We start from the raw sequence: 144,179 nt of genomic DNA, 5'->3' as shown, positions 1-144,179 counted from the left end.
GCCATACAGAGAGCTGAGCAAGAGAAATCCTGAGCCAAGGACCAAAACAATCAAAAGTGACCAAAACTGGAGTTCTCACTGTGGCTCAGCAGATTAAGAGCCAAACTAGTATCCATGAGGATGAGGGTCCGATCCCTGGCCTTGTTCAGTGGGTTAAGGATCCAGCATTGCCGTGAGCTGTGGTGTAGGTGGCAGATGCAGCTTGGATCCTGCATTGCTGTGAGCCGTGGTGTAGGCCAGCAGCTGCCGCTCCAATTTGACCCCTAGCCTGGGAACCTCTATATGCCAAGGGTGTGGCCCTAAAAGAGAAAAAAAAAAAAAAAAAAAAGAGTGACCAAAACTATTCCAGAAAGCAAGGACGGTATACAGGCAAGCAGGACTGTCCCCTGCTGTTTGGGGGTAGTTCCTGTCTGAGCTTGAGGCAGGATGGGCTTTCTGAAAGTGCCCCTTCCTCCTCCTTTCCAAGTTCAATTCATTCATTTCTATCTAGCAAACCTCTCCTGAATGTCCATTAGGTTCCAAGATGCCTCTGCGGGTGAAAGGATCTGATGCTGCTGAAGCTCTGACCATCTCAGATTCAATCCCTGGCAGGAGAAGCTTCATATGCTATGGGGTGTGGCCATACAAAAAAAAGAAGAGAAAAAATATACAAAGCATTTTAAAGATTGCCCATTATTACTGGTGGAAAATGACACGCTCTCACATTTCTCTAAAGCTGATGTGCTTGTAAACTGTCATTTAGTGATTAGTGATGCTGGCTAATGTGTACTATGCTCTTCTAATGAAGTTGGTTTGTTTGTTTGTTTTAAAACAATCTTTGGCTACTGATGCACAGCGCTGGGAACTCTATCTAGTCACTTATGATGGAGCTCAATAATGTGAGAAAAAAGAATGCATATGTGTGTGTGACTGGGTCACCATGCTGTACAGTAGAAAACTGACAGAACACTGTAAACCAGCTATAATGGAAAAAATAAAAATCATTATAAGATTAAAAAAATATAAACAAACTAAATCATCTTTGCCTAGAGAAAAGGGAATCCTTGCACAGTTTGGGGAGGATTCTAAATTGGTCTAGCTTCTGTGGAAAACGGTATGGAAGTTCCTCAAAAAATTAAAACTGGAGTTCCCGTCGTGGCGCAGTGGTTAACGAATCCGACTAGGAACCATGAGGTTGTGGGTTCGGTCCCTGCCCTTGCTCAGTGGGTTAACGATCCGGCGTTGCCGTGAGCTGTGGTGTAGGTTGCAGACTCGGCTCGGATCCCGCGTTGCTGTGGCTCTGGCGTAGGCCGGTGGCTACAGCTCCGATTCGACCCCTAGCCTGGGAATCTCCATATGCCGCGGGAGCGGCCCAAGAAACAGCAACAACAACAACAACAACAAAAAAAAAGACAAAAAGACAAAAAAAAAAAAATTAAAACTGCCATTCATTGGATCCAGCAATTTCATTTCCAGGTATTTATCCAAGGAAAATGAAAACACTAATTTGAAAAGGTAAGTGCACATGGACATTTATTGCAGCATCATTTACTGTAGCCAAGGTATGGAAGCAGCTTAAATGTCCATTGATAGATGAGTGGATAAAGAAGATGTGGCATATATATGTATAATGAAATACTACTCGGCCATAAAAAATGAACTCTTACCATTCAGCTAAGTGAACTGAGAAAGACAACTACTGTACAATCTCACATGTGAAATCTAAAAAACAAAATAAACAGACAAAACAAAATGAAAACAGACTCATGGATACAGAGAACCTTCAGGTGATTGCAAAGAAAGTGAAGAAGAGTAAGAGGTATAGACCCCCTAGAAAATAAATGAGCCACAGGGACGTAATGTCCAGTATAAAGAACATGGCCAATAATATTGTAATAGTTTTGTATGGGGACAGGTGGTTACTAGACTTATTGTGGTGATTACTTCATAATGTATGCAAATGTCAGATCACTATAGTACACCTGGAATTAGCATAATATCGTACATCAACCATACTTCAATTAAAAAAAGAATGTGGACATACTGTGGTTACAGTTATGAAAATAAAACATGCATTTGAATAAAAACATAAAAAATGAATCTTTGGCAATAAGTTCAAGGGACCTTAGGTTCTACAAAACTGAAATCTCTCTAGAGAAAAACCATTACAAAGACATGATATCGCTTCATTCTCTGCAGAGAATGGCCAGCTGGGCACTAAGCATAGGCAGGATATGGTTTTTCTGTTGAACAGTAAAAGAAGTTTCTTGTGACAGCAAACTGAAGAGCAGAGGGTGAAAATAGGTAAAGGCACATCAACTCTGATAAACAACCACGACAGAATAGAAAAGCTAGCACGCGCCTATTAAAAATAAATCCCCAATCTGAAAACTGTATTCAGAACTGCTTGATAAATATTAGGGATGAAGATACTTAATGTTTATCCTGTGTGGGGTATCGTTTTGAACTTTGATCTAATTTGCACAAGTAGATATTAGAGCATAATTTCAAAGGGCTTAAGACTTTCAAAAAGAATTACTTAAATGTAGAAAATTCATTAAATAGCCGGTCCCACGTTTGCCTATTTTGGGGGTGGGGTACACCCACGCCATGTGGAAGTTCTGGGGTCAGGGATCGAACATGCATTATAGCAGCAACCTGAGCCACAGCTGTGACGATGCCAGATCCTTAACCCACTGAGCCACCAGGGAACTCCCGATGCCACTTTTGAAAGTTATCTTCACCGGCAGGAAACACTTAAGGTCCCTAGACCCCTGGCAGGCACCCTGGTCCCTTGAGGTGGAAACTCCCCTCAATGCACAGAGATGGTCAGGAAGAATTGACCAACTTCTCTAAGGCTTGCTTTGTGACCTCCAGCCTTTTGAGTGACAGGCAACATTGCAGCGTGACAAAGAGGATAGTGATTCTGGGGAAGGAGTCACGATCTTCAGCTCTGTGACCTTCAGCAACCCAGTTACCTCTCTGACCTCAGTTTTATCATCTGACAAGAGAGGGGAGCTGATGGGTTGAACTTTTGGTTTCCTCTGAATTACTAGATACCACGACCTTTAAGCTGCAATCTGGCAGCACGACTTTGATCATCTCTGCTACTGTATTTGGTCAACACAGTGTATTTGGTCCAGAGCAGGGGCAGGGGAGGGAACGGGTGAAAGGATGAAGGCAATTTACAGATATTCTAACGCTTATTTTCTTTTTCTGTAGAAGAAACGCGTGAGAAAAACAAGAGGGTGGGTATCAGGTTGAACGTTCTACCTTCCGTTAAACGTCTGACGTGGGCTGAGCTGAACATGACGAGGTCCCTGATGGGAGACTGCTCATGGCTGCGTCCGTGGTCTCTTTCTCTATTACGTCATTGCAAGATGGCCAGGAAGGACCAGGGGAAACCCAGGGAACCATGAACATATCCCATTAGGTACATAATCTATGGCGTTTATGGGTTTTTTTTTGGGGGGGGGGATCACAGCTGGGCATGCTCCATTTCTTTTCCCACCCTCATCTCTTCCTACTCACCCACCTGCCTTTCAACTTCAGTCAAGCAAACCTGCTGCTCTCCTCTGCCTCTATGGGGGTCAGGCTTTCTTTTAACACATCAGGGAACAATAATTGGTCCCAAGGGGAAGAGGGATGACTACAGCCAGCAGCTGCAATTACATTGCCTGAAAAATTCAGATGTGCCTGGGGCATTTCTGCTACAGTCCTGTTAGAGCCGCACTGCTCAGACTTGGAGAGCCCATCACACCCCTAGAAAGAAGGAAGGAAGAAGGGGAGGAAGTGGGAGGGAGAGAGGGAGGGAGGGAGGAAGAAAGAGGAAAGAAAGATCAGTGCCCTGGGTGAGTGCCTTAAGTCAGCTCTTCAAGAGACACTCTGATACAGTTTACAGGGATGTGATCCTGGGAAAAATGCCACGGGGAGGGAAGGAAAGAAGACCTCCAGGGTAGCCTCAGATGTGCCCATGGTGAGTTCTGAAGAATGGCGATGGCTGCTAAGAGCTGTCCTGCCCTGCACGAAGGGGGCCAGGCCTTTATATACCTCGTCCACCTGTCATAGGATCTGGGCTGCCCCCCATGGAGCATGTGACCTTGGGTCAGGTGGCCGTCTTTGGCAGAAGGCGGTTCCTAGGGATGCACCAGCCCCCTCCACTTCCAACATGTGGGAGAAAGACTGCTTCATCCCGGAGAAGGTTCATCCCCCACACACCCTAGTGGGCTTTCTCTGTGAGTTTGGGGCAGGGGGTAGATTGCCATCATTTGGGTACCACTGCCACTGGCGGCAGCTGCTTCACCTTGGGTTCCTCGGTAACAGGCCCCAGAAACAAGGCTGGCCCCTTTAATCTATTGATGGGACAAGAGAGAGGCCACAAGTGGACAAGGAGCTGCAGAACTAGATGTGAGAGCAGAGGAGAAACTAGATCTGGCATCACCACAGCTTCTGGACACCTCATGTGCCCCCTGGGAACCAGTGTCCTCCAGTCTTCGGTTGTGATGGCAGCGGTTCCTCCTTTCAGCTCTCTGCTTAAGGTCTTAAGCAGCAGGAAAGAGAATCTGATTGGCTTAGTTTAGTTCATGTGCCATCAGTGAGCTAGGGGTGGACAAGGGATGGTTCCCCCCCACCCAAATTTTACATGGTGGGAGTGGAGCGCCATGAGGAAGGGGAAATAGATGTTGAGACACACAGGTTCACAAAAGTACACACAAACCATAAATGTCCAAAAGAGTGGCCACTAATTACCCAGGAGGCTGCACCCCCTTTTCCCCACCTCATCGAAAAGGTATGAACAACGGACTCAGGCGTCACCCTGGTGCAAAGAAGATGCAGAGCATCTTGGCAAAAGTCACCTAACACCCAGGTCACCAAAGAAAATGGCACTCTCAAATGAGCACGATGAAGTTCTAATGCTCGAAACAGGTTTCTTTCGTAAAGAAGAAAAGAAAAGGTAACATCCTCCTACTGGAAAGGTTCGCATTGGGATTTTTTAGAGAACGAAACCAGCAAAATACTTTTTCGAGAGAATCCAGTAAATGAAAACTGGACTCTCCCTGCAGCGTTTTGTTTTGGGTTTGCTGCCCGTTTCCCCTTTATCTCACGGAGGTTGAGAGTAAGGAAGGTGATGTCCAGGAGATGGAATTTCTAGTCACTGCTTGTGGTGCCAGGCGGGCCACAGTTCACAAAGGGTATCTTCAGGTCACTTCTTAGATGTCATGTTACATCTCAGGCAGCTATTTCCCCAGGGAACAGGGACACTTTTCCACTAAGTCCAGCATGCTCTCAGGAACAGGGCAGGTACTCAGGGTGTGTAAGAAGGAAGGGAGGGAGGGAGGGAAGGAGTGAGCAGACTGGACTGGACTGGCCTTGTCCCTTTTGAAGAGAAGCTGATGGGGGTGGCTGGTGGAGTTTGGGGAGCTGTGAGCACAGGGAGGGTGCTAACCGGCCAGCCAAAGAGTGGTGCTGTGGTTAGAGGTCTCTGTTTCTAGCAATCCTGGGACAGAGGGCCTGCCCCCCTCGCTCTCCAAGTCAAAACAGAACTTGCAAAACTGAGCGCAAAGAGCCTTCCTGCGTCTCCCAAGGCTCCGCTGCCTTGCTTGTAGGGCAAAAGCCTGGGCGCAGATATCAGCCTCCAGCCGGCAGTCTGGGTCACCGCTGAGCAGATGGAGCTGAGGACCGAGGCCTCTTCCTTATCAAAGCCAAGGACAGGATGGAGGATAAGAGAACCTTGGGCTGGGAAGGCCCCCTTAAGGGTCATCTCCTGCAACCCCCTGCCTCCAGCTCAGGCTTCCCTTCTCCTCTACAAATAGAGCCTCGGCTGTCGGCCCTCCCCTAAGGCAGCCCCTGCTCATTCCCTGTTCAGCCACGCACACCTCCGGGAATGGGGGACGGGCAGGGGATGCCTTTTGGAGATCTGGGTTAGAAGGCACCCGCTCTAATGCAAGACCCGTCTCTCTTGTCTTATCTCTTGCGGAGAAGGGAACAGAAGGGGGAGGGGCGGTGCTGGAGGAGGCCGGGAGGAGGGATCAAAGTCAAAACCAAGATGCTCAAGTCCAAGGCTGAGGTCACTTGACTCCATCTAAGCCTTGGCTCCTCAAAGTGAGGTCCACGGACCAGGAGCCTCTGCTTCCCCTGGGAACCAAGGAGAAATGCAGCATCTCTTCCCAGCTCGGACCTACTGAGTCAACGCTTGCATTTTTATCTGGATCTCCCAGTGACTCAGCTGCCCCTTAAAGTTTGAGAAGCGCTGGGTTTGGGCTTGGTCTCCCTTGGTCACTGTGAACTGTGGGACAGGAGCCTCAACCCAGAGCGAGATTGTGGGTGGAGGTGGCTGCGTTCAACCCCTGACACCGCACCCTCCCCAAGCCTCTGAGTGCCTCCGCTCACTCCAGAAACTTCCTAGCCACCCACCCCCCTTAAGCCTCAGAAGGAAGAAGCATCCCTCTACCCCTGCCCCAGGCAATGGATCCCTCCGCCTTTGTTCCTACTGGAGAATTCTCTCCTGTATGCAGAGCTGGGTCCCAGCCAGCTGCACCCCAACGTCACCCCACTTCCGAGCTGGTTTTGCACTTCGTTCAGAGAACTTGGTTTTGTGCGTTGGTGGAGGGATTTTTTTTCCCCTTTTATGTGAGTGATGCACTTGGCTTGCTTTTTTTGTTTGGAACAAGGGGTGGGTTTTGTGTCTGCAGGACACCCTTGTGGCCCGGGCTCCCCCAGCCCCCTTTGATGCGAGGCCTCTGTCCTTCAGCGTCGGGGTTTCTGCCACCCGGACCTAGTGAGGCATATTTAAGGCTGTTTAAATTGACAGACCAGGCAAACAGGATTAACTCTGTGGGCCCAGAAGGGGAGGTGGGCGGCGGGAGGAGGGCACAGAATGGCTTACATGGATGAGCAGGAGGACAGCCTGCCGGGCTGGGAAGGGGCCCTATCGCTGGAGCCGGCCAAGAATTCTCAATCTGGGAGGTAGGCAGAGAGCTTGCAATCTGCCCGTGATTGGATTAGACATGGTGTGAAATTCGGAGCAGGGCTGCGCGGCTGGGGCCGGGGCCCAGGCTGCTGTGGGGCTGGGTTGCCGAGGCCCCGCTGAGGGGACCAGACCGTCCTGCCCCTGCCCCCGCAGGCCTTGGGAGACAGCCACAATGTCACTGCCCTAGCAGGCTCCCCAGCTCCTGGCCCTGCATCCTCCGGCCTCTGCACATCTCCATCTCTGCTGCCTTCTCAGGGGGAGGGGGCCTGGGCCCCCCTTGCAGCCTCCACCCTTGGCCTTGCTCTCAGGGGGACTGGTCTTTCAAGTCTGTCCCTTGCTACCTGCCTTCCTCCTGGTGCTTTGTCACTTTCCTCTCTTCCTCTCTTGTGCTCTCCCTCCTGCATCCCCTGCTTCGTTCAGAGGCTCCTCCTCCAGGGTTTGTTCCAGACCCCAGTTCCACGTGTGTTTTCCATTTCCTCAGGGGGTTGGACGTTCTGATGAACACCTCCGAGGATTTTGCAACTTCCTCCTGATTTCTAATCAGGTGACAGGGCCTAGAGGGGAGTGGGTGGTGTGTAGGAGGCATCATTGCTGAGAAGCTGACAAGGTTTAAGCCTTTGTGGTACAAACACCAGGTGCAGGTTGGAAAAGGGAAAAGGTTACCGGAGGAAGAAATTGCAGAGATGGAACTGGATTTGACTGGGTATTGCCAGGCGCACCCAGTAGAAAAAGGGGCTTTTTTTTTTTTTTTTTTCGTCCATAGTTTCAGCATGGAAGTTTCTGGGCCAGGAATCGAACCCCAAGCCACAGCAGGAACAACCCCAAATCCTTAACCACTGGGCCACCAGGGAACTCCAGAAAGGGACTCTTTTTGCCAAGAGAGCCAGCCTCTGGCTGGTGTTGGTGATGCAAGCCGGTGGCCAGAGTGTGGCCGCCTGGATCCATGGCAGAGAGCCGGGGCCTGTCATCTCCTGACCTCCCTCTGACTCTTGTCATAAAAGGCAAATTAAAAAGAAAAAAAAAAAATCTCTGAGCCATCCTGCCACGCGGAGAAGTCTTTGATACTAAGTCTGCCTCCTTAGCTGCTGCCCAAGTACAGCTTTGGCTACATGCCCTCCGTTGTCTGTTTCACTGTGTATGAAGCCGGGAGGTCAGCAGGCATCACACCGCCCCCAGCCCCCATCCACTTTGAAAAGTCGCCATCTCCTTCTGCAGGAAAGTCCTCCCAATTTCATCCATTTCTAGCAGCGCAGCATTCTGGAGCTGGAAAACCTCACGAAAACGAGCTCCCTTACTGTACCGGTCACAGTGTCACATCAGCGTGTCCGGCCATCTCACCAGCATCCCGTTGATAACCATCCCTCTCCCTGGTCAGGGGAGAGCTTGTGATGGGCAACGTCTCAGTCTCATGTTCCCCGGGGCTGCATTCTTTCCTCTCCCCTGGGCACCGTGACCCCGCCTCCAAGGATGCCTGAGCAGGTTCCCAACACACCACAGGAGGTGTGTTCCCCTGTGGTACCTGGAAAACACCAGTGAGGAAGGCATCTTCCCATCCCGGGTGCAGCTAGACTTTCTCTCTTATTGGGGACGATGAATGCCTCTTTGGTGCCTTTCAGAGAGAACAGCCAGTATAAGTCCGTGGATTTCAAGGCATTGGAGACCTGGGATCTGCTCGCATGGTCTACCTAGGTTGTGTATTAATAAGATTCCCAGGTTGGAGGTCTCTGGTGGCTCAGCAGGTTAAGGATCCGGCCTTGGTACTGCTGTGGCAAGGTTTGGATCCCTGACCTGGGAATTTCCACATGCCACGGACTCAACCAAAAAATAAAAAAGAATTCCAGGTCGATATTTGGGTTCACTAGGAGGCGTGTGCATTGGTCGAGAAGTCTGTTATGAGTGAGGGGGACAATAGTAAGACTTAAACGGCAGCCCCTGAACTTGGCATAGAAACAGGCCAGCTGGTGCCCCCAGAAACACACACATCCCCAAGGCTGAAGAGCTGCACCCTTATTTCCAAAGAGGCGCCCTTCCTCTCCATCCAGCAAGCATGCTCCAGGTTCTCCCCACTTTGCAGGGCTGTTGAGAGGAGGGGTTTCCAGTGGAGAGGAGAAGCTTTTTGAACTTTTCAGTCCCCAGTATGAAAATACCAACCCAATTACAGAGATACTGACAGCCCCTGGGTCTTAGTCAAAACGTCCACAAACCCTACAGGCACCTCCTGCCCACAGTGTTCCAGCCACTGCTTGCAGAAGCCAGTGTCCAAAGCCATTCCCCAACGATTCTCCTTACCCTATGCCCCTAAGCATTTCTCCCTTTGGTGGCAGTTGAGGGTGGCGATGTGGGGCAAGACAGAGTCTCTTTCCTTTCCCCTTGATCTGGGCTGGCTGGTGACTTGGCTTTGACCATGGCATTCAGGTAAAGGAATCTCGGACCTCCAGACCCAAGTCTTCAGAGGACTGTAGCATCTGCTTCCCTTTCAGGGAGCCAGCAGGGAGATAAGACGCCAGAGAGCCCAAGCCCATGAGCTGGGACGAAGCTGAAGCAGAGGCCATGTGGAGGGGGGCCGAGGCCCTGAACCTGGCAATGAGATCTTCTTGGTTTTCCACCAGCCCAGTTGTCAGCAGAATGCAGCTGATGGATGACCCCAGATGGCTCCTGGGATCAGGAGAAGGGTCCAGCTGAGTCCCACCCAGTTTCCTGACCCAGAGAATTGTCATTTGGAGATGCTAAGTTTTGGGGTGGCTTGTTACCCAGCAGGCAATACATTGAAACACTGTCTTCTGTGATCTGATTGTATGTGGTCCAGTATCGGTGAAGCCATGGCTTCTCCAGTCATCTTTCAAAGCCAGTCTGTCCCCTGATGGCCACATGAACTGCAAACCACTGATAGACCTGCCCAAGTCCTTGGAACTGAAGGAAGCTCCCAGCCATCCTGACATTGAATAGAAGGAGCGGGAACGCATTGGAATGCTCCGTTGGAAAGGTCTCATGGGTCCCTTCCATTTCTTGTAAGCCTGATGTGGTTTCATTCCATCCCCATTTCTTTGGCTAACTTCACTACTGGGGCTCCCGTGTCACCTGAGGACCAGCCAGGTTCAGTTCCCTGCAGGTGATTCCTAGCACATCCCAGGGCCATTGTCTTCACCCATCTTCCCAGAAAGTCCCATCATCCCTGCCCCCTGAGTTCTGGAGTAGAAACTCTCTTCACCAAGTCAGCTGCCAGGTCAAGGAGACCTTGTCCTAAGGTTTGGCGTTCTGCCCACAGCCATGGAGATCTCGGTCCTCTAACCTGCTCTCCTGGGGACATTCCCAGAGCTCTGAGTGTGCAGCTGGCCCTCAAGAGTGAGGCCCCAGACAGGTAAACCTCTGCAGTTGTCCAGCTGTTCATACCTTATGCAACAGTGAAAAGCCTGGGGAGAAGAAGGGAGCAAAAAAAATAGTGCACTAGTATGAACTCAAAAATACTTATTCTGAAAAAACCTAGTTTCTGGAGTTCCACTGTGGTGCAGCAGGTTAAGGGTCTGGCCTTGTCTCTGCCACACGGTAAGTTCCATCCCTGGCCCAGTGTCGTGGGTTAAGGATCTGGCATTGCCACACCGGTGGCAGAGGTTGCAGCTGTGGCTTGGATCCAGTCCCTGGCCTGGGGAAATTCCATATGCTATGGGTGTGGCCAAAAAAGAAAAGATAAATAAATTATTATTTTTTTTTTAAAAAAAAAGGACTTCTCTTTGTGGTTCAGTGGATTAAGAACCCGACATAGTCTCAGTGAATATTCAGGTTTTATCCCTAGCCTTTCTCAGTGGGTTGGGGATCTGGTGTTGCTGCAAGCTGTGGCGTAAGTCACAGATGTGGCTCAGATCCCCAGTTGTTGTGGCTGTGGTGTAAGCTGGCAGCTGCAGCTCCAGTTCGACCCCTAGCTGGGGAACTTCCATATGCTTCAGGTGCAGTCTTAAAAAATAAATAAAAATTAAAAACCTAGTTTCCATCGATAAGAGACTGGTTATATAAACCACAGTATTATCACACAATGGAATATTAACACCTGTAAAAAAATTGAGGAAGTTTTAAAAACATATTGCTATGGAAAGTTAGCCAATGTATGCTGTTCTGTGAAAAAAAGACATTTCAAAACATGTACAAACGGTGCTTCCTTTTTGTCGAATGGTGAGAGACAACAAGAACGTATATTTACATGTGTTTGCATTTGCATAAAGAAACATGGAGAGCGTACACATGAAATTAATAACAATGGTTTCTCCTGGCAGAGGAGAGAGGAAAGGGTGGATTGGTGACACGGTGAATTGAAATTTACTATAAGCTTCTTCACTGTTTTGATTTTGGACCATGTGAATTGCATTACCTAATCCAAAGAAATGCGGGGGAGAAAAGGATACGTACTTTGCCTAATTTGATTAAGAAAAGCACAAAAAGAAAAACCAGGATCAGAAGCTTTGGATGGAACCATGCCTATTTAAGTTGCCAGGAATAACCCCAGGATTTACAAAGGGCTTGAAAATCTTAGGCAGGAGGTGAGGCGAAGGCAATGCTTTATCGTAGTTCCCAACGATCTGAAGCCACATTGCTGCCTCTGGGGCAAGTTGGGAGAAACCGGCTCCCACACCTGAAGGATGTGTTAGACTGAGAATTGCTAGGATGAGTTTCCATCTAGACTCAGGAAATCTCACAGTCTAAATCTGTGTGAGTCTCGACTTACCTTCCAGACCCATGATTCCATGATAGTTATTCCAGTCCAGATGTGCCTTGACAGCGAGAAAGAGGTCCTTTCTCCGACTGTATCCTAACTGAAGGTGAAACCAGGTCTGAAGCTGAGCTCCGTGGGCCAGGGGGCTTGCGCCTTGGGTGTGAAACCGGGACAAGGTGAGGCGTTCCCGTCGTGGCACATCGGAAACAATCTGACTAGGAACCATGAGGTTGAGGGTTCCATCCCTGGCCTTGTTCAGTGGGTTAATATTCTGGCATTGCCGTGAGCTGAGGTGTAGGTTGCAGATGCGGCTCAGATCCTGTGTTGCTGTGGCGGTGGTGTAGGCTGACAGCTGTAGCTCAGATTGGACCCCTAGCCTGGGAACCTCCATATACCTCGGATGTGGCCCCCCCAAAAAAAACAACCCACAAAAACCTGGTCAAGGTGAAATAAAGTGTTCTCATTACGTTAGCATTCCTCTCCTTCTTTTAGAACTAGATGAGAGAAAGGACATACACACCCTACCCATGGCTGGTCCTACCTGTGGAATGAGTGAAGGAATGAATGAATGCCTTGTCGAAGATCAGTGGAATACACTTTCTTTGCAATTTGCGTGGAAAATCATTTGCAATAAGCCTTCACATTATTTTCTGAAGCAACGGAGGTTCCCGGCGGTTTCTAATTATGGGAGAAGGTGATATCCTGGCCAGTAGAGGGCAGTGGTGCCTTTATCATTTAATACGTGTGTGTGTGTGTGTGTGTGTGTGTGTGTGTGCGCGCGCGCGCGCGTGCATGTGTGTGCGCGCGCTACTCCAGCCCACATAGTTTTCTATCCCTTCTCTCCAAAGTTAGCTTTTTCCTGCTGCTTCTATCAAGACAGAATGACCCGCCTTTGGTCAGTACATCTACTTCAGTGATGGACAGTTGAGGTCATAGTCCTTGACCCACAAAACCCCCTTGGCTGGACTTGGCAAGCCCACTCTGTGCTGGAATGAACTTGAATTCTACATTAATACCTTCTTAATAACATTCAGAAACTGTGGGGATTGTCTTCTGGGAAAAGAAGATGCTGCCTCCTTCCCTCTCCCCCTGGGGCCCTGACCCCTCTTTATCTCCTGACAGGCACCATATCTAATCACCGGAATGAGGGGCAGCCCAGCAAGACCTGGGCGCTTTCCGGGTGGAGGGAGCAGGCAGTGACAAGCGCTGGGCCAGGACTGCAGGCTGCTCAAATATTTAAGGGTACAAAGAAGCAGCTGTCAAGCACTTGTGCATTCGGGAGGGGGAGGGAGAGGGAGTCGGGCATAATTAGCCTGCGCTGTTTCCCCCAGAGGACTTCTCCCCTGGGGCCCCTTGTGCCGACTTACTGCATGTAAATCAGCACCAGAGGAGGTGGCTTCCCCGCATTCCTTTCCTCCAAAACGCTGGGAACGAAGACTTTCTACTCCAGAGTAATAAACCAGTGCTCCACGTACTTGGGGGACAGCCTTCACCCTGACTTTTTCTGAGCCTCAGTTCTTTCATCTGATAAATGGGAGAGCTGACTTCACCAACTGGTCACTTTCAAACCCGAGAGTCTGGGTGCCAGGCCCTTGGGTCACATCCGTGCCTGTTTTGAGCGCCTCCCTGCAAACCGATGAGCCACGTGGTACCCAGAAGCGTGCAAATGGTGAATCACTGGACAAACTTAACTCCGGAACGTCAGGTGTGTGTAAAGTCAGGTCAGACATCATGGGGCCGCGTGTGGTGTTGTGAACTAAAATACTGCCATCGAGCCATCGCTACTGCAGCCACCTCCTCTGTAGTATACCCTGGTGACTCAGGATGGGAAAACGGAGGATACTGGCCCTAGAGAGTAAGATGCATATGAAAGGAAAGATTTCAGTGAGTCCAGACTCTTGCATCTTCCATATATAGAAAAGCGCTAAATTCCTTAACTTGAGATGCCTGGTTTTCTTTAATTAACAGTAATCTTTTTCCTTTTTTTTTTTTTTTGGCTTTTTAGGGCTGCACCCACGGCATGTGAAAGTTCCCAGTCTAGGAGTCGAATTGGAGCTGCAGCTGCTGGCCCACGCCACAGCCACAGCAATGCCGAATCTGAGCCACATCTGCAAACTACACTGCAGCTTGCAGCAACTCTGGATCCGTAACCCACTGGGTAAGGCCAGGAATCGAACCACGTCCTTACAGACACTGTGTAGCGTTCTTAACCCACTGAGCCACAGTGGAAACTCCAGCAGTCATCTTTTGATGTTCCAACAACCTGGTCTTTGTTGCAAAACCTCCTAGATATATATCCTGGCTCTCTCCTTGCCTCTTCAAAGCAGTCTTTCCAGAGCTTTCTGAGATGCTTTGTCCCGGGCTTAAAGTCCTTAGAATGTCTGCTGAATAAGACATAACCCTCAACCTCTAGGGTGCGCTTTTTTTTTTTTTTTTTTTTTTAGTCTAGGTAACTGAGATGGAAGTGTCAGGCAGGAAAAGGGAGACAACTGTCTTATCCAGATACTAGTCCTCCTTCACGTCTGTGTGACAGCTTTCAAAGCGCTTCCCTGCCCTGCGGCTCCTGGAAACCCCAGAATGGCCTGTGATGTTGACTAGCGCAGGGACTGCCCATCTTAAAGATGAAGCTGGAGCAGACACAGGGCGAGCCACCTCCCTCTGGTTCTGCTGTTTGCTCATTTCAGAACCAGTTCCGCTGTAAAGAATGGATAGAAGGAACTTATGGAAACCAACAAGGTTCCCAGGTTCCGTAGAGAGAGCAGAGAGCTCAGGGTGGGCGTCTCATTGGCCCAAAGCTTGTGATGCTGCAGAACCAAAAGGAAGAGCAGACAAGGAAGCCCCCATCCATCCTGGTTTTCAGAGGCACAGACTAAAGGTCATGTGGCGCTTAGGGTTCATTTGGCTAAAACATCACCCCAAACCAAAACTCTTTGTGTGCTGAACCTGAAAGGAGCTGTGTCAGGGGATGGAGGGCGCGATGAGTACGGTTCAGGGCCCTCCTCGTCCCCACAATGAGGCACCACCCCACCCCACCCCGGTGTTAGAGCATCTTCATCGGCAGTAATTTTGCAGGAACCCATAGGATCATTAAGCACTGGTTTGTCTGTGATCCGGGAGAGCTGGGGCTGTATGGCTGGGGAGGGGAGCCCTCATAAATGTAGGTGGAGCCCATACCCAAAGTTGTGGTTGCCTGGTGCCAGTCTCTGTCCGAAACACAGCAGGACACAGTGAACAGGGTAGATCACAACTCAGAGGTAAGACATCCCTGAAAAAGATCCTAGCAATTATCACCATAGCATCAGGGCTTGGTAGAGGTATCGTGTTCCCTAGCTAAGAGTCTTCATACACAGTGTCTCGCTTGTTCCCCCAGACCTGGGACACATACAAGGCAGGAATGATTCTTGTTCTTTTACAGATGAGGCCACTGAAGCCCAAAGAATCAAAATGATTTGATTAAGGTTATATAGCTGGTACATCCCTGAGGTGAAGCTCAAACACAAAACCTCTGAGTTCCCATTGCAGTTCAGTGGAAACGAACCCAACTAGTATCCATGGGGATGTGGGTTCAATCCCTGGCTTTGTTCAGTGGGTTCAGGATCTGGTGTTGCCCTGAGCTGTAGTGTAGGTCTCAGACACACCTTGGATCTGGCTATGGCTGTGGTGTAGGCTAGCAGCTGCAGCTACAATTCAGCCCCTAGCTGGGGAAGTTCCATATGCCGTGGGTGCAGCCCTAAAAAACAAAATGCAAAAACCAAAACCAAAAGAAACCCACAAAACCTCTGAATCCATCTAGACCCAGTTTTCTTTCCAAGTGAGTAAAGTTGAGAAGAGGAAGAGCCAGCCTGGCCTTTTCTGAGTCCCTTGCTAGGTGCAGCTCCAGGTAAAGGCAGTACAGAGCCACCTATGCACAGGTGGGCAGGGGACAGAGACTCCCCATGACTTCAGGAGGCTTGGATGGCCTCTTCCCAGCAGAGTAGGTGGAAGAGGGAAGGAAGAGTGGGGTGGAGGTGCAGCAGGGGAGTGCAGGGGAAATGAGAGCAAAAGCAATGGGCTTGGAAACCATAGCCTTTTTTTTTTTTAATTGAAATAGAATTGACTTAGAGTATTATGTTAGTTTCAGGTGTACAACATAATAACTCAATGTTTTCATACGTTACAAAATGATCACCGTGATAAGTCTAGTTACCATCTGTCCCCATACAATGTTATTACAATATTATTGGCTATATTCCCTCTGCTGCATGTTATATCCCTGTGGCTTATTTAAATTTTATAACTGGGACTTTGGCCCTCGTAATCTCTTTCATTTATTTCACCCATTCCTCTGTCCCTGCCCTCTGGCAACTGCCCATTTGTTCTTTCTACCTTTGAGTCTGTTTCTGTTTTGTTGTAAATGTTTTGTTTTTTAGAATCTACATATAAGGGAAATCATATGATATCTTTCTTTCTCTGACTTATTTTACTTAACATAATACCCTCTAGGTTCTTCCATGTTGTCACAAATGGCAAGACTTCATTCTTTTTTACGGTTGAGTAATATTCCACTGCACAAACATATACCACATCTTCTTTACTCATTTGCCTATGGATGGACACACTTTGGTACTTCCATGCCTTGGCTATTAAAAATAATGCTGAAGTGAACATCAGGGTGCACCTACCTTTTTGCATTAGGGTTTTCATTTTCTTTTGATAAATACTCAGAAATGGAATTGCTGGATCATGCGATAGTTCCGTTTTGAATTTTTGAGGAACTTCCATTCTGTTTTCCCTTGTGGCTGCACCAATTTACATCCCCACCAACAATACCCAAGGCTTCTCTTTCCTCCACATCCTCACCAACAGTTGTTATTTCTTGTCTTTTTGATGATAGCCATTCTGAAAGGTGTGGGTTGATATCTCATTGCAGTCTTGATTGGCCTTTCCCTGATAATTAGCAAGGTTGAGCATCTTTTCATGGGCCTGTTGGCCACTAGTAAGTCTTCTTTGGAAAAATGTCTATTCAGATCCTTGGGCTGCTTAGTAATCAGATTGTTTGTTTATTTGGGATTGAGTTGATTGTGTTCCTATATAAAATTTTGGATATTACCCCCTTAATAGCTATACAGTTTGCAAATACGTCTCCCATTCAGTAGGTTGACTTTCTGTTTGCTGCTGGTTGCTTTCCTTGTACAGAAGATCTTTGCTTTTGCTTTTGTTGCCCTTGCCTGAAGAGGCAAATTGAAAAAAAAAAAAAAATTGCTAACACTGATGTCAATGAGCCTGCTGCCTATTTGCATACTGCCTATTTTTCTTCTAGGAGTTTCATGGTTTCAGATCTAGGAATCCATAGTCCTGGAGTTGAGTCCCAACCATGCTTTCAGCTGCAGCATGGGAAAGTCACCTCATCTCTCTCTGAGTCTCAGGCCCACCCTGTGTAAAATAAGCTGTTGGAACAAATGATTCTAAAGTCCCTTCTGGCTCTAAAACGTTAGAATTAAATATTCATCTGTGTTCACGTGTATACACACACAGACCATGGCACCCAAATTATGAATGTTAACACTAATTAATTCATCAATTCATTAAGTAGTTGCCGTTTATATGCAAAGAATATCAGTGCTCAGTAGTGATTTAAAGGTGAGCCTAAGCTAGAGGCATGTTTGAATTTCAAAGCAAACCAAACTATTGATGTTGGTATATCAGTCTGTGTGTACCAAGAAGAGGACTGGAGGAGTTGCCTGGTGGCCTAGTAGTTAAGGATCCACGATTGTCATTGCTGGGGCTTGGATTTGATTCCCGGTCAGGAATTTCGGCATGCCATGGGCTCGACCAGAAAAAGAAAAGAAAAGGATTGGAAATGTAGGGTAGGTTATCAGTGGTTTGGGCTTGCAGAAAATGCTGAGTCCCCACATTCGTGCTAGCTATTAAGAAGCTAAGACTGTATCTTGAGCATGAGCTAAACCACGTATCTAGGGGCACATGGAAACATAGTGAAACAGAATGCAGAGGCTCAAGGAACAATTTCACATACCAAATTCCTCAGCAAGAGCTGAAACTGCCCCTAAGACACAGACCCTACTAAGAGATACCACGTCTTACGGACGTCCTCCTGTGTTAGTAAAATGACAGCAGATGGGAAGGGGTTAATCAGTGGTGGTCGTTTGGTGGCAGAGAAGATTGCCCGTTGCCTCTGCCCCCTAAGGCTCCCCACGAGGCCAGGGCTAAAGGGGGAAGCCAGGAAAGAGAGAGCACCAGTTCACCAAGACTCAGAGAGGTTGAGCCAGTTGTCTCGGCCCACACAGGAAGGCAGATGCAGGGCCCCTGGCGCAGCCCTGGAATTCATGAGCTCCGGGCTTTGCTTCTAGACAGATGCTTGTGTTTCCTCCAATGTTTGTTTAATGGTAGAAACATTTCAGTAGAAACCAGAGACCTGGCTCCTCTGAGCCTCACCTGTTGCTTCGGAATGTATTTATTTGTACACGGGGCCCCATCTCGGCAGGCTGTTCCCTTCCTCCAGCCAGAAGGCTGATGTGCTCACGTCACGGTCTCCAGGGCGATGGACGGTGATATTACAAACGGCAGATTGTGCCTCCAGGTAGATAGCAAGGGACCCCAGCAGGCAAAGGGGGCCAAACAAACTTCCTGTTTCCAGGCAAAGTTCTCAAAGGACAGTAAAAGGTGCCCTCGCTTCCTGCCCCCAGACTCGCCCTTCTCCAGAGTAACAGACAGCTCACCATGTGCGGGGGAGATTTTTTTCTCTCATTATTCTTGCAAAGGGAGGCAAAAGCATATCTGCTTTCCTTACTGATGGCGATGGCGGTCCCCACTCCCCACCCCTCTGCCTCCAATTCACTCATAAACTGAAGACAAAGAAGGAACTTCAGCTCCCTTGGCACAGTCACGTCAGGGCACAGACGCTGGGTATTTGAATGCATTCTGGGCATGGTGGGTCTGTGCTGATTCATCTTCAAAGGAAAAGGAAAGGAAAGGAAAGGAGTAGTTCCCACTGTGGCGCAGGGGGTTAACAGTCCGACTGCAGCAGTTCAGGTCACTGGAGAAGCAAGGGTTCAATCCCCAGCCCAGCGTATGGAGTCAAAGGATCTGGCATTGCCACAGCTGCAGTGTAGACAATGGGAAGTTCCTGCTTTGAGAACTTCCATGTGCTGCAGATACGGTCATTAAAAAAAGAAAGAAAGAAAGAAAAGAAAAGAAAAAAGAGGGTGTTCCCGTCATGGCGCAGTGGAAATGAATCTGATTGGTATCCATGAGGATGCAGGTTCAATCCTTGGCCTCGCTCAGTGGGTTAAGGATCTGGAGTTGCCATGAGCTGTGGTGTAGGTTGCAGATGAGGCTCGGATCCTGCGTTGCTGTGGCTGTGGTGTAGGCCAGCAGCTGTAGCTCCAATTCGACCCCAGCCTGGGAACTTCCATATACTGTGGGTGTGGCCCTAAATAGAGAAAGAAAGAAAAGAAAGAAAGAAAGAAAGAAAGAAAGAAAGAAAGAAAGAAAGAAAGAAAGAAAGGGGGAGGGAGGGAGGGAAGGAAGGAAGGAAGGAAAGGGCAAGCAAGCGGGAGGAAGGACAGAAGGAAGGAAAGAGGAGGAGAGGAAAAGGAGAAAACACCAGAGCTCTGGGAAGCTGTGTCCACCAGCCAGCATCTATGTCCCATGAAGCCCTGAGCAACCAGGACACTCCTCACGATTAGGCTCCTGTGTCCCTGACAGCCTGACCATCAGTTCCTGTGGCCACCAGGAACCAGTGGCTCGGGCCCTCTGAAAACCTCTCCTGGGCACTTGCATCTGCTTTGGTGCTTCCCATGTCTGTAAGCTCAGAACCACATCCCATTTCATGCTGTGGTTCTAGCGGCCTAGGGATGGACTCAAGAGACTCAGAGGAAGCAGAGCCAGCTGAGCAGGAGGTGTGAGCCATGCAAGCCCTGCTCCCGCCCCACTTCCAACCACTCCCTAGGACCTCTTCTAAGGCCCACCTCTGGGACCTGCACCTGGGGGACCTGGCCACAGCTGGCAGGGCCATCTCAAGGGCTTACGTGATCTTTGCGCCTTCAGCCTTGAACCATGGCATCCCCCACACTACCTGCGTCTTACACAGAAGACACTTTCGCCACAGCAAACAGCGGCAGTATCCCCAGCCTTGGGAGGGGGGATTAGTCATCACATTGCAGGAAAGTGGGCATTCTAGCAGTCCTCTGGAGAAAGAGGGACCCGGGAGAGGGCGTGCTCTGTCCCCACCAGGCCTCCACACCCAAATCTGACCCACCCCGCAAGGGCACAAAGCTTCTCCAAGACACCGGAAAGGGCCTCTCCTCGCTCTGCACACACAGCCCCTGACCCAACCCTCGTCCAGGTGTGAATGTCTGCATCTCACATTCACAGGTAAGCTACATCTTACCTTCATGAGCTAGGATAGGGTCTATGTCTGATCCCCGTGTCCTCTTTTGTCTTGAATGTAATAAAACAAAGTAAACGAATAAATGACTGTAATGCAATAGGGGCCTCATGTGACTTTAGCTTCTGGACTATTCCCACCTCTCCTTCCAGTCTTTTTTGGGGGGGCAGGGCACACCCTCAGTATGTGGAAGTTCCAGGGCCAGGGATCGAACCTGTGCTACAGCAGCAACCTAAGCCACTGCAATGACAACACTTGATCCTTAATGCACTGTGCCACAAGGGAACTCCTCCTTCCACTCTTAGGGGGTCTCATCCCTGCCTTCATCTTCTAAAATGATGAGATCCTTTATTTTACACAAAGTAAAATGTAACTTTTCCTAAACAAGCAGATCTCTCGAACTGGTTATTCCCTCCAAACGCACCATAGTGCTGTCTTCTTGGAATAGTTTTAGCTTTGGCTGCAAGTGACAGAAACCCAAAATAATATTGGCTTAAACAAGATGGAAAATTAGTTCTCCCTGTGAGAGCAGGAGTTAGGGTAGGGGGACCAGGGGTTTCCTAGGACCATCAGGGACTCAGGATCCTTCCATGTGGTCTGCGATTCTCAGAGCTTGGCTCCTACCTCCTAGCCCAGAATGACTGCTGAGCTCCAGATCTCACACGAGCAGCCCTCCAACAGGAACAAGGAAGCAGGGACCACCCTCCTTCCTTTAAACGACACTTCTCCGAACTTTGCCAGGAACTTCCCCTAAACGCTGCAGGTCCCTGGGGAAGCTGATAGATGTCGTCTTTATTCTGCTCGGGTTGTAGAGCCTGATTTTTAGGATTGTGTTTCTAAGGAAGAAGGGAGAAAGGGCTGCTGGAGACAACTAGCAGACTCAGCTTCACTTTCGGTCCTGAACAATGACTTTTGCATCTTTGAGAGACCAGGTTTCTCATTCCTCAAGACCCTTGAGGAATCTCTAGGTCCACCTTTGCTTTTCGCAAGCCAGGCATTTAAATGGGGCTGGGGAATCCAAGGTCTTGCGGGTCAGGTGATTTTCTCAAAACAATCAGCAAACGAAAAAGCCAAGACAGGAAGGAAACAGAGGGGTCCTGGCCCCCAGTTCCACAAGAGTCCTGGCATTAGGAGGCTCGGCTGGGTCAGCGTCAGCAGTGGAGGCTTCATTGTACAGAATCCACGAAGCCAGGGTTGGGAGGGACATGGGAGGCCTGGCTGAGAGCAACCTCAGGAGGCTGCAGACAAGAAATCTGTGCTGGGGGGTGGGGGGGAGGGTTGGGTGCCATCCTGCCCCTCAGGGCACCACCTTCCTCCCAGGACAAGCACACTATAGTGCCAGCGCCGCCGTGGCAGCAGATTCCTGCCACCTGGCAGGTAGCTGGGGACCCCAGGAAGGCAAATCTCACAGCTGCACCCATTCTTGGGGGCCCTGAGTTTCCAGAGGAAAGAATCCCTGCCTGGGCTGGTGGCTACATGCAGAGCTTGCTGTTATCGTGTGGAATCTGGCCCGGGCCCCTCCAGCGCCCATGCTGCCTCCCTGCATGGGACCTGCCTCCACCCACGCTTTCCCTCCACAAGGCCTCGGGAAAGGTATCCGGGCTGCTGGGTTGTCTGCCTCCTCTCCCTGGGTGCCAGATCCTCTGAACATCCCGCAGACTGTGGGGTGATGGCTCTGTGTTGGAAACACCTTTTGCACAGAGGCTCGCAGTAGCCCAGCCCATGGAGGTCGGGAGGTGCCAGGTCAGGGGCTCTCTTGGGCTGGAAGGCAGGGCGCCCGGGTTCTATTAGGGGTTAAAGGGAGCAGGGTGGTGGTGTCCCTTCAAATAAGGAAACGGAAGCTCTCCAGGCGTCCATGCTTCAGTGACACAGTCTCCTTCCCGTGGGCAGCCCTATTTAGTCCTCCCTTTAGGCAAGTTATTCTCCCTCCTCTTTTACGGAGGGTGGGGTCTAATTTCCCGTCCCATCTGTACATTTTTGCACAGGTCATAGGTTCTAAAGAGGTGCTGGGCCACCGTCCAGGCCAGCCCCACCCCCACCCCCCTACACCTACCACCCCCCCACTACCTGCACAGCCACTCCCCAACTCCCCCCACCCCGCCCCCCTCTGGATCTGCGATGGTGAATGAATCCTCTTTTTGTCTGAAGTGCCCAGTGTTGAGAGTTAGCTCGTAAGGGCAGTTAAGCTAAGCTTCTTTATTATCAAACAGGGTCCCTGCCTACCCGCCTCCTTGCCTCCCTCTCCCCCCTCCCCCCTTGCCTTCCCCTCCTCCTCCCCTTCCCCCCTCCTTCCCCTCCCCCTCCTCCCTCTCTTTCCCTCCTTCTTCATGAAAATGTTGCCTTTTAAAAAATGAAATCAGAGTTCCCGATGTGGCTCAGCAGAAATGAATCTGACTAGCATCCATGAGGATGCAGGTTCAATCCGTGGACTCACTCAGTAGGTTAAGGATCCAGTGTTGCCTTGAGCTGTGGTGTAGGTCACAGAAGTGGCTTGGATCTGGTGTTTAAAAGATTCAAATTTTGGAAGGAAGGAGCGAGGAATGAAATTGAACAGCAATGAGCAATGGACACACTGCTTTTCAAATCCTGGCTCTTCTACGTACCAACTGGGCAGGTTGTGGTTTTTGTTTGTTTGTTTAGCATCTCCAGTTCCTTACCTATTTACTTTTTTTGTTTGTTTTTTGTTTGTTTGTTTGCTTTTTTGGGGCCACACCCGCAGTATATGGAGGTTCCCAGGCTAGGGGTCAAATCAGAGCTATAGCCTCCAGCCTATGCCACAGCCACAGCAATGCAGGATCCGAGCCATGTCTGCAACCTACATCACAGCTCATGGCAACACCAGATCCTTAACCCACTGAGCAAGGCCAGGGATCGAACCTGTGTCCTCATGGACACTAGTCAGATTCATTTCTACTGAGCAACAATGGGAACTCCCTTACCTACCTATTTTAAAGTAATTAAACTGGGAATTCCTGTTGTGGCACTGGGGAAAGGAATCTGACTAGGAACCATTAGGTTGCAGGTCCGATCCCTGGCCTCACTCAGTGGGTTAAGGATTCTGAGTTGCTGTGAGCTGTGGTGTAAGTCGCAGACGAGGCTTGGATCCTGTGTTGCTGTGGCTGGGGTATAGGCTGGCAGCTGTAGCTCCGATTGGACCCCTAGCCTGGGAACCTCCATATGCCGTGGGTGTGGCCCTAAAAAGCAAAAATTAAAATTAAAATTAAAGTAATTAAATTGATCTGAGGATTAAATGAGATGACACTTAAAAAGGGAGCTAGTTTGGTAATAAGTTGATGATGGGTATTTGGTAAACAGTAGTTTCATAACCAGGCTGCTTTTCTTTGAGAGAGGCATGCTTTTACCCCAATTAGTTTAATCCAGTGGACTTCGTGCACTTAAAAAAAAAGGTGAGGAGTTCCCTGGTTGCTCAGTGGGCTATACGGATCTGGCATTGTCAGCAATGTGGCTCTGGTTACTGCGATAGCACAGGTTTGATCCCTGGCCTGGGAATTTCCACATGCCACAGGCACAGCCAAAAAAAGAAAAGAAATGCTTTCGACCCTTCAAGGTATGCCAACCGGCACAACCCTTCAATCTTAGTTGCAGGCTGGAAGGGTTTTTTAAAAATGCTTATAACAGTGGTTCATTGAGCAAGCACTAAAAATGAAGTGGACAGCTGAGGCAGTTTTCCAGATAATCCCCACCCCAAATCGGCGATGCCTGGGCTGAGTGATCATAACAGTTGTCCCAGCCCCTGCCCCATGCAGTGCAGACCTGCATGTTTCACTGATCCTTTGCTTCATAGATTTTTTAAAAATATAAAGCTGGAGTTCCCTCTGTGGCTTGGCAGTAATGAACCTAACTAGTAACCATGAGGACTCAGGTTCGATCCCTGGCCTTGCTCAGTGGGTTAAGGATCTGGAGTTCCCGTAAGCTGTGGTGTAGGTCCAAGACGTGGCTTGGACCCCGAGTTGCTGTGGCCGGGGTATAGGGTGGCAGCTGCAGCTTTGATTCAACCCCTGGCCTTAGAACTTCCACATGCCATGGGTGAAGCCCTAAAAAGACAAAATATATATATAAAATGGTGAGTCCCTATTTCCGACTGTATGAACATAGCACAAAGATTCTTTGGAGGAAAGAGAATGGCTATGTCTCTTAGTGCTCTAAATGCTAGTTTTTAACAGGCATGGAATCTGGATGAATAATCATAATAGCCTCACTTGCAGTTGCCTTTGGGAAAGCTAGAGGCACAGCCTTGTTTGTGGCCTGATTTTTCTTTTTAAAATAAACTACAGTCGGAGTTCCCGTCACGGCTCAGTAGTTAATGAATCTGACTGGAAACCATGAGGTTGTAGGTTCAATCCCTGGCCTTGCTCAGTGGGTTAGGCTTCCGGTGTTGCTGTGAGCTGTGGTGTAGGTCAAAGACGTGGCTCAGATCCCACGTTGCTGTGGCTCTGGCATAGGCCGGCAGCTATAGCTTTGATTCCACCCCCTAGCCTAGGAACCTCCGTATGCCTCAGGAACGGCCCCAAAAATGGCAAAAAGACAAAAAAAAATTAATTAATTAAACTATAGTTGATTTATAATATTGTGTCTGTTTCAGGTATACAGCTTCAGATCCTTTTCCATTACGGGTTATTACAAGGTATTGAATATAGTTCCACGTGCTATGCAGTCAATCTGTGTTGTTCCTCTAGACTCATTGGCTTTTACTGAGTCTCTGTAAAGGGCCCAAGGCGTCCATGAGCACTGCCAACTTGCAAGGAGGAAAGTGAAACCAGGAGAGGTTCTGGGACCGGCGCGTGGTCACACAGGGAGGCCGTGGGCACATCCAAAGCACTGTTCACGTCTCCAGATTGCAGGTACACTTGAGAATGTTTAAGGAGCTGCCTCCCATCCTCTGGGGAGGGTCCAGCATCCCAAGAGAGAGCCGATGCCCTGACAGCCTGATGCAGTTGAAAGAACACTGCAGGATCGCCCTTAGAGAATTCCTCCCGCTTAGATGCCTGCTGTGATTCATGCTTGGGAGGACTCTCAATCTCAGGTCCAAGGATGTTCTGGGGCTGGTTGCATGCTGAGTCAGTATGCCTGGGGTGGGGCCCGGGGATTCATATTTGTTAAACACTTCCCAGGTGATGCACAGCCAGGTCTTAATTTAGTCTAAATTGAGCCTGGGCTTCCTAGCTGTCCTAATTTGAAGAGGAAGACACCTAGGAGGAATGAGCGTCAGATGGCTAGAACCTTAATGCAAAATTGCCCTGGTCCTTAGAGATGACCCACCATAAATAGACTCCCTGATCAAATATGCCTGGCAATGCTGATCATGCTTTTTGCTTTCATGTAGATGTAGCTGTTCATATTAACGTGGTAAAGGCTCTTGGAATTCTTAATAAAACCTGATCAGCACAGCATTTCCTAGAGGTAGCTGATGCAGAAACTGCCCCCATTTTTTCCATAACACCTGCTTGTGTTCCATGGGACACCCTTTGGGAAACTGATTATGTGTCAACCACATTGGCAGCTTTCTCTCTGGGTAACCTGGAAAAGTAAGGGAAGGTTAAGGGAGCTGGGAAAGTTCATAAAGTTTAAAAATATTAGCAATAAATCTTCATCTGTTTCTTGGTTGTGCTTGGAACCAGCTCAATGTCAAGGTCTCTTACAATATCACATAGGAAACTCCCACAGACATGGATGGGAGCTTCCTACACGTCCCCTATAAAGTGGGTTTTTATACATCACTTTGAATGCATAAAATGATTTTCTTCCAATCTTGACATCATTTGCAGGTGGTTTTAGAATTTCCAAAGTCCTTAATATGATGATACTATATGAGTTGGAGGTGAATATTAATATCTCCATTTTCTGAGATGTTGCCAATATTCACTAAGCTTAAGCAATTCATTTGAGAGCTGAAAGGGCTCCGAAATACTCTACCAGTGCTCCTAAGCCTGGTTCCACATCAGAAGTACTTAGTGACCTTGTTAAAAGCATGGGCCCTCGGAAATTCTGCTTCAGGAGTTCTTGGGTGGAGCCCAGGAATCTGTCCTTTTCAATTAACCCAGGAGATGCTATGGCTGTCTGCCTGAAGACCCATGTTCAGGTCTGATCCTGTCTTATTTATGTATTTATTTAGGTCTTTTTACGGCTGCACCTGCAGCATATGGCAGTTCCCAGGCTAGGAGTCAAACCGGAGCTGTAGCTGCCAGCCTATACCACGACCACAACAACTCGGGATCTGAGCCATGTCTGCGACCTACACCACAGCCCACAGCAACGCTGGATCCTTAGCCCACTGAGTGAGGCCAGGGATCGAACCTGCATCCTCATGGATACTAGTGAGATTCATTTCCGCTGAGCCATGATGGGAACTCCTAATCCTTTCTTTTAATTGAGAAAAATTAGACCCAGAAAGATAAATGGAAGGACCCCAAATCACAGAGCCAGGACTCAAACATGGATCTTTCTCATTCCAAATGTACTGCAGGTGCCCCTGAATCCTTGCTGCCTCACACTGGAGCAGAGTCTGTCAGCGTGGATCGTGGGGGTTCCTGTAAGATATTCAATTAGCACATCTGGATGCAAGAGGTCAGCTAATCTTTTACCTTTGGAGGGTCAGCTAATCTTTATAGGAGGCATAGCTGTGCAAAATCATTTTCTTAAATGAATAAAATAAGATTTTTGTGTTCTGCATTTGATCGGTTTTCCTTTAAAAGTGATTTGAACTTGGAGTTCCCCTTTGGTACAGCAGCTTTAGGATCCCACATTGTCACTGCAGCAGGTCAGGTCGCTGTTGTGGTGAGGGTTCCACCTCTCGCCCTGGGAACTTCCAGCCAAAACCTAAAAATAAAAAAGTTATTGAACCTCTTCAAATCTGTCTCCAAGCTCAGCCCTTTCAGAAACCTTCCCAGAATCAGCCCTCCCAGCCCACAGCTCCTCCTTTGGTCTCACCCGCTTCAGCAGCTGCATAGCCTATCGCCCTTACACAATGTGCTTTTGCTGAGCTGTTGGAGTCAACGTTCCTGAGACCTTTTCATGACCCGAGCCCAGCCTTCCCCGGAGGTACAACCTACATCCTGTCCTCATTCTGGGTCTGCACTCGGTCTATACCACGTTAATGAACATTGCCAGCCAGCCACAGAAATCAAAACGGGCTGAGAGTGAGAACACCGGATGGGGATCCCCGCTCGGCCACTAACTGGTTGGCCGCCCTCAGGCAATTCCTTCCCCACTCGGTATTTCAATTTCCCCATCAATAAGTGAACACATCAGACTCGATTACTAGTTCCCAGGACATGGTCCAGAGGACAGTTCCTCGGGAGGTTAATGATTGTTATAAGAAAGAAGGCAGGCAGGCTGGGGTGTTTGCAGAAACACCGGGAGAAACAGGTCTCTATGGCGAGATGCCTCAGAGCCCTGAACTTCACAGCAAGCATCCCCACTGGGGGGTGGCTTGTTCAGGACCCTTTCTCAGGAGGCATCTCCTGAGGTTAATGTGCTGTAAACCTCACTGGACAGGATGAGGTCCCGGGTCCCTTCTAGAAGGAACAGATGTGAATAGAGGATTAAGAACCGGACCAGAAGCCAGGACACTTGGGTTCGAAACTCTTTTACTTATGAGTTATGACAAGGCACCTGTCTGGACCTGTTTCCTCAAGCCCACCCACTGAACACGTGCCTCAGATGATATAAATGCTGAAATGCTATCAGGACGGGGTTACCTATTGTTGCTCAGAGGGTTAAGACCCTGACTAGTATCCATGAGGATGCAGTTCGATCCCTGGCCTTGTTCAGTGGGTTAAAGGATCCAGCGTTGCCGTGAGCTGTGTTTGTAGGTTGCAGACGCGGCTTGGATCCTGAGTTGCAGTGGCTGTGGCGTAGGCCAGCAGCTGCAGCTCTGTTTCATCCCCTAGCCTGGGAACTTCCATATGCCATGGGTGCAGCCCTAAAAAGAGAAAGGGGAGGAAGGAAGGGAGGGAGGAAGGAAGAAAGAGAGAGAGAAAGAGAGAGAAAAGAAATGCAATTAGGACTTGGCTTTCTTGCTGTCTGGCATTCAAGGTCTTATCTCCCAGCCATGTCTTTGTCAGTAGCTCCACTGGTTTTCCTCCCAAAATCATTCTGAGCATTGGCCCTAAAACTGCATATTTTAGAAAAGAGTTTGGACTCTTTCTTTTCTGACCTAGGTGCTTCGGGATCTGAGAGCCCCAGTGCAGACATGGCCAAGTCCAAGTACCAGCCACACACAACCAGCCCTGCAAATGGCATCAAGAAACCCCGATCACAAGGGAATCTCTTAAGGGGAAGGACCCAAGTTCCTGAGGAACCTGCACTTTGCCAAGAAGCACAATAAGAAGGAACTGAAGAAGATGCAGGCCAACAATGCCAAGGCCATGGGTGCCCATGCTGAGGCTACGACGGCTCTCGTGAAGCCCAAGGAGCTCAAGCCCACGATCCCAAAGGGCGGCAGCCACAAGCTCAGCCAGGTTGCCGGCACTGCTCACCCCAAGCTCAGGAGACAGGTTCGTGCTCGCAAAGCCAATAGTCTCAGGCTCTGCCAGCCACAGTCCCAGGCCAAGGCCACGGCTGGAGGCACAGCTCCAACTCCAGCTCAGGTCCAGGCTCCCAAAGGTGCCTCGGGCCTCACAAAGGCTCCGGAGGAGAAGCCTTTGTCTTGCCAGTGTGAGGACAGGACTCGTGTGACCCCTGGGTGCTGTCTGCAGGGGCTGGGGTCCTCCTGTGTTACTTGCGCCAGTAAACCTGAGGCAGGATCTGCACAGACTCACCCTGCCATGAGCTCCCTTTGCTTCGCCTGTTCTCTGCCAGGAAGATATGATAACCAGACCTGGCCCTGAGCACAGTCAAGTCTGTGATGTAACTCCAGGCTTGAGAATGTAAGCACCAAGGCCCTGACGCTCTTCCAAGCAAGACAGGGACCTTGGGGAGTTCGCTGGGATGGCCCCGGCTGCCAGATGAAGGGTGGTGGTAGGCAGTGAGCAGAATGGATTGCTGCTGACACACAGTACAGCCCACTCAGGCCTCAGGAATGTTATCGCCTTTCCTCACCGGAAGGCAGGTGTTTGCCTAGGCTGACCCCGGGTCAGGCACACCTGCGCTGAATACAGCCAGTCTTCCCCCGGGGCTGAGCCTCTGCTTTCTGACCCAGTCAGGGTCAGGGGCCACTGGAGATAAAGGTCAGGGGGTGCTGATGGTGTGGGCGGGGTTTCCTGTGCATCTCGCATTCAGGGAAGACCCAGAACATTTCTCCATTAACAGGTATCAGGAGTTCCCGTCAGGGCACAGCGCAAACGAATCTAACTAGGAACCATGAGGTTGCGGGTTCGATCCCCAGCCTCACTCAGTGGGTTAAGGATCCAGTGTTGCCGTTAGCTGTGGTGTAGATCGCAGGTGCAGCTTGGATCTGGCGTTGCTGTGGCTCTGGCGTAGGCCAGCAGCAACAGCTCTGATTCTACCTCTAGCCTGGGAACATCCATATGCCGCAGGTGCGGCCCTAAAAAGACAAAAAAAAAAAAAAAGGTGTATCAGCATAGGTCGTTGGGAAGCAACACCTTAGGGGCTTAAGGTCCTAAGACTGTGTTCTGAACCCTGAGATTTTGATGTTTCCATCACAAAGGGTGAGCAATGCCAGGCACACACGACTCTAAGAGCCTTCTGCAAGCTCCGGTCCCCCTACAGCAGGCAGCGGCTAGTCTTTTCCTCATTTGCATATGCACAGAGTGGTTTGGTAACTTGCTTAAATTTCCACAGCCATTGCATGCTGACCAGGGTGAATCTAGGAAGCCTGGTCTGGAACCTGAGCGCCCCTTCACCTTGCAGTGCTGCCTCTGTACAGCAGAAATGGACAGAATATTGTCCATCAACCATAATAAAATAAAATAAGTAAAGCAAAATAAAATAAAATAAAATAACTAAACTGAACTAAACTAAACTAAAGTTAATGAGGGGCTCACTTTTTGAAGCCCCAAGTAGGGCTGTAGCAAGCAGGTTTGTTCAGCCTGGTGTTTCAGAGAGCCAGGCACTGTGACCTCACCAACAGGACAGGCCAAGGAACCAGACAATGGGACCCACGGGTTAACCCCCACGTGAATTCCACTTGGCTCAGCTCCTCTACTGACCACTTTACTTCCTGGGCTGCCCTCCCATGGGGACCCATCCACTTGCCCAGCCTGCAGACACCAAAAGAGGTATTTTAAGGTGCTTTAACCTTTCCCTACTTTCCTCTGGGAACAACCTGGCGAGGTGAGAAGGCCAGCGCGCGGCCATTTCTTTCCTCATTGAGTCAGTAGCATTTACAGGCGCTCCACTGACCAAAGAAAATGAGATCAGGATCCTTCCTGCTAACTAGCAGCTCCCAGACTCATGAGGGAGAAAACTATGGCACCAAAATGAGTCTTAAGTGTTCCAAAAGGAACCAGAAAGCTCTGTGGGCCTCGGGGAGGGAGCATCTGGCTGGGTCATCTCAGAAGGCTTCCTGGAGGAAGTGAGATCGGAGCTTCTGCCATCACCAAGCAGCTGTTCCAAGCTCCGGAGCCAGTCACTGAGCCCTCCTGGAATTCCTTGCAGGATGCGTCACACAGTTCCGGGCTCCCAGCTGCGAACAAACAGCCTCAGGCTGAGGCAGCCCAGAGCCCCACCCGCCGCAGTCCCCAGCCATGATTCCGTGAGGCCTGTCAGAACTTCCTGAAGGAACAGCTGCTTTAGAGTGGGGGGTGAGGAAGAGCCTGGCGAGTTAATCCACTGGTATTTGGCCTGCCTGCCTCTCCTCTGCGTTGCCAGGCCCAGCCCCCAGGAGACAGCCTAACCGTGCAGGAAAGAGGAATGGTACCCAGAGACAGGGCAGCGAGGGAGAGAGATAAAAGGCGCATTCCTGGGCCTCCCGGGGCTGCAGTGACTTGTAATTTCCCCCTCATCATCCTCTTCTTTCCCCTCCCTCCACTCTGCTTGCTCTGAAGCCCCCAGAAAGATCTATGTGATCTTGTTGCTATGAGATTGGCGCAGGGCAGGGGGGCCGGGGATGAGGGGCTGCTGAAAGCCTATGTCCCTGGCTGTACCTGACTTCTAGCTCTCCCGTAAGAAGATATGGAGATTGGGGATTCATGGCTCAGACTGGGGAAGGGGGTAGACGCAGGGAAGGTAAAAGGTGCAGCAAAGACCACACAGCCCGCTGGTGCCCAGACCCCTGCAAACTACCCAAGCACACCCCGCCACCCGCCCCCACCAGCCGCTCCTGTGAGCCCTGTTTCACCACTGATGGTGGGTCTCTCTCAATTCCTCATCCATTTCTCCATCCCACAGAAAAGTATCCAACACCTAACATAACACTGATGCCCACCCAAATAACGTTTAAAAAACTGTGGAACTGCTTCATTTCCTGATGACAGACGCCCACAGACATTCGCTGCCATTGGCGATGCATTCATCCATTGATTCAGTCATGCCTCTGGAGAAAGTTTTTCACCACGTTTCACCTGGGGGAGGCGCCAGAGAATGACTTGGTTGTTGTTGGCACTCGACAGCTGCCCTCTTGTGCAGTCCCTCGTGGGCCCAGGAGGGGGTGCTGTAGGCCCCTCGGTGCAGCTGGGAGAGTTTGGGTCCCTGCACCAGGGCCCGAGAGTTGCAAACAAATAACAGCCTCCACGGAATAGACTCGCACAGGAGAAGATGGGGGAGCCCCGTGCTGCAGGAGAGGAGGAGGAAGCAAAGACCCACCCCTACCCATTGGGCAGCCATTCAAGGTCCTCAGAGAGAAAGGAAGGAAGCCATCTGACCAAGGAAGGAAGAAGGTCACAATGACATAGGCAGCCATTCACAAAGGTGCCTTCCTGACCCATCCACCATGTTGTCCATCATCCCTGGAGGGAGGTTTGCACAGACACTTAAGGTTGGGAGAGGAAGGAGGTCACCAGAGGCAGGACCGCCCGCTGGCTGGGATGGGTGGCAGCGTTTCCCCAGCCTTCTCTTTAGTATCCGAAGCCGACTGGAGGGACAAAGCCTTGGAAATAACTTTCCTAAAGAACTCAAATCCAGGCATTTAGGTGAAGGGGGTGGGGGACCCCCAGGGGATAGCAGCGGAGGGGATAAAGAGGAAATTGGCCCCTGGCCTTGGCCTGGCCTGGCCGGCAACCTCAGGGTCACCCCAAGGCATGACCCAGGACCGCCCAGGACAAGGCCCCCAGTTACTCATTAGCCAGCCTGGGTGCTGGCCCCGTGTGTCTGTCCTTGGCCACAGACAGATGAAAGCCAAGCGGCCGCTCTGGGAAGCCTGGTAGCTCAGTTGGTGTTCCTGCACTGGCAAAGCCTGGGGCTGCCCAGCCAGAGGGGGAGGCTGGGCTCCAAGCACCTCTGCCCTCTTCATACCTCCTGGGCTTCCAAACCCTCCTGCCACCTTCACACCTCTGCCCCATCTTTAGTTGGAAAGGGGGTTTTGACAGCCGGCTCCAATCCATCCCCAGGGTTTCAACCGTCACCATTTTATTTGTAGTCTCCAAACCTGAAGCTCCAGCTCACACCTCGCCTCATGCTCCAGATCCCCACCCTGTCCCCAAGTCATTCAGAGCCTCGGACACCACTTTGCCATTCCCAGCCTCCTTTCTTCCGCCATCTCTTTGCCCCTTGCTTGGATTTCAAGGCCCTGAATCTCCTGTCATTTTATTCTCTTCCTATCCTAAGGCTCCTTACCTGTGTCTCCTTGAGTTCCCTTCCTAACTATTTCTTTTCTATATCCCTGTCTTTCTCAAACATCATCCATGCTCCCCTAATACCTACGGAGCATGCCCAGATGCCTACATAGCCCTCCGTGTTCTGGTACCGACCTAGTCTCAACTCGATTCTTCTCAGATCCTCCACCACACTATTGTAACCCAGCAGGACCCTCTGGGGCCTTCCTGGGGCAGACCCTTCTCCCATCCTCTGCTGTGTCCTCTCTGAAGCATCCAGAGAACAGTATCCCATGCGCATTTCCGGAGTTGTTTTAGAGATGTGAAAACTCTCCATCAGATGGAAGATGTTAACTCTTGAAGCCCCTGCGCACAATGCCCCCCCAGGCCCCCTGGAGCCTAAGGACAGATCCTGTTAACCCCCACCCCACCTAAGGACAGATCCTGTTAACCCCCACCCCACAGAAAGATACACACTTCACCATCAAGCAATCAGGGAATTGTGCGTGAGCTGAACACGCAGCCTGGGGGGCCCCCTCCCTCACCTGCTCTTTAAAAAGTCTCTCCTGAACCCCAACAGGAAGCTCCTGTGTCTTAAGCACTAGCTACCTGGACTCGTTCCCTGGAGCCCTGCACTAGATGCTGCACTTTCCTGCCCCACATCCTGGTGTCAGAGATGGGCTTTCCTGCGCATAAGCGAGCGGACCCTTGTCTGGTTGGGTAACAGGATGACGTACCGTTTCTCCAGAGCATCTCAGCGCTTCTGCTCCCTGCTGCACATGTCTCCCCATAGATGCCCGACTCCCTTCAGGCTGAGCAGGGGCTGGTTCCTTTTCCCACAGTGAGACGTGGGTGCTCCTTCCCTCCCCGGATTTCCCCTGCAGGGGTTATTTCACGTCTTGCACTTTGGCGCCGGAGGGAAGGCGCTTGGGCTGTGAACTTTGAAAGGGTATGAATTCTGGCTCAGCAACTTCCTAGCTTTGTGAGCTTGGACCCTTTAATCTAAGCCTTTTCCCCCATCTGAAAAATGGGCCACAGAACATAACCTTGCTGTGAAAGTTAGAAATAATACCTGTAAAAACACCCCCACACAAGCAAGTGAGCACCCGACAGTAATAATTAACATTATGGTGCATTTATTTCGTTCCCACTAGAACATACATTCCTGGAGATTTAGGCTCACCGACTTCCATTCTTTTATGCAGCAACCTTAGCCAGGGATGCAGACCTCCTTCAAGCCATGCTAGATGCATCCTGATGAAAGTGGAGGACTGGAGATTTCCTCCGTGTCTCCTTTGCTGCTGCCCTGCTGGGCCCCCTGGAGCCCTGGGGTCAGAAGCCTCCAGGATCACGACCCCAGCCCTTTCTGACCCTCTGTCTCCCCAGCCCAAGTCCCTCAAAATCCACCCCTGTCCCATACATATAAGATGCCATTTCGGGTTGCTGCATGAAAGAACTCAGTTGTAGGTGGAAATAAATGTTGAGAGCATCTCAAAGGAACAGGACTCGTAAATCACTCTCAAGTTGGGATGAAACCCCAGGAAGCCGTGCCATGCAAACCACAGTTCCCTAAACCTCTGTAAGAAGTGGCCCTGAAACCCCTGGAGACCTGGCAGGAGATTCCTTTCCCTCTGTTGCTTGGCACTTGGCTGTTCTAATTCTGGCTGAACCCCAGCAGCCCAGAGGCACAGAAAAAGCCCCAACACCCCTGCCCTAGATGCCAGTGCAGCCTGGGCTCTGAGGCTTTCTCCCTTCAGTCAAACTCTTTGGGTCTTCAGGTTAGAAATAGGGAAGTGTGAGCTGACGAGGCTTCTTTACCCCAACCTCGTGGCTCTTCCTAGAATCAAGGCCCAAGACAGTCCCTATCTCAGGTGAGTGTCCAGGCTAGGGGTGACCTGGTGAACCCCAGCCCCCGGCCTCTGCGTTGTGCTAGGGAATGCTGGAGGCCAGGCTTTGGAGCCTGGGAGGAGAGAACACGGGTCGCAGATGGGAGCTTGCAAGAAGCTTTGATGTTCCGAGCAAAGCTGGGAGGCGTGGGAAGTGAGACGTCTGTTCCCGGGGCCCCCACAGGCAGAGCCTCCCGTTATCTTATAGGCCTCCACATAGCCTCAAGGTGCTGGCTGCAGTCTGTCTTGGCCCAGAGTAAATCAGGCCAGGCCCAAAGAATGCACTTGAATCAAAGTGGAAAATTAGACTGTGCAGGAGAAAGCTCTCCTCTCCAAAATATATAGGCTTCAAAGTGTACCCCTGTCTAGCTGGGACAGGAGCCATCAAAATGCAAATGTGGGTTTTGAGAATGCTAATGTTGGAATTGGAGAACAATGCCGAGACAGACTTCTTGGGGCCAGGCAGAGGGCCCCAGGGCAGGATGTGGGAGCCGAGTGGGGGGCAGGGATGAAAGGGGCAAAGGAAGCAGAGTGAGAGAGCCCGAGAGGGGAAACAGCAGGAGTCAATTGAGGTTGAAAGACGGCCGGGCCGGCCGGGAAAAGGGGAGTGCTGGAGGGGCCGGCTCAGAGGACCTGACCGCTGACCGCTGACCTGAGGCTGCGCGCCCAGGAAAGGGGAGGGGGAGTCAGCCCCCGGGGGCGGGGCGTCAGGCGTCTGGGCTTGGACTTGAGGTCAAGGCCTGGAGAAAGAGACAGAGGGACCCGTGTTTCTGAAAGGCAGTGGAGCCAGGAGACGTGGTCCTGCGAGGGTGCTGCTGGGCGGCCAAGCGGAGAGTGAGGGGGCCTGCCGAGCGGGCTTGGGAGCGGGGTGCGGGCCAAAGCCAGGCTTGGGTTGGGGGTCACTGTGGGAGCTGCCGCCCAGGGTTTGAATTCAGCTCTTGCCCCTGGAGACCAGTTGCTTCCACTCTGGGCCTCGCTTTCCGATCTGTAAAACCAAGACCCTGGGTTCTGGGAAGACCGAGTAAGTCAAAACCGACCCGGCCCAGGGCAGTGGCTGTGATGCTGGTTGTCATCTTTGTAGATGTAGAAGTGGAGGCTTGGGCAAGCTTGAGAATGTGTGCAACTCTGCCAGGGAGTGATGGAAACCCAACCCCAATTCAAATGTCTCACCTGGGCCAGTCCAGCCGCCTGCCCCTGAGCAGAAAACAGACCTCCAGGGGTGGGCCGTGAGACCCCAGGGAGGCAGGGCAGGGCGACAGAAAGCCTGGAGCTTGGAGCAGAGGCAGCGGAAAGAATCAGCGCCAGGAGGGGGCTCACATGCGGGGTGGGGTCCTCATCTGTGGTTAGGGGACCTGTTCACTGGCCCTTCCTCAGCAGGGCCACCGCCAACCCTGGCCACAGTTACAGCTCAGGCCACCACAGTGTCGCAGGCAACTCCCCACCCAGGCTGTGAGTGCCAGAAGGCAGGGACTGTGTCCCCTACCTGCCCTGCACCCTCCAGAGTCACTGGATGAGTTTTGTTCATGGAACGGGCTCTGTTGGATGCTCAGCAGTGGGGATACACAGATGCTTAGGCTGTGACCCTGCCCTTGGGTAACTCCTCTTAGCCTGGTGAATGGATGAAGGAAAGAAAGGACAGACAATTGGAACCTGGGAAGGGCGAGGCCCTTCTGCTCCCAGCTTTCTGACCCGGACAGCAGCACAGAGAGAAAGCCCTGGGACACCTGTGCTCTCTCCAGCACAGACCCCCTTGCTGGCTGTTGGGAACAGGTGCTGCCTTCCTAGAAAAGGGGGGGGGGCACTGCCCTCCTACAAACCCACAAGGCAGGATGAGGACCCAGGGCTGTTCACCTCCCTTCCCCTCTTGGCACCAAGGACCCCGGGGAGCTGGGGTGTTCTGTGGTAGGGAGCTCCTGGGCCCGAGGGCACACTGAGGGATTCCCCCCAGCCCCAGGGAGCCTGCCAAAGGAGCTCAGGGCTCAGCCACCCAAAGATCTACCTTTTCAGGTGGTGTCAGTGGAAGGAGTCCATGAAAAGGCTGGCTAAAGACAGCAGTTTTGTGAAACAGTCAAAAGCACACACATTTTCTCATAGATGAAGCTCATTTCCTACAGGGTTCACCACAGGGAGCAGGTGGTGTGTAGCTCATTTCCTACGGGGGTTCACCACAGGGAGTAGGTGATGTGTTCCCCACTTCAGTAAAACACCACAGCCCAAGGCCGTGGTGGGGGTGGGGGGTGGGGAGGGAAGAAGATGGGAAACAAAGAATCAGGCCAGGGGCCTTTCTGGAGCTCACAGGAAGGTGCCAGCAGGGGCTGGCTGACTCCAGCTGGTCTAACTAAGGGCCAAGGGTGTGCGAGGAAAAGGGACTGCCCATCACACCTTCCCCCACCAGCTCTTCCCAGAAGGAGTCCACACTTTAGGCTCTCAACCTCCCCCGTGTCACCCATGAGGGGTGTCAAAGGACCGGAAGCAACCCCTGCCTGGAAGCCAAATCAGAGGCAAAGGCCAAGATCCTCTCCCCAAAGCCCCACAGGGGTGAGGAGGTGTGGTGACCAGTTCACAGCAAGGGGCACAGTGAGAGATGATATGGATACATTTGTAGACTTGCAGCCCTGGGATCCCCACTGAGGGTCCAGGTTCCAGAATGAATAGGAACCAATACAAGCGCGTATAGACCAAGTCTGGTGCAGTGTTAGAAGGTAAGGAAAGGGCTGCGTTTTGTGATCTCACATGCACTTTTTTCAGGAAGGAAACAGGGAAAATGGGAAACTGGGCTCGGAAAATAGACCAGTGTGGACAAACTCTCTCCAGTCTGACAGCTTTTTGCTCTTCTTCACCAGCATCATTTTTTCCCACCATCATTATCTCCTCCCAATCAGCATCACCTCTTCCCTACCAGCATCACCATCTCTTCCCCACCAGCATCACCTCTTCCTCACTGTCACCACCTCTTCCCCACTGTCATCATCCTAATCCACGTTCCATCACCCCTCCACCTCCCAACCTGGCTTCTCACTTCAGCTCTGTCTCCCCTTCCCCTACCTCAGTTAGTTCATGCCCCATACCTCAGCTGGCAATATTTCTAAAATAAACACTGGAACCTCGAATCCTCCTCTGAAACCCCTCCAGGGGCTCCCATTGCCCTCAGAACCGAGACTGAAATGCCCCGCATGTCCTTTAAGGCCCTGCAGCACGGGGGGCCTCCTCTCCTCCCAGCTCGCTCTTTACCAGCCACGCTGGCTCCTCTGGTTCCTTCAGTGAGCCTTCCTGCCACGGGGCTGGTGCACGCAGTAATGTGGTCTCCCTGTGGCATTCAGTCCAGTTTGTAATTATATGTGTATGGTGGCTGTTTGGTCATCGACTTTAACTGATGGTTGTATCAGCCTTTTCCCCATTGGACTGTGAATTCTCTGGGGACAGAGACCATGGTTAGTTTTGCTCCCTGTTATAGTCCTGGTCCTGGATAGAGTGTCTGGCATATAGCAGATGAGCAACAAATTTTTGCTGAATAAGAGAAGGAAGAAAGTAACAGAACCAGTTCATTTCATAGATGCTTCAAAGCTGGAGGGCACTGGGGCCAGATGAGGAGCCTGGGGCTTGGAAGGGCAGTGATCTGCCAGAGATCACATAGCTTGGCTAATGGGGAGGAGCCAGGATTTGGTCCTGAGTATTATCTCCCTTCCCCTTTATGTCGTTTTGACTCAGCCACTTGTTGGTAGTAGCAGTGGGGCAGGTGTGTGTGTGTGTTTGGTGGAGCTGATGGCAGAGCCAATTTCTAGATCACAGCTAAGGGAATGGTACCCAGAAAAGCCTCTTGCATATGTAACACCCTGCTGTAGCATCTCTCTCTTTTAGAAATAACCGTGGTCAGTTCCAATACCTCATTACAAATCCATAGAAACAGCAAGATAAACTAAAACAAACAAACAAAACAAAACAAAAAAACCTCTGAGGTTTGGCAATGCATTTTTTAGTCAATTAAAAATATAGGCTAAGCCTACCACATTCAAGAACAGATACTGAAATCAACAAACTATCGGAATAGATGAGCAAAATGTTTCACTAAACAGACAGGGTAGATTCTGCTCTTTGGCAGACAAGGATGTAGCTTGTGGTCTCTAGGTTCACACTTACCAGCAAGTTCTGGAAGGGAACGCTCGTGTTTACCCCTGTGCTGCTGGGCTCATCATAATAGGTGCTCCATAAATATTTGTAGAATGAATAAGTGAATGGAACTTTCATTGGGCTGGAAAGAGTGCTGGATGGCAGAAGGAAAACCACAGCACCCAAAGTGCTATGGCCATCTGTTCTACTATTTATTTGCTCCTTCTTGGAAGGCCTATGATTTCATAATACAATTGCCTAACATAAGCAAAACACCAGATAGGTTTGGTCACCGTTGGGTTATTTGAATGTGGGTAAGTTCTGGAACTGGCCTGGGCTTCCACAGCCTCATCTGTTAAATGGGTACAATGATTCCTTACTCTCCTGAAGATACTTTTCAAATGAATTCAACCTAATATTGATTGAGTGACCCAAGCACTGTGCTAGGCACTAGGGATGTGGTACCAAAACAAACAAACAAACAAAAAAACCCATAACTGGCCTCTCTCCATTTTAGTGGAGGAGATATTAAGCAAATAAATAAAATTAACATAAAATTTCAGTTTGAGGTGTGTGCTATGGTGGAAAAATCACAGGGCGCCATGAGAAAGAGCAGCAGTGGGACCAACTGATGGCAGGGTGCAGGGAGGCCTAAGAAAGTGCCATTGATGCTGGAGCCTGAAAGAGTTGGCCAAGGGAGAGGTTGCGGTTGCCGTAAAGGGAACAGCGGTGCAAAGGCCCAGCTTAAAGGCCCTCAAAGCTGGGCATTGCAAGTAGTCCAGAAGAGACTGACAGATAAAGCCTGTGTTGATGTTGCTCAAAAGTTTTAAGGCAGGGAGTGACTTGATTCCTTTCACACCTTAAGAAAAGCCCTGGGGCTGCCAGAGGAAAGTTTGGGCTGAGAATGAAAACCAAACCCGACTTTCCTCTCTGGGCTGAGATAAGAGCCAGAATCTTAAGAGGCCCTCGATGCCCAAATCTCTTATTCTAAAGGCGAGGAGCTCACAACCACAGCTGTGAAGAGACTCAGTCAGTCTCACACCCGTGTTTAGCTGTAAACAGGGAGAGACCCTCAGATCTTTGATACTTCTTTCCAGCACCTCCTGCACTCCTTGTGGGTCAGTGGCTCTTCTTGCTTTTTGCAACTGAGGGAGAAATGACTGACGGGTGCTGGAGTTCTGGCGCAGCCTGGAACCGGAGTGTCAGGGGACTCTCCCCTGCCCCTCGCTCGGGGACTCCCCGCTCCGGGGTGCACTCTCAAGGATGAGCTCCCAGGGATGTAACCCGGGAGGGGCTGGGAGCCCCTGGCAGCTCGCAGCAGCTCAAGTGCCGCAATGGAAAACTGGGGCTCAAGGCCCTGAGGTGGCCTCCCTCGTAAGTGGCTCACCCCTTTCTCTTCACTTTCCTCTCGATCGCTACCTGCCTAGACGCACAGCCCCAACCTCCCCACTTCGCCCCCGCCCGTAGGACAGGAAACTAGCCGAGACCGCCACCCGCCGCGCTTCCCTAGGACCCCACGGCCCGGATAGCAACCGGCTGAACGGCGCTGCGATTGGCTAGACCGGCTGAGCGGCGCTGCGGTTGGCTGCGCCGAGCTAAGAGGCTCTGCGATTGGCTGGCTCGGCTAAGCGGCGTCTCGATTGGCTGGCCCGGCTAAGCAGCGCGGTGCTCGTCCAATCGCGGATCGGGCCGGGCCGCGGCGGAGCCTGGCGGCCAGGGCCGCAGGGAGCGGGGTTTGACATGCCTGTGGTATTTGCTCAGAGGGGCATGACCACTTTGGGCAAGTCTTTAAATGTGAGTCAGCTTTCGGCCGATCCCTGGGAAAAATTCCTTCGGTGTTGTCAGGCAGGGTTCGCTCGCTGCAGCTTTTTTTTTTTTTTTTTTTTTTTTTTTAAACAATTCAAAAGGGATAATCCTACTGAATGGGGAAAGGCATTCGGACCGGTCCCCGGCTGCCCGGACAGGGGCCACTAGCGGTGCTGGGGGGGCGGGCACCCTAACCCGGGCCGGTGCCAGACGTGCCAGGCTCAGGAGCTGGTTGTCAGCAGGTTCGGGGCACCTCCTTCCCCTTCCCGGCTCCCACCCCGTCTCCAGTGGGGCACAGGGTGGCGGGGCAGGACGAACAGCGCCCCCTGGAGTTGTGCAACGCACTTCCCACGGCGTGGGAAATGCCTGGCCGCCCCTTCCCGGTCCTCCCTTAGCTGCCACTCTCCCATCTCGCTGTGGGTCCAGTACTGGACCCCGCACTTAGTGGCGGTGTCATCTCCATCTCTCTAAGCTTCAGTTTCCTGATCAAAGGCAGGTCCAGGAAGTGATCTGGTCTGGAAGGGTGACAACCTGGGGTGCTCTCTTGGCTTGGATCTGGGAGCCTGGGCGCCCGGGGGTTGTAGTCGGAGCCCTGAGGCTCGCCGGTAAGCTCTAGCACCACTCCGTAGATGCTCCCCTAGTTGCCCGCTTTCCCTGCCCATATGTCATCTCAGAGACTCGGCACAGACAGGGTTGGGAGCACAGAGAGGGGAAAAAGACCAAAAAAGGCCCACGGCTGAGGGAAATGAACAGAAACTGGAGGGATTCATGTGCAATTTGATTTTAAATGAACATCTTGTGCAAAAGAAGAGGCAACTTGGCAGTGTTAGTGGTGAGTTAACAGCTTAGGCACTCTTGGTAACAGAGATACAAGACCAGATTAACTCATGCTGCAGCAAATTTTAAGCAGCTTGACCAGGGGGAGGCAGTAGAATGTCTGCCTTAGTCCCTTTCAAAGGTCTGGCAGGCACGGTGCTGATTCCTTGAGGGGCTTTGAAATCCAGGCGGGGTGTGGAAAGCCTTCTCAACCCACCCTGACAGGGGAGGGCTGGGCGTTTGCGTGTGTGAAGCAGGTCTGATGAAAGATGGTCCCACTCTGCTGCTAACTCAGGGGTGTGACCTTGGGCAGGTCACTTGCTTGCTGCAGTTTCCTTTTCATTTGCTGCGGGAGGAGAGATAAAACAAATCGACCTCTGAAAGTCCGCTCCAGCTTGGATGCGCCATCATTAAACGGCATAGTGTGTGGATAGGCATAGTGTGTGGATAATTCCTTCGAAAACTACAGTGCCCTCGGGAGGTGTGTGTGGGGGGGTGTCTTTGGGTTGTTATTTTTGTGTGGATGCGGGTGACCTGGAAGTTCATTAAGCCCTGGGACTGGGTGTAGATCAGACCCTCCACTGCCGACCATCTGAGATGGCCACAGGGCCTTTGTCTGGCATCGTGTGAATGGGTATTTAGTCGGTTCCTCCTGTCGGCTCCTCCCCTGGTTTTGCAGCCTTAGCTGGTGTTCTCACTCTGGTTTCTCCATCTCCCCTTTTTCCTTTTCCAACCTCCAGTCCCTCAGATGGGGCGTGCTGTGCCTTGGCCAAGCTTGGATTCCCCGGAAACAGACCATTTCAACTATGCCTCTTTCAAATGATCTGAACTTCCTGTTCTTCTGGTGGTTCTGAGCTTCATGGAAATGGTGGTGGCTGGAGGCAGGTTGAAGATTAAGAAGAAGGTAAGGGCCAATCACAGAGGAAAGAAAAACACAAAAGTGATTTTTTTTTCCCTTGAAAATTATTTCTACCAATTCAAAAATAGAAAAGGCCATCTCAGCTGTGATAAGGAGGGTCAGAGGATCAGTATAGGCTGTGGGAAAAGGGAATTCCTAAAGACCACGGATGCTGAGTGGAGAGGTTGGTTCTGCCTGGGCAGAGAAGGTGACATCTGAGATGCTTCTTTAGGATGGAGAGGAGTTTTCCTGCAGCAAGAAGCACATCAGGGCTGAGTGGGGCACGGACAAGGCAGAGAGATGGAAGATCACACAGAGGGCTTGGGTCACCTGGGAGACACAGGTGCCAGGTGCGTTGGCATAGGGCGCTTGGGTGAAGACAGAAGAACTGAAATGGAAAGTAGAGGCCATTTAAATGGTCTTGTCTGTCCTGATAAGAAACTTGGACTTTATTTGGGAGGAAATGGAGAGCATTTGCAGACTTTCAAACTGGTAGGAGAGACGGGCGGTGAAGAATAGTTTTCAAACTTCAGGTTACGCCGTGAAAGTCATGTCATGAATGGACTTCAGAAATGGAATGGATGAGTACAGAATGGGATAGAAAATATCAAAATATATGCATGCAGTAAGTGCTGGATCGTGAAATGCATGCATCTATGTGTATGATTGTGTGTGCATTCTGGTCATGATACAAAAGGTACTTATTGGAGTTCCTGCTGTGGCACAGTGGGTTAAGAATCTGACTGCAGTGGCTCAGGTCACTGCAGAGATGAGGGTTCGATCCCTGGCTACATGCAATGGGTTAAAGTATCCTGCTCTGCTGCAGCTGTGGCATAGGTCACAGCTGCTTCGTTTCCCTTCACGGCCTGGGAACCTCAATATGCTGTGGGTGCAGCCATAAAAAAAAAAATTAAAAATTTTAGAAAAGTACTTATTACTGTCAGTCATGATTTTAAAAGCCTGAGCTCCATTGGATTTGCAACCCCTTCAGGCTGCGTCTGGGAGGGTGGGCAGAGAGACAGGAAGTTCTTGCAAAGGATAGGCAATCTGCAATTGCTTCACTTTTGAAGAGTTAGCTGATCTCTTCCAAGGCCTCCTCCGCAGAGGAAAGGTGGTTACATGTGCCCTGCAGTGTAACGGAGAGCCCTGTTTAGGTATTTGGTGGCCTGCCCCATTGGGAGGGCACTTGCGTAACCGAACACGTACCAGAGCCAGGGGCTGCACTTCGGTTCCTTCCAATCTCTACCCCAGAGCCTGATACAAATCAGGATGCTGTGCCATAAAATCCGTGGTACTTTCCCTTCTCCCGGGGAAGCGGAATGCCCTGGCTGGAGCCAGCATTTGGAGCCAGCCGATGTGTGCAGTCCCCTGATACCATGTGATTGGTATCTGGGTACCAGTTCAGTGAAGATGGGAGGCGTCATCCCGCACACATGAGTAATGGCCTTATATTTCAAGTGTGGAAAAAGACAATTTCATAATACTTGTGGTCCGTAATACCGCTGCCTTAATAGACCTGAGTAGGGGAGCCCTTAGGAGAACATGCCGCTCCTCATCAGCGCCGTCCTAGCACATGTCCCCTCTGCTGGCCTCAGAGCCACTGCCACCAAGTGCCCCTGCTTTAAGCCTGGTTCCGAGCATCCACGTTTGCCCTTCCTCAGGCAGCCCTGCTGCACACAGTGCAACAGGGCTCATTTACTTCCCAGAGTCCAGCCGCGTGGAGGCTATTGCATGGTTTTCCGTGTGCTCCTCTTTTTTAAAGTATGTTTCTCCTTAAGGTCACCAATGCTGGCTGTGATTACATCTTGTGTCGTCCATGCCCTCCTCTCCTTGCCCCTGGTGCAGATAACATTGCATTTATGTAACTCCAGATTCACAGCCTTTTGGTTACCCCTTCAGAGCAAACATAGCCACACCTCTTTCAGACTCTGTAAATCTTCATATCCTTCCCACCCCAGCTGGTGTTTCTCTAGTCCCTTTGTCCTTTGTTCCTGATGGCCATCAAATCTGTAGCAGCAGGAGGACCTATCATGGTCTCAACACCACTATGTGCCAAGTTCTGTAGTGGACACTTGAGGACAGCAAAATTCCAAAAGATATAATTATCTCCCTTTTATAGATAAAGTCGCCAAGACTTGGATATTGCTAAAAATGTCACATCTGGTGAGTGAGCGAGTTGAGTCTCCAAACCAAGTTTCTTGAGACTATAATCCATGCTTGACCCCCCCCCTTTTTTTTTTTTACTTTTTAGGGATGTACCAGCAGCATATGGAAGTTCCTAGGCTAGGAGTCGAATCAGAGCTACAGCTCCCAGCCTACACCACAGCCACAGCCATGCCAGATCTGAGCCGTGTCTGTGACCACAGCTCTGGGCAACACTGGATCCTTAACCCACTCAGCGGGGCTGGGGATGGAACCTGTGTCCTCATGGATGTTAATTGGGTTCGTTATTACTGAGCCACGATGGAATCTCTGTGCCCATTCTTCCACCAGAGCTGGAAACCTCTCTCAGCCCATTTTATCCTGGAAAAAAAAAATAGGAAAAGAAAAAAGGTCTCCATGGGATTTTGTTTTGCTCTGGGGCTCCCACATAGGAACAGTTTCCAAGAGTTGTAGGTCCAGAGAGTTCCCATCATGGTGCAGCAGAAATGAATCAGACTAGTATCCATGAGGACACAGGTTCTATCCCTGGCCTCGCTCAGTGGGTTAAGGATCCAGTACTGCTGTGGCTGTGGTGTAGGTCGGCAGTTCCCTAGCCTGGGAACTTCCATATGCCGAGGGTGCAGCCCTAAAAAAAAAAGCCAAAAAAAAAGTGTGTCCAGACTCCTGCCTCTTAGTGGCATTCCCTGGCTATGAGTAAAAGGATTGTTCTCAGTGTCAGATAGAAGAAGAGAGGAAAGTGCCCCCAGTTGCACAGTTCCTGATCGAAATAAGTTTGCGCTCTGAGCCAACCACATGCTCCTCTGTCCCTACCCAGTCCCTCTTTCCTCATACTCCTTAGTCACAGCTTTCCATCCTTCCTGCCTTCCTTCCAACATCACCCTTGTGTCAGAAAACCCATCAGTTATTCCAAAAATATTGGAGTGGATCTATACCCACCGTCTTTAATGTGAATAACCGTGCCCTTGGCACAGAAGCCATCACCCCAGGCTTAAGCACCAGCCACTCAGTGCCCAGGGATAAGATCCGAGTTGGCCAGCTGCAGAGGGAGCATATGGTGTGGGAAGAGTGTGCAGGTCACAACCACCATGTTGGAAAGAGGCCTTCCTTCAGACCAGTCTGACACAGCAATGCTTTCCCTTTTCCCTCTTTGCTTGGAGCAAAGAATCCAAGAATTTCCTGAGCTGAAAAGGCTCTTTTGGGTCACAGAACCCAGCCCTTCCCACCTGACACAGGAATCTGTCACTTCCCTTACATTGCTCATCCATCTTCTCTTGGAGCCGCCCCCCTCGGGATGAGCTAACTTGCTGTTTTACCTGGATCATTCATTCCATGCAAAGCTTGGGGGAAGCTTTGAAGGTGGATGATGGAGGTAATTCTCCAGCAAGCTCGACCCAATTCCCCAATCCTTCCACTCGAGGGTCCCCTCTCTCCTCCTTGGAGTGATAGAAGGTCGCATCCCTCTTCCACGTGGTAATCCTTCAAAGACTTGAAGGTCAGCGTGATGCCATCCTCAGTTCTCTCTTCCTCATGCCCAGTTTTGCCATTGTGTTGACACTCTTGGTAACGTCCATCTCATGTGTGAGGCAGACTCAGTCAATGAGGGAATCCTGAGCTTTTTCCATGTGCCAACTCCCTTGAAAAACACCATCTCCTTCCATTCTTCATCCAGACTCTGAAATAAGAACACCTGACCTTTTGTAGAGTTTTATAGAGGAGACATTTGTAGATCATGAAATGAAGGGTTTAGGCCAAGGTCATATAGTTAGAAATGGACAGAACTGGCCCATGAACTTGAGCCTTTTTACCAAATACGTGTGCATTATTTTTTCCCCCTTGATACATGAGTTTCCCCGGGGCAAGGGTGATGCAAGACACCCAGGACACAGGCCTTCTCATCCTTAGCCTGAGTAGACACCCTGAGAAGAGGCGGTGTCTTTCTGAAATGTCACGTCTCACTTGCTGGGGCCCTTCTCTTCCCTCTACTTCTCCCCAGCCTGATTCTGGCTGTGGATTGTAACAAGGTACAGATAGACGAACAGAGCAGAGAGGTGGGTGGATTCTGTCCAGATTGACTCATGGAGCCTGAGATCAGAACTGACTCTCCACCTCTCAAAGACAGATTTCTGTACGCATAAGCAGAGATCGCTAACTACCCACGTGGCTGCTGAGAGTGGAAAGCATCGAGGATAGTGGTCCTTTTTCCCTAATATTTTTGGAATACAGGAGCCCTCTGGTGGCCAAAATAGCAGGACGCTGTCCTTGGGAAAGGCAGCCTGATCCCCTTAGTGATCCTCTGGCTTCGTTTTGAGGTCACTCTTTTTGCCTTTCAGCCTTTTTCTTCCCATTGTCATGGAGGGTCATTTGCTTTTCTTCACATTCTGCCTTCTTCTTTCCCCCTCAAGCTCCTCTCTGCACCTTCCCCTCCAACCCCAGCTGTCGCCCCCAAAACCCCTGGAATCTCCCTCTCCTGCGGTCTTTGGCCTCAGAGGACCCTTTCTGAAATCTGGCCAGTTCCCCGTGGCAGGTGCTATCCGACAGCTGCCGCTTCAGTTGTGTGGAATTCAAATCCTTGGTGGGTGTTTAGAGCCTGCAGATGGATTAACTAATGATGCCTGTTCATCAACGAGCATTTGTAGCGTCCTGGTAAGCATGTGGATGATGCTGATCAGCTCCCAGAACCGAGGTTTCTTAGAAGAGTAGATGACCTCCCTCTCCCTTAGGCCCAGAGAGCTGACGGCACATCGCCCAGTCCCTGGGGTTGGCCACCTGTCCAACGCATGGCCATTCCAAGTGTCCGTGTGCAGCGCTAGACTGCGCAGAAGTCAGCTTTCCCCATTATAGTTTGCATGGAATGGCCTGGCTTCTCTAAGTCCAGGTCACACAAGAGCCAACAGCAAATGAAAAGACCCACCGAATAGCCCTTCCACACGTGGATCGTTGAGAATTGACCATGGATCCAGAGGCAGAAGTGGAGTTTGATGGACCACGTAAGGGAAAGGAAGCGGAGATAGGACGAGGCAGAGATTTTGGCTAAGATTTCAGACACACTCATTCTGGCTTTTCATGTAGTAAGATGATGGGTCAGGGAAAAAGGAAGCACTTTGGACTCTGGGGAGAAAGAGCTCCTATAAAATGAGTTGGTGATGGAGTTCCCATCGTGGCTCAGTGGTTAACGAATCCGACTGGGAACCGTGAGGTTGCGGGTTCGATCCCTGGCCTTGCTCAGTGGGTTAAGGATCTGGCGTTGCCATAAGCTGTGGTGTAGGTCGCAGACGCGGCTCGGATCCTGTGTTGCTGTGGCTGTGGTGTAGGCAGGCGGCTACAGCTCCGATTCAACCCCTAACCTGGGAACCTCCATGTGCCACGGGAGTGGCCCAAGAAAATGGCAAAAAGACCAAAAAAAAAAAAAAAAAGAGTTGGTGACTTCATTACATTACAACCCTTAAGAATCGGTGGCTTAATCGTAGGGCAATTAGACCGGCCAGTTCACGACCCTCACTTCAGAGACAGTCAGAGAAGCCCTCTGGAGCATCTAGAATATGCTGCAGGAGGGTGGCTGGGATCAAATGTGGAAGCAATCTTCTGGGCTTGTAAGATGGTGAAGCAAGAGGATCATGAAGTTTGGAAAGCTGCAGCTTTCTATAATCTGCAGGAGAGGTGGCTGGAGAGAGAGGGGCGGGTGACCCAGGGCATAGTGAGGGTCAGTGCGGTAGCAACCAAATGCAGCCAGCTTCCTACTTGCATTACCTCCATGGCAAAGGGGAGCAGGCAGGGCGGATGAAGCACGATGAATGTGGGTGCCCAGCCATGAGGATCAGCGCAGCACTGGAGAGGGTCCCCTGGGAGGCTTTGGAACTCTCTTCTCTCTAGAGTGTAAGAAAGTGCAGATAAGCCTTTTTAAAAGCCTGCAGGTGCATTGGAGGAGCCCTGGCTTCTGGAGGAGGAGAGGCATACTACCCAGACCTGTCATTCTAGAACCTCTTTGGGGGTCTTGTTTACTGGCATTTTATGGATTTTTAAAGTACACGATGTTGGAATACGCGCTGTGGTTTAGCGGGTTAAGAATCTGACTGCAGGGGCTCTGGTCACCTTGGAGGTGCGGGTTCAATCCCCAGCCCAGTACAGTGGGTTAAGGATCTGGCATTGCTGCAGCTGCACATTCAGTCCCTGGCCTGGGAACTTCTGTATGCCAAGGGTGGGTCCATAAAAGAAAAAAAAATTAAATTTTTTTTTAAAAGCACATGATGTCTAAGGGTTTGGGGTGAAAGGCAGATGCTGGAGCGTGTGCAAAATCTGTCATCTGGAGCCAGCTTCTCTCCATTGGCTGCCTCCTGGCTCTCTACCACCTCCTGTCAAACAGCTACTCTCCCACCTCTCCGTTCTGACATGACTTACAGGATTCACCAGAATGTTATCCGCATTCCACCAGGAACTCTTGCAGCGGAGCCAGCACATGGTAGACCACATTCCCCTTGGTCCAGTGTATGCGCTCTGACCCCCGCGTCTTTTCTGACAGGGTTGCGGGCAGTGATGTGCTCAGGAGCCTGGCCTCACGCTGGGCTTCGGGCAAAGGGTCTATCAACTCTGCTTTGCTTCGCAGCTCATTCCAAAGACAGGTGCCGAATCAATGGTTTTCATCCTGATCCTGATGACGCATGGACACACACACACTAGATGGGGAGTTAGACACCCTGGTGGAGCCCCTGCTGCCGGCAGAGAGCCATGTAACCTCCAGTGAGATCTCACATAGCGTCTCCAGGCCTCAGTCTCCGCATGTGTCAAGGGCGAGATTTGGACAGAGAATCTTTTTTTTTTAATTTTTAAATTAAAACAACTTTTTTGAAGTATAGTTAATTTACAGTGGTGTTAGTTTCGGGTATACAGCACAGTCATTCAGTTTTATATATATATATATATATATAAATATATAAATATACATACACATATTTACACACATATCTGTATACTTTTTCAGATTCTTCTTTTTTTTTAGGGACCCACCTGTGGCATATGGAAGTTCCCAGGCTAGGGGTCAAATCGGAGCTGCAGCTACTGGCCTACACCACAGCCACAGCAACTCGGGAACAGAGCTGCGTCTGCAGCCTACACCACAGCTTACAGCAATGCTGGAACCTTGACCCACAACAGCTCACAGCAATACCAGAGCGAGGCCAGGGATAGAACCCGCATCCTCACAGACCCTATGTCAGGTTCTTAACTGCTGAGCCACAACAGGAACTCCTACTTTTCTTTTCTTTTCTTTTTTTTTTTTTTGACCACACCCATGGCATGCAGAAGTTCCCAGGCCAAGGACTGAACTTGTGCCAACACAGCAGTGACCTGAGCCACAGCAGGAAAACTGTTGGATCCTTTAACTTCCAGGCCACGAGGGAACTCCCAGATTCTTTTCTCCTATAGGTTATTATAAGATATTGGTTATAATTCCCTGTGATATACAATAGGTCCTTGTCGGTTATCTATTTTACAGATAGTAGTGTGTATCGCTGCAGCTGCCAGCCTACACCACAGCCACAGCAACACAGGATCTGAGGCTTGTCTGCAACCTACACCATAGTTCACAGCAATGCCAGATGCTTTACCCACTGAGTGAGGCTGGGGATTGAACCTGCATCCTCATGGATCCTAGTCGGGTTCATTAACTGCTGAGCCATGAAGGGAACTCCCTCATATGTATCATGGTTTTTTGTGTTTTTTTGTCTTTTGTCTTTTTAGGGCCGCACCCACGGCATATGGAGGTTCCCAGGCTAGGGGTCTAGTTAGAGCTGTAGCCACTGGCCTATGTCAGAGCCACAGCAATGCCAGATCCAAGCAGCATCTGGGACCTACACCACAGCTCATGGCAACACCTGGTCCTTAACCTGCTGAGCGAGCCCCGGGATCAAACCTGCAACCTCATGGTTCCTGGTCAGATTCATTAGCCACTGAGCCACAACAGGAACTCCTCATGTGTATCATTTTTTAAGATTCCACATGTAATCGACAGGGACCAGAGCATCGCGAAGGGCACCTCCAGCTCTGAAACCTTCTGCTTTCACGGGGGTGCCCCTTCCAGCAGACTGTAAACTCCTCGGGGCAGGGGCGAACCTCCCTACAGTGACCCTGGAGAGCTTGGCCCTTGAAGGAGGGGCTGGACTGGTGGGGAGTTGGGAGGAGTTGAGTATCTGCTGTTGACAGACCCAGCCTAGCCTGTCACCTTCTAGGAGGAAGCGAATGGTACTTTAGGAGTAAGAGGCACTGAGGTGAGAGGGGCTGGAGGGGCTGGTTTTCCCTCTAGGGCTGCCTCTTGTTGGTGTGCCTACTGTGTGCTCCGTTCCTCACCCCCTCCCAGAGGAGCTGCTGGCAGGGTCCAGAGCAGAGCACGGATGGCGGCCATCTGTCTCACGCTCCACCCCGGAGGTGGGGGTTAAGCTCTCAAGACCTTGCAAAGATGCTCCTCACCCCGGCAGGTGTAGGGAGAACTCTCCTTTCCCATGACACAGTGAGATTTACGCTGTTCTACGAAAATGTCCTTGTCCATGGAAAGAATAGGCATAGAAAATTTGGACATGGCTTTTTGGGAAGTGAAGATTCCTCAGCTGTCATTAATATCAGTGGAAGAGGAGGCAAGTGGCAAATTCCTGTGTCCCTTACACAAATATTTTAAGTGGGTCATAAACCCTCTCTGTCCTCCCAACCAGTAAGTCCCTGCAGTGTGTCCGTGCTTGCAGCTTAGGGTGCCAGGAATGGTCTTCCAAACCAAGGGGGCACACCACTCTGCTAGCGACCACTGCTGCTTGGGGTAAACAGACTTCGGTTCTAGGAGTCGGGCTTGGATCCTAACTCCCTCACTCCCATAGCTGATGCAGAAGCTGGCCCGACGCCCTGGGCTTGATGGACCAATGGGTTGTCAGAGGACAGGTTGTCTTGTTCTATTTCCGGTACCCAAGCCCTAGCACATAGGAGTTATGTTCGCCAGACAGGCAAGGCGAGAAGTCTTGGCAGTAGCTCCAGGCGAAACCAGGAGAACGTGGTGAGGCTGATGGAGAGAGAGCGTCACTGGTTTCTGATGAGGGGGTGGGTGTCAGGGAGCAGGGCCCGAGGAAAGCCTTTTCCTGGAGGGGGAAGTAAGGTCTCGAGGGGGATCCTATGTCCTGTTCAGAGGCAGGAAATGCTCTGAGACGTAGAAAAGGGTGTAAAGGGAGGAGAGAGATTATCTGAGGGTCTTTGAGAGTTATCAGATCTTGCCAAGCCAGAGGCAGATGGTAAAACTCATTACGCGAGTGTGAGATGATTCTGCTCACACCCTCTGTGACCTACACCACAGCTCAGGGCAATGCCGGATCCTTAACCCACTGAATGAGGCCAGGGGAGAGAAATCTGGAACTTAAAACTGCAAGGTCGGGTGGAAATCCTGTAAAATTGGATTGTGATGATCACTGTACAACTAAAAAAAAAAAAACAAAAAAACAAAAACTGCAAGTTCTCACTGCTATGTATAAAATAAAGAAGCAGCAAGGATCTGTACACCACAAGGAAATATTGCTTTGTAATAACTTTTAACAGAGCATGCGCTATAAAAATATTGAATCAATATGTTGTACACCTAAAACTAATACAATATACTAAATCAATTATATAATCAGAAATATAATCAATTATATTTCAATCTTTTTTTTTCATTAAAAATGGTCCTTCAAGTAGTTCCCATCATGGCTCAGCAGTAACGACAACTAGTATCCATGAGGAGATGGGTTCGATCCCTGGCCTCATTCAGTGGGTTAAGGATCCGGCATTGCCCTGAGCTGTGATTTAGGTCACAGAGGCGGCTCGGATCCCATGTTGCTGTGGCTGCGGGCATAGGCTGGTGGCTACAGCTCCGATTGGACCCCTAGTCTGGGAACCTACATATGCCTCGGGTGCAGCCCTAAAAAGAAAAACAAAAAAAGGTCTTTTAAGCCAGTGTTTTCATTTTGTAAGTGAAGAAACCAGGGCTTTTTCCAGGAGTAACTGAGAGGACTTTTTCTAGAACAGGGTGTGTTTAGTACAGCCGTGTGGTTTCGGGGAAAAAGCATGGGATTTGGAGTTAGGCGTGAGTGGGAATACCAGCACCTCAGGTACTAACCATGACCTTGAAAGATGAGAATACCTATGTCTTGGGGCTCCTAGGAGAAGTAAGTAGGGAAATGTATGTGAAAGCCCCCCAAACTTGGCGTGTACCTGACAGCGCGCAATAGGCAGTCACAGCTTTGTTGTGACTGTGAAGGTCTTGGCTGAAGGGGTGGGGACAGTCACAGATTGAAGGGACAGTGACCAAGTTGCTTCTGTCTCCATTCTATTATAGGCGTCTCATTAATTACCGAGATCGTGTTAGTCTAATGAATACCTGTGAAAGGATTACCTGTCATGCTAATGGATCAATCATAACAGCAGAGATGATGGCAGGGAATTGCAGGTACTGCAGATGAAACGAGGCCAGGTGAAAGGAGACCTTCTCCAGGGACCTGGTCCTAGCATGGGCTCCAGTTTTTAGTTGCACATCATCTGAGGCATAGGAACTCTCCGTGTCACTCATTCACTGGACCAAGAGGGATTGAGCGTCTGCTATGTAGCCTGGCCTTTTCCTAGGAACTGGCCACATCGTAGTCCCAAAAGCAAGACTCTTTCCTGAAGTGAGATTACATTCTCATGGAGGAGAGACACAGAAAAATAGATAAAGAGATGTGTTGTTAGGCAGCTGTAAGAAGTGTGAGAATAGGAGTTCCCGTCGTGGCGCAGTGGTTAACGAATCCGACTAGGAACCATGAGGTTGCGGGTTCGATCCCTGCCCTTGCTCAGTGGGTTAACGATCCGGCGTTGCCGTGAGCTGTGGTGTAGGTTGCAGACGTGGCTCGGATCCCGCGTTGCTGTGGCTCTGGCGTAGGCCGGTGGCTACAGCTCCGATTCCACCCCTAGCCTGGGAACCTCCATGTGCCGTGGGAGCAGCCCAAAGAAATAGCAAAAAAACCAAACAAAACAAAACAAAAAAAGAAGTGTGAGAATAAGTGAATTGGGGAGGGGGGCAGAATGGTTGGAGGGATGGCTGTTTAGAGGAGGGACTGTCTCATTGGTTTCGGCCTGGATGCAGGAAAATGAGGGATTCCCTGCAAAGAGGCTCCGCTCTGGAGAACTTAGAAACAGGCCTGGGGCAGCCCCACAGGGCAAGGCCTCTGTGAAGATGCAGGTCAGAGGACCTCATGTCTTGGGTCCTTCCAAGAGATGAGAAGAGGCTGTGAAGACTGCCTGGGACTTGGCAGTGAGCCTGAGAAATGGCTCCTTGGGTCAGAACACAGGGCCACATGGCTCTGGCTCGGTCCAGCCTCTGTCACCATCTGATGTCCAAGACATGTTTGGTGGACAAAGGGCAAACCCAGGAGTAGCCCCAGAGAACTTTGAAGCTTTCCCCCGCTCCCCACTTTCCCTCACTAATCTTCGTCAGATAGGAATTTCCCAATTTAAAGCTATTTCTATTTCCCCGTGAGGGCGGGGAGCCTGTCCCATCATAGAATTCCCCTGGGCAACAAAGCACTCGCGCAGAGATGGCACACAGCCGGGCTGGAGGACCCTACTATTTTTGTCTGCTAAAGCTCCACAAGTTTACTTCCTGCTCACCTCGTAAAAGTCCTGTCCTGTCCTTTTTTTTTTTTTTTTTTTTTTTTCTTTTTTGGCTCTCCCATGGCATATGGAGTTCCCAGGCCAGGGATCAGGTTCAAGCCACCGCTGTGACCTATGCCACCAGCTGCAGCAACGCCAGATCCTTAACCCACTGTGCCGGCTGGGGATCTAACTTGCTTCTCGGGCCCCGCAGAGATGTTGCCGAGCCTGTTGTGCCACAAAAATCCTGTCTTTTTGTTTGTTTCCCATTTAATCTCATCCAAGCTTCTACAGTTACCCTGGAAGGTAACCTATAGGTTGCGAATGCGGAACGTTTCCACCAGTTCTGGTCCTTCATGACCTTGCAGATTTGCCTCTGTCTGCAGCCTTCTCTTGGCCGCTGATGACGTCTTCCAGATCCATGGCATAGGGAGCGACCCTGGGGCTGGGGGCCCTGTTTCTAACCTGCACTGGCCCTGCAACCTTGTCAGCCAGCCTCTGGGAGCGCAGGTTTCTCCTCTGAAAGTGCTGACAGCATTCCTGCATGTTATAGGCACAGACCTAGATATTAGGAGGACTGAGTCAACATTATACCCATTTCGTAAATCCCAAAGTGTACACCGAAGTGACAATTGTACCAGTGACATCCGCCCACCAACTTCCTCCTGATGGTTTGAACTCTCTCTTCCTAACTTTCCAGCTGTGAAATTTCATTTTTTTTTTTTTTTTTTTTTTGGACTCCAGCATGCAGTGGCTTGATGTGGGATCTCAGTTCCCAGATCATGGACTGATCCCACTGCGGCAGCGGTAAAAATGCTCAATCTTAACCCCTAGACTATCAGGGAACTCCCAATTTTAATTTTTTTAATGGATGGGTGGACATTGGATTTGTCCAAAGACTAAATATTTTCCCTTTGATTCTGACAGTTTACCTTTCCTCCTCTTCCCCCTTCCCTTTGACTTTACTCTTATTATTATTATTATCATTATCATCATTATTATCATCTTTCTGTGACATATGGAGGTTCCCAGGCTAGGGGTCAATTGGAGCTGTAGCCACTGGCCTACACCACAGCCAGAGCCACAGCCACACCAGGCGGAGCAGCGTCTGTGACCTACACCACAGCTCACAGCAATGTCAGATCCTCAACTGAGCGAGGCCAGGGATGGAACCTGCATCCTCATGCATGCTGGTCAGATTCGTTTCTGCTGAGCCACAACGGGGAACTCCCCCCTTCCCTTTGGGAATCCCGGGAGCGCATTGGATTGAGGGCTTCAGAGAATATCACGATCCCAAGGTTTTTCCCAAGGACATAAATATGCAGAGCCCATTTCCCTGTCATTCAAATAATTTCAACTCATTACACATGGCATGAGCTCCTGGTCTGTGTTGTGCAGTATTACTGGAGGCCATGAGGAGTTGCAGGCCGAGTAAGGGGTAATCAGGGAGCGCAGGTGGAATGGGAGTGATGGAAGGAAGCACACATAAAGCAGGTGACATTTGGCCAGATTAAAGTGCTGGGGAACATCGGGGGGTGAGCCCTGCAAACTGGCCCAGAGGGTTCAGGTCATCTCCCCAAGGTGGCTACTGTTCCTACTGAGCCTTTGCAGGGGGTGGGGGCTCTTCTGTCCTCACCTGCAGCCTGATAAAGGCTGGCAGTGTGGGGCAGGGGTCCACCTTAGCCTATGGGGAGAGGGTTATATGAGGAAGGTGTACCCCAGCCTCCGAGTAGGCGTCCCTGAACTGGTGTCTGGAAGAAGGGTGGCGGCGGCCGAAAGGTCCGATCCCAGCTTAGAGAAAGAAATGAACTTGGCCTGTCTTGTCCCAGGACCTCTTATTGGCTGGGACCGAGCCCCTCTGCTCAGCCCCAGCCCTGGCAGGAGGCTCCAACTCGCCAGCAGTGAAAGGAGCCCGGGGCCGTCATTCAGATGGTCCAGCCGGCCTCTGTGTCCTTTGTCAGGCCCAGGAGGCTCCGTGTCATTACTCCAGAGCACTGCCTCCCCTCCGGCCTCATTACTCAGTACATTAGCTGTGGGAACTAAACCCATTACAGAAAGGAGGGGGTGGAATTGGCACATGGGGAAAGAGGCCTTCTCAGATCAGGCTAACAACTTGTGCCTATTAACTAAAGGAGACCATTAGAAAATTCCCATCTCTCCTCTCCTCTCCCTGCCTCGTCCCCACCCCCGCCACTTGCCAAGTCGGATGGAGAGAGAGAGGGAGTGAGAAAGCGAGCCAAGGGCTCACACTCCAAGATGGTTCTTTTTGGCCCGGTGGGGACACGGACCGAAATAAACTGAGTTCCACCTCAGGACTGTTTTCAATCACCCCATCACAAAATAGAGCCAGGGGAAGGCTTTTATTTCCACTGTTCAGTAATGTGAGTATTAGAGCTAGAGAGTCACGTTGAGATTCATCAATTTAAACCTGTTTTTCTGGAAATCCCGTCATGGCTCAGTGGACACGAATCTGACTGGCATCCATGAGGACGCAGGTTCGATCCCTGGCCTCACTCCGTGGGTTAAGGATTCGTCAGCTCTGACATTGTGGTGGCTGTGGCGTAGGCCGGCGGCTACAACTCCGATCGGACCCCCTAGCCTGGGAACCTCCATATGCCGAGGGTGTGGCCCCCAAAAGACAAAACATAAGCAAAAAACCAAAACCTGTTTTCCTGCGGGTGGGGACAGCAAATGGTGTCGACCCCTTTACGAGAGCTGCACAAATGTCGTTTGCAAGTCTGGGGTCCTTTCCTTTCTGACGAGCATCCTCCAGTTTGCTCATGTTTTTCTTCCACTTTTCCTCCCCGCTTGGCTGCATTCCCAGCTAGGGGTTGGACAACATTCTCCAAGAAATCCAGTGAAGCACCTTGGCTCTCAGGCCACAGGGGAGCTGAGGCATCAGCTGTGGCCTGTCCCCTGGCTTTTCTTCTCTTCCATGTTAAAAAAAAAAAAAAAACAAAATGAAAAGCCAACAACAACCCCAAAGCCTTTTACGACATCTAGTTCACACCCCTGTTGTGGGGACAAAGGTCCTCGGAAGCTTTCTCTGAATTGGAGGCAACGTCGCAGCCCCATAGCTACCTGGACGCCTCCTCCCACTCTCTTTCCGGTCCCTGCTGCGGTCCCATCCTGGGCAGAGCTGGTGCCTTCAAGGGTCCATCCCCTTTCCCCTCCGAATGTTCCAGCTCCGTCTGAAACTGCTCAAATGAAAGAAGGGCACGTGGAGAAGACGAGCCATGCTCAGCTGTCCCCCAGCCGCCTCTGGTCACCCGAGGAAACATGTATTGGGGGAATTTCAGAAACTCCACCATCAGAGTAGTGTGGCATACTGCGAAAAGATATTTTTCTCCTTAAATCAGAGCCCTTTCTAATTTGTGTGCGCGTGTGTGTGCGCGTGCATGTGTGTGTGTTTACTATACTCTGTAACAAGGTCTGATTAGCATTTCCTTTTCAGTTCAGTTGCTCCTTCTTCATCCCAGCTGCACCAATTGTGGTCAGTAAAACAGAATTGGTGCAAGAGCAATTCAGGGAAGCAGCTGAAAGGGAAAGCATGGAGCAAAGACGAGGGGTGAGTTTTCTTGCAGCTTGAAGACTCCAATTAAAAAGACAGAGAGAAAGGAGATGAAATGAGATATTTGGAGGGGGGAGACAAAAGATTCCAAAGACGCAGGAACTTGAAAGCAATGATAAAAAGGAGAGGAGGTGACACTGAGAAATAGATGAGAAAAAAAAAGTGAAAAATGCAAAAAAAAAATTTTTTTTCGGAACAATGAATGGGACAGACTGGTATTTTAAGGAATGCAAAAGTAGACGTGGAACTTTCCTTATTTCCTTTCCTTTTTTTAAAATTAATACTACATTTTTATGGTATTTTTTCTAAAGAGGGAAATGAAATTTGTCTTCAGCCCCAAAAGGAAGGCGGCTTCTTGCCTTTGAGTGACTTATACAGTGGAGTTAGTGTGATCTAACCATCCTTGCTTTGGGACGGGCTCTAGATGCTTAAGTTTTCCCCTTGACCTTCAAGCACACTGCCTTCTGCTCAGTCACCTTCCTCTTCCTTTTAACATTAAGATGTTGGGAGACTTCAGAGCACAAGCTCCCAGGAAAGTGTAAGCATATTCATCATAGTGATTCTTGGGATCCTTTTTAAAAGATTGCATATGAAAAATTGCTATCACTGTTTTTTTTTTTTAAAAAAATAGGCTTATAATTCACCCCTCGAAATCACCTAATTGGGATGGAAATATCTCCAGCTGGCTCTCATCCCCAAGTAGGTTGCTCTTGGAAAGTGTGGCCTCTTATTGTCCATTTTCAAACTTGTAGGAGATGCAGCGGGTGGTGTGCTCTATGGGGAAGTGTTGGCACAGCGGTCCACACTGGGGGGGAGCCAACAGCCGTTAGGAAGTGACTTGGAGGGATGGGCTGGACCGTCCGCCTCTGGTCAGGATCACAACCTGCAGTAAACCAGGGACATCAGTGGGATCTCACAATGGTCCTAAGCCTCTCTGAGGGGCTGGGTCATCTGGCCCAGTGGATCCCTGCTGAAGAGTTTCAGACCTTGCATCTGACAGACCTGTGTATGAATTTCAACTCCTCCACTTCCCAGCTAAACGTCAGCAAGTAACTGCCTTCTCTTAGAGGCTTCATTTTAATAACGGGGATACCTTATGTGCTACAGAGAATGCCTGGGATGATTGTTAAAATGCTTGGTAAGTGCCTACCTGGCAATAAGTTCTCTATACATTCTAGAAATCTCATGCAATGGACCAGGAGGTGGGAGATCCGGTGTTGAAATACATATGAGTCCAAGGCTGGCTCTGTTACTTTCCCGCTCTGTGGGCTGTGACAAATTATTAATCTGTCAATGCTTTGGTGTCCCCATCCATAAGATGTGGGTAAAATATCTACCTCATTATGTGGGCTAAATTAGACAATTTGTGTAAAGAGTGGGAGCCACCTCAGGGAGATAATATATGGTGATAATCATTCTTATGTTTCTTTCCTAAGACTCCGGGGTTCTCCCTACCACCAGCTACGTGTGTGACCTTTAAGACATTAGGTCGTTTCCCTCTCTATAAAATGGGAGTAGAGCTAGGTCTCTTTGTCCATTGCAACTCTGCCATTCCATAAACTTTCCATCTTTATGGAATTTCTGTTTCAAAACTTCTCTAGTAAATAGAGATTTGAGTTTCCAGAACTGTTGCCAGAACAGCCTAGAGCAGCCCCTTCTCCCTGGTGACCTTCTGCCCACCTCGTCTTAGCCCATTATCTCACCAACCTTTCACGGCTTAGACAAAGAGCAGAGGCTCCCCAGAAGAGGAAATCCTCCTGCACATAGGGACCTTCACCTACCCCAAGGAACCTTCCCCAACCTGCCCCAGCTTACCTTCCCACTCTCGGCATCCTACTACTGTAGTTAGTTCAAACTGAGGAAGTACTGTACGTGCACAGCACACACTGGATTAGTACCAAAAAAAAAAAAAATGTCTAATAGGGAAGTTCCCACTGTGGCTCGGTGCTAATGAACCCCACTAGTATCCATGAGGACAGAGGTTCCATCCCCGGCCTTTCTCAGTGGGTTAAAGCATCCAGCACTGCCATGAGCTGTGGTATAGGTTGCAGAAGTGGCTCAGATCCTGTGTTGCTGTGGTGGTGGTGTAGTCCAGCGGCTACAGCTGCAATTCAATCCCTAGCCTGGGAACTTCCATGTTCCGTGGGTGGGGCCCTAAAGATGGGGGAAAAAAGCATGTGAATATTAGTGTCAGCTGTAATTCCAAGACTTGAAAGAAGTGGCTAGCTTCTTGAAATTTTAAGTGCTGATGGTTGGGCAAGATAGTTGCTTTAATTAAGGAAGCCCTCCCATGGCTATTGCTGTGGCTCTGGTGAGGGAGGGAGAGGGTGACTGTGCCGCTGAGAACAATGGTTATTTATGTAGTGCTAAAAGGATTCAGAGGCACCCATGCTCACCCTCCAGCAGTGCCATCTTCACACCTGCCAAGCATCTCAAGTCTATCATGACACTTCTTGGGAACTCACCCAGGAGGGCAACGTTCACTCAACTTGGATCCCACTCTGCTCAGGGAACGTGTGCTCGGGGGAGAGCAGAAGCCGTCAAGACAACATGCATTTGAGGGGACGGATTCTGGCTCTGATTTCTCTGGAACAATCTGGTCTTTACCTAGTCTCGGCAACAACAGTGTGGGAACCGCACCGCTCATGGCCCTTTCTTTTGAATTAAAAATGACGTCCCTGAGGAAAACCTTTAAAGTGCACCTTGACTTCTAGGAGAGGACAGCAATTTGAGCTCTAAAGCCTTCCTGTGGATTCATACCAAGAGATCGAAGCTCCACGATGCTAGAAACAGAGCGGATGTAAAAGATGCTGAGGAGGAATGTGAAGGGCACCATGGGAAAATCCTGCCAGTTTCCCCAGGGCTGGCTGGGGAATAGGATGCGGATAAGCTCAGGTGTCGGATTGACAGGTGGAGGAGGTGCTGTGTTGCATTGTCCAAATTTCCCTTCTGGATGGAAGGCTGTAAGTCCCCTCACCTGCAGGGGTGCAGCTGGCTTACAGCACTCAGCTCTCAGCCGCCTCTGGAAAGTTGCTGAAGAGCTATGCCTCCTCCATGGACAGGCCCTCTTCTCAGGGTACGGAGACGTGGCCCACATCTCAGCCTTAGACATTGCTGAAGGGCACGTCCACTGTAATTGATGGGTTGGCCGAGCCCTCGGGGACTGCCTTGCAGCCCAGCCCACCCTGTGCTCCTGTCTGCTTCCTCCTCTTTCCCTGTAGGTATTGACACTAAGAGCACTTTCCCAATAACTGTCCTTCACAGGAATCTTCATTTCAGAGCAGCTTCCGGGATGGTCTGATCTGCCACAACTGGTCCCCTCTTGGTAACCTAGGTGACTCCACACCAGCCTCTTCACTGCCAGATGGCTTTCAGGATCTTCTCCTTCCTCTTCTTCTTTTTCTTCTTCCTCTCCTCCTCCTCCTTCTTCTTTTCTGTCTTTTTTAAGGCTGCACCTGTGGCATATGGAAGCACCCAGGCTAGGGGTTGAATCAGAGCTGTAGCTGCTGGCCTCAACCACAGCAGCAACGCAGGATCTGAGCCGTGTCTGAAAGCTACAGCACAGCTCACCTCAATGCCAGATCCTTAACCCACTGAGCAGGGCCAGGGATCAAACCTGCATCCTCATGGTTGCAAGTCAAGTTCATTTCCTCTGAGCCACAGCAGGAATTCCCAGGACCTGCTTCTATTCTTGCTCTTCACTCCCTGTATGGGTAGCTCTGACATCATGCGCTGACTTGGAGCTCAGTTGGCGTCTTAATAGATAAGCATGTGCTATTCATATCTTTCGAGGCCTCTCACTCCACCACCAGCCAGGACCCCCCTGAGAGAGAGGGATGTGTCTCTTACCCTCATCGGATCTCCCCAACATACTCTGTTTTACACTCATTCTTTGGCGGGAATAATTAGTGATGCCTGTCAAGACTGGCTTCCAGAATCTTCTTGGATTTATTGATTCTCGAAGCCCATCACCCAAGAAAAATGTCAGAGACTCTGGCTGTCAGTTTCTGAGGCTGTTTTGTCCATTTCTCGCTGTAACAGGAGCTGCCCCAGACATCCTTGAAACGCAGTTGCACTTTGGTTGGTGTTTTAATCAAGAACCCTCAAGATGTCATCTCATCTGACTGACGGGCATGGGTCCTGAGCCAGCCACAAGCCTGGCACATTAGCACCTGTGGTTAGTCCCACACAGAGCAGCCTAGAGGGCTTAGGTCATCTGACAAGAGGGCTCAGGAAGCCAAAAGATAACATGGAATTATAATAAAAGGCCAAGCACAATGTATTTGGTTTACTCAGCTAAGGAGGAGCTAGGCACGCTGAAAACGCACAGCTAAAAACGCACATGTCGCTTGGAAAATACAGAGTGATCTGCCCATCCCCACCCGGGGCCCGCTACAGTGGCTTCTGCTTAAACCCACAGGACCAGCTGCAGCCATGCTTATTCTTTAGCCTTAAGGAGTCCCCCAGACTCCCCGGCCACCCGTCCAAGTGCCTTTTACCCCAGACAGGTAGGAAGTCCCTTCAGCGATCCAATCCAAACCCTCCTGGTTCCCGCAACACCTGTCCTCTGCGAAGGGCAGGGAAGAGCGTGTCCTTCATTCCTCACGGACTTGCCTGCACTTGAACTGTCAGTCCTTGTGGGGAAACGGCTTCTCTGGTGGGGTGCCTGTGTGTCCACAGCACCTTTCCCTGTGGCCAAGTGCCAAGTGACGAAAGTGTCGGGGCTTTTGAAATTGTCAGGGAAACTGATTTCCTTGTCAAGTCTTGTCCTGTACGGTTGGAGGGCCAAATTCTACTTTCGTGTTAGCTGCCACGCAGATCAAAGGCTGCTGACAAGGAGCTGAAGCGTTTGTGCCTGGTCCGCTTCAACCTTTCCTCGGCCCGGCATGGGGAATGCTCCCGGCTTTCGGCTTTCTTGAACTCTCTTATCGAGCCCCTTTGCAGGCCAACAGATGAAGGGCCTGGGAAACCATTTGTAGGGATCTAACCGGGAGAGCACATTCTTAAACTTGCAGCAGGAGGGAGGCCAGAGGGAAGAGAGGAGGGTGGAGATGGACAAGTCAGCCAGACCTCGGGAAACGCAGGCGGATTAGGGGGCCAGAGACTGGCTTCAGGGGCAGCCTGGGGTGGGGGGGGGAGGTACCCATCCTGGTACCTCCACCCACACGTCTCACCAAGTAAGGGCGAGTCCTTCCGTGGCCCATCACTGAGTAGGGCACAGAGGAGATAACTTCTCAGAGCCTTCCTACACCAGGTTTATCCCAAGACCTTGAGGCGAGCCAGTGATGAACAAGTTCACGTTACCAGGAACCCCTGGGATATCAGAAGGTATATCAAAGTCAAGGGTGAGATGGGGGATGGGGTGCAGATGAGCAGGTAGAGAGAGCATGCAAATGCCTCAGGAAGCAGGCTTGGCGGGAAACTGAGCATGTGGAACATGGTACCAGGAGACTGTGCTTCTGGATTCGGGAGAGACCAGTGTTGGCTTCTCAAGTCGATTTGAGATTTTTTTTTTTTTTTTTTTTTTTTTTTTGGCATGTGGAAGTTTCCAGACCAGGGATCAAACCCACACCACAGCAGCAACCCAAAACGCTGCAGGGACAACACCAGACCCTTAACCCGCTGAACAGCCACGGAAGAACTCTCAATTAGAACTTTGTCTGGGGTCTTTTGGACAGCCCTAAACACCAAGCCTTTTTTTTTTTTTCCCCACTCTTTTGAGGGCTGCACCCAAGGCATATGGGAATTCCCAGGCTAGGAGTCGAATCAGAGCTGCAACTGCCAGCCTACACCACAGCCACAGCAATGCCAGATCTGAGCCGCATCTGTGACCTACACCACAGCTCATGGCAATGCCAGATCCTTTAACCCACTGAGCGAGGCCAGGAATGGAACTTGTGTCTTCATGGATACTATTGGGGTTCGTTACTGCTGAGCCACAACCGGCACTCCTAGGCACCATGCTTTGACTACCCTCTCATCTATAATCTACTTCTCCCCCAAAACACCCCTAATTTTTCAAACTAGTCCCAGGCAATCTGCATGAATCACCTAAACCAGATGGGGAGAGTCTCAGCCTTTTCTTTGAAACCACATTCAGGCACTACTGGAGACGCCAAAGTCTCAAAAATGAAGAAAGCAAATATCTGCAGCAGAGACTGAGCACTGGATGGACCACAGGTTTAGCCCAGAATGCCTTCCTTTCACCTGCCCTGACTGGGGAGCTGTAAGATCCCAAGGCCAAAGCCACTCACTCTTCTCCATGGCCATTTCTTCCCACCCATTCTCAACTCATCTTCCTACACAGCACTTAGAAGAGTGTGCTAACCCCGACTGTTTAGTTCTTGAGTTTTAGCAAAAGGTCGGATAGTAAATTTGCATAGAGAGGAGTCCCATGTTATCTTAATCTATTTGGTTTCAGAATTTCAGGTAACAAGTGGTGAGAATCCAGATAGCAAGTTATCATCCACAAACTTATCTGAATCTCTTATGTTCCCAAGTTTAGGTAGCAACGTGCACTGTACGTTTGGGCATTTCCGTAAACGTGTCTCTCACTTGACAGTGGGTTTCTTGAAGGCAGGGCACCATGTTTCTCTTTGTTTCTGCCTGGCACATAAGGTATGGCCTAAGTACTTGGTAAATAAATCAAATGATACAAAAGGGGTAGAAAACAGTGATTAGACATTGGGATGGATGAACTGGATCAGGTAGGACTGGGCGATAGAGTAGGAAAAGCACATTGAAAAGATTCAGAGGAATTTCCACTGTGGCACAGTGGCGTAAGGATCCAGCCTTGTCACCACCAAGGCTCTGATTGCTGCTGCGGCTTGGGTTCCGTCTCTGGCCTGGGAAGTTCCATATGCCCCAGGTGCGGCCAAAAAAAAGAAAGATAAGAAAAAAGCAAAGATTCAGAATATGAAATGAAGTTCTCAGTCCTGGCTGTCTATTAGAATCATCCAGAGAGCTTTTTAAAACAACGTGGTATTCAGGCTCCATCCTGGACCAGTTGAATCAGAGCAGAGCTTTTGAAAGCTCCCAGATAATTCCAGTGGGAATCCAGATTTAGCCTAATCGGCTGTTCCTGTTGGAAAGCCCCACGGTGTGCCTGTCCTGTTGGTGCTAAGTTTTGCCTCCACCAGTTGACACATGTTAGGAGAATCTTTCCATTCACAGACATTTGTTTATTTGCATGGAGCCAGACAGGCAACACCCTGGTCTGGTGATCCATCTGGGCCATTGAGAATGTCAATGTAACTTGACTACTGTCTCTATTTCATGAGGATTTACTAAGCCCAACAGAATGCTAGACTCAGGGAGGGTTATGAAAGGACCCGAGGCAAGGTGCCTTGTTTCCAGGAGAGAAAGGCAGTCCATGTGAGCCTTTTAAGGCAATGTGTCAGCAATCACATGCCAGAGTGCATGGCGGGGATCAAAATGGTGGCAGGAACTCAGAGGACACAGCAAGTTTCACACGGAGATCAGCCTTGAGTTGGACCTCAAAGCATGAGTAGGATGTGATAAGGTGAAAGGGAATAAAAAGGACACTTCCAGTTCCAAGCACTGGTAGTGTAGGGCTTGACAATGATGAATTTCTCTGACCCACTCTGGCCCTTGAAATACATCGCTGGTCCAGGTGAAAGTCCAACAAGGACACAGCATCACTCAGACTCCCTTCCTTTGATCCCCTTATCAACACACTGATGCTCTCTCACTTCCTGGTCCTTCACATCTGGGCCAGAAATTCCCTCTGTCCCCTTGATTTGATGATAGATCTGGACACCTTGGTCTTAGTTCTCCACTTTCTTTCCTTGAGCATCTCAGAAATTGTTCACCGAGAGACGGTCTCTTGTATGTGTGTCTCCTAGACCTCTCTCCAGCTGTGCTAGTCCTCCCCTCCTCCCTACCCGGTGTACCCCAGAATTCTTAGGCATTGTCTCAGACAGAGCCATGAAGAAGGTAGTGGTTGATGTCTGACCCTACAAGGGAGCCTCTCAACCATCTTCACATCATGAAATAGACGGAAAAAAATGACAATATTCATGGAATACGTGGAACTCTGCTGCTGCTATCTTGCAGAGGTGACTGTCCTTGAGAGCTAAGGGTGTGGATATCTGCTCCCAGGAACTGGCTGCTGGATACCAGAGAGAAAGCCATGCCCCAAGGAACTCTGCAGCCAGCCAACGCCCTGTCTTGTGCCGACCTCCTGACCAATGCGACAATTCTCAGTTAGGAGTCCCTCACCTTTGGAAAAAAAGAGAAAAACTTTAAAAGAGATACAGCCATGAAAGCCAAAAATGAGCTGTTTTGGCTTCAAGAACTAGGCTTTGATCGCTAGGTAGGACACAGAACTGGTTCAGACTTGAGCAAGAATGTGCCTCTTGCCACAGTTCCTGGACAAGATGAAAACCCCAAAGGTACTGAGCAGCATCACTTCTCCCAGTTGGGGCAGAGTGCTCCTCTTGCCAAGGTGACGTGTTGTACAGCCATTTTCAGCTGGACCCTCTGGGCAGCCGTGGAGGAGCTGTGATCTGGAAGTAGATTCCCATGCCATGGTGGGAGCAAGGTGGGATGGAGGCAGGGTCCCAGCCCTGCTGCTCGGAGGTTCCATCTGGAGGACACATCAGCGCTCAGGTGTCCGCACAAAAGTCCACCAGGGTCCAGGCAGGAAATGGATGAAAGCACTTAGGAGGACACAGTAGAATGTCCCAAAAAATGGACAGAATGTCCCAAGCAGTGAGAGAGAAAGGCAGCAAGCAACTCGAGAAGCTTAACATCCAGGCAAGAGGGTGGGTAGCCAGCGCTGACAGACTCCTGAACCCCAAGGCTAAGAATGAGCCAGGAGATCAGAAGTTCCTCTTCCTCCCTACTCAGCCGCCATGCAGCGGACGGGCCACCAGGCAGGGGTTCCAAAGCCAGACTGGAGAATCACATCACCAGCTGGGCAGTCTGGATGGATGAGCCACTGAGAGAGAGAAGGAGAGAGTTAGAGAGATGGGGAGAGAGGAAGGGAGAGAGAGAGGGAAGAAGGGAAGGAGGGAAAGAGGGAGAGAGATAAGTCTAGAGTTGGAGAAGAAGGGAAGAGCTGAACTAGGACACCAAACAGGATTAGAACTAAAGCAAAGGAACTGCCAAGGCTAAACACTTCAAAGGTAGGGACCCCGTGTTTCTATACCTAGCATAGAGCTGCCATGAAGTTGAATTTTTTTTTTTTTTTTTTTTAAGGACTAGATGAATATAGGGCTGAGCCCAGTAGTCCTCAAGATCAAGTGGCTCAAGCCATAGAATCAAGGGCTGCAGGGGCTGAGGAATCAAGTCAGGCCTGACTCGCTAAGTTTTAGATGCCTGTGCGGGTCACCTGGAAGCCTGCTGGGCTAGCAGCAAGGAGAGCATCAGAGTCTGCAGAGAACGAAGGCACAGGGTGAATACTAGCAACTGCGACAGTGCCTACAAGAAACTGACACAGATCAAAGGATACTCGAGGAGCTATGGTGATAAATGCAATATGGGATCCTGGATTGGGTCCTGGAACAGAAAAAGGACAGACACGGGGAACTGGTGACACTGCAGAGTTTAGTGTAGATTCCAGAGTGTCTCCAGGTTCGCAGAGAACACCCGGTACCTTATCCAGGGCATCTGACCTGTACCGCACCTGCTGAGATGTCCAAGCGTGGGTCAGACGTGCTCACGGGCTTTTTCTTCCTTCAGTGCCAATCAGATGGAGTGGAGGCCAGTGGATTGTTTATCTACAACACATGTGGAGTGGGAAGTCAGGAGAGTTGGCTCCCTCTGAAAGCCAGCTGTGTGGGGAGCCCTGGTGGCCGAGGGACCAGGGAGCCAGAATAAATATTGAACTTTCATTTTAAACACTCTGCCGGTGTGGCTATGGCCATTGTGGTGGGCAAGCTGGGAGCACTCCGCGTTCACACTTCCTCATTGTTCCCACCAGGCTGCTGGATGCCCTCTCCCTCCTGTAAGTTAGCCATTTGTTTGTTCATTCATGCATACATTCTTACTTTTTAAATATGTTTGTTAGTTTGGGAAAGAGGTTGGGAGAGGGGGAGGAGGCAAATAGAGGTTGAGTCAAGACTTCCATCTCTGAGAAAGGAAATAAAACCACAGGTGGAAAATAAAGGTAGAAAAAGTGCTGACTGGCTTCTCGATCATTTACTCACCATTGCATTTTTTTAACCCTTTTTATTTTGGAATAATTACAGATTTACCAAAATCTTGCAAAGATAGTAAAGAGAGTTCCCGTATGTCTCTCAGCCAGCTTCCTCCCGTGTTATCATCTTAACCATGTGTGTACGTGTGTCAAACCTAAGACAGGGACATTGGAACCACACAATTAACTAATCTCTGCAGTGTCACTTGTTCCCCATTTCTGTCCTTTTTCTGTCCCAGGACCCAATCCAAGCTCCCACATCGAATTTATCATCATAGCTCCTTAAGTATCCTTTGATCTGTCAGTATCTCCGTTTTTTCTTTTTCTTTTTTTTTTTATGACCTTGACTGTTTTAAAGGGCAATGGCCAGGTATTTTGTAGAAGGTCTCTCAGTGTGGGAGACTAATGTTGTCTCACGATTAGACTGAGGTTATGGGTTTTGGGAAAACAAATTCTCTGAAAGCGAAGTGCCCTTCTCAGGGCATGGTATTGGGAGATACATGTGGTATTGGGAGATACATGCTGTTAACATGACCTGTGACTGGTGATGCCATCTTGATCGCTAGTTTAAGGGCGTATGTTTCTACAGAGTTGCTATTTTTCTGTCGAGTTATTCCTTTTCTTTTTCTATATTCTATTCTTTGGAAGCAAGTCACTAAGTCCAGCCCACCCTCAAGGGGAGAAGAATTAAGCTTCATTTCCAGGAGAGGGGATTATAGACTCGTATTATTTGAAATTCCCCTAGGGGGAAGATGTGTCCCTTCTCTCTTCTTTAGATATTTAATGATTGATTTACATTAGTGTATCCATTTTTCAGGGCTGCCAGAGCAAATGACCACAAACCAGGTGGCTTAAAACAATAGACACATGTTCTTTCTTTATTCAGGGGGCCAGAGGTCTGAAATCAAGATATTGGCAGGGCTGGCTCCAACCAGAGGTTCTGAAGCAGAACCCTTCCGTTTCGTGCCTCTTGAGTCTCGTGGTTGCTGGCAATGCTTGCTCTCCCTTGGCCTGAAGCACATCCCTCCAATGGCTGCCTCCATCCTGTATCACCTCCTCCTCTTCCTAAAAGGACAGCATCATTGGATGAGTTCCTCTCAAGTTCCTTAACCAATGATTCTGCAAAGATTCTATTTCCAAACAATGTCACGTTGTCATATCCCAGGGGACGTGAATCTTTAGGGGACACAGTTTAACCCAATACAATCAATGTGGTCTCATGAAGATCGATTTTGTTCTTTTGCTTGAGAATCTTTTTTTTTTTTTTTTGTCTTTTTGCCATTTCTTGGGCCACTCCCACGGCATATGGAGGTTCCCAGGCTAGGGGTTGAATCGGAGCTGTAGCCACCAGCCTACGCCAGAGCCACAGCAACGCGGGATCCGAGCCGCGTCTGCAACCTACACCACAGCTCACGGCAACGCCGGATCCTTAACCCACTGAGCAAGGCCAGGGACCGAACCCGCAACCTCATGGTTCCTAGTCGGATTCGTTAACCACTGCGCCACGACGGGAACTCCTTGAGAATCTATTTGTCTGTGTCCTCAAACTGGTCCAGCTCTTTCAGGTTAGCATTTGTATTCTTTTCATGTGTCCCCATCTTTCTTTTCCTTTCCTTCTCTCTCTCTTTTTTTCTTTTCTCCTCCTCTGTCTCTGCCTCTGTGTGTCTTCCTTACTTCCTGACACTAAAAGATACTTCAGGCTCATCTTGCATGTCCCCTGTCCCAGCCCTATAAGCAGCCATTTCTCCGTAGAGCCCTGTTTTCTTTTATTGGAGAATATCATTTAGAAATAAGGATCCAAGTGCTGGATGTATTTGCCGCTACTAGGCTGTGGCTGCTTCCGAGCCCTCTCTACAAACAGGAAGTCTCTGAGGTGTGCTATCATGTATACACACATATCTATACATATTTCTGTATCTATAAAACTATATGCATATTCAAGGAAATATAAATTCTTACTGCTCTCTCCAGCTCTAATCCAGCAACCTGGACGCTAGCCTTCTCTCCGTCTAAACTGTGACTTCTTTTTCAGATGGTGAGAAATTTGGCTCCTTTTATCCACAGTTTATTTATTTCTTTGTTCTGCCCTAGTCTACATATAAAGTAGTTTCAGAATTGCTAACCTGTGCTTCTTTGAGAAACAAATTTTCCAATGAGAACACAGAGTTTTGTACAGGGCTTTGCAGTTTCCAGCTAAAACACCATTTCCCACAGTTACTTAGGTCAGCTCCTTTCTTCCCCCACCCCCCCCTTCGGTGAGGTCATGTCATACATTTGCCACACAGTTAGATTTATTTCTCAAAGTCTCCATTATATTCTAGGACCACCCCTCCCTAACATCCTGGTTGATTTTTTAAAAATAGACTTTATTGTTTAGAGCAATTTTAGGTTCACAGAAAAAAATTGAGAAGATAATGAATTTTCCCGTATAGCCCCACCCCCCACAGATGCACAGCCTCCCTGTCACCAACATCCTCCACCCGAGTGGTGCATTTTTTGATGAGTGATAGACCTCCACTGACACATCCTAATCACCCCAAGTCCAATTTTACATTAGGATTCACTTTTTTTTTTTTTTTTTTGGCTGCACCCACAGCATGTAGAAGTTCCCTGGTCAGAGAGCAAACCTACATCACAGCAGTGACCTGAGCCACAGTAGTGGCAAGGCCAGATCCTTAACCCACTGAGCCACCAGGGAACTCCTAGAGTTCTCTTTTGGTGTTTTGCATTCTGTGGGTTTGGACAAATGTGCAAGGACATTTATCCATCATTATATTATCATACACAGTATTTTTACTGCCATAAAACCCCTCTGTTCTCTGCCTTTCATCCCTTCTCCCCTTCCCCCAGCCCCTGGCAGCCACTGATCTTTTTACTGTTTTCATAGTTTTGCCTTTTCCTTTATGTCACATTGTTGGAGTCACATAAAGGACTTTTCATAGCTTGATAGCTCCTTTCTTCTTAGTGCTGAGTAATAGTCCATTGTCTGGAGGTACCACAGTTACCCACTTACCTACTAAAGGACATGTTGGTTGCCTCCAAGTTTTGCTAAAAACATTTGTGTTTTAAATCTGCTGTAAACATTTGCACAGAGTTTTGTGTGGCCATCCTTTGGATAAATGCTAAACAATAGTGTGATTGCTGGATCTTATGGTAGCCTACGCTTAGTTTTGCAAGAAAATACCAAGCTGCCTTCCAAAGTGGTGGTACCGTTTCATATTCCGGCCAGCTGCAAATGAGAACTCCTACTGCTCTATCTCCTTGTCAGCACTTGGTGTTGTCCGTTCAGGATTTGGGCCATTCTAATAGGTATGTAGTAATATCTCATTGTTGTTCAAATTTGGATTTCCCTGATGACATATGATGTGGACCATCCCATGTGCTTATTTGCCATCTAAATGCCCTCTTTGGTGAGGTGTCTGTTAAGGTCTTTGGCCCATTTTAAAAATTAGATTGTTTGTTTTCCTATGATGAGTTTTAGGAGTTCCTTGTATATTTTGGATAACAGTCCTTTTTATTGATTGATTGATTTTATTTTTTTTTTAGGGCCTCACATGCAGCATATGGAGGTTCCCAGCCCAGGGGTCAAATCGGAGCTGTAGCTACTGACCTACGCCACAGCTGCAGCAATGCCAGATCTGAGCTGCGTCTTCGACCTATACCACAGCTCATGGCAATGCCGGATCCTTAACCCACTGAACGAGGCCAGGGATTGAACCTGCATCCTCATGAATGCTAGTCAGATTCGTTTCCGCTGAGCCATGACAGGAACTCTGATAACAGTCCTTTATCAGATGTGCTTTTTGCAAATATTTTCTCCCCATCTGTGGACTGTCTTTTTACTTTCAGTATGTCTCACAGACAGAAATTTTAAATTATAATGAAGTCCAGCTTATCAATGATTTCTTTTGTGAATTGTGCCCGTGGTATTATATCTAAGACTGATAACCTGGAGTTCCCTTGTGGTGGAGCGGGTTAAGGATCCAGTGTTGTCACTGCTATGGCTCAGGTTCCATCCCTGGCCCAGGAACTTCCACATGCTGCAGGTGCAGCCAAAAATAAACAAATGAATTAAAATGAATCACCAAACCCTAGGTGACCTAAATTACTTCCTGTCTTATCTTGGAGTTTTACAGTTTTGCATTTTACATTTACTTCCGTGCTCCATTTTGAGTTAATATTTGTGAGGGTGTAAAATCTGTGCCTGGATTCATTATCTTTTGGGGAGGTGTCTAATTGTTCCAGCACCATTTGTTGTGTATTCGATGCTATAAATTTTCCTCTAAGCACAGTTTTCACTGCATCCCACAAGTTTTGCATTTAACAAAATGTCCCTCTTTACTCCTGAGAAGCTTTAGGAGTCGGCTCTGAAGTCAGCTTTGTCTGAAATTAATACAGCTGCTCCTGCTTTCTTTACTTAGTGTCAGCATGATGTATCCTTCTCCATCTATTTACTTTTAATCTATATGTGTCATTATATTTAAGATGGATTTCATGTAGACCATGTATATTGGGGTCTTGTTTTTTGACCCATTCTGACACTGTCTTTATTTATTTTTTTTGGCTGCACTTGTGGCATGCGGGAGTTCCCGGGCCAGGGATCAAAACTGCAGGCAGGTTATTTACTTACTTATTTTACGAGAGAATTTCAGAACGAATTCCAGACATCATACAATTTCTGCCCCTCCCATCCTTCATACATATCTTAGCAAATTTAAAACAACTGGATCACTCATCTTATAAAATTTCTCTAACTTTGTTTTTGTCTGATTCTTTTCTGGTGCTGTAATTTAAAGCCTTTTTATTTGCTGTGAATGTGTCGAGTTAGAATCCCAAGTAGATTTTCGTTGCATCGGGGGGCACATCCCATTCTTAGTGATGTGAAGTTTGATCACTGGGCTCAGGGTTTGTCAGCCTGACTCATCCAGTTCCCACCAGAAACTTAATGGTTTCACCATCCGGTGATATCACATTGGTTTTTGCAAAATGCCATTTCTTCTGCACATATTAATTGGTGTTCTTCTATAAAGTAGAACTTTCAACTCTCTGGATATCCTGAGAATAGCAGTGTAAATGTTTAATACTTTTTATTTTCAGAATAATGAATCTCCTTAGAAATTCCAAAGACATCCACTGAGAGATGTTTGCTGCTTTTTTTGAATTACCATTATGGACTCAGGTTTCTAAAATCAACTTTTTTTTTCAGTCTTTTTTTGGGTGGTGGAGGGGGTCGCGCCCTTGACACATGGAAGTTCCCAGGCTAGGGATTGAAACAGAACTATAGCCACCAGCTTGCGCCACAGCCACAGCAACTCGGGAATCAAGCCAATCTGCGACCTACACCACAGCTCACAGCAACACCAGATCCTTGACTCACTGAGCGAGGCCAGGGATCGTACCTGCATCCTCATGGATCCTAGTCGGGTTCTTTATTGCTGAGCCATGACAGGAACTCCTAAGCTCAACTTTGATGGGAGTTCCCATTGTGGCTCAGCCATAACGAACCTGACTAGTATCTATGAGGGTGCCGGCTCTATCCCTGGCTTCGCTCACTGGGTCAAGGATCCAGCATTGCCATGAGCTGTGGTGTAGGTCACAGACGTGGCTCGATGCCTGAGTTGCTGTGGCTGTGGCGTTGGCTGGCAGCTGCAGCTGTGATTCGACCCCTAGCCTGGGAACTTCCATATGCCACAGCTACAGCCCTAAAGTAAGTAAGTAAATAAATAAATAAAATCGACTTTGATGAGGCATAATTTACATAAAGCATACTACACTCATTTTGGCAAATGTATAACTTACTCTGTAACCACTACGATCAAGATACAGGACCTTCTATTACCTCCACCCGCCCACCTCCAAAGGTTTCTCCTGCCCCTTTGCAGGTAATCATCCTTAGTTTCCATGCCAGGCACCCAAAGATATCATTTCTTCCAGCCTTAATTAGTTTCGCCTCTTCTAGAATCGATAAATGAAATTCTTTGCAGTTGGCTTCTTGTATACGGCACAATGTTGAGATGCAGCCATGCTGATACAGGTATTAATAGTTTGTTCCTTTTTTTATTACTGAGTAACTTTCTGTTTTATAAATATACCACAATTTTAAAAATCTATTCGTTTGTTGATGGACATTTGGAATGTTTCCAGTTTAGGGTTATTAAAAATAGAGCTGATATGAACATTTCTGTATGAGTCTCTTTGTGGAAAAATGCTTCCGTTTCTCTTGAAGTAGAATTGCTGAGCTGTATGGTAGGTGAATATTTAACTTGATAAGAAACTGCCAAACTGTTTTTCCAAGTGGTTGTAGTCTTGTCTTCCCACCAGCAACGGATGAGAGTTTTAGTCGTTCCAAGATCTTTACCAACACTTGGTTTTGTCAGTCTTTAATGTTAGCCTTTTGCGAGGGTATGAAATGAGACCTCACTGAAGTTTTAATCTGCACTTCCTGATAACAATGGACATTTTGAGCATCTTTTTAATGGATTTATTAGTCATTGGTGTCTTCTTTTGTGAGGTGCCCAAATCTTTTGCTCCTTTTTTATTGGGCTGCTTGTCTTCTTGTTATTGAGTTGTATGTTCTGGATACAAGTTCTTTGTTTGATATGTGGATTGCAGATATGTTCTCTGAATCCATAGGTTTTTATATATTTGATGTATTTCAGTCCACTGTAGTCATCATTCTGTGTCATGTTCAAATGGTCCTTTCTTTAAGACAGAGCGTTTTTGAAAAGAACAGGTATTTGAACCATTTTATATGGAAATATGTCAGAAACACATCCCCGTGGTTTTAAACAAAACCTACTAAGCCCACAGTTTACATTTTTGTGTTTTGATAAATCATGAGGGTCATCAATACTCATGATTCCCATTGGGTCTCATGAAGGAGAAGAGGGCAGACCGCCTCCTTAATACATGATGCCGCATCTCCTGGGGGATGTGACTCTAAGGAAACAAAATTGGTTTCATAACAAACATGCCAGAACATCTTCAACAAAAGGTGACTTGTTCTTCATGCAAGTTGAGGGACGATCGACCTATCCCAAAAAAGTTGACTGATGCTCCCCAGCACGCTTTTGAACCCTTCTTTGGATGGTCGTCAGATTCCACTTGGGTGTCTCACAGGAAAATCAGCTAGTGCTCTTAAACCATATTTAAAATTTCTTTAAAAAGGAGAATTGACTCAGGGCCAGGCATAGGACTAGATGCTTCTCATCCATTATCACACTTAATCTTACACAAATCCTGGGAGATGGGTATAATTAGCTCTATTCTACAGTGTGGGAAGCCAAGATTAAGTCCCATGCCTAAGGCCACACAGTCGCCTGGTGGCAGAGAGCGAAGCACTTAACCCTGCTTCTCAGTGCCCCCAAGGCTGTGCTCATCACAGCTTCCATAAGGCCTCCCAACATTTTTACTGGCTCCAGAAAAATAAAATCCACTTTAGATGGCAGAAGGTTGGCAAAGCATAGCTGGCTACACACCGTGGACTCCAAGGTGTGTTCGGATGAGATTTCAAAACTCTTCTTAGCCATGGCCGCTCCCAGAATGAATGACGGGTCTCCCACAGAGACTGTTTCCGGGAGGTCAAGAGTAAAGCATTTCTCAGGGTCGCTGCGTTATTATTTTATACCTGCTCTTCCACTTCCTTCCTGTGCTATTTTTCCCTGTCAGTTGTTTTTTGTTGTTGTTGTTTTTTTTTTTTTTTTGGTCTTTCTGTCTTTTCTAGGGCCCCACCCGTGGCATATAGAGGTTCCCAGGCTAGGGGTCTAATCAGAGCTGTAGCCGCCAGCCTACACCACAGCCACAGCAACTTGGGATCTGAGCCATGTCTGTGACCCTGCACCACAGCTCACAGCAATGCGGGATCCTTAACCCGCTAAGTGAGGCCAGGGATTGAACCTGCAATCTCATGGTTAACCACTGAGCCACGGTGGGAACTCCATCCCTGTCAGTTTTTACTCCTACACATGTTTCCTGATATTTCTAATCTCATGTTTTGTTTGTTTCTTTTCCTTTCTGACAGCACCCGAGGCATATGGAAGTTCCTGCACCAGGAACTGAATCTGCATAGGTTGCAGCTGTGGCACTGCCAGATCCTTTAACCCACTGTGCCAGGCAGGGGATCGGACCTGTGCCACTACAGAGACAATGCCAGATCCTTAACCTGTTGTGTCGCAGCGGGAACTCTTTTTTGTTTCTGTTTTTGCAAGGAGAGGGCTAGAGCAGCTTCAGGTACTAGGATCTCTGTGATTGCTGTTCACATTCAGTCTCTGTAGTCTCTGATTTTGAAAGCGCTTCACTTTGGGATGATCACTTGGTTAAAAATTTTGAGATAATTATAGATTTCAAGGAAAATCCCATGTAGTTGTACTCAGTTTCCCCTAATGGTGACATCCTTCAACACAGTGCAGTATCCCAACCAGCATAGTGACAGTGACGCTGTCAAGATGCAGACACTTCCACTCCCAGGAGGATTCTTCACCTTGCCGTTTTCTAGCCACACCCCGCTCCCTCCCTCACCCACTAATCCCTGGCAATCACTCATCTCTCCTCCATTTCTATGGTTTTGTCATTTCAAGAATGTTATACAATAGAATCATATATTGTGGGAGTTCTCATTGTGGCTCAGTGCTAACAAGCCCAACTAGTATCCATGAGGATGTGGGTTCAGTCCCTGGCCTCTCTCAGTGGGTTAAGGATTGGCATTTCTGTGAGCTGTGGTGTAGGTCGCAAACAGGGTTTAGATCCCATGGTGTCGTGGCTGTGGTGTAGGCTGGCAGCAGCAGCTCCCTTTCAGCCCCTACCCTGGGAACTTGTATATGCTGCAGGCGCAGCCCTAAAAGAAGAAGAAGAAAAAGAATCATACACTACGTATCCTGCAGGATTGGCTTTTTTGCACACAGCAGTATTCCTTCCATTTCTGTGCATATCAGGAGTCCGTTCCTTTTTGTTGCAGAGTGATGGTCCACGATATGGTTGGACCGTGGTTTATTTGACCAGCCCCACAGTGGAGGACACCTCGCTTATTTCCCGTTGGGAATAACTGCAAATCAAGCCACTGTAAATAGTCACCTACAGGCTTTTGTGAGCTTAACTTTCATTTCTCCAGCATAAATTTGCAGCAGGGCAACTTCTGGGTCGTGTAATAGTTGCTTGTTTACTTTTTTAAGAAACGGTCAAACTGTCTTTCAGAGTGGCTGGACCATTTTACATTCCCATCGGCAATTAGGAGGGAACTGGTGTCTTGGCATCTTCACCAGCGTTTGATAGTGCCACTTTTTTTTAATGCATCGTTTTGTGATACAATTTTAGTTTTTAGATCCACTCAGATAGACTGAAAAGTACACAGAATTCCACGTACCCTGCCCTCACTTTCCCTATGGTTAATATTGTGCATTTGTGGGGTACCTTGTCACAACTGAGGAAACAATGCTGACACGTGACTTAATAAAGCTGATTCAGATTTCAGTGGTTTGACCCCCGTGCTCTCTTGCTGTTGGGTGATCCCTCCCAGGGAACCATAGCTGTTATCTTCACCACATCTCCTTAGACCTGTTTCTCAGGTTAGCCTTGTTTTTGATGACCTGAACCTTTTTGAGGCACATCAGGCAAGTGGTTTATAGGATATCCTTCCATTTCGCTTTGTTTTGTTTTTCTCATGGTTAGACCGGCATAATGGGCTTGGGGGAGAATAACCACAAAGGTGAAGTGCTGTTCCCATCACGTCCCATCAAAGGCAAGTGCAATCGGTGTGACTGATGAGGTTAACCTTGACTATCCGGCTGAGGAAATGTTTGCCAGGGGTCTCCACAGTCAAGTTACCTCCCCGAGCCACCTCCTCCGTACCTTACCCTTTGAAAGCAAATCCTTAGCCAGCACCACATTCAGAGGGTTTGAGAAGGAAGTAGCTACATAAATTATTGGGGAGTCTTCTGTACTATTTTTTATTGTAGCCATTCTGATTATAATGCTATATCTCATTGTGAATTTTTTTTTTTTTTTTTTTTTTTTTTGGTTTTTAGGGCCACACCCATGGCATGTGGAAGTTCCCAGGCTAGGGATCAAATCAGAGCTGTAGCCATGGGCCTATACCACAGCCACAGCAATGCCAGATCCTAGCCGTGTCTGCAACCTACACTATAGCTCATGGCAACGCTGGATCCTTAACCCACTGGGTGAGGCCAGGAATTGAACCTGTGTCCTCATGGATGCTAGTCAGATTTGTTTCCACTGAGCCACGACGGAAACTCCTCATTGTGATTTTAATTTGCATTTCTCTCGTGGCTAATGACATTGACCATCTTTTCATTCATAATCCTCTTCAGTGAAATGTCTTTTCATGGCTCTTGCCCATTTTCTACTTGGGTAGTTGTTATTATTATTATTATTTATTTATGTATTTATTTATTTGGTTTTGTTTTTCTTACTGCTAAGTTCAGGGAGGTTGTTGTTTTACATTCTAGATACAAAGTTATTTTCAGATATTAAGTTTGCGATTATTTTACCGCAGACGAGTTTTGTCTTTTCATTCTCAGAAAAGGGTCTTTCACAGAGCAAACATTTTTGTTTGTTTATTTTTGCCTTTTGTCTTTTTAAGGGCCACACCCGTGGCATATGGAGGTTCCCAAGCCAGTGGTCTAATTGGAGCTGCAGCTGCCGGCCTACCCCACAGCAACACCAGAGCTAAGCCACGTCTGTGACCTACACCACAGCTCACGGCAACGCCAGATCCTTAACTCTCTGAGCGAGGCCAGGGATCGTACCCGCAACCTCATGGTTCCTAGTGGGATGTGTTTCTGCTGCGCCACAATGGGAACTCCTTTTTTGTTTGTTTGTTTGTTTTAGAGCAAACTTTTTTTTAACAATTTTGATGAAGTCTAATTTTTCAGTTTTCCTTTTTGTGCATCCTATTTTGGGTTTCAAGTCTAGGAACTCTTTCCCTAGCCCTGGGTTGCAAAGATGTTCTCCTACTGGAAGAGATTGTATAGGATTCCTGTTCATTCTTTTCTCAACATTTTGTAGAATTCTCCAGTGAAACCATCTGGCTCTGGAGATTTCTTTTTTGGAAGTTTAATAAAAATGAAGTCAATTAACTTCACAGTTATAGGGTCATTCAAAATTTGAATTTCATATGAGGTGAATTGTGGTTTGTGTTTTTAAGGAAGTTGTCCATTTTAATTGACGCTTTCAAATTCACATGTCTAGGGTCATTGGTGGGGTCCATAGTGACATCTCGGTTTCATTCCTGGTGCCTTTGTTACAACCTGGCAAGAATGGGAGTCTAGGCTCCCCCCTCAGCCTTTGCTGGTCTCATGGAAGTGGAGCCAGGTTTTTTTGTTTTGGTTTGTTTGTTTGTTTGTTTTCTCTTCTCTGTGGCTTTGGCTAGAATAGAGCCGTTATTGTCTGAAAGTTTTCTGTATTGTTGGACTGCCCCTTTCCTGGTCTTTTGGCTGGAGAGGGTAGGTTTCATTGGGCTTTGTCTATGTCCCTTGGTCTTTCCAGGTTGCCAGCTTCTTCAGTTCTAAGTCTGGGATATTGAGACAAATAATAATAACAACAATAACCACCACCACCACCACCACTCAGGGACCCCACCACTGTGCTGATCCTGTCCCTAACAGATCTGCCTTCTCTCCACCTCTCCGAATCTTTTTATGTTTGTTTTATTAAGCACTGTCCAGGGCTTTTCCTTGTACTGAGTGACAAATAGAGAAAAGTATATCTCCTCTCTCTTTCTGAATGTGGAAGTCAAGCCTTTTCACTGCTAAGTAACCTGACTGAAATAGATGATTAAGGAGAACCTACAGTATAGCACAGGAAAATCTGCTCGATAGACTTGTAATAACTTACATGAGAAAAAAGAATGGATATATGTATATGTATGACTGATTCACTCTGCCTGCCTGCAACTAATTCGAGAGTAAGTCAACTCTACTCCAACAAAATTAAGTTGAAAAGGAAAAGAATCTGAAAATTATAGACCATTCTAATAATAGAGATTATCTGATATAATTGAATAACTTATATTTTTGAAAAAGCCAAAATGCATGGAAATTAAAGAAAATGAAATGATTTCAAGCTAAAAAAGTATTAACCTGAGTAATGTTTCTTAGAATCTCCCACATTTAACAAGTTTATGGGAGTTCTCATCACGGCTTGGCAGTTAAAGAACCCAACTAGTATTCCGAGAATGTGGGTTCAGTCCCTGGCCTTGCTCAGTGGGTTAAGGATCCGGTGTTGTTGTGAGCTGTGTTGTAGTTCAAAGATGAGGCTCAGCTCCTGTGTTGCTCTGGCTGTGGCTGGCAGCTACAGCTGTGATTAGGCCCCTAGCCTGGGAACCTCCATATGCAAAGCGTATGGCCCTAAAAAGCAAAAAAACAAGAAACAAAAAAAAAGAAGACGTTTAGGGTGTGGCCCTAAAAAGCAAAAAAAAAAAAAAAAAAAAGAAGTTTATGGGAGTTTGGGGTTAGCAGATGCAAACTATTACATTCAGAATGGGTAAGCAATGAGGTCCTGCTGTACAGCACAGGGAACTATATTCAATCTCTTGGGACAGATCATGAGGGAAGATACTATAAGAAAGGGTGTGTGTCTGTGTGTATGACTGGGTCACTTTGCTGTACAGCAGAAATTGGCCCAACATTGTAAACTAACCGTAATTTAAAAAAAGAAAAAAAAAGTTTATCGTTACTTTGAGGGGACATAATTAACACTAAAAAACTAAAGATCAAAATAAGACCAAATTTCATTTAGGGCTAACTTGCAGTGTCAGAACATCAAGACAGTAAGGATTTAAAGAAGAAAGGGAAGAAAAGAAAGAAGGACAGATGACAAGATGACAGATGAAAGCAGACAAGAACATCTGTATGTTGGGGTGCATTAGGAGACATGCTGCTTGGATAGCCAAAAGAGTGCTCGCTCCAACACCTGCCGGTTTGAAAATTAACCAATAATTACAGGAGCTATTTAGGCTTTGGTATTTGCATAGACAGGACTTATTTCCATGATATCCCCGCAGCACTCAATTCCATGGAATCAGTGTGCAGTTTTGTCCAGAGATTAATATCACAGCGAGTCAGATCACCTAGATGATGCGCTGTCCCGTCCAGCATCCTCGTGGTCTCTGAGGCTCTACAGATGCAAAGCCAAACTCCAGATGTGTAGAGACATCTGTTTTAGGAAAGGGAAATTCTCCAGCCTTCCAGGTGTTTCCAAAGAGATATTTGATCTGCTTCTGGACATGCAGAGCTCTGGGTTTTTTCCATTTGTATTCAGACATGCCGGCATGGCATTCACAACAGCCTGGGTCTCCCAGAGCTTTAAGGGATGAAGGGATGTGTGCCCTAGGTGTCACGTGGGGTGTGGCTGAAATCAGGATGGATGAAGGGTGTGTTCTTGGCAGACATACTCCTCCAGGGCTCCTGGGCATCTTTCTTGCCTTTCTGTCGCCTCCCCCTCCCCTCTTCCTCTCTCTCTGCTGCTTAATGCAAAAGGCAGGAATTTTGAAGACCTTCGGATCATCAGGGCTCTCTCTTCCTTATAAAAGTGCCAAGATCTTAAATTAGAATTTTAGCCTCTCTGACTCACTGTTTCAAACTGCAAAATGGTAACTGTCAGGCCTGGCTGCCTTCCCTCAGTCAAAAACTAGTCCCAGGAGGACCTAGAAAGGTAGTTATTTTGGGTGAGGAAGATACAGCTGACCCAGAAATTAAAACAGGCACTTTCTAGTGACTTTCTCCTGCTAACGCTATTCCTGAGGCCTCAGCTTACCTACTTGTAAATCTCATGTTCTAGGAACTCTCTTGTAGGAATGAGAGCAACATTATTGACGAAATATATGTAGCTTCTATGAGAAAAATCGTGTGGGCCTACATGTAAAGTAATAGTATAGGATAAGGCTACGGAGTTAGAAGTTGCATTCAGTTATAACGAAAACCTTGAAAAAAAGGCAGCTTAATAGTATTACTTTTCCTTACATAAAAGAGGTCCACAGGTAGATGGTCTCAGGCCAGAATGGCAGTTTAGTTAATGTCACCACTTCACCAGGCTCCTTGTCATTCTGTCATGATCCTTCATTTGTTGCCTGTAACCTCAAGATAGCCTCTTGGTCACAAAGTGGCTATTGGGACTTCAGCCACCACATCTACATTCCAGGTATTAAGAAAACTGAAGAGAAGAAGCAGAAGGCGTATGCCAGCTCAGTGTGTCCCTGCTTTGTAGGAATGTCCTTAAGCCTCACCACCAACTTCTACTTACGTCTCATTGGCCAGGTTGGCCACATGATTCTCCTTACAGGTGGGCCCACCCCCATGAAAATAGGATTGATAGGAAGGAAGAGGAGAAAAATGGATATTTGGTAGACAATTATAGTCTCCGCAACAAAAATACTACAAATTAACTTTTGCAATTTTTTTTCTTAGGGCAGCACCTGCAGTATATGAAAGTCCCCTGTGCAGGGATGGAATCAGAGCCACAGCTGCAACCTATGCCACGGCTGCAGCAACACCAGACCCTTAACCCACTGTACTGGGCTGGGGACTGAACCCACACCTCCACAGTGACCTGAGCCGCTGCAATCAGATTCTTAACCCACACTGTGCCACAGCAGGAACTCCTGCCTTTTTTGCTATAATTAGGGATTTCAGATATTCACAAACTCGAAAATAAGCCTCCATATCCATGGTCACGTGATTTCATTCCAAGCAAGAATATCTTCAAGTGGCCAAGCCCCCAGGAATGTCCAGTTATTCAAGTGGCTGCAGTAAAGGGTAGAAAATAGGAGTTCCCATCATGGCACAGTGGAAACGAATCCTACTAGGACCCATGAGGTTGTGGCCTGGCTCACTGGGTTAAGGATCCGGCATTTCCGTGAGCTATGGTGCAGGTCACAGACGCAGCTCGGATCTAGCGTTGCTGTGGCTGTGGGCTAGGCCGGCAGCTGTGACTTCAATTAGACCCCTAGCCTGGGAACCTCCATATGCCACGGGTATGGCCCTAAAAGACAAAAAAAAAAAAAAAAAAAAAAAAAGAAAGAAAGAAAGAAAGAAAAGTAAAGGGGAAAAAGGATAGAAAATATCAACACATCTTCACAAGATCCCATTTGTCCTCTAAGATGGTTTGGCCCTAAGCATAATTTCTAAAAATAGGAACCCATGGACCACATGCAACGGTTTACCACAAGAAGCACTTTCCTTGTCGTGACCCCCCGACTTGTCCGAGGCCCCCAGTGATATGGGGTGAACGGCGTTCCCCCCACTATGCAGGTGAAGCAGAAAAGACACAGAGGGGACACGACTGGGTGCAGCCACCCTGCGGGGGCTTGGGACCCCAGATCTGACCCCAATCCCGAGCTGCCTCAACACCGGCCGCCCACGAACCACTTATGTCCTTGTATGTTTCCCAGTATCAAGAGCGCATGCTTGTCTCTGCAGCCTCCCACGGTCCTGTCACTGCCTTTTTATAGCTGAGGGGCCACAGGGATTGAGGAGGAGGACAAGGACTGGAGCCGGGACCATGAGGAGGCCTTCACACTGGGATGTAGTGATGTCCCAGTCCACGTTCACCCTGTGATCCAGCTCCCAGGCGCTCTGTGTGGCTGAGACCCAGGCCGGCCCTGGCTGCCAGGCTGGAAGGATGGGTGTCCCTTGTTTCTCTGCTATCCCTAGAGCCCCTCCCGCTCCCCGTGGGACTGCGGGTGCCCCCAGCAGCGCGGACGTAAATCACTAGAAGGAGGAGAAAGGTTCCCGTGGGACCGCCCCAAGAAATGTTGTCTTTTCCCAGGAAATATATTTGACAGCAGATAAAGGGCCGTGCGGAAAACAAACTTCCCAATGTTGTGCTTGCTGTCACTGCTGGCCCGTCCCCTCTCTGCCCCTGTCTCTCTCTCACACACTCAGGCATCTGAAGGCAACACCCTGTGAAACTGCTTTCCTTGGGGGGCAGGGGGTGGGTTCTGAAAAACCTTCCTCTCTGGGACCACCGTCCTGGTTGTGTTCCTGGTCCGCCCCCCCTGCCCCCCGCCACCAGGGCCTGCTGCCCCTCCAAAGGGTTGAAAGCCCCCAGCCTTGCTCACAGGGAGTCCCATGGACATCCCTTGAGACAAGCTGGCTTTGGAGACTTCTTGGGATTTGGGACCCAGATGCCTGAAAACTTGGGGACAGTCCTTAACTTCTGGCCCAGTGGCCCCCAGGGCCAAGGGCAGCAGGTTCGGTGGTTAGCCTCCTCCTGGCCCTGGTGGCGCGAGCTGGCCCAGCAGGCTCGCGGGCCCCCAGCATCCAGCACACTCTGAGCAGAGGCTCCATCTCTTCCCAGTCCTAGTTGTGAGCCAGTGTCAGAAGTTAAACAATCAGCTCCCAGAAGAGTTCTAGCTGGGTTGCTAAAGAACCAACTTGAGTTTTCTGTGGCAAAGAGGACAAGCGAGTCCATTTCGGCTTCTTCCAAGAAGCCCTCCTTGATCTGCCCAATTCACAAAGAACTGGCGCCCCCCTTCCCACCTTTAGATTTGGAATGCCTGTCGCCTGTGTCACTCAGACTCGTGGCTTTAGAACATTTGCTTGTTGATACATATTATCATAATTCAAGAAACTACCATTTGCCTGGCAACATGCTGGGTATTTTGTATACATGCTTTTTTTTAATATCCCCAGCAGTCCAAGAAGGAGGTATTGTTATCCCCACTTCAAAGATGAGCAAAGTTCAGTTTCATGATAATCTGGTAATTTCCCAACGTCACACAGACAGAGATTTGAACCCAAGTCGGCGACAGAGCCTTCGCTGGCTCTCCAGGGCTGCCAGGGCTCTCCACTTCTTTAGCGACCCCCTTCTTATGCCTGTTTCCCAAATCTGGGCTGCTCCTCCTGCTGAGGAGGAGGCAAACAGACTTCCAGCCAGCAGGGCTATGGTGACTCGTCCCATCCTTGCTCTGTGCCGGGGCTCTGCCTCCTCCAGGCAGCCCTTTCACCTCTGGGCTGGGACAGCTGGAAAAATGTATTTTCCTTTTGTTAATGAAAAGGGCCCCCATTGTCCTAACAGAGACCCAGGATGGTTTTCCAAGAGAACTTACAAAACACTCTCCGGGTCCCTTACATGCTGAGAAATCCAGACCAGCTGGATGACATTGTTCTCCCACTGCTCATAAACTACAACAATTAGGAGGGAAGGGCTTGGTGCCACGGGCTTGGGGTGGAGCTCAGCTCAGCTCTGGAGAAGCTGCCCAAGGCCCTGGGCCGCTTGCCCCCCAACGCTGTGTGTGCCCCCTTGTCCCGGATGTCAGTGAACCACCCCCTATACCCTCTTCCCAGTATGCTGCCAAATTGCTGTGGGGCAGGACCCCAGCTGGTTTCACTTTCTTTTCTGCCATTTTACAAAGGAGGTTTGGGAATAAAAAATTGGGGATCAAGAAGGGTAGAATTCACCTGGTGAGTGAATTGTTTGGTTTCAGAACCTGTGACTGCCTCGACTTCCATATCTGTCAAGTGGGGGAAAGCCTGGGTCTCGACCCCACACCATGTTACAGGGCAAAGTGCATGGTAGGGTGATGGCGACCCTTTCTTGAATTTCCTGTGAGCCCCTGAGAGTCAGCACATAAATCAGTCCTAACAGCCCTGGGCTGGTCCCCACCCACCAGGGGGAGGGTGCTTAGGAAATGGAGTTATGAAGTTATGCCGAGGAGACCATCTTTAGGAAGATAAATCTGCTGTGAAGATATATATCCTTAAATTTCAGAGCTGAAAGAAAGCTTACATTCATTTATTAAAATGACACCAGAAGTAAATAGAAGTCATGTGTAGGGGTTTTCCCTTCCTGCAGCACAGGCAAAGGGCATCTGATCAGGTCACAGCGTTATCCTCTCCCTGGACCACCCTTCATAAGAACCATAACATTGTCCCACCAAGACCCCCGTGGAGTAGAAGGAAGGCAGGCATCATTCTCCTACTTTTTCCAGACTTGGAATCTGGGACACAAAGACAGCGGCTTTGCTAAAGTCACGCAGGAAACTGAACTTGGAACTGAAATATAGTTCGGATCGCTCCCCCCCTCCCCCCAGGAGAAAGGGCCACATGCATAAATTACAGTGAGCTCAGCATTCTAACAGTCCCCAGCTCCAAATGGAATACAGGAGCTGCTGCTTGTCACAAAGCATGATGAGAACAGGAAAAGGGCCCCTACGAATAAATCCTGGGATTTTACAGAGTAAGAATCATGAAAGATTTCTTTACAGATGATGCAAGTATGCAGGGAAGAGCACAAAATGTGCTGTGGTTGCTGCTTGCTGGATGCAAAACTAAATAGATAGTTAGTGAAAAATTGATTTATTGGAGCCTAATTTTTCTTGCACAGTTTTATAGTGGCACCATAAGACAACTTTCCACTGATTTTTGCCTTTCCAAATGAAGTTGTACAGAGAGTGCCTTCATCTATCTATTACCTTAAGGGCTCTTCCTCGACCCCTTGATATTCAAACCTTTCTCTTGGGAAGCCCAGCCCCCTCTTTGTGGGTGGCCCCTCGGTGCCCACTCACTGGCTAACTCAGCCAGGTCCCTTCCCACTTGGTGGCTCTTCCTGGGATTTCAGTAGCTCTCCAACATCGCTTTAGTCAACCTGATTGTATTCAGTATCTTTTGCAAGATTTGCACTTTCTTTTGTGAAGATATGCTTGTATTAAGATGGGATGCTTGACAGTGGATTGGTTTTAAAAGAGATTATTTCATTAATGAGTATTTCTGAGCTGGGATGACTCCCCCCAACCCACCCCACCCCTGTCCCTGGTTTATCTCATAACTCAAGGCAGGGGGTTGGGAGACAGGACAATGAATTTTCCGATGACATAGGCTGTTCCTCCACATGCCTCCTTATTCCTAGCCAGCCCCAGGGACATGTGGTTTGTTGGATTACTTTTGAAGCGAGACATCTGAGCTTGTACCTCTGGTTCAGGTCTTCTTTGGACCCCCCCCCCAAACTGGGGTGGATGGACTCTGCAAGAGCAGAGGGTCTCCGAACCCCTCCTATTTTTGGCCCAGGACACCATTTGCAAGTCTGTGTTCCCTTCCTGCCATTGCCATTTTTAGTAGTCAGCGCCTTTGGGGTGTTAGGCCAGCCAAGGATTAAAGCTGCACAGGTGGAGAGAAGGAAGGAGGTGTCTTGAAATTCCAAGCTGGGGAGTAACGCTTCCATTCCACCACTTCATTCATCCATTCAGTGAATATTGGTTGAGTGACCTGGAAAGAAGCAGTTGTCCTCAGTTGGGTAGCACGTCATCCTTCATCCAGTCATGTATTCAAGTTATTATCCACCCAAGAGACATAAATCTAACAGCTGCTAAGCAGTAGGCATCATGCTAACTGATATGAGGGTAGAAATGGGTATGACGTGGTTGTTTTCTCCATGGAATTTAAAACGTATTGAAGAGACAGGGTACATACATGAGACACCAATTTTGTAGTTTTATGCGTTTTTTTTTATTAAATTACAATTGATTTATAGTGCTGTGCCAATCTTTGCTGTACAGCAAAGTGACTCAGTCACAAACACACATTCTTTTTTAAAATATTATTTTCCATCATGGTCTATTCTAGGAGAATGGATATAGTTCCCTGTGCTGTACAGCGGGACCTCATTTCTTATCCATTCTAAATGTCATAGTTTACATCTACTACCTCAAATTCCCAGTCATCCAGCTCTCTCCCCTTCCCCCTTGGCAACCATAATCTTGGGTCTGTTTCTGATCTGTAGATAGGTTCTTTTCTGCCATATTTTAGATTCCACATATAAATAATATAATGCAGTATCTGTCTTTCTCTTTCTGACTTAATTCATTAGTATGAGACTCTAATTGCATCCTTGTTGCTGCAAATGGTATTATGTCATTCTTTTTTATGGCTGTATAGTATTCCATTGGATATATGTACCACATCCTCTTAATCCATTCGTCTGTCAATGACCTTTAGGTTGTTTTCATATCTTAGCTACTGTGAATAGTGCTGCAGTGAATGTAGAGGTGCATATATCTTTTTGAATTATAGTTTGATCCAGATATACACTCAAGAGTGGGATCGCTGGATCATAAGGTAGCTCTATTTTTAGTTTTCTGAGGAAACTCCATACTGTTTTCCATAGTGGTTTACCAATTTATACTCACACCAACAGTGTAGCAGGGTTCCCTTTTCTCCACACCCTCTCCTGCATCTGTTATTTATAGACTTATTAATGATGGCCTTTCTGACAGATGTGAGGTGGTACCTCATTGCAGTTTTTTGTTTGTTTTTTTAGGGCTGCACCTGTGGCATATGGCATTTCCCAGGCTAGAGGTTGAATTGGAGTTGCAGCTTCTGGCCTACACCACAGGCACAGCAATACTGGATCTGAGCCACCTCTGTGACCTACACCACAGCTTTCGGCAATGCCAGATCCTTAATCCAAGGCCAGGGATAAAACCCACATTCTCATGGATACTAGTTGGGTTCTCAACCTACTGAGCTACAACGGGAACTCCCGTCATTGTAGTTTTGATTTGCATTTCTCTAATAATTAGCAATGTTGAGCATCTTTTCATGTGCCTACTGGCCATCCATATGTGTGAGATGTTGATGACTTGTTACCATTAGTCATTGCAAATAGTTACATTTGGAAAATGTATCATTATTTGTATCTCATTTCATCTCTCAGTCAGTCATTCTATGAGATGAGTTGGGTTTTTACTCTTACAATCTGATTTATAGATTAAAAAAACTGAGGTTCTGAGTTGTTCACTTGCATTTGGCAGATGTCTCCTCCTTGAGTCCAGTGCTCTTTCTAGAACCACCATTCATTAAACTTTATAAAAACACCAGAGTCATTATTCAGCCATGAAAAGGAATGAAGTGTCATACATGCTACAACATGAATGCTGAGTGAAGGAAGCCAGGCATAGAAAGTCCCGTGTGGGTGATGCTGTGTATGCAGATGATCCGAACAGGCAAATCCACAGACAGAGAGCATACTGATGGCTTCCAGGGGCTGGAGCTGGGGAAGAGTGGTGGTGGGGAAATCGCCCAGTGGTACAAGGCTTTATTTAGGGGAGTCAAACGTGTTCTAGAAGTAGATGGAGGTGGTAGCTGCACAACATGGTGAAGGTACTAAATGCTAAGTGCATTGTTCACTTTAAAATGTTTAAGCGTATCTTGTGTGAATTTCACTTCAATTAAAAAAAAAAAAAAAGAGGGTGTTGCCCTTGTGGCGCAGTGGAAACGAATCCAACTAGTATCCACGAGGATGCAGGTTCGATCCCTGGCCTCACTCAGCGTTGCTGTGGCTGTGGCTGTGGCTGCAGCGTAGGCTAGCAGCTATAGCTCTGATTAGACCCCTAGCCTGGGAACTTCCAAATGCCTTGGGTGTAGCCACCACCACCCCCCAGCAATAAAAAAGAATGTAAAAAATGCTGTGAAAGAAATGACAAGATCCCAGGTCTGATCAGGGCAAGGGCCAAGTGCAAGTCCCCAACTGCCTATCGCAGTGACTATGCTGTGATAACCAGCTTCCCCCACGACCGAGGACCTCGGTGGGGTGGTCCAATTGCCTCTTCCCAGGCTCTCCTGACCCCCTGGGCTCCTCCTTACTGGCTGTGGGCTGTCCATCCTCCCCGTCCGTCACTAACTTCATGAGACTGGACCTCCTTTCCCCCACCCCACAGTGCCTGGTATGGAGAAGGGACGCAACAAATTAAACAGCTCTGATTCTAGTCTTTTCCACCCCTTATTGGCTGTGTCTTTTATCTCTCTGAGCCTGGGTCCTTAGGCTTCAGCCCTTCCCACAGTGTCCTGCTCAGCCCCGCAGACACAATGGAGACGGTAGGCTGGCTCCCCACTTTGCTGAGCCTTTCCTAATGGGGCTGTTGTTGCCCTGATAACAACGCCTCTGGGTATCGCCCCCCTGCCAGAGGCCTCTGTTTATTCTGAGCACATGACACCAGGGCATTACTTCTGAGGCGCCAGTGGGAATTTCTTCTCATAGAGAAGAGTGTCATCTCTCATCCTGTTCTGGAAGGACAGAAGCAGCGGTGGGGATGAAGTAGTTGGATAAGCTCTAAAAAGAGTTTTTCAGGCTCTTCCAACAGCCACCAATGGAAAGCCAGCATTGGCTTCTTCCTGGGCCCAATGCTTGTTTCCATTTTGTGTTAGGATTTCATCTCAGAGCAGCAAGGCTGAACCACCCTCCCTAACTGGGACCCAAGACAAATGATTCTGATGCGTGAGTCAGTGACCCGAAGGCCGCGCGCTGGGCCCTCCCCTGGCCCGGCTGCTGAGTCAGGCTCCGGGGGTCTCTCCAGGCCGTCTTCCGCGGCCTCGGACCTTGGCCATCTGGAACGGGTTAGCTTCCCTCCTGCCTGGAGGCCGGAGGATGGACTCAATGACCCCTGCAGGTCCCTTTCTTCCCTAGGCCTCTCCAATTACCTTCTCTGATTTCCAGCAAACATGCTTTCTCTGGGGAAAAATGAATCCGGGGCTCCAGGTTCCCTTGGGAATCTGTAAATGATTTCACTTTCCAGTTTGGGGACTCTGAGCTCAGCGCGCTCATGAGAGAAAATGCTCAGCGCGCTGTCAGAAGGAAACGTTTCAACAACAACACGCTATATATTTAGATTCTTCCTAGCAACTCGGGCTCCCCGTGGCTGCAGCGCCAACCGGGAGGAGGACCTGCATGCTCTTCCTGGGCTCCGGCCCCCTCCCCTGGCCTGGAAACTGGTCCGTTCTCCGCCGGCCCCGCCACCGGGATTCCTCCGCAGACGTTGGGCTCACAGCGCTGCCCCTCCCGCCCCTGGCCTTGGCACCGAGGTGAATGAGGCCGCTGCCCGGGGTCCGCTTGGCCTTGGGGACTTCAGACTCATCAGCTCTGGGTGCAGGCCATATTTTCTCCATCCTTGCTCCCTGATTCCCACTTTGGAGACTTTCTAGTTCCTGAATCCCAGCTAAGACCGAGGATTTCTCCGATGCTTTGGGGTTGAACAGTGATAACAGGGGCTATTTCACCTCGTCACTACACCTCTCTGTGGTTGAGCCCTCTAAGTGTGTTATTTCATTTACTCTCATAGCAACCACGTGAACCTTGAGGTTCAGAGACCTCAGCTAAGGAGGGGTCCAAGGTCACCCAGTTAGCAACGAGCAGAGCAAAGGTTGCAACCTTGTGTGGTTTGACTCCACGCATGCACTCTTCATCATCACCGGGAACTCACAGGTGTGAGTACTGGCTCCGCAAAGAGTCAGGTATCATTTTGACACCAAAGCACTGGCATTTCCAAGAGCTTTTTTTTTTTTTTTTTTTTTTTTCTTTTTGTCATTTCTTGGGCCGCTCCCTTGGCATATGGAGGTTCCCAGGCTAGGGGTCTAATCGGAGCTGTAGCTGCCAGCCTACGCCAGAGCCACAGCAATGCGGGATCCAAGCCGCGTCTGCGACCTACACCACAGCTCACGGCAAGCCGGATCATTAACCCACTGAGCAAGGGCAGGGATCGAACCCGCAACCTCATGGTTCCTAGTCGGATTCGTTAACCACTGAGCCACGACGGGAACTCCCCAAGAGCTTTTTTTGTTTGTTTTTTTCTGTACTAAAAATTTTTAGTTGGGAGAGATAAATTGGGAATTTAGGATTAACAGATCTACACTATTATATATAAAATAGATAAACAACAAGGACCTATTATAGAGCAAGGGGAACTATATTCGATATCTTGTAGTAACCTATAATGGAAGAGAATCTGAAAAAGCTTCATATATACATAACTGAATCACTTTGCTATATGCCTGAAACATTGCAAATCAACTGTACTTCAATTAAAAAAAAAAAGAAATTGTGGAAGTTCCCGTCGTGGTGCATCGGAAATGAATCTGTCTAGGAACCATGAGGTTCGATCCCTGGCCTTGCTCAGTGGGTTAATGATCTGGTGTTGCCGTGAGCTGTGGTGTAGGTCACAGATGCAGCTGGGATCCTGCATTGCTGTGGCGTAAGCCTGCAGCTGTAGCCTGAGAACCTCCATATGCCACGAGTGCAGCCTTAAAAGAAAAAAAAAAAGGAGTTCCCGTCGTGGCGCAGTGGTTAACGAATCCGACTAGGAACCATGAGGTTGCCGGTTCAGTCCCTGCCCTTGCTCAGTGGGTTAACGATCCGGCGTTGCCGTGAGCTGTGGTGTAGGTTGCAGACGCGGCTCGGATCCCGCGTTGCTGTGGCTCTGGCGTAGGCCGGTGGCTACAGCTCCGATTCAACCCCTAGCCTGGGAACCTCCATATGCCGCGGGAGCGGCCCAAGAAATAGCAACAACAACAAAAAGACCAAAAAAAAAAAAAATTGTGTCCACTGTCCTGTGAAGGTTTCACTCCCTTACTTTGTCTGATTGCTTCCTTGTGGTATATTTAACCTGTTCTTCTGTCTCCTGTACTTCCTGTAAAGTAGAGCTCCAGTGGTTTGATAGGATGGGCATTTTAGCAGGAACACCACACAGATGGTGCCCTGTGCTCGCCACTGCATCACTTCAGGATACCTGGTACACGATTGTCCCAATGTGAGTAGTGAGAACCCGTCATGTGTTTAGATGGCTCATGGAGACCAAAGAGGGAACATTTCAATTTTCAATTCTGCATTGTCTTGGGTTATCTGGACTACCTGTTGGATTCTTTGAAGGCCAGGTTTGAAGACTAAGCCAAGTTACCTGGGGAAACCATTGTGTTTTGGCTTCAGTAGGGCTGCAGGTTTGGGGAACTGAAAGCCTTCCTGCAGAGGGGAGAAGAGAAACTCTCAAGTGCGGAGGAGGAGAGCTCTTCCCCATTGACAGACATAGGCCACTTCTCCCCACCGTGCTATCCTGCGGGTGTGGTCCAGGCTCATGAGCTAATGATCCAGGAATTAGAAGGTGCCTGGCTGGCGCTGGCGCAAGAGACTGGAAGGATGAACCAAGTCCAAGAGAGAGTCAGGCCCAGACCCCAAGTGCTGAGGGAGGTGCTTGAGGCAGTAGCTGGAGGAGAAAAACTGATCCTCTACAAGAGAGTAAACAGGAAGAGACAGTAAGTCAGTCGGCAGAACCTGGACTAAGGAATTGCAAAGACCCTGTGAAAGGAACTTCACGCAGGGTGAGGAATGCCAGCGGATCACAAGAAGAGTGTTTGGGACCAAGGGATTATGTGTGAAACTCAGCCTGAAGAGACTCCGAATCATGCAGCCCTCAGTCTAAGGGCCTGTGGACTCAGCAGCCCCATCAGTAAACAAACCATGTGGAAGACATCAAGCCAGCAGCCGCTGCAGCCGCCCTCCGCTGTGCACCCTGAGGGGCCTCAGGGTGGAGAAAAGTGGGACACTGGCCCTAGATAGTTCGGGTGTCCATCAAGGGAATGATTTCAGTGAGTCCAGACTCTTGCATCTTCTCACATAAAGAAAAGTGCTAAATTCATTAACTTGAGATGCTTGGTTTTTCTTTAACAATAATCTTTTGATATTCTGACGACCTGTTTGGGGGTTTTGGGTTTGTTTTTATGGTTGTTGTTGTTGTGATTCTTTTTTTTAATTTTTTAAAATTTTTTTTTGGCAAAAAATTCCTGTATATCCCCTATGTCTTTGGAGCAGTCCCTGAGAGCTACCTGAGAGGCTGTCTCTCAAAGTCCTCAGTCTGTGCACCAAATAAAACACACTTCTCTGTATTTAGGTTGCACATTCTTTTCAGTCAACCAGCCCTTGTAAATGATCTCGTCCAGCCTTGGCCATTTGAGAGGAAGAGTCTGGGCTCAGAAAAGAGGAGTCCCTTATTCAAGGTGACACAGGGTCACAGCTGGGATAAGAGCTATTTTCCACCAAGCCCTCCCCACTCTACTGCACTGTCTCTCTGCTTCGAGGAGCAGTGGCCACCTGGCAGGAGGTGGAGGAGGTCTGAACTGAGAAGTCAGGCTTCATTCATCATGAACCAACTCAAGCCCAGCTTCTATGACTATGCCTTAGGCCTATAATTTACTGAAGTCCTAATACCTCGTGTCCTATTTTTCCTCTCACTGTGCAAAGTGATTAGTACAGAGGATGATGTGCTATGGATGAGAGCAACTGTAGAAGGGTGAGGAGCTATACAGTTCTATGGTCCAGGCTTAAAAAATGAGCCCCCCACCCCACCCTCATCCATTATCCCATTATAGCAATTAAGGCTGAGGACAAGCATAGACCCAGACACTCCACTGAATTGTGGTGTTGCCACTTGTCTCTACTTGAAGGCTGGGACCTTGAATCAGTCACCTGTCTCTTCCTAGCACTTAGCAAAGAAAGTAGCACATAGCAATAAATAGTACTTAATAATATGGCTTACTTTGGAGTTCCCATTGTGGCTCAGAGGTTAACGAACCCGACTAGTATCTATGAGGATATGGGTTTGATCCCTGGTCTTGCTCAGTGGGTTAAAGATCTGGCATTGCCGTGAGCTGTGGTGTAGGTTGCAGATGCAGCTGGGATCTCATGTTGCTGTGACTGTGGTGGACCAGTGGCCACGGCTTGATTGGACCCCTAGCCTGGGAACCTCCATATGCCACTGGTGTGGCCATATATATATATATGGCTAGTCAGCACGGCACATCCTCCAAATCACATTCTTTTCTTAACCCATCCCCCTCCCTCCTCTCAGAACTGTGGTCTTCAAACGCTGCTAGTTCACTCCCACCCCCAACACACACACAGTTTTTTAAATTACATATTCTTTCTTTTATTTGTCAATTAACATCCAAAATTTACATCAAAAGTTAAAATGGGTGTAATTTCTAGAGTGTTATAAATATTGACGTTCTAAAATATAATACTTGGGAGTTCCTGTCATGGCTCAGCAAAAACGAATCTGACTAGTTAGTATCCATGAGGTTGTAGGTTCAATCCCTGGCCTCACTCAGTAGGTTAGGGATCTGGTGTTGCTGTGAGCTGTGGTGTAGGTCACACATGTGGCTCGGATCTGACGTTGCTGTGGCTGTGGTTTAGGTCGGCAGCTATAGCTCCAATTTGATCCCTAGCTTGGGAAACTCCATATGCCTCAGGGGCAGCCTTAAAAAGTAAAAAAAAAAAAAAAAAAAAAAAAATATATATATATATATATATATATATACACACACACACACACATATGTATAAATACATAAAATAAAATACTTAAATCACACTTTTACATGTCTGCAATGGAAAATGGTTATCATAATTATTCATATACACCATATGTTTAAAAATTTATAAGCATATTCGTCTTTGTAGGTGCAAATCTTATATTGTTTCCTTTTCTTTTTGAAATTATATTGCTATTGGTTTCATTTGTAATTCAACAAAAATATGTTCAGAAACATAATTTTCAAAGTTCTTTTAACCGTTACGTTCTAGTTGTCAAAATTATTATTCTGTATTAGGTTACAATAACTGTTGCTAGTAGTATAAAACTGATAAAAACAGTATAAAATATTACACATTTTGACAAGAACTTTTAAACATAGAATATGCCAATATAGATCATATCCTGAAGCATAACTCACACCTCAACACATTTAAAATAATTGAGATAGGAGTTCCTGCCATGGCTCAGTGGAAACAAATCTGACTAGTATCCGTGAGGATGCGCATTCCATCTCTGGCCTCGATCAGTGGGCTAAGGATCCCCTGTTGCCTTGAGCTGTGGTGTAGGTCAAAGACCCGGCTCAGATCCTGTGTTGCTGTGGCTGTGGCCGGCGGATGTAGCTCCAATTCGACCCTGGCGGTTGCCACCCTAAAAAGACAAAAAGGCAAAAAGGCCACACAAAAAAAATTGAAATCATATAGAGTGTGTTCTCTACCCACAGTGGAATTAACTGAAAGTCAATAACAGATAACAGGAAAATAGCAAAACCCTTCTATGTAATTCATGGGAAGAGGGAAAGTCTCAAGGGAAATCCAAAAATATATTGAACTGAAAGAAAATAAAAATACATCATAGCAAATGTTATGGGACAAGCTAAACAGAGGGGAAAGTATGTAGCACTAAATGCTTACATTAGAAAAAAGGAGAAGTTTCATAGCAATCATCAAATCTCTCATCTTAAGAGCCTAGAAAATGAAGGGCACATAAACCCAAGGGGAAGGAGAAGGAAGGAAATAATAAAGATAAGGGTACAAATCAATGAAATTTTAAAACAGAAAAGCAATAGAGAAAATCTGTAAAATAAAGAGCTGGTTCTTTGGAAAGATCAACAAAACTGACAAACTTCCAGCAAGGCTGACAAAAAAAGAGAGCGAGAACACAAATGACTAATATCAAGAATGAAACTGGAGGTACCACAGCAGAGCCCAGAGACATCGAGATGATAATGAAAGATTCTGCAAACAACTCTACTCTCAAAAACTTGAAAACTTGGATGAAATGGACCAATTCCTAAAAAAACACTAATTTATAAATGATTATGAAAATTACAATCCACACAACAGGAAACAGACAATCTAAATAACCTTATAACCGTTAAGAAAATTGAATTGTAAATTGAAATTAAAAAAAAAATCTCCAGACTCAGATGGTTTCACTGGAGAATTTTCCAAACATTTAAAGAGAAATGAATACCAATTCTACACAATCTCTTCCAGAAAATATAAGAGGAGGAAACACATTTATATTTATTTTATGAAGCTAATGTTATCATGATACCAAAACAAGACAGACAATAGAAAGAAACAAAGAAAGAAACAAAGAAAACTAAAAATTAGTAAATATCATAAATACAGATAATATTCTTAATCAAATATTAGCAAACAGAATTCAACAATTACAAAAAGAACTATATACCATAACTAAGTGGGATTTATTCAAGGGGTGCAAGACTGATTCAATATTTTAAATCCCATCAAGGTAATCAACTACATTAACAAATTAAAGAAGAAAACTTACAAGATTTTATCAATCAATGCAGAAAAAGCATTTGACAAAATTCAGCACCCGTTCATGATAAAAACGCTCAGAAAAAAAAAAAATACAGGAATAGAAACTTCCTCACTTGATGAAGAGCATTTACAAAAAAAAAATCTGCAGCTAACATTATCTTTAAAGGTTAAAAACTAGATGCTTTCCCCCTAAGATTGAGAACAAGGCAACAATGTCTGCTTTTACCACTTTATTCAATATAGTGCCAGAAGTTCTTACCAGGGCAATAAGCAAGAAAAGAAAAGAAAAGAAAAATTGTATAGATCAGAAAAAAGGAAATAAAACTATCCCTACTTACAGGTGATACAATTGTCTATCAAGAAAAATCCCAAGGAATTTACAAAAGACTCCTAGAATTAATAAATGAGTTTTGGAAGTTCACAGAATATTAGATAAACGTACAAAAATAATTCAGGTGTATTCCCATATGCTGGCAGCAAACAAATGGACACCAAAATAAAAAATACAATACCAAGTTACGATTGCTTGAAAAACTGAAATACTTATTAATCATCCTAACAAAACTTGTATAGAATTCATATATTTAAAATTATACAGTGCTGATGAAAGAAAGCTGTGAGACCTGAATGGAGAGCTATGCTGTGTTTATGCACTGGGTATACTATATACTGACAGGTCAGTCCTTTCACAAATGGATATACATGTACAGCACACATCTTATCAAATCCCAGCAAGATTTTGGTAAATATTCACAAGATTATCCTAAAATTTAAACAGAAGGGCAAAGGAACTAGAAATGCCAGAATAATTTTGAAAAAGAAAAATAGAGGAAAATCAGTGTACATGATTTCAAGACTTATGTATAGCTACAACTAATTAATAATCAGGACTGAGTGCTGCTGGTGGAAGAATAGACATAGAGAAGAAAGAACAAAATACAGAACATGGAAATAGACACACAAATAGTCCCACTTTTTGACTACCGTGCAAAAGCACATCGGCAGAAAGACAGCCTTTTCAATGAATGGTGCTGGAGCAGTTGGATAGCCATAGACATAAAATAAACACAAATAATAATAAAATCTCCTCAATTAAGTCTTATACCTTCTACAAAAATTAACTCCAAATGGATCGCAGACTCAGTAGTAAGTATAAAACTATATACATATTTTTATGAAGAAAAAGAGAAAATCATTGGGATTTAGGCTAAGCAAAAGAGTTCTTAGATTTGACACCAAAATATAGTCTGTAAAAGAGAAAAAAAATGATAAATTAGACTTCATAAGGATTTAAAATTTTGCTCTGCAGAAGATCCTGTTAAGAGGATAAAATGTCAAGTTATAGAGAGGAAGAAAGTATTGGCAAACCAATAAAGTATTAGTCACTAGAATGTATAAGGAGCCCTTAAGAAAAAGTAAACTTTTTTTTTACTTAACAGTGGGCAAAAAAGCAAACAATCCAATTAGAAATATGCAAAAGATATGAAAAGACATTTCACCAGAGAAAATATATACGTAGCCAAAAAAATACATGAAAAGGTATTCTATCATTAGCCATTAGGGAAATGCAAATAAAACCACAAGATATCGTTACACAGTCATCAGCATTGCTAAAATAAAATCTACTTGAATCAATAAGACAAAGATATCCTCTTAGCACTCAAATTCAGCATTATACTGAAAGTCCTTGCTCATGTGCTAAAACGAGAAAGGAAGTAAAAGGTAAACATATTGAGAAGGAAGAATTAGAACTTTCTTTGCAGATAACACAACCGTCTATGTGGAAAATCAAGAAGAATTAACAGCAGCAACAATGACCAACAAACCTCAGGAACAAATAAACAATTATAGCAAAGTTACATAATACAAGGTTAATGTACAAAAAAATGATGCTTTCCTATACAGCAGTGATGGATGTTTGGAATTAAAAACATTAAAAATATTAGCACCCCCCAAAGGAAATACTTAAATATAAGTCTAATAATATATCTAAGAAAACCATGTGAGGAAAACTACAGAACTCTGATGGAGGAAATCGAAGAATATCCAAATAAATGGAGAGTGATTTATGCCATGTTCACAGACAGAAAGGCTGTTATTGTTCAGATGTGAAAGTCCTTTTCAAATGAGCTATAGATGCATTGCAATCCCATTCAAAATCCCAGTGAGTTATTTTGTGGATATCAACAAACGAATTCTAAAGTTTATATGGGTCCACTAGAAATTATCATGCTAAGTGAAGTCAGTCAGACAATGAGACACCAACATCAGATGCTCTCACTGACATGTGGAATTTAAAAAAAGGACACAATGAATTTCTTTGCAGAACAGATAATGACGCACAGACTTTGAAAAACTTATGGTTTCCAAAGGAGACAGGTTGTAGGAAGGATGCACAGAGGGTTTGAGATGGAGAGGCTATAAAATTTGGTTGTGATGATTGTTGTACACCTATAAATGTAATAAATTCATTAAGTAAAGACCCAGAATAGCCAGCATAATATTGAAGAATGAAATCAGAAGACAGACATTACTGGACTTCAAGATTTACTGTAAAACTACAGTCATCAAGACAGTGGTTGGTGCAAGTACAGACAAATAGATCAATAGAGCAGAATAGAGAGTTCAGCAATAGATCCATGCTAATATAGTCAACTGATCTTTGATAAACAACCAATGGCAATTCAGTGGAGAAAGGATAGTGTTTTCAATAAATAGTGTTAAGAATATTTGGACATCCACATGCAAAAAAAAAAAAATTAATCTAGACCCAGACCTTATGCAAAACTGTAAAACTTTAGAAAGTAAGTTGCATAAGATCTTCATAATGTCGGTTGGCCATGACTTTTAGATACAACACCAAAACATGACCCATGAAAGAAATATTGGATAAGTTGGATGTCATCAAATTAAAAACTTCAATTCTGTGAAAGACACTGTTAAAATAATGAAAAGACAAGTCAGAGTCTGTGGGAAAAAAAGCTTTGCCAAACACACATATGATTTTAAAAATCTAAAATAGGCAAAGAACTCTTAAAACTCCACAATAAGAAAACAAGAAAGCAAACAGTACAATTAAAAAGTGGGTGAAAGATCTGATGGAAACCTGACCAAAGAAGATATACAAATTACAAATAAGCGTAAGAAAAGATGCTCCACATCATAGATCACTAGGCAACCATAAATTAATAAAATAGGGGAATTCTCTGATAGCTTAGAGGGTTAAGGACCTGGCATTGTCACTGCTGTGGCTTGGGTCGCTGCAATGGTATAGGTTCGATCCCTGGCCCCGGAAATTTCACATGCCATGGGCACAGCCAAAAATAAAATAAAGTGATTAAATAGAATGGTTAAACACAGACAGGAACAAATGCTGGTGAGGCAAGAACTACGGGAACTCTCATTCATTGCTGGTGGGAATGCAAAAGGGAGCAGCCGCTGTGTAAGACAGTCTAGCAGCTTCTTACAAAGCTAAATGTAATCTTAAACCCACAATTGTGCTTTTTGGTATTTACCCATTGGGCTGAAAACTTATGTCCACCCAAAACCCTATGCACAAGTGTTTATATCAGCTTTATTCATAATTGCCAAATGCCAAATGCTCTTCAATGGGTAAATGGATAGACGAACAGTGGCACATCTATACAATGAAATGTGAAATGCTATTCAGCGCTAAAGAGAAATGAGTTATCAAGCCATGAAAAGAAGTGGAAGAACCTTAAAGGCATATTGCTCATTGTAAGAAACCAATCTGAAGAGGCAACACACTGAATGCTTCTAACTATATAACATCCTGGCAAAGGATTGTGTGCATGATTAAATGACTAGGGTCCATCCATATCAAGGGGTATCAGTCAGAAATAGAAAGAAATGAGCGAGTGATACATATAACACCTGAATCTTAGAGAATATTGCCGAGTAAAAAGAGCTAAACCCAAAGGGTAACATAGTGTGTGATTCTATTACACAACATTTTTTTTTTTTTTAATGGCTGTGGTATACGAAACTCCCAGGCAGTTGTGGCAGCTTGGGATCCTTTAACCCACTGCACTGGGGATTGAACCCACACCCCCACAGGGATCTGAGCCACTGAAGTGAGGTTCTTAACCCACTGCTCCACAGCAGGAACTCCTATGTAACATTCTTGAAATGACAAAGTCATAGAAGTGGAGATTAGTGGTTAAGGAGAGGGGGATGGAAGGGAAGTAAGTGTGTATAAAAGGACAATGTCAAGAACCCCGATGGTGATGGAAATACGCTCTCTCCTGACTGTATCGGTGTTCTGGTTATGACATTGTATTGTTGTGTTAAGATGTTACCACTGGGTAACTGGCACAACGGGTATCTGTGTATTACTTCTTACAACTGCATGTGAATCTGTTTTCTCAGATTAAGAATTTCAATGAAGAATTTTTTATTAGGAAGTCGTCTCAATAAAATGAATAAGGCCTTTATTTTTAATTACTTTAAGTATCCATGTTTGATAGTACTTGTTATTAGAATTAGACAGGGAAGCAGTATCTATTCTATTCCTGCTTCTCATATTTACAGAAGTGATGCTGGGAAACTGGTGACATAAATAAGCTGGAAGGAGTTTTATTATAGCAATATGATTTAACTCTCTGAACTCTCTCCAAGTTCCATGCCGAAAATAACATTTCTCTATCATCAAGAATTATTTTTAATAATCTATCAGCTGACAACCCCATTGGGTCCTCCTCTGATATCACTGAAAACACAACAAAACAAAAATTGGAGAACATCTGATTTACAAATATCTATCATCCAGGCTTGCTGTTATTAATTTTCTCTCTTGCTGAAAAGTCACCTAAAATGCTTTACAAAGACTCTTCAAATGATTATTAATTATCTGTTATTCTTTTTCTTAACGTGTCCTTCCAATTCGATATACCTAGATTAGATGAATTGAAATACTAATTTATGTTTGTCAGAACTTTTTGGTAAAATTATTCTATATTATCAAAAGCTTTATTTTTATTGTCAAGCTTTTAAAAGCTGCCGGTTTAACATATCAATTTATGAATAATACCCACAATTATTGAAGGCAGTCATCACTGTAAAACAAATCACCCAGAGTAGATTTATTCTCTGTCCAAAAAAAGAGAGAGAGAAGCCAACTGTCTTTAGAAGTAATAGCCCATGAGAAGAAGCCAGATGGACACACTTAAAGCAAACGCACCACACATGAAACGTGGTTAAGAATATGGTAAATACATTTACATTTCTAATTGGAAGGCTGTTAAGAGGGGGTGAAGGAACTGTAAATATGAGATCCCAAGGACTGGGGAGACTACAGGAGAAGCCGCATTTGTTTCAGAAATTCAGAAAAGGGCACAAAAGAACTTTGATGGAATAAGTAAGCCCAGTGGACCAATACCTTTTAAAAATGTTTGTGGCTGCCTCTTGGTAAATGAAAATGTTTTGCCATCCTTTCCTATCCAGAGGTAAGATTTTGCTTTTGAGCCAAACTTTTATATTCAATGACAGGAGGGAGAGAGAGGAGAGAGAAGAGAAGAGAGAGGGGGCAGAGGAAGGGAGAGAGAAAGAAAGGAAAAAATAAAAGGAAAGAACGATAAAGAAAAAGAAGAAGAGAGAAATGAAGGGAGGGAGGAGGGAAGGAAGACAACTGGTTTGTCATCTCCTTTGAATTTCAACTCAATTTCTAGACTGGTGGTCATCAAATGGGTTAATTTATACTAAAGTGTTAATGGCTTACAGCGGTTATACACTCCAAAGGTCCCTTTCAGCTCAAAGACTCTGCAAAACACTGTATACATTAAGGAATCAAAGTTTTAAAAAGGAATAATACGAAAGGAAGATTAGAGAAAAGGAATGGGAGAAATGACTGGCTCTTCTTGCTCAGGCAATCCAATCAGGAAAGCCCAGGCAGTAGCAATAACTTATTAAGCACACTACTAGGGCCAATAGATACCATCTGCCAGTAGATGGCGGTCTTCCTATTAACTGACTCCCTGGAACAGCCCTCCTTTCCAACAGATTCTATTTGTATGGTTGGTTGGCTTAATGCACAGGTGGAAGAGGAAGTTACCTACACAGGGTGAATGGGGGGCCCCTAGGTAAGCTCTCCACTTGCTCAAAATGGACTCCCTCACAGCCCGACCATTCATGTCTATAATTCAAAATTGATCCAGCCCTTTGGGGAGCAGACACAGATAGCAGGCAGGAAGGGAACTGAGGTTAGTCATTAACACTTTAGCAGGAACTAATCTGGCATATTAACTCAGGAGAGAGAGGACCTTGAAAAAGTTTAACAAAAGACTGGTAAGTTCTAAAAAGAGGATCTGTACAACTTAAACGGTTGTTTCACGTGGGACTTCAAGGAGACAGAACTCAAAGCCTCTGGCCAAGACAAGAATCACCAGACCCTTATCATCGCTCCACCTATCTCATTGAAATGCCACCTCCCCCACTTTGAGAAACCTGGCCTACTCCTTCCTGCCCCTTACTAGGGTGAGGGACCCACTCCTCACCCTATCCCTATAGGGGACTTACACACCCCCAGCCAACCAGCAATTGAACTGGAAGATGTCATTTTTCCAAAGCAATCAGCAGGTCAGCAGGTGTATCCTGAGACCTCTCCTCTCTCTTCTTTGTCTCTGAGCTATAAAAAAAAAAGACGTGAACATGCACCTGAGTTTGGCTCTCCCTGATTATCAGAAAGTTGGCCCTCTGTATTAACAGTGTCTCTTGCCTCAATAAACTTACCTTTTCCTCACCTTGCTCTGAACCTGGAAAATTCTTTTTCTGACCCACGTGCACGGACCACAACATTTTAGTAGTTATTGTGTATAAGCTGGAGTGGCATGTAGGCACTGGACGCCTGAATTACAGCCTTTTTAAAAAAAGAAGAAGAGGTAGGAAGAAAAGAAATGGTGGATTGGAACAGGTCAAGTTTGCCTAAGGTCAGACCTGAACTCCTTGTGTTTGATCCTTCAGCTCCCTTCTCAAGATGGAAAACTGAAACAAAGTTTTGCTGAAGATCCCATGAAGCTCTACTATAGCTAGGTCCAAAGACTAGATAATTCCTTGTCACTCTCTACTCTGACACCCAGAGCCCTGGATCGGTTTGGACCAGTACCTTCTTCATCCCTGGGATGGCCGGAGATGTCAGGAGACATAGAAATATTATTCAGAGAGGGGCCGAGATGGTGAGAAGCTCAAAACTGGTCCAGCATCTGTCCTGTGGTAAACTGGAGAAGACTTCTGGTCAACAAGACACTGTCTTCAAAGATTTCAAAGGCTATCACATGGATCAGGCCAGAGATATTTTGTGCAAGCCCAAAGGTGAAAGCAGATTTATAGAGGAACCAATCAAAATATAATGTAAGGAAATTTTCACCTTCTGTGATGATGATTATGGAAATAAGAATATTATTGACTCGCACTTTGAACTATAATGTGGTATTGGTCCTGTGTGTCATGTGCCTGATCTCATTTAGTAATTATGACCTTCCTGTGAGGTGGGTAAGATTATTATTACCTTTACAGGAGAGGAAACAGAGGAGCTACATAACATACTCAGGGACCCAAGCATTTAATCCCTGGCAGGGTTTAGGATTAGCCTTTAGGATTAGCCCTGGCCTCCTTAGACTGATGGGCCACCCTAAGAGTCAGTAAGTTCCCCTACACGGAGGCTCTGAAGCAGAGGTGGGGGCTGAGGGGGCATCAGGCTGGAGTGCTGTAAAGGAGACTCATTAGATTTGATGATTCTAAATGTGCTCCCAAACTTTAGGTCATGTAGGTTCCTTTGACCATTCAAGAAATATGTGTGGAGTGCCAGGCAGTGTCCTAGAAACTAAGGGAGATCTTGTTTCCAAAAGGAGGAGGGGGAGGGCAGGAGGAGAACTAGGAAACAATTAAACGATTAGAGTTTTTTTTTAAACACAATTGTGATAAGTACTATCCTGGGGGAGTGGAAGTGTGCTATGAGAAAGTGTAATAGGGTATAATCTAGTCTGAGGAATCAAGGGAAGTGTCCCTTAAACTGAAATCTGAAAGTGAGTAAGAGGTACTCAAGCAAAGAAGTAGGGGAAAGAAAGAGAGGATTCCAGGCAGAAGGAACAGCCTAGATGAAAGCCCCAAGGCAGAAAGACCAGAGCGGCTGGAGAGTGGGAGAGGCAGCTTCTCTGGAATAATGCTGTCGAATAAGCAGGAGGAGAGGGGTAAGAGGGGTGGAGAACCATATCCTACAGGCAGTTATGAGCCATATGAGGCTTTATCCTTGGAGCAAGAAGGGGGTTTTTCAGGGTTTCAAGCAGGAGAGAGAAATGCTGAGTTCTCCTTTCAAAGACCATGGTGATAGCTGTAGGGGCATCTTGGGATGCAGGGGATCAAGAGGAGATGTTGGGAGACGAGTGAGGAGGTCTCTGTAGGAACAGAAAATTAATCTCTTTCCAAGTGCCTCAAAAGGTACCACCGCCTGTGGGCAGGGGTACATCTTCCTGAGATGGAGGGCAACCCAGAAGCTCACAGTGGGACCTGGCATAGGTCTCCAGCAGTGCTGTCCTTTCTGGTCAACACTCTGGCTGAGATTTTCCAAACTACATTCAGCAATTCGGAAACAGCATGGAGCAGGGTCACCCTTCCCTAATCAGGGACAGCTGTTCAGAGCTCAGTCTCAACTGTCCACCCTTCCCTAAACAGGGACAGCTGTCCAGAGCTCAGCCCCAATAGCTGTGGGTGCCTTCCCCACCATCCACAAGGAAAGTTTGCATTAAGGAGCCAAGGAGGAGAGTTCATTCTTCAAGGAAAAGTTCCAGGTCAGATCATTATTCTAAACACACAGAAGAACTCAGAATGGATGCATATTTCATGGAGATCTGGCGAATTATGGTACTGATGGGCCATGTGGTAGGTAGAACAAACGACACCGAATTAAGAGATCCTGTCCGTTCCAGTTTCTTCTTCAACTTACAACTTACTAGGTGGCCTTGGATAAGCCTTTAGACCTTTCTCTCTCTGCTTCTTCAAACACAGATAACAGTATTTGTCACTTTTATCTCACAGGGATGCTGTAAAGCTCAAGCTGGAAAAGAAGAATGTTTTGGAAGTTCAAATCTTAATACAGAAGGGAGGCAGTGGTGTCTGGGTGAGTAATGAGAGGGCAGGGCTGGGAAAGGCTTTGCTTTCAGCTGCCCATGATGGCATTCAGACTTTTCACTGGAAGTCAAGCCTGCAAATTCTGGCATTTCTTTAGAGCCACATCCTTCAGTGCCCCGCCCCGCCAAAAAAAAAAAACTCCTTTCTACCACTTGTCCCTCCCCTGTCCCTGTGCCCACAAGCCCCCAGATTCTTATGATGTTCCAAGTTAAAGAGCAGCTTTCCCTATCCTCCACTATAAACTCAGCTAAGAAACCCCTCAAATAAGCAGGTGGCAACTAACTATATTTAAGGCAATGTTCCAGAGACATTTCAACAGGAAAGGTCTTTAACGATATAATGGAGGAAATGAATGAGCTGGACAGTGAGTGCACTAGAAGTTATCACTGCAATTTGTAATCTCTAGAAATGACTGAAACCTGACCTCCTTGGTTAAAGCAGTACCCCTTCCCCTCCCTCTTTACCCCAGGCACATGCCCCTGCTTCATTTTCTTCAAACACTTACCATGTCTAAACTTTCTAATCCATTTGTTCATTGTCTCTCCACTGAAAGGAAAGCACTGTAAGTTGGAAGACTGTGTTTGTCTCAACACTATATCTCCAACACCTAAAACTGTGTCTGGCACAAAGTAGGTGTTCAGTAAGTATTTGATTGAATGAATGAACGTCATCTTTTTTTTTTTTTTTCAAAGTATAGACTGTCTATTATCTGTCTCTGCCCACCAGAATACAAAATTCTTCAGGGCAGGGATCTTGACTCTTGTTCTCCATGGTATCCTCAACACCTGGAGCCCCAACCACTTAAAAAGTATTTGCTGAAAGAATGAACGAATGGATGAATGAATGCTAGAGAGGAATACAGGCTGAGGGGTACATGAAGAATTCCTGGAGGAAGGGAATTTAAGCTGGTCGATAGAGGATAAAGAGTATTTGGGTATCATCATCATTTCAACCTCATTATTCTGGGAGTTCTGATATTCATAATAATGAGCAAATATTTACTGAGTACTTGCTATGTGTGAGGCATTATTTGGGGCACTTTATGACCATGTTGTATATTCTGGAGAACACATTTGGACTAGCTTGTAAGTCAATCTGAAATAACTTTCTGCATTAAAAAAAAATTGGTTTTGACACATTCTTGTTGTGGAAGTCAACCATTGTTCCCAGGATGCTCTGAACAGCTGCAGTCCAGAGGAAGCCAGAGGAAGCTCCTCCCGCCTGCTGTTGAAGCAGCTGGCGGGTTAACGGAGACCACCCCAGACCCTGCAGCTCTCAGCAGCTGCTTGAGCGGGTGGAAACTCTGCTGCTGGTAGAGTCTAACAGATGAGAACCGAGGGAGGGGACACGGCCATTGGGATGACCTGTGCGTATCCAATGGGATGTAGAGGAATTGGGCAACCTGTTGGCATAGTTCAGATGAGAAGTTTTCAAGTTGTAGCAAGAACCTTTCTGTACTCTTGTCACCAGGTCCCATCAAAGCCATTCGACTGCAGGGTTGGGGAGATCTGTTGGCTTAGCTTCAATGTACCCTCAGTTTACATCCTTTCTTCAGCTCCTTGTGTGGCTGCAAAGCCAAATTCTTAGCTTTGTAGAATGTTGGCACTAGGAGGAGCCGTAGTGATTATTTAGACCAAGCCCTTCATTTGAGGGGACCCAAAGGGACATTGTCTTGCCCCAGACGACAGAGCCAGCTGATGGCAGCTAAAGAGTCAAGCCTCTTACCCTGTGACCAGTGCTCTTGTGTCAGTTTTGTTCTACATAGGTTTTGGAAGTATAACTACTAGCAGTTCTATTGTTTTTTATTATCCTTTTGGAAACAGCTGTAATTAGTATGTAATTAGTGAATAATGCTATTACTAATAATACTGTCTCCATTCAAGCAAGTCTTTGTCAGACTTATTCCGAAGGGTTTCATTTAACATAAACGTTAACACTTTTATGATAATATGTTTTCATTTATTCAGAATGACAGATGTTTCAGGTTGAAAAGAATATCTACTAAATGGAAATACCCTGTAGAATTTATCATTTTTTCTGTGAGTTAAAATGTCATTAACACTCTAAAATACAAAAACCAAACCAAACACAATTCATTTTTTCCTGAGAGGTAGCACCATAGATAGAAAATTCTCAGGCTTCGGAAATGGAAAACTTAGGTTTTAATCTGCATTCTGGATTCCACTGTCTTCTAAATGGGTCACCCGGGGCAGGCTGCTTAACCTCTCAGTGTCGGGTCCCCATCTTCCAACTGATGATAACACAACTGAATCCATATGCTTTGGACTACATTACCCTGCCACCCTGGCCACAACAGCTTGTGTGGGAGATGAGCCCCCTGCGGTCCCCTGTAGAAGGCCAACTGCCTGAAAGTCAAGTCAGTGACACTGGCCAGAGGGACTCTCTAGGTTGGACAGTTGCTAACCCATCAGAGCCTCTGGCAGGACCTTTGAATCTGAGATACTGACACAGAGAGTGAGGTGGTCCAGGAGCTTGGGGGCGGGGGGCACAGAAGTCATGAGTAAACAGATCATCATGGCCCATGAAAGGAGAATGGAGAGAAAAATAGTCACCCGCAGCCAGCTGGCTCCAGAGAGACGGTTAGGAGGTGAGTAGGAATTCCCAGAGAGAAGGCGGGAATGGACCCGCAGGCAGGAAGAGGCCGAGCAGGAGACCTGGCAGAAGATGGCAAAGGGGTGAGAAGAAGCTGTGAACAGGAGTTCCCGTCGTGGCGCAGTGGTTAACGAATCCGACTAGGAACCATGAGGTTGTGGGTTCGGTCCCTGCGCTTGCTCAGTGGGTTAATGATCCGGCGTTGCCGTGAGCTGTGGTGTAGGTTGCAGACGCGGCTCGGATCCCGCGTTGCTGTGGCTCTGGCGTAGGCCGGTGGCTACAGCTCCGTTTCGACCCCTAGCCTGGGAACCTCCATATGCCCGCGGGAGCGGCCGGCCCAAGAAATAGCAAAAAAAAAAAAAAAAAAAAGAAGAAGAAGCTGTGAACAGCAGGAGGAGGAGAGGGTTAGTGGATGTGAAATGGGTGCCTCTGTGGGACGGGGAGGGGGGCAGACGTGCTTTAGGGCTCCTTGGCCCGCTTCCAGACTCCCTCCCCGGACTCCCCCACCCTCACCCCATAGACACTAGTATATTCTGCACCTCCTTCAGTATCTCAGCAAATTCTGGCCCCTGCTTTTGCAAACAAGTTCCGGATATCTTGTAGAGATAAATGGAGAAAAAGTACAGCATAGCCTTCGCCTCCAGAAAGGTGTCATCTCTCCTCCTAAAAGTGGAGCTAATAAGGAGCACACAAGGGAGAGTAGCTAAAGCCACAGGCTTCGTCCCTGAGCAGAGAAGGGCTTCATTCCTAGCTCTGCCATTTGCTGACTGTGTAATCACGGAAGAATTTCTTGATCTCGCGAAGGATCCTTGTCCACCTCTGGAAAGAGGGTGGGGTGGTAGAGCTGCGCGTGGGCGGGCTGCGAGGATTACCAGAGAGAGCGAGCGGCTTTCGCGATCCGAGCCCCTGCGATCAGTCGGCATTTCCTCACATCATTGCCATCCCAGTGCACATTCCTCCAATTTTGCTGTCCCTCTGGGGTCCAGCTCTTCTTAGCTCTGCCAGGGGTGAGGAGGAGCAGAGGAAGGAGAGAGGGCGTCAAGAAAGATGCCTCCAGCTATGACACGGGAGACAGCCCAACTGATCGAGGGAGAATCACACCCAAGGTCCGCTTTAGCCCGGAGCGCCCTTTCCCTCACTAGCACTGGCCTCTGCCAGCATCTTCTCTGTGCTCCAGGGGGGACCTAGGGACAGGGACGCTCCAGCTGCAGGCAAGTTCCTAGAAAGTCCAGTGGAATGGATGTCATGCCTTTGCTGTGAGTCATCAGCCCCAACAAAGCCCACTGGTATTTCCGAGTCCATTCCCAGTGCCCAGAGCTGGGCCCAGCAGCGCAGCAGCTGCGGGCGTGGAATGCTGCTCGCCCGCACTTTGTCTTGGATTTAGTTTTCCCAAAAGGCTTGTGGCCCCGGAAGTGGGGAGGCATTCTGAAGGTCATGTCATCCAAGGTCCTGCTTCTAGGCCCAAATATCTTAAGACATGGGTTTTTGGAGACTTCATCTAACCCATCCCAGGAACCAGGGGAGCCAGGGTGGGGACAGAACAATGACGTCCCTTTCTCCGTTGTCACCCTGATCTAGTGGGAACTAAGGGCTGCAGGAGAACAAGAAGGTGAGAAAGAACAGCCTGGCCTTGGTGTGTCTCTGCCCCCCACTTTTCTCCTTCCTCTTCTTTTTTGGTGTCCAGGCCAAGCCACTTCTGCTTCCCTCTCCTTCCAGACCATGAATCCAAAGCCCTTCGCAGCGCCCGTTCCTGGAAGCTCAGGGCTGCAGGGCTGTCCTTACCCTGGAAACAGTGCCTTTAGGTTTTGGTGACTGAGCACCTGTGGCCCAGGTAGTGCTGGGGAGCCAGCCTTCTGCGTCAGCTCACTGGGTTGTCACAGCAACCCTGCAGGAGGTGTTGCCATCCCATCCTTCCCAACCACAGCAAAATTCAGTGACTTGATCACGATCCTGGAGCCAGACTTCCCACGGCTAGGACAAACCCTCTGGAACCTCCGGACTGAGTTTCAAGGGGCAGCAGCTTCAGTGGCGCTCTGCTCCTCAACCATCTCCCAACCATAAGGAAAGAAGGTCACCCTCTCAGGCCACAAGCCATGGCCACCTGCCCTGCACCTCCCGGAAGGGAGAACTCTTCTCCAAATGGTGAGGCTTGGTTCCTAGCATCATCAAGGTGGGTGAACCCCTCCCACAGTGCAGCCCTGGGCTGGGAACATGTCCTTTGCAGGCACTGCCTGCTGTCCCTTCTGAGCTTCCCAAAGTGGATGCAACAGGCCTGGGGGAGAGCCCTTGTTGTGGGGGATCTAGGAGGTCCGTGCCCCCCTAAAACTGGTGACCCATAGACACCCTGATCATTTGAATTTAGCAGCTCGGAAAAGAAGATTCTTGCGAGCCCAGAGTTGCCTGTGGTCAGGGGAATGATCTCAAACTGCTCCTCGTTCCTGGGCCAGCTGCCAGCTGCCTTGGATGGTCAGAGGTGAAATCTGAATGCTGGTGAATGGGAGAGCGGAAGTTGGGCCAGGCTGAGCTAAGCCCATTCATGAAAAAGATCTAGTCTCACTTCCTTATTGCCAGGAGTTGTGTGCGTGCGCGGGTGTGCACGCGCTCCGTTGCTTTCTGCCTCACTTCTTCCCACCCCCTGCTCTTGTCTTTCTTTTTGTTCCTCTCTCCACAAAATCTCAAGTTCATCTTCAGGAAACGGCCAAAGAATGTGTAGCTGGTCTGTGGTTTGCTCAAAAAAAAAAAAAGAAAAAAAAAAAAAAAAGAGAGGCAGATTCATAAAAAGGCAATACGTTCCCTCTCCCTGTAAACCTCCCCCCTTTCTGTCTCTCCCTCCCTCTCCCTCCCTCCCTCCCTCTCTCTCTCTCTCTCTCTCTCTCTCTCTCTCTCACACACACACACACACACAGAGGACACATACCATTCAGTATCAGGTTCTGCAAGGATAAAGGCATGGTTTCCTGTGGTCCCTCTGACTTGGGGCAGAGGAGGGTCAGCCTGGTGGAAGGTCTGCCCAGTCGTTGGTGGATGGGGAGGCTGGTTAGGGTGGCCCCCGGGGAGCTTTTCTGAGGTTTAACGCAATGCCTTCCCTTTGGGGGGGCATTCACTGCTGCCCAGTTAGGCCCCACTCGGTGGACCATGTGGTCCCCTGGCAGGCCATGCCTACAACTAGTGGCATGACTTCCAAGCTTTCAGAAGCCTGCTGTGTAGCTGTGGGGCCAGGAACCCTCCCGGAGCCTCAGTCTCTTTATCTGTAAGAGGGGGTTGAGAATAATTGTTCCTTCTTCATAGGACCGTGGTGATGATTAAGATAACACCCAAGAAGAGCCTTCTCCGGCCAGTGTCAGCGATGGAAAATATATATACCCCGTGGCTGTTGACTGCCTCCAGGTGGGGGGCGCAGGGCACCTGGACGTAGCCTGCTCCATTTCCAGCAGCACCTTGAAGCCCACCAAGCCTGGCTGAGCTTTGTCCGTCACTGGGAGGGATGAAGGCACTTCCTTTGCCTCTAGAGATAGAAACTGGGATGACCCCCATCCCCTGCAGGAAAAAAACCCGTGCTCAGCTCAGCTTGACCCACTCTCGGATTCCCAGGGCAGGGATGACAACCGTACATCCTCACAGATGTATGTCAAGGAAGGGGATTAAACCAAAGGCCCCAAGACGATTAATCAGGATTGGAGGTTTTGGTCCAGAAGCGCTTTTCAGTTGTTTCTCTCAGATTCTAGCCCAGAAGTGCTTAGCGGGCACCCACACCAATCTCCCAGCAGTGAGGGAGGAGCTGCACCTGCCGAAAAGCCGGGCCTCCCAGTGCAGCAGGTGGAGGGCCTGTGGGACTTTCCCCGCCCACAAAGACGCCCCCTGTGCCCCTGCTGCCACCCTGTGAAATCTCCCTCCTGCTGATCCTGCACGTTTGTAAAGCACCCGTCGTGACAGTGCTTGCTGGCCAGATCCTCCGAGGGAGGGGCCAAAGGCATCTGAGCAGGGATGAGTAGTCTCCCCATCTTAGATGGAAAAACTGATGCCCGGGAGGCCCTGGGGGTGGAGTTTGAAGGTGCTGCATTCTCCACGCGTCCATCCCTGCCTCTCAGATTTTCTCCCAGTGGCACAGATGACACAAACAGCTATTCTTTTTTTTTTTAACCTTTTTTTTTCTTTCCTTTTTAGGGCCGCACCTGTGGCATATGGAAGTTCCCGGTCAAAGGGGAGCTGCAGCTGCCGGCCTACGCCACAGCCACAGCAACACTAGATCCGAGCAGCCTCTGTGCCCTAAGTCGCCCTTTGCGGCAACGCCGGATCCTTAACCCACTGAACAAACTGCATCCTCATGGAGACAGAGTCCCATCATTAATCTCCTGAGCCGCAATGGGAACTCCTTTTTAACCATTTTTACAATTGAAGTATGGTTCATTTACAGTGTCGTGTCAGTTTCAGATGTACAGCAAAGCGATTCAGTGATATATACGTATGACTGAACATATGTGTATTCTTTTTCAGATTCCTTTCCATCCAAGATATTGAATATAGTTCCCATGCTATACAGCAGGTTCTTGTCATTTGTCTATTTTCTCTACAGTACTGTGTATACGTTAATCCCAAACTCCTAATTTACCTCTGCCCTACTGCCCGCTCTGCTCTTTGGTAACCAGAAGTTTGTTTCCTATGCCTCGGAGTCTATTTCTGACAAGGAGCTATTCTTAGCCTCTCCTGTCCTAAGTTTTCCATCACTGAGTTGGGCAGAAGCTTCTGACCATCCTCTGAGTCCCCTCCCAAAGGGCTCCTCCAGGAAACCGGCCGTTCCATCCTCTGACCTCAGTTTGATTCCACCCTCGGTTTGGCCACGCAGCGAGCATTCACCGGAGGTTCCTAGAACTTCAGGGCGCAGACGCTCCAAGCTGCAGATCCAGGTGGAGGGGGATGGGTTCCCAGCGAAGGAATCTCTCTCGCTGCCTTCGTTTCCTTCCCTCTCCCTCCCCGCCCCTTGTCATCCATCAATGGTGAGAGACAGGAAACATCTGGTCTGAGCTCAGCTCCTTTGCCCTCGTGTCAAGGGCTTTATAGGAAGAGATGGTTAGAGGTCTTGCAACCTTGAAATAAACCAACGGTTCGGTTGCAGCGCTCCCCCACCTGAATGCTGTCCATCCTCCCAGCAACAACCCTCACCACCCCTGCCCCTGCCACCAGCCAGCGGGCAGCTATTGCTGCCACTTCCAGAAACCAGAGAGACCCGTGACCAAAGTGAGGGCTCCAGGACCTCTCTGTCAAGACGACAAAGACACTGATGCTCAGAGGGCCGGGGTGGGATGGCTCTGGACACACTGCCAGACTCCCTGAATGTGGGCTTCCTCCAGGCCACCTCTTCTATCCCCTTGCCCTCTCTGACCATAATGAACTCTCTTCTGAAATGTTCCCTCTGCACCAGGCACTGACATTAATTATCTTATGATGACATCATATATTGATGTCATCATCATACATTGACATTGTCATATTCTGACATCATCATATCTTGACATCATCATATCGACCCTGCAAGGCAGGTATTCATCCCCTTCATATGGGTGGCAGAGAGAAAGCACAGAGAGGTTAAGTAACTTGGCCAAGGTCACACAGCCGTGAAGTGGCAGAGCTCAGATTTCAAACCCTATCAGATGCCCAAGCTTATGTTTTCACATCTACACTAAGCTGTCACTGGGAATATTCCAGAATAGTCCTTCTTTTTCTCCCACTAAAGCTTCCTGTATTCAGGCATCACCCACTGTCCTGTGACAATGAGTGTAATTTGAGCCTCCTCTTCCTATCAGGGACTCTTCCTTTGTTCCTTTCAATCATTCATTCGTACTCTTCATATCTACATGGAGTCAGCTCATGCTCTGTACCCAGGGAAAGCATCATTCCTAAATTCTTCTGGATATGCAGTCATGAGGAAGCATGGCCAATCAGGCAGCACAGAGAATGAAGATTCTGGACCCTAGAGGAGGAGAGAGCCACTGGTTCACTCGGGCCTGTTCTCACCTTCATGCCTCTGGTTCTTTTGGTGGCTTTGAAAAATAAACACATGGTGCCAAAACATGGAGTCTAATAGGGTTTGAAATCTGAGCTCTGCCACATCACGGCTGTGTGACCTTGGCCAAGTTACTTAACCTCTCTGTTCTTTCCCTCTGCCATCCATAAGAAGGGGATGAATACCTGCCTTGCAGGGTCAATATGATGATGACATAAGATGGTTAATGTCAGTGCCAAGGCAGGGTGATATGATGTGGATGGTTGTTCAGTGAAAGACCAAGTCCCAGGGGCTGTTTGGGGACATGTGGCCTTGTTGCAGTGCAGGGTCTGCGGGCCCTTGCATGATGGCTGGTGACCGTCCTGAGCGAAGAGAGAAAAGGAGCGAACGTTGGGTGCCGGTGCGGGGGCAGTAAACCCAAGAGACAGCGAGGAAGGCGGAGCGTAGGCAGCAGAAGCTGTGGTTATAGGTCTAGATCTGTGGTGAGAGATTCCAAGGGGATGTTGGGACCTTGTTGTGGGAGGAGGTCCTGAGTGGCTGACAAGGGACCAGTCTTTATCTCACAGGTCACAGAGAGGTCGAGATTAGCACAATGTGTCATGAGGCCTTATTTGGAGAAGAAGAGGAAGGAGGGGGGCTTAGTAGCTATTGTGCAGCTGCAGCAGGCAGAAGGCTGCTGTTTCTGGGCAGCATAATTGTCCCTGCGTGACACTGGACACACACACACACTCTTACACACACGCAGAGGACCTCAGCAAGTAATGTGAGGAGTGAATGAGTCCCTTACATCCGTGGAAAGAGAGCAATGATCAGGAGATGGCAGGCGGATGGAGGGCCAGGCGCAGGCCCACATGATGCCACCACCAGTAGCTGGTCTTCCAAAGCCCCACCTTCTCTGCTCCTTCCTCTTGGGTTTTCAGGCTGTACTTCTCTATTTCAAAACACATCAAGTATATATCAAAGCCCTGCAAGGTGGGTGGGTATTGTGGCCATTTTTATAAGCAAAGAAAGAGAGACTCCAAAGGGTTAATTCACCTGCTTTAAGGGACTCAATACAGTCAACTGGCCTGAATTCCAAACTTGCTCTGACCCCAAAGTGCGTGTTTTCTCTGTTACAATGTTATTCCCACCTTCAAGCAGTTTCCTCTCCAGCATGATTCTAAGTAAGAAATTGTGTTTGGTGGGTAAGGTGGGGGAGAGGCCAGGAGGGGCACCAGCCTGAGGCTCCCCTTTGGCCCTGCTGGCCACTTGTTTGCTTCCAAGGGTAGGCTGGGGAAGGCACCAAGGTGGGTACAGGGGTCCAGCTGCCTCTGCACCTGCTCAACAAGGACGCCTGGAGAACAGTGCTCTGGGGACATGGAACAAGGTCAGCCCTTCCCTTTGAGGCTCCATTCCACACCTTCCGTGACCCCCAAGTCCCTCCTCTGTGGATGAATGACTCCAAGCCAAGAGGACAGGGTTAGTATTTGACCCCTCTCCTCCGAGTAGTATAATCCTCTTTTAACAATTAGGTTCCGTGCTGTTCCCATCTGAAGACACAGAACCCCGAGGTTCCCATATGCCTGCAAAGTCTGCTAAACGTCTTCACTCTCAAAAGTAACTGCATTGATTGATTGATTGATTGATTGTCTTTTTATGGCCACACCTGCAGCGTATGGTGGTTACCAGGCTAGGGGTCGAATCGGAGCTGCAGCTGTAGCCTACACCACTGCCACAGCCATGCCAGATCCAAGCCACATCTGTGACCTACACCAGTTCCTTAATCCACTGAGCCACAACAGGAACTCCAAAGGTAACTTGCATTTAAAAGTAGCTTGCCATTTATGGATATGAAGCTAAGGAAGAGAGCCTTCCTTTGTTAAAAAAACAGGCCAGAGGAGGTCTAGTTTATATGCAGTAAAATTACCCTTGGGGGGCTCAATGTTCTAGGAATTTTGACAAGCCTGGAGTAACCACCAGCACAATACAGACGGAGAACATCTTATCACCCCAAAAGCTCCTCGTACCTTTGCTCTTTGTGGACAATTCCTCCCTCATCCCCCAGGTCTTAGAAACCTCTATTTTGTTTTCCAGCCATAGCTTTGCCTTTTCCAGAATGTCAAAAAGGCAATTTTTAAGATATTTGACCTTTATTTTTTTTTGTTTTGTTCTTTTTTTGTTTTGTCTTTTTTTTGCTATTTCTTTGGGCCGCTCCCGCGGCATATGGAGGTTCCCAGGCTAGGGGTCGAATCGGAGCTGTAGCCACCCGCCTACGCCAGAGCCACAGCAACGCAGGATCCGAGCCGCGTCTGCAACCTACACCACAGCTCACGGCAACGCCGGATCATTAACCCACTGAGCAAGGGCAGGGACCGAACCCGCAACCTCATGGTTCCTAGTAGGATTCGTTAACCACTGTGCCACGACGGGAACTCCCATATTTGACCTTTAAACACGTGATTACTAGAAGTGTGTCTGTTTGTGCACACATGCAAGCTCATGCATCCACAAGTGTTTGCAACAAAACCCTTATCAGGTGAAGGAAGTCACCTTTGATTCCTAGTTGGGCAAGAACGCAAGCTTTTTATCGGAAAGCAAATATTGGATGTTGTCAAATGCTTTCTGTCTCTATTGAGATGATCGTGTGGTTTTTCTTCTTTGAATGAACTGTGGGTAGTAAGCTCCATTTAGGAATTTTCCAAACTGAACCAGCTTTCCCATCATGGAATGACTCTAACCTGGTCATCATTTGTTATCTTTGTCTCCACGTGGCCAGTGCCAATAAGTTAATGTTGTGTTTAGAATGTTTGCATCTATGTTCGTTGGTGAAATGGTTCTGTCACATTTTTTTCTCTGACAGCTTTGTCTGATTGCAGTATCAGCGTTATGCTGGCCTCAGAGAATGTCTGAAGAAATGTTCCCCTTTCTTCTACTCTGTACAAGGGTTAAAATCATTGGAATTATCTTTTTCTTCAATATTTGTTGTACTCACCTATCACATCATCTGAGACTGGTATTTTGTAGGTAGATTATTAACTATGCACCACCCAAATTTAATGGTGTTCCATTTCCTCTTGACTCCGTTTGGCAATGGGAGTATTTTGCTGGCACTTTGTCCTTTTCACTTAAGTTTTCAAATGTATTGACAACAGATGACTTAAAATAACCTCTCAGCAGTATTCTAGTTTCTAACGGCAGCTGTAACGAAGTACCAGAAGCTGGGTGGCGTACAATAAAAATGTATTGTCTCAGTTCTAGAGGTTAGAAATCGGAAATCGGAGCTCCTGTCGTGGCTCAGTGGGACTCTGACTAGGAAACATGAGGTTGCGGGTTCGATCCCTGGCCTTGCTTAGTGGGTTAAGGATCCGGCATTGCCATGAGCTGTGGTGTGTAGGTCGAAGACGTGGCTCAGATCCTGTGTTGCTATGGCTCTGGCATAGGCCGGAGGCTACAGCTCTGATTTGACCCCTAGCCTGGGAACCTTCATATGCCATAGGTGCGGCCCTAGAAAAGACAAAAAGACAAAAGAAAAAGGAAGAAGAAATCAGAAATCAAGGTGGCAAGAGAGGGGTGACACTCCCTGATGTTCCGTGGCTTACAGAAACATCACTCGGGTCCCTGCCTTCATTTCTCCGTGACGTTCTATCTGTGTCTCTTCCCTTCTTATAAATACATCAGCCCTCTTGGATGACAGCAGGATTCCACCTGCAAAGAGATCCTATTTCCTACGCGGGCCACATTAACAGGTACGGGGAGTTAAACATGTCTTCTCGGGAGACAATTCAACCCACAGCAAGTGGTTAAATTCTCTTTTTCATTCTGAATGTCGTTCTTTGTGATTTTTCCCTTTATTTCTTAGTCATTCCTGCCGGTAGTTCTCAATTTCATCAGTCTTTTTAAAGAAGCATCTTTCAACTTTGTTAATTTTTTTTTTTTCCTAGCCATGTTCTGGAAGTTCCTGGGCCAGGGATCAAACCCGCACCACAGCAGTAATCCAAGCCACAGTAGTTAACACCAGATCCTTAACCTGCTGAGCCACCAGGGAACTCCCTTGTTAATATTTTTTAATCTCTTTTTTCCTGTTTCATTAATTCTGCTTTTTACTAAATTTATCCTTCTACTTTTTAAAAGCGTATTCTTTTATTGTAATTTCTTAATTTAGAGTTTACCTTGCTACTTTCAGACTTTCTCCTCTCCTAATATATAAGCATGTAGGCTAGATATTTTTTTCTAACCACTTATAACCACTGTTTTAACCTTATTTCCTACATTTTAATATGCAATATTATCCTCATCAATGAATATTAATATTTCTAATTTCTATTTTGTTTTCTTCTTTGACCATAGAGTTATTTTAAAGTATATCTTTAAATTTCCAAACATAGGATTATTTTTAAAAATTATTTTGCTCTTGATTTGTTAATTTCTTTGAACTTTTAGTATGTAATCTATAAGGTACTGATTCTTTGAAACTTTTTGAGACTTGGTTTATGGCATAACATGTAGACAATTTTCTTAACTGTTTCAATTATGCTTGGAAAAAAGTTCTCTTTTCCATTCTTAGGTATAGAATTCTGTATATATCTATTAGACAAAGCTTGCTAATTGCATTATCCAAATGTTCTATACTGTTTTATTTTTCTGTTGCTCGATCTATCAGATATTGGGAGAGAACATTAAAGCTTCCAGTGTGGTGTGGATTTCTCAGTTTCTCCCTGTGGTTCTTAGGATTTCGTTTTCTATATTTTGAAGCTATGTTACTGATTACAAGTTTGAGACTGTAATATCTTTCTTATAAATTGAACTTTTTATCATTGTGACTGTCTCTCCCTATGTCCAATAAAGATTTTGCCTTAGAGTAAATCTTGTCTCCTCTTACTTCCTCTTTTATTACTTTTTGTCAAGTAGATCTTTTCCCAGGCTTTTGCTCTCACCCTTTTAGCCTTTTAGGCTTTATGTTTGACTTATGTCTCTTGAGAAAAGCCTAGATTAGACTTTTAAATCCAGTCTAACCATATTTAACCTTTCATGGAAGAATTTAGTCTAATAACCATTTCATTTCTTTTAATGGGAGATTTAGTCCATTTACATTTTAGTGATTATGGGCTCAGCAGGTTAAGGATCCAGCATTGTCGCTGCCGTGGATCGGGTCCTTGCTGTGGCCTCGGTTCAGTTCCTGGCTTGGAATTTTCCACATGCCACAGGGGTGGCCAAAAACCCCCCACAAAAAACAGACAAAAAACGCCCCCAAATTTTAGTGATTACTGGCACAGTTGGATTTATTTCTACCATAGTGTTCCGTACTTCTTCTACCTCGCGCTCTCCCTTTTTTTTTTTTTTTTTTTTTTTTTTTTGCCATGCTCACAGCATGTGGAAGTTCCTGGGCCAGAGATCAAACTCGTGCCACAACAATGACCTGAACGGCTGCTTATTTGGTCTAACCTACTGTTTAATCCATCTGTTGAATTTTAATTGCAACCATTGCTCATTTTTCTACACCGGATACTTAATCCACTGTGCCACAAGGGAACTCCCTCCTCCTCCTCTTTTTTGTCTTATTTCATTTTTTTAAATTTATTCAATTTTTCCTTCTACTAGCTTCAATGTTATACTCTTCCATTTCTATTCTTTAAATGCTTATTACATTTAAAATCAAAAGTTAACTTTTTATTCCTCTCCTGACCAATACAAGGGCCTTAGCATATTTCAACCCTAGTTATAACTCACCTCAACTTTTATGCTTTGGGTGGCTATTTTAGTTCTATCTTTTCTTAACTCCACAAACTCCACATCATTGTTAGTGCTTTGTTCAGTGTTTAGATTTATGCATGTGTTTATTCCTTTTTTCAATCACCATTTATTCTTGCACCTCAATTTCCCCTTCTGGAATCTTTCCTCCTGCACTATATCCTTGTCTAGAGATTTAATTAGTGAACATCTGTTGGTAGTAAATTCAGCTAGTTTTTGTCTGTTGAAGATACCTTTATTTTATTCCTGCTTTTCAGACAGTTTTGCTGGGTATATATGCACATATCTAGAATCTTAGTACATAGAAGCTTTCTTAGCATCTTTTGTTGCTGCTAAAAAATTATCCTTTGTAGATGAACAATCTTTCCCTCTAGCTACTGAGATCTGCTCTTTGTCTTTGCTGTTTTGTAGTTGTATTATGCATATGTCAAAATTTATCCTGCTTGGGATTTACAAGGCCTCTGGACTCTGAAGAACCATATCAGTCATCAATTTATGGAAGCACTCAGCCGTTATCTCTTCTTTTTTTTTTTGTCTTTTTGCCATTTCTTGGGCCGCTCCCACGGCATATGGAGGTTCCCAGGCTAGGGGTCTAATCGGAGCTGTAGCTGCCGGCCTACGCCAGAGCCACAGCAACGCAGGATCCGAGCCGCATCTGCAACCTACACCACAGCTCACGGCAACGCCGGATCCTTAACCCTGAGCGAGGGCAGGGACCGAACCTGCAACCTCATGGTTCCTAATCGGATTCGTTAACCACTGCACCACAACGGGAACTCCCTGTTCTCTCTTCTAATTCTCCTTTCTTCCTCATTCTTTCTTTTCTGCCCATCCATGAGTCTAAAACATATTAAAACTTTTCAGTCTGCCTCTGTAGCTCTTTACCTCTCTCTTAAGTTTCATCTTTATCTTTTATTATACTCAATGTGTTTTCCTTAAAAACATCTTCCAGTTTATTAATTCTCTCCTTATTAGATCTAACCTACTGTTTAATCCATCTGTTGAATTTTAATTGCAACCATTGTTCATTTTTCTACAAATCTTATTTGGCTCTTTCTTCACATTTGTCTGGTCAAGGGTGAGAGACTCTTGCTCCTTGGTTATATTTTAAATACCCTCTTTATATTTTTATGCATAGAAATGAACATGTACTAAATACGTATCTGATCGTTAAAACAGTTGTAATCTTTGTGTGTCTGAATCTACGATTTTTTTCAGCTCACAGATTTCTGGTTTCCTTAGTTTGTAAAAAAAAAAATTGTTTTAATTTTTTTATTAAAGTCTCATTGGTTTACGAAGTTGTGCCAATTTCTGTTGCACAACAAAGTGACTCAGTCATACGTGTGTGTGTGTGTGTGTGTGTGTGTGTGTGTGTGTTCTTTTTTTAATATTATGTTCCATCATAGTCTGTCCCAGGAGATAGGATATAGTTCCCTGGGCTATACAGTAGGCCCTTATTGTTTATCCATTCTAAAGTTTAAAGAAAATGTTTTAATTATGAGCTCATATTCATTCTTTGGAGGGAATTCTCCGAGGCTAGAGTTTGAAGAGTCTTTCTTCAGGGAATGTTTCTGTTGGTTTTTGCCAGGTGCTTAGGGGAGCTCTCATTTTAGCTGAAACATTTTTTTAAATGTAAATCCCACCCGCTATGGGAATGGGCATGCAATGACAGACTCCCAGAGGAGACTTTTCCTTTATTTTCCTCAAGGCAGTACTAGGACAGATACCCTACTATCCTCTTTTAGAAGGTGAGCTTTTTCCCTTGATTCAGCACTGAAAATTTGCCATCTTTCTGAGTGACCCTCCAACAGGGACTTCTCACATGGATGGGTCTGAGGCTTTGTCTTCTTTCTTTAATGCCTGACCTGTTAAAACTCTATGCTAGGTCATCAGTGACATGGCTAATGCAAGTCCCAAGACTTACTCATTTTTCTGTATTCTAAGTTATCTTCATTTTTAGCCTCTGAGGTCTTCCTTTGCGGTCCTATCTGCTAAGTAGTATATGTTAAAAGTACCGTTACACTATTGCCTCCGAAATTAGTAGGCAAAAATATAATGAGAAGCACGATGTCTACACAGTCTCAAAAGATCTCACCACAAGATATTTATTCAGTTCAAAGGAAAAAATAGTAACTTGTGAACATGACTCCTGGAAAACACCACCTTAACCACATGAGCAAAATTGACATCCCCACTGATGAAACATCATGGCTGTGGCCTCCCTCCTGTGCTTCACTCAGAAAGGCACTATCTCATCGTGCAGTCTTCTTCCAAAAAGGTGTTAATCGTATAGAAACAGCAGTCAAATCCAAACTGAGGGTCTTTTAACCAAAAAAAAATTCATTCATACCCTTCGAAATGTCAAGGTCATGAAAGGCAAGGGCAGACTGAGGGTCCAACCTGGATTAAAGGACAGGAGAAGAGCCATGGCAATGACATGCATTCAATGACAGGATTGGATCCTGGTCCGGAGAGGGAACCTTGGTAGCACCATTGATGACATTTAAATAAGATCTGCAGCTTAATTGATAGTACTAGTTAATTGCATGACTGTCCATGCAATACTCATTTCCTGGCTTTGATCATTGTACTCAGGTTAACCCCAAGTCAACACATGGGAAAGCTGAGTGAAGGATAAAGGGACATGTGTTGTATTATTTTTGCAAATACGAAATTATTTCTCTCAAGAATTGTGAAGGATCTAAGTTTTACCTTAGATGTGAAGTTGTAAGCTAACACCTTAATCTGCTACGATTTCATAAATGCTGGCAGAAGTCATGATGCTCTGGGGTCAGAGACCAAGGACTTTATTAGGCCTGGAACATCAGGCCATATGAACGTCACGGTCGCAATGGCTCGGCCTCTTCCCCCAGGTCCCACGGGGGTGCGCAGTGAGGGCAGTGAGTCTGTATCACATGGCTTAGGAAACGCCAATCACTTATAGGAGCTGCGTGTCTCCTACCCACACTTTGGCCTGGACTGAGACATTATTACAGTGCAGAAGCAGCAAACCCTTTTCTCCAAAGGAAGACATTCTCTCCATCACCTGAGGCTATTTGCTACACAAACATTCTTTTTTTTTTTTTTTTTTTTTTTTTTTTGTCTTTTGTCTTTTTGTCTGTTGTTGTTGTTGTTGCTATTTCTTGGGCCGCTCCCGCGGCATATGGAGGTTCCCAGGCTAGGGGTTGAATCGGAGCTGTAGCCACCGGCCTATGCCAGAGCCACAGCAACACGGGATCCGAGCCGCGTCTGCAACCTACACCACAGCTCACGGCAACGCCGGATCGTTAACCCACTGAGCAAGGGCAGGGACCGAACCCGCAACCTCATGGTTCCTAGTCGGATTCGTTAACCACTGCGCCACGACGGGAACTCCACAAACATTCTTAAAAAGAGAATCCCAGGGAGTTCCTGTCGTGGCGCAGTGGTTAACGAATCCGACTAGGAACCATGAGGTTGCGGGTTTGATCCCTGCGCTTGCTCAGTGGGTTAACGATCCGGCGTTGCCGTGAGCTGTGGTGTAGGTCGCAGATGCGGCTCGGATCCCGCGTTGCTGTGGCTCTGGCGTAGGCCGGCAGCTAAAGCTCCAATTAGACCCCTAGCCTGGGAACCTCCATATGCTGTGGGAGCGGCCCAAGAAACGGCAAAAAGACAAAAAAGAAAAAAAAAGAGAATCCCAGACAGAAGGCGGCCCAGGCCTCCCAATTCACAACATGTGCAGAAACATGAGGGGCCACGGAAAATTGTCTCCTAACAATTTCAAAATGAAAATATAAAAAAAAAAATCTAAAGGAAACAAAATGGGAAATTGAATCACAGAAAATTTAAGGGACCGGCTTCCCTCATACTATTAATGAGAAGAATCAGACGTGGCTTGGTTCCCATGTGGCTGTGGCTGTGGCACAGGCCAGCAGCTATAGCTCCTCTTTGACTCCTAGCCTGGGAACTTCCATATGCCACAGGTGCAGCCCTAAAATAATAATAATAATAGAAGAGAAATCAGAATGAAAACATCCAATGAGTGAGCTGTGGTGCAAGTCTCAGATGTGGCTCGGATCCTGGGTTGCCATGGCTGTGGTGTAGGCTGGCAGCTGCAGCTCTGATTCGCCCCCTAGCCTGGGAACTTCCATAGGCTGCAGGTGTGGCCCTAAAAAGAAAAAATAATAATAAAATAAAATTAAGAGAAGAAGGAACAGAGAATAAGATAAGCTAATGTCAACCATCCTCCTTTTCCAAAGGTCAGTAGGGCCGAGGCCACGGTATCCAAACATGCGAGCAGCACCCAGGCTTGATGTGGATAAATACTCCACTTCCTTCCACAGTGGCATCAGCCAAAGAAGAACCCTAGGGGTGGAAAATTGACCTTAAGGGTTTCCATGGCCTGGGCCCTGCCCTCCAGCAGAGAAGATCCAGTGAGACACGGTGCAAGGCAGCCCTTGTCCAGTGTTGGGATGAAGAGGACAGAGATCTCTGGGCCCTGCTCCCAGAGTTGCTGATGCAGTGGGTCAGGGGTGGCATCTGAGAATTTGCATTTCTAAGAATTTCCAGAGAAATGCTGCTGCTGTTGCTGCAGGTCAAGAGACCATATTTAGGGCACGAGCTCAGGTGGTAGCTGAGATTAGGGCGCAAGCATCCTCATCTTCACAGTCCCAGGTGGGAGGCAGGGGCGCAGGGAAATGTTGGGTGAGGGCCTGCGTTAGGAGCTTCCTTAGTTTATTCTCTCTCTCTCTCTCTCTCTCTCTCTCTCTCTCTCTCTCGATCTCAGATGCCTGTATCTGGGTAACATCCCCCCATGTAAAGGAAAGGTGAAGGGGAGACTTAAGGAGCAGAGCATCTTGGGTGCTCAGACCGAAAAATGTGCCCAGAGGACCAATGATGCCCTTTTCTAAGGTGCCGGCAAATTGTCTTGCTGCCTCTGGCCCTGTCAGCCTTGAAAAAAAGGAGAACTGAGGGAAGGAGAAGTGAAGAAGGAACAGGATGGCAACTGGAAGTGGCCGGACACCAGCACGGGAAGCCCTCAGAGGGAGAAAAGGGAAGGAGCCTGGAGGTGAGCAGAGGTCACAGCTGCAGAGCCGGGGCATGCACGGCTGCAGAGTCAGGTCAAGCCCAAGAAAGAGGGAGAGATGGGAGGGTTAGGACCCAGATGCAAGATCAAGATCAGGAAGGAAATCTGAGGCTGGCCAGTTCTAAACTTGACCACCCCAGCCCCGCCAGATGGGAGCATCCAGTCTGCCTCGCCTCTCCAGGTCCATCCCTGCAGCGGGCAGCCCCGTGGTCAGTGGTCCTCAGGCCCTCCTCCCCTTGCAGTTGCTTCTAGACATCTTCTCTTGGGGAGACGCTGCTCCTTCCTTTTTAAATCAGGCTGCTTGCCCTTCCCACCCGCCTCCTGCTAGTCCAGTGCTGCAGGGGGGCCCTCCGGGGGGTCTCACACACACACACAAACACACACACATCTATAGACACTAGATCTCCAGAATTCCCTGCCTCTCTTCCCTCCAACTGCCCTCTCCCTGACAAGGGCCGCAGCTGGGCATCCTCCTCTGCCCAGGCCAGCCTCTCTTTCCAGGACCCACACTCCCCACACCTGGGCCTGCCTGTTTCCAGGGGGTCCTGCCCAGGATGAGGACCCAGGGCAACCCAACACGCGCAGACACACGCACACAACCCATCACCAAGACAGCGGGTGGAAGGTGGGGGGAGGGGATGACAACTCTGTAGACTGCAGTTGATTTGCGGCTCCTAAGAGGACCCAAAACTTTTTCTTAACGAAAAAAAAAAAAAAAAAAAAAAAAGAAGTGCAGAAAGGCCCCAAGTCCTGATTGGCTGGCGGCTGGGCTCTGGAATGCCTCAGTTACCGTATATGCTCCCATAGAAGATGTCCCTGCAAAAGGAATGTGGCCCATTAGCCAGGCCAGGGCAGCCACCACATGCTGGCTTCCCCTCCAAGGGCGCCAAGGGCCCGTCTCCCTTCCCAGCCATCACTCCCACAGGCAGGCCCTGGGCCCTAGCGATCCCAGCTCTGCAGGGGCCTCACCTGGGCTGCAAACTAGGCTGACTTAGGTACTTGACCAGAGGGAGAACCAGGACTTCTCTGATGACTTTCCTTGAGGCTTATCATTGAAACACACAGGACTCTCTTTCCCAGGGCTTCTCCCATCAAGTATATACGGTATTTCGAGTGAGGAATGTTCTATTCACAACCTCCTACCTTTTTGGATGGGGAACGGATTAGCATGATCTTATAGCTGATCAATTCTCTGGTGCCTGGGGCACTCCTCCCCTACGACGTGCAGCCCCCCCCCACCCCAGGAACACTTCCTTCCCCTCACCGCCCCCCCTGCCCCCGCCCCAGTCAGTGGCATGTGTTCCCACCCCCACCCTGGCCTGGAGGGCTGAACGGGGGAGCCAGGAGAGGGGGCAGGGAAGGAGAGGAAGTTTGCGTCTGAATGTGTGCCCCAGTTACATTCCAGAGGCCAAGAGAAAAAAACCTAGTCAGGTCGCCCCTGTTTCGTGTGATCTTCGCCTCCGCAGTCCTTCATTCACGCGGATACCTGCCGGCCACAGGATGCCCACCCAAAGGCAGAAAGGCAGAGCCTCAGAGAGTGCCACCGTCTGTCCTGTTCCGGTTTTCTGCAGAGGGCTATAAGGATCAGAGAGGTTCTGTGACCTCACTAAGGTCCCACAGCCAGTTCTTACAGACCCCGGGCTAGAACCCAGGTCTCCTAAAACCTGGGTCTAGGCCCATTCCATAACCACCCTTAGTTTTCATTCAAGAAACACGCCTGTTTTCTTGAGTGCCCCTTCCTGCAGACAGGCCTGTGGGTTAAGCCAGCTGTGGGTGAGGCTGGTGGCATGGGTTCTAGGGACGGGTGGACTGCTAATTGCTGTCGTGTCGGTGCAGACCCTGACCACGTGCAGACCCCCAAGGGGACCAAGGCCGTGACAGTCTCACAATGTGAGTCTCACAATGACAGTTGGTTGCACAAACCCAGGGCAATTGAGGGGAACTGAAATTTGATCTTTTTCTTTTTTTCCTTCTTTCTTTCTTTCTTTCTTTCTTTTTTTTTTTTTTTTTTTTTTTTTTCCTGCCTCCAACAGGGTCTGAAAGAGCCAGTGAAAACCCCAGCCAGACACACTGAGCAGCCTCTGAATCCCTGGGAAAAACGGAGGAGGGCGGTGGTGGTTTGGAGAGCTGGAGAGCAGCGCCCTGGGCGCTTTGCCCCCTTGCTGTCACTGTCACACTGTCCAGCGCCAGCCAGGCTCCTGTCCCTGTCCACGTGCACTGCATTCCCGGACGTGGGAGCTCCAGCCCGGCTGTGTCCGTTCACACACCCGCTTCCTCCCCTGCCGCTCACTGCCAGCATCCTCGGAGAAGCAGCACGAGGTTTCCATTAGCAAAGCACATTTTTGTGCTATGGATATGGAACCGGGGAGGAAAGAAAGCAGACTGTTGTCCATGATGGATGGGTTTTCTAGAGGACTTCCCAGGGTGGTCCTTAAGGGGGCCAGGACGGAGCCATGAGGGCGGCACAGCTCCACAACATGCCCTTGTTCGGTGCACGTGTGTTGGGGGGGGGTCTGCCTGCTCTGCTCCCAGCCTCCTCCATCCCTCCCCTCTGCCTCCCCTTCCCCCCAACATCCCTGACTTCCAGTTTACCTGCATGCAAAACACCTTCTCAGTTCTCCTTTTATTTTATTTTTGTCTTTTTTTTTTTTTTTTAGGGCCACACGGGCAGCATATGGAAGTTCCCAGGCTAGGGGTTGAATCAGAACTGCAGCTGCCAGCCTACACCACAGCCACAGCCACAGCCACGCTAGATCCGAGCCACGTCTGCAACCTACACCACAGCTCAGGGGCAACACCACATCCTTAACCCACTGAGTGGGGCCAGGGATCGACCAGGTGTCCTCATGGATACGAGTCACTTAACCTGCTGACCCACAACAGGAACTCCTCAGTTCTCCTTTTAGAATCACAAGTACCATCAGCATGCTTGTTCTTTATCACGGCTGCCCCAAAGGGGGATGGATGGTTTGGGGACCCAAGCTCATGAAATAGCACCCAACAGTCCTGCCTTTCAAATATCCCCATCTATCTTTTTAGAGGGCTGAGCTTTTCTGAAGCTTTGTAAACTTGCTTTGCCATGGCCATCCCCCTCCACCCACGCAGCCCACACACGACAGCCCCTTGCTGGATTTCCCACGTCTTGCCTGGCATCCAGAACGCAGTTCGCAGGAGCTGGTTCAATGATTAATAAAAGTCACCAGGAGGCTATGGAAACTTAGTTTATAAATCACTTCCCCTCAGCTCCATTAACCCTTTTGTAGAAGAAGGAAATGAAACTCTGGGAGCTTAGGGGCAGAGCAGGGGCAGACCCTGACCCGGGGTCCCATCCTACTCCATCCGTCTGGTCGTATTGCTGGGGGAACCTACGACCACAGTCTTCGGAAGGGGCTCTGTCCTCAGGGTGCTTTCAACCTCGCTGGGGAGTCAGACCCGCAGAGGAAATCATACACCACAACCCAGGGAAGGAGCAGCTAATAGTACAGCCCAGAAATGCTTTGGGGACAGATAGCCCTGGAAGACGGGAATGAATGGAAGCCCATTATCCCAATTCATTGAGGAGAAAAAATGGAAGGGCCCTAAAGAAAGGGAGCCGTTCACCCAAGGTCAGATCACTGAGAACAAAGGCGAGTTAATCAAATCTTTAATCCAGTTGAAGGGTTTTCAAAGAGCCTTTGGGGACAGGTGGAAGGACGACTAGAAGCCCGGACCTCCCAGGGGGAGCTTAAAGATCAGTGCCCCCATCCATCGCCTTTTTTTCTCTCTCTTCAACATCAGAAAGTTCTTTCACCACTGGAGCAGAAGGACCCGAGGTTGCAGGCTATGCTGCAGCCTCCAAGAGTCCATACAGTCCGAGTCTTGGAAATTCTTGGATTAGAGGCTCTGAGCGGTTGTAGCAAACAACAACAACAAAAAACCCCAACTAAGAAAGACCTTTCGCTCAGGGTTGTTGGAGTGCCCCTCTCTGGCCAACAGGCTAGCCTCTCTCCTGCCAGGTCCCCAGGATAAGCAGGGCGCTGGGGAAGGGGTCCCTGGTCTGGGGTAGTTTCAGAGCTGCCTTTGCAAGGGTCTTCCCAGCTCTCTGATCCCCTGCTCACAGGTAAAATTAAATGCATGTGTTCCTTTCCTTCTGGAAGGAATCTCAGCACCACAGCCCATCACACAGAGGTACCCCACCTGCCTGTGGTTCTCCCCAGAACATTGCCAGACATAAGCAGCTCATCTGCCTGGAGGGTCCAGGGCCCAGCCTGGAGCTCGCATCCAAAAGGGAGGAGCAGAAAACGTGTGAACAGAATGGGTGGCTCTGCACCTGTGAGTTATTCTGATGTTTTTTTCCTCTCTCCTCCCACAGAGACTGTGTCTGGAGACACCCCAAGGCCTGGGTTGGGGGGTGTCACGCTTCCCCTGGAGAGGCGAATACACAAAAGCAGTCACTATCCCTCCCTCCCCACCCCTACCTCTGCCCCAACCCTTCCAGGAGTCCCTGCCCTCCAACCTCTCAGTTTTCCCAAGTGGATGGGGCGGTAGCCCCAGCCCCTCTCCTGGGCTCCCCACCTCCTCTCCACTCCCGTCTTCACCCTCTCCTCCCACACTCCTTTCCTCTCTTCGTTGCCCTCTCCCCATCACCCTCTCCCCTCTCCCTCCAACTAGACTTTCTTTTAAGCTTTTTAGGTCTGTTGAGCTGTCAGCCTAGCAGCCGGCTCCAAGGAACCTCTGTTTGGCCGGGCCCTGGCCAATCGATTGTTTCCAGCTGCCCGATTCTGGAGGATCTAAATCAGAAAGGCATGGGCAAGCCCGGCATCTCCAAGGGATGCCCTTCCCTGGTCTTCTGGGTTAAAAGGCACCCTCGGAATAGCTGCATCTGGCCACAGCCGCACATCTGGCCAGATGGGGCACCTCTGGCCTCAGCCTCAGCCACCATGGCCACTGGCTCTGCTGCCCAGAGAAGATGCCAGCTTGCAGGGCAGGTCTGGAGAGAGTCTTGGCTCTCTCCTTTAGGGAGAGGGCACCCTGTCGTCACAGAAGGGGTCTGGGTCCAGGAAAGGCCCAGGCTTGGCTGGGAAGATGGAGATGGATGACGGAGATGAAGGAGCGAGAAGCAAGGACCCCGTCCAGCATCCACGCCCACCTCCTCCAGGACAGAACACAAGGGAGGTCCAGGAAAAGAAGGAGCTGGGGGCCTGCTGGTGGGGACCGTGAAGCCAGGCGAGGAGGCCCGGGGTAAAGGGCATGACCTGCTAACTACTCAGGCGAAGGGGCCCCCAGTCCCGGCCCAGGTAAAGGAGCAGGAAACAGGAATGTCTCCGGGTCCTGACATGTGGTTGTAATGATCACAGACCCTGTAGGCGCCTCGGGACCACAGAGGTCATCTCCTCCATCCTCCCCCTTCCGGGCAGGGCTGTATCTAAACTAGTCAAGATGTGCAGGCAACTCTGTTTTTAAAGGTCCCTGGAGAGGGGAAAAGGAGCTTCCTTTCACCAAATGTGAGGCTCGGCCTGCCGCGCCCCCCATCGTCTTCTGACCTGTTGATGGAGCAGTGGCATGGTGCACAGTAACTGCTAGGGCGTCCCAGCCACGGCAGTGACAACGCTGGATCCTTAACCGGCTGCCACCAGAGAACTCCACCAACCAGACGGTCTTGGGAGTGAGTGAGCGGCTGTTAATTAAACAGGGCCACAGGCATCAATTAGAATTTTTCCTGATGAAGTGGGGCACCAGTCACCCTGGCTCTGGGTTTGAGTCAAGTCCCTACCATGTGTACCTTGGCTGATCCTGAGCAATTCAATCGTTTTGAGTTTAGGTGTCCTTTTGGTAAAATCTGCTAAGTATCTGCCCCGGGGCAGAGGATCTCAGTCTTTGAAGGGCATGAGCGTTACTCAAGGTATTCTTCAAAAACAAAGACGCCCAACCCAACTCCTATAAATTCTGATCCGTGGGCTCAGGGTGTAGCCTAGGAATCTGCATTCGGATGCGCTGTCCCTAATTCAGCCTTTGAGAAGCATAGACGCATTGCCTTTCAGAGTAGGCATAACAGAAGTAAGGCGCCTGGCACAGAGGGGCTGCCGTGGGGGACTGGTCTCATCTCGCTGTCTGTACCTCCTAGTTTCTCCCCTCCCCCTGCACCCCCGTGAGCTCCCTGGGGCAAGGAGGTATCTTGACATCTTTGAAGACACAGTGCCAGCCCGGTACACATTGGGTGCTAAATGATGGTCTAGAACTCCTTTCTCAACAGCCAGGTGTGGAGGACAGAGGTGGGATGTCTGCCAACCATCACCTGCCGGTGGTGACAGGCTCGGTGGTACCCAGCGCCCCCCGAGGTCAGAATTGCCTATTGCCTATTAGCAGAGGAAGGACGGCTTCCCCTCCAGGTGTCCTGCAGGCAGCCGTGTGCCTGCTGTTCCCTGCCCAACCCAGCCTCAAGCTCAAATTGGGGTGGAGCACAGGTCTGCTGAGAAATCTGGCTCAGAGATCTGACCGTTAAATGGGTTTCATCCTGAAATGACTTGGAGTGAAAACTGAAAGTAAAACTCAAACCACACACTTCCGCCTGCAAGTGCTGAGTTCAGCGAAGCCGCTCCTGCCTGGAGGCATCCCCTGCCTCTCCCTTTCCCACTCGACCCCCCAACCCACCGACTAGAGCACCCTTGCCACCCACCGACACAGCGCCCTCGCCACCCACCTCGGCCAGAACAGAAGTTAGAGGCAGGGTGTGGTGGGGGAGACGCCCAGCCCTGCAGGGTGGACACCCAGCCCGCTTATCAACCCTGACTCCTCCCTATGCCTTGACTCTATCAAATAAGAAGCAGTTCTTCCATTAAAAAAAACATGTCAGACACACGTAATTCCCATTTTGTACTGAGCTGCGTACCGTGCCGTTTCAACAGCAAGTTGGTTCTATGCAAGTCAAAAACAGAAACAGAACACTTCAAAATACAAAAATAAGTTTCTGGGTTCATGCATGTGTTAGTGTGCATATAAGATCAATGTATATTCTCATTGCAAAAACTCAAACTGCAGAAATAAAAGATAGTTCAGGGCTTTGTTTTTTTGTTTTTGTTCTTGCTTGTTTGTTTGCTTGTTTTCTTTTTTAGCCACCCCCTGGCATATGGAGTTCCCGGGCCAGGGATCAGATCTGAGCCACCGTGGCAACCTAAGCTGCCACTGCGCCAATGCCAGATGGACCCGTTGTGCCCTGCCAGGGATCGAACCTGAATCTCGGTGCTGCAGAGACGCCCTGAACCTGTTGCGCCACAGCAGAAACTCCCAGGGTTGTTTTTTTTTTTATTTTTAATTTTTGCTTTTTAGGGCTGCAGGTGTGGCATGTGGAAGTTCCCAGGCTAGGGGATGAATGGGAGCTACAGCTCTCAGCTTACGCCACAGCCACAGCCACACCAGAACAGAGCTGCATCTGTGATCTACACCACAGATCAGGGCAACACTGGAGCCTTAACCCACTGAGAGAGGCCAGGGATTGAACCTGTGTCCTCATGGATACTAGTCAGGTTCGTTACCATTGAGCCACAATGGGAACTCCAGTTCTGGGGGAGGGGATTTAATGCTGTACTGTAGTCTCTGCAGTATGATTGCTACTGAATGCACACTGTTCCCTAAAGCTCCAACAGGTTGAGCAAACTTGCCCACGACCACCCAGCAATGAAGTGGTGTCGGGGGAGAGAGAGACAGAGACAGAGACAGAGAGAGCAAATCAGCTACTACCAGTGAGGGAGGCATCTGGGGTCCAGCTCTCTTGGGAGTATGGGGTCGCCTGTCTGTTTAGTGCTTCTATAAGAGACAGGGGTGGCCTCAGCAAAAGCGCAGACTACCTAAAAGCTAATGGTTGCAATTAATTATTTAAAACTGGAATGTCATCTAGGGATCACTGAGTCATGCCTTTTGGGTTTTTAGGTCTGGAAACTGAGATTCAGTGTGAACTAGATCAGTGGTCTGTTAACTGGGTGCAGGAAGACCCCCCAAGAGATCTGCAAGCCCGCCTCATTTAATGGAACCTGTTTCCTGGCCTCAAATTCACAGGCTCATCTTTGTCTAGATCTGCCTGCCTCTCTTCACAAATGCCCTTCTCCCACTTTACTCTCATCCACCTGCATCTTCCTATGTCCCACAGAAGCCTTCTCTACTCAAGGCTCTTGTGGCATACATATTTAAGTTCAATGTTAAAAATGGGGGTTCTTTGAGTACCCATTGAGGCTCAGTGGGTTAAGTTCCTGACTAGTATTCATGAGAATGTGGGTTCGATCCCTGGTCTCGCTCAGTGGCTTAAGGATCTGGCGTTGCCATGAGCTGTGGCGTAGGTTGCAGACATGGCTCAGATCTGGCGTTGCTGTGGCTGTGGTGTAGCTCCAATTAGACCCCTAGCCTGGGAACCTCCATGTGCCACAGGTGTAGCCCTAAAAAGAAAAAAAAATGGGGGTCATGGAATGTATTTAATTCTGATATATTATAGAGCGGAGGCAGGGATGGTGACAATTTTCATTTAACAACCTTACCTCTTCTTCCTTCCTACAATCATCAAAGGGAAAAAAAAAAAAAAAAAAAAGATGCCCATGAGGGCAAAGCTGGTGGCCATCAGTGTGAACTATTAAAGAGACTGTTACTTCATAGCATCCAGGAGATAGAACTCATAAATTCAGGCCTTTTCCAACAATCTGTCTTAAAATACGAAACAGAAAAGAGGCAACAGTCACAGGGACGTATGCTAACACCTTTTGTCTGACGGATTCATGCTCTGGCTCTTCTCTGTGATTGCAGCTCCTAACTCACATCACTCTCTTCACTCATCACTCCTATTCTCCCATCTTGGATGCTTATTATGCTGGGAACATGGTTCCCCAAGCACCTCCTTTCCATTGATCATGTTCTCTATGTACCCCAGTCGCCCACCCCGCATTCATACACTAGACCTTGTTTTGCCAATAATTTCAATCCCACTGTAATCTCAGTTTCCTGCATCCACCTTTTAATCCTTCACTCCTTCCAGAATCTCAGTTACAACCTCCCTGGACCCCCCAGCCCTCCATCCACTGATTTAACCTCCTTCTCCCTGGCATCACTCCATCTTCCTCTCTTTCCTGCCTGAACCCCATGGCCAATCCTTATGATGACTCCCTGTGTATATGCTCAACTCCTTGCCCCCCTTTGCTTTATTCCAGCAAGATCTGAGCTGAGAAGCCTCAGGTAGCTGGCTGCAGTACCAGGACCACCATGTGGGTATAGGAGTGTGTAAATGTTTTAGATGCTTCTTGGAGATGCTGGGACTCCCTCCAGGCACAGAGAATGAGGGTCTCCAGTGGAAGTGACTGGAACCCCAAAGCAAAGAGTGCTCCTTGAAGGCTGAAGAATGTGGGAGGCTTGGGTGTGAGCGGACTTACGGGGAAGAGGGGCACTGGCTGTGACAAGTGTGAGGTATACTGCCCATGTCCTGATCACACTGGCTCACACTCAGATCTGAGAACATGTCACTAATCCAGTAACCCCCAGGCATCCACCTTGAAGGGGATTTTACTGGCAGTCCCCAGGCTTTCAGGGACTGACTTGCCATGTCCTGGCTGGGCCCATGGCTCTAAGCACATTCTGATTTCATTTGCAAGGCCTACCAGGAGACTTGAATGAAAAACTTTGTACCCTACTCCAGCTTTATTGTGGTGGAAAGCACATTATGCTTCAAAGAAGAGGGACTGGGTTCAAATCCTGGTTCTCTCTCTTACTAGCCATGAGACCCCGGGCAGCTGACCCACGCTCTCTGAACCTCGACGTTGTCATCTACACAGTGGGGATAATGGTGTCTGCCTCCCCGAATCTCTGTTCCCTGTTCCCAGCAGCCCTCCAGCGTGTGTTTGTTTCTCCCAACCCCTTGCACCCATGAGGAGACAGACAGGACATTCCTCATAGAATGTTCTGGTGCCGTTTTTTTCTGAAGCTGAGTCACTCAAGAATCTCTACAGCCACTTGTCCTAGAGTCAGAAGATCTGGAGTGGAGCCTCAGAAGTGGGGTGTGACCCTGATCATACCATTCCACCCTCCAGAACTGCTCCCCTTCCTTCTCGGTAATGTTGGGGACCAAGGGGTTAGAGGACCGTCCACATTCCTGCAGCTTAGCATCCTCAGACCCTAGTCTTTTGATTAATCCATCACTCTTCCTCTGAAGTTGGAAAATTGCCTCAGCAGCCCCTAGAGTTGGTCCCACAAAAGCAGACAGTGGTAGCAGAGGCCGCAGGAGGGAAATGCCCAGGGTTGGGGGGGTGCAGTGAGAGTAAAACTTCCCTCCTCACCTGACCCCACGGACCGATGCAGAATTCCCTCCACTCAAGGGAAACATTTCCCAAAGAAGTCAGGACAGGAGCTTATAAGACCCAAATTCTAGATCCCGCCCAGCCATCCAGAGGTGTGACCTTCAACGCATCAGCTCCCTTCCCCCTCAACCCCCGGTGCTGCCCCACTCCCCTTGGGGCTGAGGTGAGCAGGAAAGGTGCTAAGGTGCAGGACATCCCCTTGCAAACCCGCGTGCCCTTCTGGGCTGCCCTGCTCCTGCCTGAGAATGGCTCCCCAAGTTGAGCGTGAGCTTTGAGTCACAGAGCTGAAAGCCTTAACCTCTGCGGCGCACAGTGGTTACCAGTTGGTGGAGCCTTGTGATGCATCAGGCACGGTGCCCAGCCTTTTCAGCATCATTTGCTCATTTAATTCTCACCTATAATATTATGGGGCCCTTATCTTCATATTCTAGATGAGGAACTAAAACTGGAAGTCCATTCACTTGCCGAAAGACCGGTAGTTACTAAATGGCTAAGCCAGGATATTTCTCAAAGTTCATTTCGAAAATCCAATTCATTCAAAATTTGTACTATCAAAGTTTATGCAGTGAGGATGCTCCCTTCCACCCCTGTGCCCCCGGCACAGCCCCCTCCCTCAAGGCCACCAGGATAAACCAGCTGGTGGTGGTGATGATGATGCAGTGTCTGATAGTCTCTGCATATACATTTTAACGTGTATCAATATCCTTTCGTAATTCACTTAGCCCAAATGGCAACGTACCATTGTGCTGCACTTTGCTTTTAAACTTAATAAATACCTTAAGGGCTCCCCCCGCTCCTCCTTGCACGGGACTTCGCAACTAGATTTGTAAAGAGCCCATCCACATTTTGGCTGACCTTGGTTAGCATGGAGCTGGGAGGTCATGAGGTTGGTCCCAGGCATCAGGGCAGCCTTTTGGGTCCTGAAGCCTCTTTCCTCTTTCTAGGCCTCACCTTTACACGGGAAAAGAGACCCTCACGCCAGTCCCAGGGGACCAGAAGAGAGTCCCACAAAGATCACTGGGTGATCAAGGGGATCTGGAGGGGAGCTGGGGTCTTTGTCACCCTCTGGGCCTCCATCCCCCAAATTTCCCCCATTTACATCATGAAAAATAAGTTATGCTTGAGGGAAACTTCCACAGCATGAAATTCAAACAAGATTTAAAATGACCCTTCTTCCTGGAATAGAGAGAACTACATCGAAGGGACCGCACGACATGGATCTTAGGAGGCTGGAAGGTGCAAGATTTCTCCTTCAAAGCCTTGAGTGAGTTCAGGCTCTGAGGACCAGCTACTGTTTTTCCAGCCTGGTTTAGAGACCATTTCACTTGGAGTTCAGGAACGGTCTAATATTGAGTGGTGTCCAGACTTCTGCACTTGACAGGTCAGCAAAGTTACACCCCCCCAAATTTGAGGACCAGTAAAAAGCTGATGACTTTGTATTTTGCCAAATAAGAATGAGGAGAACGGTAGATACAGATATAGAAGGACCATGTGCTATGAGTTTTGTTTCACAAAGAAAGGACATTTTCATACCAGAAACTAAAACAATCTCAGAATAAAGACACTCCTTCAAGGAATGTTTTCTTTTTTCATTGCAGTACAGTTGATTTACAATTTGGGTTAGTTTCGGGCATACAGCACAGTGATTCAGCTATATATATATATTCATTTCTATTCTTCCATACTCTTTTCTACTGAATGTAGTTTCCTGTGATGTAATTATTGTTTATTTAAGGAATGTTTTCTACTCACATACAGTTGTTTTCCTTTATTGTTCATTAGCATATTTTATTTTATTTTTTTATTTTTTTAATTCACATATGCAGTCTTTACTTACCCCCAGACCAGCAAAAATTTCTTCAAGGACTTTCAGAGGTCCGTTGTGGATCCTCGTTTAGGAGTTAATGAACTTGATGATATGATGTGGGCCTGCTCTTCTTAACCAAAGGGTGCTTACTGTCTATTTCTTTAATTTATTCTTTAATCCTAACCCCCTTCCTTCCTTCCCTCCCTCCTTCCTTTCTTCCATTCTTTACTCCTTTCTTTCCTTCTCTCCCTCCCTCCCATTCTTTACAAATGTTTATAGACCAGGTGTTTTGTTTTAGTCACCTCTTGATCACCTTTTTCTCTACAACACACATTTCCATGGTACCAAAGCGCTCCCGCACACCTGACCAAGGGGAGCCCTTGAGGTTGTCAAGTGGAGCCCTTTGGCTCCAACGGAGCTTGTCCTGCCTGGGAGAACTAGAAGAGCAGAGGTAGAAGGATGCTGCTTGGCAAGAAAGGAAAAGGCCTTCAACTTGGCTTCTTCCTGCTGAGGCAAGAGTCCTTTCAGCTCTATTTTCAGAACGTTTTAAAAGTGGGCCTGCACCTGGGGTTTGGTCCCCAGAGAGACTCATCCCAGGAAGCAGGTTGCACTTCCCCTGTGCCCACCTGCTGGGAGTTCACCTCCATCTGCAGCGTCTCATCACCTGCAGGCATCAGTGTCATCTGAGAGCTTTAACATCCCTGGGGGTGGGGAGCTACCTCGGGTGCGTAGCCACATGGCCTGGCTGGTCCAAGTTTTCTCCTGAGGCATCACTCCCTGCTTTGGGGAGGGTTCTATTACCACGTTGCGTGTATTTTGAAGGTCGACCTTACCCTATTGTTCTCAGCCTGTTATTTTTAATGTGCGATTTTGCAGAAGGCAAGGTTTTTCAGGAATGCCCAGATTATGGTACAGCACAAAAACCTGTCCTAAAGCAATACTACTGATCTTTAACTATATGTGAAACTAGAGAATGAACATACCCACAGGATACTAAGCCACAGTTAAAATAAAAAATATAAGAGCTATGTGGGAAAATCCCCACTACAGAGTAAATTTAGAAAAAGCAATTTTTTTTTACAGTGCGTGTACTGCGTGAATAGCCGTGGGGCAGGGGAAGAAAGCTTACAGCGACACCAACACCTTTTGTTTCTGTGCGCCTGGATTCCAAGGATGGGTATATTCAAGGCAGACCTGGTAACCACTCCTCTCTCAGTGGGATGGGGCAACAGCTCGCTTTTACCATGCTCCCCAACCCCCACCAGACCACGCTCTGGAATTTGGGCCTCCCGAATTCTCTTCCAAAGAATCCTGAGCCGGCTTCCAGACTTGTGTGGGTTCCTTCCCCGGATGGATTCTCCCGACAACTCCTGCCTTTGCGGATGCTCTGGGGGCCCAAGGAACCAGGTGGGAAGAGACACACCGGGGGGTGGGGAGACAGGAGGCCTGTGCTGCCCGCCCCCGTGCCCACAGCATTAGGCCAGAGCACCAGGAGACAGGTAGTTCTACAGACTTTTATCTGTAAGGCTCAGGTTTTACAGGGAGAGTCGATTTTGCTTTGCTTAGGTACTTTACAGTTAATTAAAACACAATAAAAATCATTTGGTTAATCCCTCTACATCCAGCAATTGGAACTAACAACTTTAATAACAGATCTTGATGATGGCTTCTGGGGCCATAGGTGGGGAGGGAAAGGGGGGGAAATGAAGGCTTAAGGGGAACAGAGCTCTGATTACTGTGAGTGACAGGTGTCAATTACTTCCTAATTTTAAAGCCAGCAGGCTATTCTGATGGCTGCAGAAGGCCATGGGGTGAGGGTGGAATTCCCCAGCAGCAAAGGCCGCAGCAAAGAGTGGACTTTCCACCCTGCATCCCCCCACTGCCCTGCATCCAGCAAAGGGCCAGGCGAGAGGAGGATGCAGGAAGTAGCCGCTAGTGGCCCTGGATCTTGGCGCAGCGCAGCCGTCGGTCAGAGCGCCAGTCAGAGGGGCCACAGACCAGGGGATTTCCTGGGGGTGGAGTCCTGGGCAAGGCCCCTGGGCTATTCTGAGGTGTCCTTTCGCTCACCCAGCCCACACCGATTCCAGGAAGCCTGCCTGGGATTATCAGTAAGTTACCATCTCGGCTTCAGCTGCATTCAGCAAAACCGGTGGCAGGCGCAGGAGGGGTGGGGTGCAGGCCACCTGGTCATGAGCTGAAAGAACCCAAACCAGGAAGCAGGAGGCCAGCCATCTGGGGTGTGTGTGTGTTTGTGTGTGTGTGTGTGTGTGTGTGACTTTGGACAATGCACTTAACCCTGGGCACTGCTGGCTCCCCTTCCTCATGTAACATCTAAGAGTGGGATAATATTTCATCTCAGGGCAGCTTCAAAAGGCTGTGGAGAAAATTATATGAGATAACGAATGTGAAAGTGATTTGTGATCCATAAAATGCCATGAAAATATAAGGGCTCATTCCAGTGGCTCATTTCTGTCCAGACGCAACCCAGATGCCACCTCCTCCGGAAAGCCTTCCCTGACTCCCTAGTCTAGCTTAGGGGTGTCTATTCTTGGCTCGCTGTTGCCCGTGTGAACTTTGATTTTTAACACGTCATCCATCCTTTTATTCTGTTGACTTTGGAGGACAGAATCTTATTTGTTTTTCTATCCCCAGCTTCTATCACCATACTGGACACATAGTAGGAACACCAGAGTATTCTGGAAAGAAAAGCGTATGTGAATGAGTGATTATTATCCTCTGCCTCCGTCCCAAAATTCCAGCTGACATGGCTACCCACAGTCTCATCCTTGCCACGAGCCCTGGGTTGTGACAATTACGTGATGCTTAATCCGTGTTTCTTTCTGTGTCTCCAACGTATGCTCTTCACGTGGACCCCTGGGATCCAGACTCTAACCTCTTGGAGGTCAGGGTCCTTGTCTAGTAAAAAATAAATAGTTTTTTAAAAATAGATGATAATGTTAATTCAACTGTAATTTTTTAAAAAACAGGGAGTTCCCATCTTGGCTCCGCAGGTTACGAACCCTGATGAGTATCCATGAAGACGAGGATCCCTGGCCTCGCTCAGTGGGTTAAGGATCCAGTGTTGCCCTGAGCTATGGTGTAGGTCACAGATGCAGCTCAGATCTGGCGTTGCAGTGGCTGTGGCATAGGCTGAGGCCACAGCTCGGATGGGACCCCTAGCCTGGGAACCTCCATATGCCACAGCTCTGGGCCTAAGAGGAAAAAAAAAAAAAAAAAAAAAAAACAAAAAACCCTAAGCCATTCCATGGGGAAAGTAAATCCCCTTGAATTTAAACACACACATACACATGCACACACCCTCGCAGAGCCCCCCAGGGCTCCGTGAAGCTTTAGAGCGCAAGAGTTGATCCCCAAGGCTCAGAGTGGGGACCTAAGCGTCTTCTGAGGCAGTCCCAGCAGAGCCACCCTCGGGTTGAGCCTCTTGAGGGACGGCAGCATCTCGAGCCTTGGGGGAAAGAGGAGCCACGGTGCACTGTGGGCCCCGTCAACCCCAAAGGCAGAAAATCTCCCCTTTCAGGGCTGGGCACAGCCCTCAGCTCTTCAAGCCACTGAGAAGAAGAAGGGTTGCTGAGGCTGGAGGAGGGGAAGGCTCTGTGGTGTGTGAGGACCAGAGCGATACTGGGGCTGTCCTGAGCCCAGAGCCTGCTGAGCAAGAGGGGGTTCAGCAGAAAATACAGGCTGGGTGGGCAGAGCAGGGCTGGGGGAGAACCTTAGAGCACTTTGGGGTGATTCTCTTTCCAAAGAGCTCCTGGAGATGTGGTGCAGGACAGCTGGCCCTGGAAGGGTGCAGGTGGGGGATCTTGGGCGGAATTGGGCGGAGCTGAACAGATCCCTGGAGGAGACACAAGAGTCAGTGCGTGGAGAGTCATGCCCGCCAGCCCCGGGTCAGGGGCTCCGTTAAACACTGAGAGCCGATCGGCTGGTTGTCTCTGCATTGGCCTCATGGCCCCACCACCTGAGAGCAGAGTCTCTTTGTGATCTCGCCTCACCCGGACATCCTGTTGACTAGGTGAGCTAGGGACCTTTTTATCCACAGGCTCAGTGCCTTAATAGGTAGTTATGAGATGCACGGTGGACCAGACAAGGTGATGCTGGAACTGTGCTCTTTTTTTTCTTTTAAGTGATTTTAATTTTTTCCATTATAGTTGGTTTACCGTGTTTGTCAATTTTCCACTGTACAGCAAAGTGACCCAGTCACACATATATACACATTCTTTTTCTCACATTATCTCCATCACGCTCCATCATAAGTGACTAGGTATAGTTCCCAGTGCTATACAGCAGGATCTCATTGCTTATCCATCCCAAGGGCGAGAGTTTGCATCTATTAACCCCAGATTCCCAGTCCACCTCTCCCCCTTCCTGGAACCGTACTCTTAACACAAGTGGCTGAAGATCACCTGATTTCTTTGTAGCCAAACCAGCATTAAGCAAGTCCTGACCATGTTAAACAGAAAATGGAGGAGTTCCCGTCGTGGCGCAGTGGTTAACAAATCCGACTAGGAACCATGAGGTTGCGGGTTTGATCCCTGGCCTTGCTCAGTGGGTTGGGGACCCAGCTTTGCCGTGAGCTGTGTGGTGTGGGTCGCAGACGCGGCTCGGATCCTTCGTTGCTGTGGCTCTTGTGCAGGCCGGCAGCTACAGCTCTGATTAGACCCCTAGCCTGGGAATCTCCATATGCCGCGGGAGCGGCCCTAGAAATAGCAAAAAGACAAAAATAAATAAATAAATAAATAAATAAATAAATTTAAATGAGGGAGAGGCATTTGTAAGTGTAGGCCCTAGAAACGGCAAAAAAAAAAAAAAAAAAAAGCCAAAAAACAAAACAAACCAAAAAAAACCCCAGAAAATGGAGATGATAGGCTTCTGCTCAAGGTGTCCATGGAGGTGTGGGCGGAGGTCCCGACTCACCCCTATCAGATGGACATTTGAGTCCCTCAGCAGATCCTGCACTCAATCCTCCCCCCCAACTCTGGCTTTCTGCTATCAAGACAAGGACTAGGATGTGCAGAAGGAAACAGGGTCGGGTGAGCAGGAATTTGGCATCAGCTGTACCTGGGTTCAAATGCTGACCCTCCTGGGAGTTCCCTGGTAGCCTAGTGGTTAAGGATCCAGTGCTGTCACAGCTGTGGCACAGAAGCAGCAAAAACAAACAAAATAAACAAACCAAAAAACGTATACGCCCTCTGCTTCTCAGCTGTGTGATCTGAGCAAATTACTTCATGTCTCTGGGCTTAGTTTTCTCAGTGTCAAATGGAGCGAAATAGTACCCAGGTCATACGGTTGAAGAAAAATTAAAGCAGCCAATGAATGCAAAGCCCCTGGCACGTAGCAGGTGCTCAATAGACACACGTTTTCTCTCCTGAGAGCCCAGGTTCTGTCTGTGCACCTCAGCCCCCACATGAATCATTAGTTCCTCCCTAGGGGGACCCTCAGCTCAGAATGATGGGGTACCAGACTGGAAGAAAATTCTCAGATCCCACAGACCAAAAGCCCCTGGGTCCCAAACACCTAAAATATCTCCAAAAATCTACAGCCCCAAAGCCTCAGAGTTCCTCCCACTCTGCTGGCTTCATAACCACTCCGTCTTCTTCCCCTACCGAGCTTCCCCTGTCACAGGCCACAGCACCCAGGGGACAAGGGGAAGGGGAGAATGCGGTCCTCTCCCAGCCCCAAGGTGAGGCATGGCTCCACACCACCCCGAACCTCTGGGGAGAGGTTTGAAGCTCCCTGGTCCTCTCTCCGCCCCTCCTCCTCCAAGTCCTCAATGTCTCTGAGGGTGAATTCGATCTGGGATCGTATGCAGGGCTGGCCCGGGTGCCCATCCCCAGTCTCGGTGTGCAGAGGTGCTGTCTGTCTCAGGCAGACCATCCTTGACTCAGAAGAACTTGAAATTTAGGGTGAACCAGGTGAGTGAAAGAGAGAGATGGAGGTCCGCCAGCAGGGCAAGGAATACACGGAACACAATACACGCTTGTACATGTATACACACACGCACACACAAACCACTTTCATTTGTATGGCTTACATGATAAGGAATTTAAAAGAAAAACGGAATGAAAGAATGATTGCTTTATCAACAATAGGGATGAGTCTCAAAGTCTGGAGCAAGTGAAGTCAGATACCAAAGACAACAGGTTCCATATGATTCAACTGATGCTGAGGCCAAAACAGGCCAAATGAAGCGATGATGTTAAAAGTCGTGGAACCATAGGCAGCCCCCCCAACAGCCACTGGGATGGGGCAGGAAGGTGGCTTCAGGGACGATGGTCTGCCTTGATCTGGGTGCTGGTTCCCCGAAGGTGTGCCCTTTGGAAAAGTTAAGCTCACTTTTAAACTACATGCTTATTAAACTTAGTACCTATAAATTAAATGTGCATATAAAGACATTTATAATATTTAGAGAACTTACAATTTGGATGTTTTCATGTATATATACCTTATACTTCCACAAATAGTAGTTGTGTTCAAAGAAGAGACAGACAAGCCACAGACTGAAACTCTTTGCGAAAAACATACCTGATAAAGGACTGACATTATACAAAAACTCTTAAAAAAAACTCAGTAATAAGAAAACAAAGAATCCAAATAAAAATTAGGCAAAGGATCTGAACAGATCCTGCATCAAAAAAGATACACAGATTAGAAATAAGCTTATAAAAAATGCTCAGGAGTTCCCGTCGTGGCGCAGTGGTTAACGAATCCGACTAGGAACCATGGGGTTGCGGGTTCAGTCCCTGGCCTTGCTCAGTGGGTTAAGGATCCGGCGTTGCCATGAGCTGTGGTGTAGGTTGCAGACGCGGCTCGGATCCCGCATTGCTGTGGACCTGGTGTAGGCCAGTGGCTACAGCTCCGATTGGACCCCTGGCCTGGGAACCT

At 48.0% G+C, this 144,179-nt stretch overlaps 1 long non-coding RNA gene across 2 annotated transcripts; it reads left to right on the top strand.

Moving 5' to 3' along the window:
* The first annotated feature begins 40,382 nt into the window (after nt 1-40,382).
* Nucleotides 40,383-132,202, top strand: LOC146403444 (uncharacterized). 2 transcript variants are annotated; one of them, XR_014845454.1, is made up of 8 exons: nt 40,383-40,495; nt 42,064-42,227; nt 105,667-105,748; nt 111,661-111,759; nt 124,866-125,147; nt 127,199-127,484; nt 129,302-129,476; nt 129,829-132,202. It is a non-coding gene; the product is annotated as an uncharacterized LOC146403444 (long non-coding RNA). The 2 variants fall into 2 exon arrangements; XR_014845455.1 differs by lacking the exon at nt 111,661-111,759.
* Nucleotides 132,203-144,179: the final 11,977 nt, after the last annotated feature.

Source organism: Sus scrofa, chromosome 5 (assembly GCF_054392235.1).
Source record: "Sus scrofa isolate SSC_HxYL_T2T_F1_AM1 chromosome 5, Sscrofa_HxYL_maternal_Yorkshire_Landrace_v2.0, whole genome shotgun sequence".
Classification (NCBI taxonomy): Eukaryota; Metazoa; Chordata; class Mammalia; order Artiodactyla; family Suidae; genus Sus; species Sus scrofa.
The sequence above is the reverse complement of the archived record's forward strand: the minus strand, read 5'-3'. Positions and strand labels throughout refer to the sequence as shown.